At 43.5% G+C, this 143,495-nt stretch overlaps 6 protein-coding genes across 12 annotated transcripts; all 6 read right to left on the bottom strand.

Annotated features, from left to right (window-relative positions):
• Positions 1-6,794: 6,794 nt before the first annotated feature.
• On the bottom strand, positions 6,795-10,824 carry LOC123999607 (protein CWC15 homolog). The gene is made up of 7 exons (XM_046305532.1): positions 10,673-10,824; positions 9,963-10,104; positions 9,682-9,794; positions 9,375-9,466; positions 9,158-9,268; positions 7,329-7,471; positions 6,795-7,246 (listed from the first exon to the last, which is right to left on the bottom strand). The coding sequence occupies exons 2-7, from the start codon at positions 10,091-10,093 to the stop codon at positions 7,117-7,119; spliced, it is 720 nt and encodes a 239-aa protein (XP_046161488.1). The 5' UTR covers positions 10,094-10,104; positions 10,673-10,824; the 3' UTR covers positions 6,795-7,116.
• A 7,015-nt stretch (positions 10,825-17,839) lies between these two features.
• Positions 17,840-31,516, bottom strand: LOC124000552 (sestrin-3-like). Of its 2 annotated transcripts, XM_046307008.1 has the most exons (10): positions 31,166-31,514; positions 24,919-24,984; positions 24,440-24,640; positions 22,161-22,343; positions 21,779-22,012; positions 21,531-21,678; positions 21,318-21,436; positions 21,044-21,234; positions 20,713-20,857; positions 17,840-19,962 (listed from the first exon to the last, which is right to left on the bottom strand). In XM_046307008.1, exons 1-10 carry the CDS (start codon positions 31,241-31,243, stop codon positions 19,876-19,878), a joined length of 1,452 nt encoding a protein of 483 aa, XP_046162964.1. In that variant the 5' UTR covers positions 31,244-31,514; the 3' UTR covers positions 17,840-19,875. The 2 variants fall into 2 exon arrangements, with proteins under 2 accessions (XP_046162964.1, XP_046162965.1); XM_046307009.1 differs by lacking the exon at positions 20,713-20,857 and having other exon boundaries at positions 31,166-31,516.
• A 9,312-nt stretch (positions 31,517-40,828) lies between these two features.
• On the bottom strand, positions 40,829-48,459 carry fam76b (family with sequence similarity 76 member B). Of its 2 annotated transcripts, none has more exons than XM_046306934.1 (10): positions 47,631-48,459; positions 46,571-46,635; positions 46,417-46,471; positions 46,136-46,291; positions 45,866-46,038; positions 45,577-45,627; positions 45,312-45,413; positions 44,948-45,083; positions 42,310-42,411; positions 40,829-41,961 (listed from the first exon to the last, which is right to left on the bottom strand). In XM_046306934.1, the coding sequence occupies exons 1-10, from the start codon at positions 47,715-47,717 to the stop codon at positions 41,872-41,874; spliced, it is 1,017 nt and encodes a 338-aa protein (XP_046162890.1). In that variant the 5' UTR covers positions 47,718-48,459; the 3' UTR covers positions 40,829-41,871. The 2 variants fall into 2 exon arrangements, with proteins under 2 accessions (XP_046162890.1, XP_046162891.1); XM_046306935.1 differs by having other exon boundaries at positions 45,336-45,413; positions 47,631-48,447.
• Positions 48,460-77,932: 29,473 nt separating this feature from the next.
• mtmr2 (myotubularin related protein 2) lies at positions 77,933-90,832 on the bottom strand. 5 transcript variants are annotated; one of them, XM_046307002.1, is made up of 18 exons: positions 90,582-90,832; positions 90,077-90,111; positions 89,284-89,364; positions 86,610-86,715; positions 86,472-86,495; positions 86,299-86,359; positions 86,127-86,221; positions 85,910-86,014; positions 85,571-85,675; positions 85,387-85,470; positions 85,165-85,314; positions 84,862-85,050; positions 81,089-81,274; positions 80,749-80,955; positions 80,405-80,497; positions 80,130-80,243; positions 79,755-79,931; positions 77,933-79,396 (listed from the first exon to the last, which is right to left on the bottom strand). In XM_046307002.1, the coding sequence occupies exons 4-18, from the start codon at positions 86,658-86,660 to the stop codon at positions 79,232-79,234; spliced, it is 1,806 nt and encodes a 601-aa protein (XP_046162958.1). In that variant the 5' UTR covers positions 86,661-86,715; positions 89,284-89,364; positions 90,077-90,111; positions 90,582-90,832; the 3' UTR covers positions 77,933-79,231. The 5 variants fall into 5 exon arrangements, with proteins under 5 accessions (XP_046162958.1, XP_046162957.1, XP_046162959.1 ...); XM_046307001.1 differs by lacking the exon at positions 89,284-89,364; XM_046307003.1 differs by lacking the exons at positions 89,284-89,364; positions 90,077-90,111 and adding an exon at positions 87,401-87,547.
• A 195-nt stretch (positions 90,833-91,027) lies between these two features.
• Positions 91,028-119,481, bottom strand: LOC124000477 (cGMP-dependent 3',5'-cyclic phosphodiesterase-like). Its single transcript, XM_046306852.1, has 29 exons — positions 119,131-119,481; positions 109,131-109,220; positions 108,843-108,934; positions 108,605-108,714; positions 108,403-108,452; positions 108,108-108,167; positions 107,853-108,006; positions 107,678-107,730; positions 107,497-107,571; positions 107,355-107,396; positions 106,866-106,934; positions 106,610-106,740; positions 106,375-106,486; positions 101,228-101,267; positions 101,068-101,131; positions 98,296-98,377; positions 98,006-98,180; positions 96,836-96,948; positions 96,588-96,665; positions 96,341-96,463; positions 96,057-96,250; positions 95,869-95,956; positions 94,209-94,256; positions 93,845-93,919; positions 93,642-93,741; positions 93,427-93,539; positions 93,240-93,278; positions 93,006-93,112; positions 91,028-92,848 (listed from the first exon to the last, which is right to left on the bottom strand). Exons 1-29 carry the CDS (start codon positions 119,233-119,235, stop codon positions 92,593-92,595), a joined length of 2,838 nt encoding a protein of 945 aa, XP_046162808.1. The 5' UTR covers positions 119,236-119,481; the 3' UTR covers positions 91,028-92,592.
• Positions 119,482-122,727: 3,246 nt separating this feature from the next.
• On the bottom strand, positions 122,728-137,932 carry LOC123999801 (arf-GAP with Rho-GAP domain, ANK repeat and PH domain-containing protein 1-like). Its single transcript, XM_046305823.1, has 29 exons — positions 137,679-137,932; positions 137,490-137,519; positions 137,205-137,290; positions 136,920-137,054; positions 136,735-136,804; positions 136,501-136,621; positions 136,037-136,254; positions 135,820-135,926; positions 135,541-135,740; positions 134,670-134,755; positions 134,281-134,460; positions 131,172-131,346; positions 130,358-130,483; positions 129,618-129,753; positions 129,323-129,425; positions 129,045-129,219; positions 128,578-128,793; positions 128,211-128,426; positions 127,552-127,657; positions 127,207-127,354; positions 126,992-127,069; positions 126,741-126,815; positions 126,493-126,610; positions 126,128-126,241; positions 125,737-125,870; positions 125,547-125,629; positions 125,260-125,310; positions 125,068-125,131; positions 122,728-124,977 (listed from the first exon to the last, which is right to left on the bottom strand). The coding sequence occupies exons 1-29, from the start codon at positions 137,685-137,687 to the stop codon at positions 124,933-124,935; spliced, it is 3,405 nt and encodes a 1,134-aa protein (XP_046161779.1). The 5' UTR covers positions 137,688-137,932; the 3' UTR covers positions 122,728-124,932.
• Between the last annotated feature and the right edge of the window lie 5,563 nt (positions 137,933-143,495).

Here is a 143,495-nt window from a genome sequence, read left to right as displayed (position 1 = left end):
AGGAAACAACACCTCCACTTCGCTGATCCTCAACGCAAGGGTGCGCTGGGACCAAGAGACAGAGAGACTGGAAAAACAGCTTCTATCTCAAGGCCATCAGACTGTTAAACAGCCATCACTAGCACAGAGGCTGCTTCCTACATACAGACTTAAAATCATTGGCCACTTTAATAAATGGATCACTAGTCACTTTAATAATGTTTACATATCTTGCATTACTCTTCTCATATGTATATACTGTATTTTATACCATCTATTGCATCTTGACTATGCTGCTCTGTCATCGCTCATCCATGTGTGCATATTCTTATTCCATTCCTTTACTTAGATTAGTGTATATTAGGTAGTTGTTGTGGATTTGTTAGATTACTGTTAGATGTTACTGCACTGTCGGAACTAGAAGCACAAGCATTTCGCTACACTCTGCTGACCATGTTACTTACCAATAACATTTTATTTGATTTAGACACAGAGCTTACTATGCCCTCTAGTGGTGGGATGGTACAATGACACACTTTAATATTTCTATTTTTTTTTTACATTAACCCTCAGTCAATGCTGAGACCAATATATTTTTTTCCTGGTGAGCCCTGTATAGCACCATAATACACATCAAAATACAAGAAACACATTACTACAAATGCATATACACATTAAAATACACTTTATTATACACAACAATACACAAAAAGCTAAACGCAATCATAAAAAACAGGCACATTCTTCAATAAAAAGGTCCCCTTACAGCCATCTGAAATGCCCTAGAGGTACCAATTCCTACTTCTTAAGTGCATTGTAGATCATTCCACACACAAGGCGCAAGGAAACCGACCTAACTCTCTAGACACCAAAGGAGTCTCCAGAGTTAACCAACCCTGTGAACTAGTTTGATAACTTGTCATTGTAAATCTTAACAGTGATGTTAGGTAAGTCGGAAGTTTGTGGAGCAGGGCTTGGAAACAAAAAGAGTGTAAAGATGTGATCTATGTTACTTCAAAGAGGTCCAGCCAACCTTTTGGTAAAGAATACAGTGATGAGTAATAATACTGTTTTCTGTGATAAAACTGAAGGCGCTTTGAAAAACGGCGATAAGGTGTTTAAGAGTAGAGGCAGCTGCACTTTGATAAATACACTGAAAAAATATATAAATATAAAACAATTTCAAAGATTTTACTGAGTTAGTTTTATATAAGGAAATCAGTCAATTGAAATAAACGCATTAGGCCCTAATCTATGGATTTCAAATGACTGGGAATACAGATATGCATCTGTATACCTTTTAAAAAGAAAATTAAAAGTAGGGGTCTGAGTCAGAAAACAAGTCCGTACCTGGTGTGACCACCATTTGCCAAATGCAGCATGACACATCTCCTTCGCATAGAGTTGATCAGACTGTTTATTGTGGCCTGTGGAATGTTGTCACACTCCTCCTCAATGGCTGTGCAAAGTTGTTGGGTATTGGCAGGAACTGAAAAACTCTGTCGTACATGTTAATCCAGAGCATCCCTTTACCTGCTCAATGGGTGACACGTCTGGTGAGTATACAGGGCATGGAAGAACTGAGACATTTTCAGCTCCAAGGAATTGTGTACAGATCCTTGCGACATGGGCCATGCATTATCATTCTGAAACATGAGGTGGTGGCGGTGGATGAATGGCACGACAATGGGCCTCAGCATCTCGTCACGGTATCTCTGTGCATTCAAATTGCCATCGATATAATACAATTGTGTTCGTTGTCCACATCTTATGCCTGCCCATACTATGACCACATCGCCACCATGGTGCACTCTGTTCACAACATTGACATCAGAAAACCGCTCGCCCACACGACGCCATACATGTGGTCTGCGGTTGTGAGGCCAGTTGCATGTACTGACAAATTTTCTAAAATGATGTTGGAGGCAGCTTATGGTAGAGAAATGAACATAAAATGTTCTGGCAACAGCTCTTGTGGACATTCTTTCAGTCAGCTGCCAATGCATGCCAATTGCACGCTCCTTCAACTTGAGACATTTGTGGCATTGTATTGTGTGACGACAACGGCACATTTCAGTAGCTATTTATTGTCCACCGCACAAGGTGCACCTGTGCTGATCATGCTGTTTAATCAGTTTCTTGATATGCCTCACATGTCAGGTGGTTGGATTATCTTGGCAAATGAGAAATGCTCACTAATAAAGATGTAAACAAATTTATGCACACAATTTTAGAGAAATACAATGTTTGTGGGTATGGAACACTTCTGGGATATTTTATTTCAGCTCATGAAACATGGGCCAGCACTTTAAATGTTGTTTATATCTTGTTCAGTGTACTTTTCAAGCCAGCATAATGTGACTTGTGGAAGTCCACAGGACTGAAAATGGATGAATGCAACAACCATGTCAACCATGGCTAGGTTTCCATCCAATTGGTGACAGATTTTCATGCTAATATAAAAAATTCTGCATAAAAACACTAACTATGCAGAGCTGAGATTGAGCAGAGATTGTTGTATGCAAAGCCAGGCACACAAAAGAGCCCTGGAAAGGCCAATGACAAATTGTAGCCAGGACTACTGTACCCTCAAGGGATCTGTGGGAGATTATATAATTGGATCTTGAGTTGTATTATTTGGACGGTTGATACAGGTTTATATTGGGACAGCTCCCTCACTGTTACCCCTCACTTTTTGTGAAATGGAAAATGGAATCACACACACAACCAGTCCCTTGTTTAATGCCATGATAAATGCTATTTTTAACTTCAATTGGACTGGAACATGGGCATCACAATATGGTGATGTGGCAATATAGAAATATATGAGACATATGATGGTGTGTATATACTGTCCATTATGTCTATAGGATGAACCTTGACTATAATACGGTATATACATATGAAGTGGGTAAAACGGTATGTAAACGTTATTCAAGTGACCAGTGATCAATGACTATGTACAAAGGGCAGCCATCTATAAGATGCAGGGTGGTGTACCGGGTGATAGCCGGCTAGTAACAGTGACACAATTTCAGGGCAGGGTACTGGGCGGAGGCTGGCTAGTAGTGAATAGTCAACCGTCTAATTGCTTGAAGATAGAAGCTGGCTTTCAGTCTCTCGGTACCAGCTTGGTTGCACCTGTACTGTCTCCCCCTTCAGGCCGTGGTTCAGTTGTCTGATAGATAGAAGCTGGCTTTCAGTCTCTCTGTTTTTTTGTGTGATGTGCCATAATGTGTTTGAATAGTAGCTGCTACATTAGGGTACTGTGGTCATAGAGGGTAAAGGATACTGAGTTGGAGAGATTTCACCTTCAGTCTGGCCAGTAGAGGGTCTCAATCCAAAGCATGGAATCCCTTTCCTTTTATAATACTGAAGCGCTTAGCTTACAGATAAATGGGATGTCTGGAAAAGACTGGCTCTTTAAGCTCTTTAATGAGTGGACCTTAGCAATGACCTTGGTAGGAAAAACTCATAACTTCCAGCAAATTGAACATTTTAATAGAACAATTTTTTATATTTTTTTTACTTTGCTCCTACCTAGAATTGGATTCTTTGCAAATAAAGTTGAGGTAGTGGTGATTGTCTTTTTTAGCTTTTGTTTAATCGCAACAAACATTTCAATTTGAGAAACCTATCCTAATTTCCTGGCTTAATATATGACAGTGCCAAGTAGAATGTCAGAGAATTAGATGGTTGCTGATGCTGAGTAACCCTTCAATTACATCCTTATTTAGTCAGTCTAAATTCTGCTAGTTGACAGGCTGAACCATAACATTATGAGATTACAAGATCTGAAATATATAGGTACTTTGAACAAAGTAAGATCAAAGAGGGATCAATGGTCCAGTAGATGCTGTGAATGGGAGTGTGAATAACCCTTGTTCTGCACCCCTGCTTGCTCATCTCATACAGTATTTTTTTTTTACAGCAGCAAATCGCTATGGCCCTGATTCCAACCTGAGTTAAGCGTGTGTAAATGGAACGTTATTCCCTTTATATGCACTTCTCTTTCTATGTATTCTGACCTTGAACTTAAGCATGATAATAGGGTGCTATTCACTTGCCATTCATGTTGGGTTTAGATGGAATAAATGAAGGTGTGACAGAGGTGCGCCTACAGATATGCAGTTTTCTGACCTTTACTTAATCCCCTAATATTTCCAACTTTACGAATGACGAAATCATGAAGAAGGTCCAGCGAACTACCAAGTGGAAAAGTAATTGACTTTATTTTTTCAGATAGAAATAACGCTATTGATAAGAGCTAGGTAAATGAGTAATCTGTTTGGATAAGGGAATTGTAAATATAAATGACACTTGTTTTTAGATATATTTTACCTTATCGCTGAGGAAGTGAAACTAGTCATATGGCAGCAAACTGAAGCATATCAACTTTCTATTAGTAAAGTTTATGAAATGCTGTGCCATTATGCAGAATAAACATTTTACAGCCTTTTAACTGGTGGGGATGGGCACTCTAAAATGTTGTAATTACAGGCTACCCCAACTTTCTAAATACCACGATCAGTCTCGACCCTCAGTAGGCCTAATAACAACACATATTCAGCTGCCAATTGACTGTTAGTTCCCTTCAGTTGGTATAGCCTACATTATCATTCCATTCCATTGTTTAGTTTGCCTTCATTTGCTTCCTTTGTGAACTCCATCACAGACGTGTGGTTGTTGCAGGGGATCATTCGTAATAGTTAATGAAATTGTTATGGAGCAGAGCACAGACCAAGACCGAACCCGACACTTGGCTATGTCATCATAGTTCCATGGCTAGTGCAGGCAATAAATTAGGGTATAGCCTGCTATTGTACACTATTCTCCCTATTATAATTGTATATACATTACCTTGGGTTAAACATTTTCCGAATGACTCAAAGCACAATGTTTTATTCATCAATATCTTTCATGCGTAAAGGCTCTCCAAACCAGTTCTTTTTAATGATTCATACAACCCTAAAATGTGCCTAAATCATATTTAAATGCATATATTTAGATGACTTTCTTTCATTGATCCCTATTTTCTGAACCCGTTCTCTCAATGTATTCTAGTCTGTAGACAAATTTCTAATTAAAGGCACACCATCTATAAAGGGATGGCTTAAGATAAATGTACTGAGAAGTGCGTAGGAATTTGCCTTTCCTAAGTCGGAATGGGGCTCTTTATGATTACTGTTCAGCCTTTGAGTGAAAGAGAACAGCCGATAATATAATAACTTCTGTACATCTGAGGACTCCGTTATTGCAATCACAAAGACCGTCAGTGGAAGGTCTTCCAATGACATGTACCTTTTTGTATTCTGACAAGGAAAAAGCATACTGGCAATACATTCAACCAAAGCACATGTTTAGGGAACAAACTGAATGGAAAAAGTGCATTCTTATTTGATTTCCTTTTTCTTCTGCGAATGGCAAAAAATATTGTGTATAAGTTCAGCAAAGTAAGATTGTAAAACTGAGCAACATGATTGAACAAACACAAACATAGGTTGCATTCAGCCAGTTAATCGTTTTGTTATGTTTCCACACGAGACATACTATTCTTAACTTTCGTATGAAAGGTTGTACAAACAAATGTATTTATGAAGCCCTTCTTACATCAGCTGATGTCAAAGTGCTGTACAGAAACCCAGCCTAAAACCCCAAACAGCAAGCAATGCAGGTGCAGGTGTAGAAGCACAGGGGCTATGAAAACCTCCATAGAAAGGCCAGAACCTAGGAAGAACCCTAGAGAGGAACCAGGCTACGAGGGGTGGCCAGTCCTCTTCTGGCTGTCAAACGTTCAGATGACCAGCAGTGTCAAATAATAATCACAGTGGTTGTAGAGGGTACAACAGGTCAGCACCTCAGGAGTAAATGTCAGTTGGCTTTTCATAGCATCTCTACCGCGCTTGCTGTCTCTAGAGTTGAAAACAGCAGGTCTGGGAGAGGGAGTAAGGTCAAGAAAACCAGCCAGAACAGAGTTCCCTGGAGATGTACTGCTGGCTGAGGACCTAATCTGCTGAAAGGAAAAAGTATGTCGTCAGAATTAAAGTGAAGAATGTCTATTGCAACATACAATCACACCATCTCAAAATAAATGTCAAGCACATCTGCAGAGCTAAATGTTTGCCTTTATCACCATGAGGAAAATAACATCTTGCAAGGTTAAATTCAAACGAGAGAAGACATTCAGTGGGAACAGCTTAGCACATCAAAGCAGACGAAATACAAGTACTTACTAATCTTTCCACATTTCTCTGCCACACTGAGTAGTGTGATGCGTTATGAAGAATATGGCTGGACTCATTCACCAAAGGAAAGGGAGCACTGCCACAACCTCGCTCTCCAACCAAGGTGCATGAACTGAAGAGCAAACTAAAGGGGAGATTCAGCAACTATTGGGAGGACAATGGAAGTTAAAACATTACAAGTAAAACCAGTGTTTCGGCTTTTGGCCATCGCATTAGTTTTACTTAACTTCTATTGTCCGTTAAATAGTTACAATATCTCCCCTCTAAGTCTGAGTACATTCACCAGTGTGTGTGAACCTCCTCTTGAAGGCAGTCAGTCGGGGTGGGTTGCAGCTGACAGTAAGTTTAACCAACACTTCACTTCAGTTAAAATAAACATCCTCTGCAGAAAGGTTTAACCTCATCTCAATTAAAAGGCATGAGTCAAAGGTAATGTGTCACATAGGCTTTCAATGACCACAAAATATGCCCCCAAAACAAAAGGAGAGAAAAGGCATGCTGTCGAGCTTGCCATTGCAGAATTATAACTCCCGGGGCACAAAGCTAAAAGCAATGACAAAACCATAAAAGCCCTCTCACAGACAGGTTTTATTTATTGTTTTATTAACATCGCTTTAAAAAAAAGGCTAAAAGCAAAATAACAAAAAGTTGACGATGTCGCAATTGCAACCATGAATTCCAAGGATAGAAAATGTTAACACTAAACAAAATTAGTTAATCTGTTTATGTCAAGCATTAGATTCATTTATATACAGAGGATTCGGTACATGGGGGTCCCTCAATTCTTCAGGTTCATTCAATAATTTCAGACGAATCCCTATCAGTCAGTGATGAACTGGAAACAGAGCAGAGCCGAGTGAAATGAAACACCTTCAAAGCAGAGTTGTAAGTTCTACTTCACATATTTCTCCATGAATTTCTTGTGGAACTCGGAGCGCAGAGTGTCGTTGACGAAGCGTTTCTCCCTGCGTGCCTCATCCACTCCCTTAGCACAGTTCTTGAACACTACATCATCGTCCCACCTTAGAGAGAAAGACAGGAGAGGATATAAAACAACTCATCCACAGCCATGCCCCAGGCAGTTGTGTGTGTGTGTGTGTTTACCTCCGCTTGACGCTGAAGGCAGTCGGGGTGGGGACTATCTGTTGCTGCTGCTGCTGCTGCTGTCCTGCCAGGTTGAGCAGAGGATTCCCACTCAGGATGTTCTCCATGCGGATCCTCTCTTCCTCAGCTTTCTGCTCCCGCTCCTGGTACAGGACACGCAACGTGGACAGAGGACCAGGTGCAAAGCTCTCATTGTTGATCAATACTTTAGCCACTTTCTGGTAGGCCTTAATAAAAGGCTCAAATAGTTGCTTGCAAGCATCTCAAAAATCAACAAAAAAGGTAGACTCAGGACTGTCCCTTTAAACATATGTAACTACTCTGAAATTCATAGACAGAGCTATAGATGCAAGGACTGACCAGCCAATATATCAACATTAGTTTCATGCATGTTTTGAGGCATTTACTCAAATCTTATATTTTGGGTTCTGATGGAGTTTGACAGTTGAATCCATATGTTTATATCCAAGTCAGAAAATGTCTGACCAGGATTATACACTATAATGACGAAAGTATATGGACACCCCTTCAAATGAGTGGATTCGGCTTTTTCAGCCACACCTGTTGCTGACAGGTGTATAAAAATCGAGCACACAGCCATGCAATCGCCATACACAAACATTGGCGGTAGAACAACCTTACTGAAGAGCTCAGTGACTTTCAACGTGGCACCGTCAAAGTCAGTCCGTCAAATTTCTACCCTGGTCAACTCAGGGCTGTTATTGTGAAGTGAAAATGTCTAGGAGCAACAACAGCTCAGCCGTGAAGTGGTAGGCCACACAAGCTCACAGAACGGGATCAGTGAGTGCTAAAGTATGTAGCACATAAAAATAGTCTGTCCTCTGTTGCAACACTCACTACCAAACTGCCTCTGGAAGCAACGTCAGCACAAAAACTATTTGTCGGGATCTTCATGAAATGGGTTTCCATGGCTGAGTAGCCGCACACAAGCCTAAGATCACCATGCGCAATGCCAAGTGTCGACTGGAGTCGTGTAAAGCTTGCTGCTATTGGACTCTGGAGCAGTGGAAATGCGTTCTCTGCAGTGATGAATCACGCTTCCCCATCGAAGTCCGATGGCCAAATCTGGGTTTGGGAGATGCCAGGAGAACGCTACCTGCCAAAATGCATAGTGCCAACTGTAAAATTTGGTGGAGGAGGAATAATGGTCTGGAGATGTAAAAAAATTTAATGGTTCGGGCTAGGCCCCTTACTTCCAGGGAAGGGAAATCTTAACGCTACAGCATACAATGTAATTCTAGACTAGTCTGTGCTTCCCAGTTTTGGGAAGGCCCTTTCCTGCTTCAGCATGACAATGCCCCGATGCACAAAGTGAGGTCCATACAGAAATAGTTTGTCGAGATCGATGTGGAAGAACTTGACTACCTGCACAGGGCCCTGACCTCAACTCCATCGAACACCTTTGGGATGATTTGGAACGCCGACTTTGTGCAAGGCCTAATCACCCAACATCAGTGCCCGACCTCACTAATGGTCTTGTGGCTGAATGGAAGCAAGTCCCCACAGAAATGTCCCAACATCTAGTGGAAAACCTTCCCAGAAGAGTGGAGGCTGTCATAGCAGCAAGGGGGGACCAACTCCATATTAATGCACATGATTTTGGAATGAGATGTTTGGCTAGCAGGTGACCACATACTTTTCAAACAAAACAACACATTAATTTAGCAGGTCAATTGAGCCCTATTCTCTACTACTCGGCAAAACCGGAGTAAGCCATTTGCACTTGGCAGGACTCAACTGGCACGACTGTGACCTTGCAGCTATTGACTATCTTGTAGCGACTCGTATCTCTGCATGGGAGGCCTTACCTTGCGTTCCTGCTCCTCAGCCCGCTCCTTCTTGATCTTTTCCAGTTCAGCCAGCAGAGCTGCAGTGTCATCATCATCACTGTCCTCAGAGTCATCATCTTCCTCATCATCCTACACCCAAAAACATAAAACAATAAAAGGTTAGCGGCTGAGCTTTCAAAAAAGGGAAAAAAAAGCACAGACTAATGTGACAGGTGGATGAACATGTGGCACCTACGTCAGTGAGGGGGTCGTCTGCATCAAGGTTGGCAGCAGGAATCTGATCTAGTCTGGGCCTCTTTGAGGACGAGGATGAAGATGTGGTGTGTTCTGATAATTAAAAAGAGAAACCACAATTTCAATGATACTTGCTTGAGATGAAAGCCCCTGCAGATGACTCATGCCAACAAAAAATAACTTTTGGGCATAATGGCATGTCAGATGCTAAATCCTCTTGATCTTTTTTTACACACAGAAGACAATATTTTACGTTCAGGTCAATCTTTACCTCAGGTCTGAGTTTATGTGTATGCCTGGATACCCACCTCTAGGTCCCCTCTCTCTGGTCTTCTCCCGGACAGCAACACGCTCCCTCTCCTCCAGCTCTCTGCGGAAGTCACGGGCACGCACCTCCTCGGGGGCATCCTGGGTGGGCTGTCTGAGGGGATGAGACAGGGACACAGTGAGACATCACTCTACCTTCAACCAGAAGGACCTGTTCCCAACTACTGGTGCAGTGCAGCACTAAGCCATATGGTATGGGGAAAGACTGATGCCAAGATGTCAAAACACAACAAGAATAGGTTTTGTTACTTGTGTCACTCACCTGTATTTGATCTTTGTGTGACCAGGCAGATCTCGGCTTGAGTACTGTTTGGACAAGGCACTGAGATCGCCCTCTCCCTTCCCTCTCCCTCCTCTCGCTGGCTCAAACGTTGGTCTCGCGGCTGTTGTCATTTTTGGTAGCTCTAAAAATAGAAAACCCAAGGAAATATAGCTAGCTAGCGAGAACATAAAGGGCAACACATACATAGCTAATCTGCCATTGACACATCAAATCGCGTGACGTTTTTTTAAATGTCACGTTAACATAACTCAAAACGTATTTAGTTAGCTAACTCGCCATTATAAAAAAAATCAAACGGTGGACGTCTGAGATACGTTAGCTAGCTAGTAGTACTGTACTTAAATAAACAGACATTTAGGCTAGCTAGTTATATGGCTAGCTAACCAGCCGACGCAGCTAGTTAGTAAAGATTTCAGCATTGCATGGAATTTAGTACAAACGTGGTATTTATTGCTATGCAAACACCAGCACACTCGTCTACGCTAGGTAGTAATTTATGTGTCCCGGGGTTGTTAGCTAGCAAGCTGGCTGCCAGCTAACGCTTTCTTTACTATATTTTCAGCGAGAAAAATAACAGTCATACAGTAACCAAAGCTACAAGTTTACTAAAATAATAAACTATATTTCTATTTAAAAAATAAAATTAACTAGCTAGCAAGCTAATATGGAACAATGTCGAGGAAATGTACCTTTTTCCTCACACTATGAGGAAGAGAAAGGGCCTTTAGATGTAAACAGTGACGTCACGTCGTCCTTCTTCTTCTGTGGGTTTTATGGCGGACTACTACAACCCCAAAAGGTGTATTGCCGCCACCAACTGGACGGGTTGAAACGTGACGTTGAGCCTTCTTGAGTGTGTGACGTCTCACAGAAGCACTTTTACCATTCCACAAACTGTCCGTATTTTGCTTTTTGTGCTTTCAAGAAACTGGGAACAAAAAACGAGGTCAAATCATGATGTCGGTGATCTTCAAGTCGGAAAGTTGGAGCTGTAGAAAGATGCCTGAGTTTCCAACTTCGAATTCTGAGTTAGATCTGAGCTTTTTTGTATATATTTTGTTGAGTTCAACAGTTATCTTGAATGCACTTAAGTCGGAAGTCAGAGATTTCTGAGGTCCCAGTTGTTGAACGTTTTTAACTCTGCATTTTTTTAACCGATGTGCAATCTGAATGAGAAGGTTGCCAGTATAGAGTACCACAGTATAAGTCATAATACCCATAACACCTAGCGGTCAAATAGGGAAATGGTTCCAATCGTTTTTCCACCATTCATTTTTCCTATAGGGGATTTTAGAAACACTTAAAATAGTAAGATGTCACTGACAGATATGGCAGCTCTGCTTCTAGCGCCTAAGCAATTTTGAAGTATTTAGTTTTTTTGGTTTGTTATTCTTACATTATTAGGCCAGAAAATGTTTTGTATAACTACATACAGCCGGAAATAACTTTTGGATATCAGAGCAGCGGTAACTCACCAGCGTTACGACCAGGAATACGAATTTCCCAAATTTGATCATTTGTTCGTAGCCCCCGGGGCAATTGAACTTATTCCAGAGGCAGCTCCAAAACACAGCCAGCGGAGAAGAGTTATTCGGAGTGGATTTCTAGTCCGACTCAGGAAAAGTGCACACCATCCACCACTTCCGAGTATATTACTCGCTAATGTTCACATCCCCGTTCATACATACTGTCCCCGTTCATACAGCCATCTGGGTTCTCAGTACATCGTGCAGACAGGAATAAAGACCTCTCCGGAAAGAAGAAATTCGGGGGTGTATGTTTCATGATTAACTACTCATGGTGTGATTGTGATAACGTACAGATACCTAGAATACTACACAATCAATTGCCGACCGTATTACCACCAGAGGGAAGCCAATACCACGATGGCTCTCAAAGAACTACACTGGACTTTATGCAAACTGGAAACCACATGTCCTGAGGCAACATTTATTGTAGCTGGGGATTTTAACAAAGCATAATTTGGGAAAATGCTACCGAAGTTCTACCAACACATTGACTGTAGTACTCGCGCTGGGAAAACATTGGACCACTGCTACTAAACTTTTCAAAATGCCTTCCAGGCCCTCCCCCGCCCTCCATTCGGCAAATCTTATCACGACTCCATTTTGCTCCTACCTTCCTATAGGCAGAAACTCAAACAGGAAGTACCTGTCCTAAGGTCTATTCAACGCTGGTCTGACCAATTGGAATCCATGCTTCAAGATTATTTTGATCACGCGGACTGGGATATATTCCGGGTAGCCTCTGAGAATAACATAGACGAATACACAGATACGGTGACCAAGTTCATCAGGAAGTGTATAGGAGATGTTGTAACCACTGTGACTATTAAAACCTACCCAAACCAGAAGCTGTGGATAGATGGAAGCATTCGCGCAAAACTGAATACACAAACCACCGCATTTAACCATGGCAAGGTGACTGGGAATATGGCCGAAAACAAACAGCGTAGTTATTCCCTCCGTAAGAAAATCAAATAGGCAAAACGTCAGTACAGAGACAAAGTGGAGTCGCAATTCAATGGCTCAGACACGAGACGTATGTGGCAGGGTCTACAGACAATCACGGACTACAAAGGAAAACCAGCCACATTGCGGACATCAATGTCTTGCTTCTGGACAAGCTAAACACGTTCTTTGCCTGCTTTGAGGATAACACAGTGCCACCGATGCAGCCCGCTACCAAGGGCAGTGGACTCTCCTTCTCCATTGACGACGTAAGACATTTAAGCGTGTTAACCCTCGCAAGGCTGCCAGCCCAGACAGCATTCCTAGGCGCGTCCTCAGAGTATGCGCAGACCAGCTGGCTGGAGTGTTTACGGACATATTCAATCTCTCCCTATCCCCAGTCTGCTGTCCCCACTTGCTTCAAGATGTCCACCATTGTTCCTATACCCAAGAAAGCAAAGGTAACTGAACTAAATTACTATCGCCCCGTAGCACTTCTGTCATCATAAAGTGCTTTGAGAGGCTAGTTAAGGATCATATCACCTCCACCTTACCTGACACCCTAGACCCACTTCAAGTTGCTTACCGCCCCAATAGATCCACAGATGATGCAATCGCCATCACACTGCCCTATCCCATTTGGACAAGAGGAATACCTATGTAAGAATGCTGTTCATTGACTATAGCTCAGCATTCAACACCATATTGCCCTCCAAGCTCATCATTAAGCTCAGGACCCTGGGTCTGAACCATTCCCTGTGTAACTGGGTCCTGGACTTCCTGATGTGCCGCCACCAGGGGGTGAAGGTAGGAAACAACACCTCCACTTCGATGATCCTCAACACAGGGCCCCACAAGGGTGCGTGCTCAGCCCCCTCCTGTACTTCCTGTTCACCCATGACTGCGTGGCCATGCACTCCTCCAATTCAATCATCAAGTTTGCAGATGACACAACAGTAGTAGGCCTGATTACGAGACAGCCTACAGGGAGGAGGTGAGGGCCATGGTAGAGTGGTGCCAGAAAAAAACCTCTCACTCAACATCAACAAAACAAAGGAGCTGATCGTAGACTTCAGGAAACAGAAGAGGGAGCACGCCCGTATCCACATTGACGGGACCGCAGTGGAGAAGGTGGAAAGCATCAAGTTCCTCCATCAAGGACATTAACCACCCGAGCCACGGCCTATTCACCCCGCTATCATCCAGAAGGCGAGGTCAGTTTTTGTGCATCAAAGCTGGGACGAGAGACCGAAAAACAGCTTCTATCTCAAGGTCATCAGACTGTTAAATAGCCATCACTAGCTGGATTCCACGTAGTTACGCAACCCTGCACCTTAGAGGCTGCTGCCCTATATTCATAGAATTGGAATCACTTGCCACTTTAATAGGGGAAGAAGACAAGTCACTTTAATAATGTTTAAATCATGTTCTCATACAGCTTTACTCATCACGTATGTATATTTTGAATTCTATTCTACTGTATTTTAGTCAATGCCACTCCGACATTGCTCAATCTAATATTTAGATATTTCTCAATTCCATGCTTTTACTTTTAGATGTATATGTATTGTTGTGAATTGTTCTTAGATACTACTGCACTGTTAGGAGCTAGAAACACAAGCCATTCACTACAGTGTGTGATCAATAACATTTTATTTGATAAGGGCTGTGTTTCATGTAGGCTTACCCTGGCATGACGTTTTGTATAATTCTGTCTAGGACTAGGTGACTTTTAGCAATATATTTGCCTGTATTTATTCCCCCCCCCCTAAAAAATGTAAATGCTAATTACCTGTTAATGTGGCTAACATAAATAACTACGAATGCCCTGATGATCTGGACAAGTCTACTTGTCACGTTCTGACCTTTATTTCCTTTGTTTTGTCTTTATTTAGTAGGTCTAGGGCGTGAGTTGGGGTGGGCAGTCTGTGTGTTTTTCTATGTTGGGGTTTTGAGTTCAGCCTAGTATGGTTCTCAATCAGAGGCAGGTGTCGTTAGTTGTCTCTGATTGAGAATCATACTTAGGTAGCCTGGGTTTCACTTTTGAGTTGTGGGTGTTTGTTTCCGTGTGAGTGTTTTAGCCACACGGTACTGTTTCGGTTTTTGTTCACGTTTATTGTTTTGCAGTGTTCAGTTTATGTCTTTTAATACATTTTATGGACACTTACCACGCTGCGCATTGGTCCTCCGATCATTCTCGCTTCTCCTCCTCAGAAGAGGAGGAGGAATGCCGTTACAGAAACACCCACCACCAGAGGACCAAGCAGCGTGGTAACAGGCAGCAGCAGCAGGAGAGGCAGCGATACCTGGAGAGATGGACATGGGAAGAGATTCTAGACGGCAAAGGATCCTGGACTCAGCCAGGGGAATATCGCCGTCCCAAAACAGAGCTGGAGGCAGTGAAAACAGAGAGGCGCCATTATGAGGAGCTAGCACGGTAGCGCGGCTGTAAGTCCGAGAGGCAGCCCCAAAAATGTATTGGGGGGAGGCACAGTGGCGAAGTCAGGTATGAGACCTGCGCCAAAGTCCCGTGCTTACCGGAGAGAGAGGGACCGGGCAGGTACCGTGTTATGCGGTGGAGCGCACAGTTTCCCCAGTGCGTGTGCATAGCCCGGTGCGGTACATTCCAGCTTCTCGTATTGGCCAAACTAGAGTGGGCATCGAGCCAGGTGCCATAAAGCCGGCTCTACGCATCTGGTCTCTAGTGCGTCTCCTCGGACCCGGCGTACATGGCACCAGCCTTATGTATGGTGTCCCCGGTTTGCCAGCACAGCCCAGTGTGGGCTATTCTACCTCGCCACACTGGCCTGGCTATGGGGAGCATTCAACCAGGTAAGGTTGGGCAGGCTCGGTGCTCAAGAGCTCCAGTGCACCTGCACGGTCCGGTCTATCTAGTGCCACCTCCACGCACCAGCCTTCCGGTGGCAGCCCCCCGCACCAGGCTGTTTCTCCATCTTCTCCCTACAGGTGCTCCCACCTGTCCTGCGCTGCCAGAGCCTTCCTCCTGCCCAGCGCTGTCATTCTCCCGTCTGTCCTGAGCCGGCAGAGTCTCCCGTCTGTCCTGAGCCGGCAGAGTCTCCCGTCTGTCCTGAGCCGGCAGAGTCTCCCGTCTGTCCTGAGCCGGCAGAGTCTCCCGTCTGTCCTGAGCCGCCAGAGTCTCCCGTCTGTCCTGAGCCGCCAGAGTCTCCCGTCTGTCCTGAGCCGCCAGAGTCTCCCGTCTGTCCTGAGCCGCCAGAGTCTCCCGTCTGTCCTGGGCCGCCAGAGCCGCCAGTCTGTCCTGGGCCGCCAGAGCCGCCAGTCTGTCCTGGGCCGCCAGAGCCGCCAGTCTGTCCTGGGCCGCCAGAGCCGCCAGTCTGTCCTGGGCCGCCAGAGCCGCCAGTCTGTCCTGGGCCGCCAGAGCCGCCAGTCTGTCCTGGGCCGCCAGAGCCGCCAGTCTGTCCTGAGCCGCCAGAGCCGCCAGTCTGTCCTGAGCCGCCGGTCAGCCAGGAGCCGCCAGAGCCGCCGGTCAGCCAGGAGCCGCCAGTCAGCCAGGAGCCGCCAGAGCCGCCAGGAGCCGCCAGAGCCGCCAGCCAGCCAGGAGCCGCCAGAGCCGTCAGCCAGCCAGGAGCCGCCAGAGCCGCCAGGAGCCGCCAGAGCCGCCATCCAGGAGCCGCCAGAGCCATCAGCCAGCCAGGAGCCGCCAGAGCCGTCAGCCAGCCAGGAGCCGCCAGGCTGGCCTGTCACGCCGGTGATGCCAGAATCGCTTTCACTCCGGCGCTGCCGGAGTCTCCCTTCTGTCCGGCGCTGCCGGAGTCTACCGCCTGTCCGGCGCTGCCGGAATCTCCCGCTCATTCGGGTCCCATGGCTCGGGTCCCCAGTCGGAGGTCGGCGCTCATAAGAGGCCACGGGGGCGGTTGAGAAGGTGGACAAAAACTGTGGTGAAGTGGGGTCCACATCCCGCGCCAGAGCCACCACCGCGGACAGACGCCACCCAGACCCTCCCCTATAGGTCTTTGCGGCCGGAGTCCGCACCTTTGGGGGAGTACTGTCACATTCTGACCTTTATTTCCTTTGTTTTGTCTTTATTTAGTATGGTCAGGGCATGAGTTGGGGTGGGCAGTCTATGTGTGTTTTTCTATGTTGGGGTTTTGAGTTCAGCCTAGTATGGTTCTCAATCAGAGGCAGGTGTCTTCAGTTGTCTGATTGAGAATCATACCTAGGTAGCCTTTTGAGTTGTGGGTGTTTGTTTTGGCCACGCGGTACTGTTTCGGTTTTCGTTCATGTTCACGTTTATTGTTTTGTAGTGTTCAGTTTATGTCTTTTAATAAACGTTATGGACACTTACCACGCTGCGCATTGGTCCTCCGATCCTTCTCGCTTCTCCTCCTCCTCAGAGGAGGAATGCTGTTACACTACCGAATCGAGGCAAACGTAAGAATCTCTGGATTAACTACCTAATGTTAGCTAAATTTAGTAATGAATAAATTGCCAACATTTCTTTTAAATGGACAATTCTGTGAACTGTCTTGTGCAGGTTTTAAAATGACACTAACTGTTTGCAAAAGTATCAGCTAGAGATGACTTGCAGGAGCTTACAGGGATTTGTAGTTTTGCATGATGACTCGAAGTGTAATCGTGTAGATATTTTGCGTTTCTGCCGTCTAGAGTGAGTGTAAGTGTGCGCATTCTAGCACATATTTGCATATTTCCGTTATGGAAAGGGAAGGGAAAGGGGGATACCTAATCAGTTGTACACCTGAATGCATTCAACTGAAATGTGTCATTCGCATTTGACCCAACCCCTCTGCTGCCTTAATTGACATACAAAGCCTACTCTGTGACATGCGTGTGCAAGAACTCAATTCGCCTCATTCTAAACAACAATATTGTTTTTTATTTGGCAAAGGGTAAAATCTTACATGACTTAGTCCACTCTGTTCGTAACATATTCTAGTTTTGGGAACAGAAAACAGTATTGAGATCAAACATTTAATTCATGAGAAAATCTGCGTAATGTTGGCCAAAATCCAACTTCTCCATCTGCCGGTCACTGAGCTTCCTCTCTTTACCATGTTTGGCAGTGAGTGGAAACGCCAAGCAGGTGCTTCACACTTATACATCCAAGGAAATATCTGGCTCATTGTTCTGTGGCATTATCATGTCTAGCTAACCAGTTGAACCTCTGAGGTCGAACAGCAATTTTGAAACCCGATTTTACAGTATGTGTATTTGTGGGAGACATTTTTCTAAATAGCCTAATCTTCATGCCACAGTTTTTCTATCTAGAATGAGTTATTAAAATGTTGACTGATGCTACAGATACACATATACCAGTATCATACATCAAGTTACCAGTATGCATGTTGATATATCAAATAAACAGAACACAATGTATTTGTAACTTCTTTATTGTTTTGAAAATGTCCTTACAGGCGAGGTACAGTTTCAGTTGCACTGTTGTCCTTTTAGCTTTTTTTGGTGGGGGGGGGGCTTTGATGAAGGCACGACCTCCCAAAACTATTACAACAATCCTGAAGCACAATCTGGGAAAGAGAGAAGTGCAGCTTTAACTCTGACCAGTAGATTATCATTTTGTAAAGTTTGGACAACTCAGCTTCCATCAGTTATAATTCTGATGATGCAGAGCCTAATTGGTATTGTTAACACTATGTTTATTCAAATAAAATATGAAAATGCACTCAAACTATTTGGGTATTTTTTTCTTTAGTCCACTGTTAATACAGCATCATGATTATGTGTACTAATGAATAAAATATCCCTTTAAAAGGTATGTTGGCAAAAAGTAAACAGTACTTTGGTGAATGTCATCTGAGTTCAGAAGCATTGATTAAACATTGTAACTAAACCTATACATGGGGGGGGGGGGGTAAAATATGACACATTTCACATCTGAGAAATTAAATGCAAGAAAGATTTGAGACGGAGGGGATTTAAGGAAATACTGACATTTCTTGCATATTTCCAACTGGGAGTTTTTTTTCCTACAGTAAATATCTGCAAAAATGATTAACACTGCCATCAGCAGTTTCTACATTTGCAGATACAGATGTGCAAAGAGCAATCATTCACAAAAACACTGATTTTTTTCAACCCTACACTGGTGAAGAAATAAGCATCAAATAAATGCTGGTGATACAAAGTTAACAGTGCAGATTTTAGGATTAGGAACACACTCATGTGGTGATACTTCAGTAATTATAAATCAAAACAGAGCACATTCCCAGCATTACATAGCTTATTGCAGTTCTAAAAATGTACTTCCTAATGGAATATAAAAATGTTTTGAAAATGTCTCATGGATCTAACATCTGTACACTGCATCTTTGGTCGAAATAGACAAGTATGTCATCTTAATGTCTTACAGACCCAGTGAGAAACATTTGGCACAGAACAGGATGAGAGAAGTCCTAAAATTGCTGATAATGTTGCCACAAAATCTTGTGCGCTACCTGCTGTGATTTATATTCTGTATTAGGACAAACATTGCAGATAAATAGTTCTCTAGAAATATTTTAATTTGACAGATTTATTGACAAAGGTATAAATATACTGAAAAGCAAAATTATTCTGTCAAAGGTAAACTCAGCGATATGACAGATGCATAAAAGTAAACAGCATAGTGGGTCAATTTCTGCAGCAACTAAGAGTGATGAAGCGAGAGGTTCAACTTCTGTTTTGGTATCCTGGCTACCACGCTGTAAGTGTGAAGCGAACTCATACCCATGCGAAGATACTGTGTGTGACTGTTAGGGTGAAGTCTTGCATCTCACTCATCTCAATATCTGCGGTGCTGCTCATGGCAACGTCATTTAGCTAAGTCTACCTTTTTTAAATGGCAAATTATGTAGAAATATTGCACTTTTTAAAATAGTGCCACAAAAGGGCTTGCTCTCTCAATCAGATAATATTTTAATCTTACACCTGATATTGGTGGGACTGTACCAAATCAAGGCATTACATTCAGAGGTATATTCTACGTTGTGAAACACCGTTTCCGGCTATTCAGTATTTCCTTAGAGCACAGTGCAGTACTTTGAGGTTGCTTGGATAAATATACATTTTTTAAAGTTAGTCATGGACTCCAACCCCTTCACTATGTCACTAAAGCCAAACTGGCAATATCATTTTGGCAAAAAAGGATGAGAACGTGCACCCGTTTTCACAATTTTTACACACTCACAGTAGGATTTCCTTCATTTTCATATACTTCCTCATTAAGCTAAAAGAAAATAGGTAAAAGTCCCCATCCAACCATACAGTAAGAGGCCAGTGACATGTGACTGGTAGTGAGACAGTTTCCTGGTTCCCAGAGGCCGCATTCCTGGAGCTGTGGAGAGGGGGAAGGCCAGTAGCGGTGTTGGGGGGGACGTGGGCTGGGGTTTCTATTGGTCAGGTGGAGACAGATGGCCCGCTGTGGTTGGTCAGGTCATGTAGCGTGTGATGGCGCGCAGGGCATATAGCAGTTCTGCCTGCATCCTTGCCTCCATTAGGAGTAGGTTCACATGGACCTGGAAGGGGCATGGTGGCCAGAGGATTAGCATACCATACATACTATAACACAGTGCAGTTACTTTATATAACTGGAATGGTATGGACTGCAGTATGGACAGCCATTGAGCTGTAAAATGGATATGCATTTGCAGAATGTAACACAAGGCTGTAAGAGACAAAAGACATCTCACTGAGTCGGATATGTAAACCAAGTGAGATTCTGTTGAGAAACGTTTTAATGGGGTCTGAAGGAAAAGATGCTTGTACAGACATAATTACTAACTAAAGTGAATGCTACTGTCCTCATTACGTCAGGGATGAGACATTTGTTCCAGGTTGTCTTGACCGGAGCATTAAAAACAAGACAATGACCCACTTCCACGCTGCTGGTTCTAATAATAACTCAAGCTCGTCATTCATCTCTTTCAGCCCAGTCAGATTCCAACAGGGGGCCTCTCTGCAGAACAACCAAAACACAATAACAGCATGTTCCTGCAGCCAAGAGCTTAATTTCCTCCAGCTCTGCTCAATAGTCCTAGTGTACTCATGAGCCAAAGCCTCCTGCAGAATCACAATCTAACAGCATGACCAATCCTGCCACTGAACTCTGGCCTAGTTACAAAGACATATCAGGATTCACAAGATCATTTTTGTGGCTGTTGACAGTGTAAAGAAAAGCAAAACGTTGTTTTTCAAATGATACACATGTACATAAACACCATACGATTATACACTCTCACAAATACGAGCATCTGCAGTTTTCTAACCTTCTCGGAGTGGCGGAACTGCCTCCAGTAGCTGTCATACATGCGACGAGTGGTCCTCTCTGGATAACATGTTACGGTCTTTATATAGACCTTCAGACTGCGTTCCAATAGCTGATTCACCTCCCCATAATCATAGTCATCATATCTGCAGACAGGACATCAAGCCTGGAGCATCACTTTACGGTCTGCTATGGACTACTTCAGGGCTTCAATAAACACTTACTCACTCATGTAAATATGATCATTATCACACTAACTTGATTAATACTAAGTATCCACACTTGATAGTGAATGAGAAATGTATGTGACAGAATGGGCACTGATGCCTTACCTGATGCCATACATGCAGTGCACGTAGTTGAAGAGTGCACGTCGGAGCATGGTGGTGTCCACGTCCTCGTGACTGGCCATGTTGTAGTAGGTCAGGTCACACGCTGTCCGGAACTTGTCATCCAGCAGCAGCCCGATGTCTGAATAAAGCCTGTTGACCAGAGAGAAACCATGGTCCTCCCACGAGTAGTCCTACAGACAGAGAGAGACAGAGAGAAAGCGAGTGAAGTTGTTCAGGCATGACAGTGGAATTAAGATTTTCCATTATCACCCACCTGTGCTCTAAAAGTTGGTGGATGGTCTTCCCCGCGTCGAGCAAAGTCCTGGTACCCGAAGGTGGCATCTTCCACAAACTGAGACACTTTGGATGTGGGCATCACCTCATCCTCCAAATCTGCAGTCACAATGGAGATGGATCATAATCAGTAATCACATAATCCTTTTACTCAGTGAGAGAGAGACAACAGGAACAGGTGTGGTTGCAGTACCTCCAGAGCCCACCAATAGGCTCTCTTTCTTCTCCTTCTCGAAGCGTGTGGCCATCTCCTCCTGCGAAGCCTCATCCTCCTCTCTCTCCTCCTGCAGCCTCTTCATTCTGTCCATCAGCGCCTCCAACTCACTGACCGAGTCTGTGGTCTGAAACACACACAACAAAGCAAAACTCTATTATTATGACAATAGAGTTACACATACATTTCCAACACAATCCCTCCAAACACACATAGTTAAATCTCACCTCAGGGCTGCTACTGCTGAGATCTCGGTCCAGGTGATGGTCGCTGGCCAGGTCACATGTACAGTAGTTGCTGATGTAGACGGCCTGGAAGCCGTTGGTGTTTTGTGTGTCAACCTGGGGGTTGATGCCACTGCCAAACACAAAGCTGGCCAGTGCATGGAAATGGGCCAATATGACCACAGCATGGACCAGCTCTGCCAAAGACCAACTGTGCTCCCCTGTCTTCACCAAGTTCTAAAGTAGAGGGGAAGAAAGGGGTTTGGTGTGAGTTACTTTGTGTGCGTATGTGGATAAAAGTCGTGTTTTTGAATAGATACAGTATGTGCATATGTGGATAATGTACTTGAATATGTGTATGTTTTATGTATGTCTGTGTTCTAACCTGAATGTGCTCCTTGGTGATGAGCCATGGTCTGTGTGCTAGGAGCTTGTTGATCTCGTTGAGGTTCCTCAGTCTCTGAGGGACGTACTGCAGGCCCTTCAGCCAGTCCAGACACACCCCCATCCTGTAGAACTCACGCACATGCAGAGACACCAGGAAGGAACACTGGTGACGCGCTGCAGCCTGGAGAAAGAAAGAGGGGAGGCTTTCTTATCTATATTTATAGCCTACTGGGAAAACTCTTCCTTTACTGCATATGCTTTGTTGTTTTCTACTGTCTAAACTATTTATATTCTTGTTCTATATACTATAGGTGTCTGGCTAGACTGTAAACTCTCCTTCCAGACTCACATTAAGCATCTCCAATCTAAAATTAAATCTAGATTTGGCTTCCTATTTCGCAACAAAGCATCCTTCACTCGTGCTGCCAAACATACCCTCGTAAAACTGACCATCCTACCGATCCTCGACTTCAGCGATGTCATTTACAAAATAGCCTCCAACACTCTACTCAACAAATTGGATGCAGTCTATCACAGTGCCATCCGTTTTGTCCCCAAAGCCCCATATACTACCCACCACTGCGACCTGTACGCTCTCGTTGGCTGGCCCTCGCTTCGTACTCGTCGCCAAACCCACTGGCTCCAGGTCATCTACAAGTCTCTTCTAGGTAAAGCTCCGCCTTATCTCGGCTCACTGGTCACCATAACAACACCCACCCGTAGCACACGCTCCAGCAGGTATATCTCACTGGTCACCCCCAAAGCCAATTCCTCCTTTGGCCGCCTTTCCTTCCAGTTCTCTGCTGCCAATGACTGGAACGAATTGCAAAAAAAAAAATCACTGAAGCTGGAGACTCATATCTCCCTCACTAGCTTTAAGCACCAGCTGTCAGAGCAGCTCACAGATCACTGCACCTGTACATAGCCCATCTGTAAATAGCCCATCCAACTACCACATCCCCATACTGTATTTATTTATTTATCTTGCTCCTTTGCACCCCAGTATCTCTACTTGCACATTCATCTTCTGCACATCTATCACTCCAGTGCTTAATTGGTATATTGTAATTGCTTCACCACCATGGCCTAGTAATTGCCTTACCTCCCCTCTTATCTTACCTCATTTGCACACACTATATTTAGACTTTTCCTACTGTATGTTTGTTTATTCCATGTGTAACTCTGTTGTATGTGTCAAACTGCTTTGCTTTATCTTGGCCAGGTCGCAGTTGTAAATGAGAACTTGCTCTCAACTAGCCTACCTGGTTAAATAAAGGTGAAATAAAAATAAAATACATATTCTGGGTAGTACTGTATTTAACAGTCCTGTTTTAGTTTGCATTCACCATGTAGCTGGCTTGGCAGACTAATATAAAGCATACATTTTGCCTGTATATGCACGATCTATACTAAATGAATATTTTATATGCATGTTGTATACTGTCACTTCTAAGCATGACTTATTTTAAACTGCACATTAAACTGTGTATTTGACAACGCATTGCATTCAGCTGTTCCTCCTGACATAACATGCTGTGTCGTTAAGAGTGAGGGGGCAGACTTTGGCCTAGTTGTGGGCCACATCAGGAACTGGGTGAGTTTGAGGTGTGCTGGGAGGACCCTCTGAGATGGCTGCATAACAAAGCTCCACAGACGGAGGTGTTGAGTGGCCAGTATGGAGGTGTTGAGTGGCCAGTATGGAGGTGTTGAGTGGCCAGTATGGAGGTGTTGAGTGGCCAGTATGGAGGTGTTGAGTGGCCAGTATGGAGGTGTTGAGTGGCCAGTATGCCTAGGCGCGCGCGCACACCTCTCCCTCTCTCTCCCTCCCTCCGGGGAATCTCAGCACTGAGACGGAAGTTTAAACACCATAAAGAAAAATATAATCCATCACGTTGGGACAGCTATTGGTTGTTAGGGAAATGGGTGAATATGGAGATGATATAAATCAGTAGAAGTGTGTTAGATTCTCCCTCCCTGCTCAGGAGACCTACCTAAGAGAGGACGTGTCTATGCAGGAGACATCCCCCTCGGCTTAGCTTGACCGTTGACCTATCCTGTATCATGCAGCTTCAGGTAGAAGTTGCCTGTAGGATCAGCTTACCTTACCTATATCCTAACCTCAACCATTGCAGGGAAAAATGGCACACTATATATACTACACTTCTTTTGACGAGTTAACAGGGCTCTGGTCAAAAGTAGTGCTCTATATAGGGAACTATGGTGCAATTTTAGACACACCCAATGATAATCTCTTGTTCATCCTACTCCAGTGTTTACCATGATGGCGATGAAGTGTCGGCAGTGGAGAGGCAAGGGGCCGTCCATCCTCAGCAGGTAGAACTGGCTGTGCAGGAAGGACTCCAGGTAGTGGGGGTGCAGTCCCATCACCTGGGTCAGGTGGTCCACATGGCCTGACGGAGAGTAGGCCTCGGCTAGGAGCTGCTCTGTGAGGGGGTCCACTTGGGACGCCTCCACAATCTGGAACCAGGAGGGAGGGATAGGGGGAAGGGGTCCGGCAGGACAGGGAAGAGAGAGGTTTCAGTTAGGCAGTGTGTATTGAAATCGTGTTACAGTAAAAATGCTGCTGCTGTAATCTAAAATATGGTTTACACCTAAATTCGAGGCTAGAAGAAGATAAAGGTGGAAAGAAAGACAAAAGGGGAAAAAGTTAGAGATTAAACAAAAGTGACAGAAAATGAGTGTAAGCAGGACAGGGGGAAGTATAGCTTCAAGACAGAACAAAAGCATTTTCTCACCTCTTCCTTTGGAATGAAGGCACTGGGTCCACTGGAGAAGGGTCGCGGCACTCTGACTCCTTTATCCTGAGACGAGACAAGAGCGTTAGATAAGGAAACTGGGTTAGCTAAGGAACCATAGTACACAAGGAACTTAGATGTACAACCCCACTTTAAGCACCACTTAAATGAACTAAGCCATGTTCGGGAAGCACAGAATTTTTTTTTTTACATTAAGTGAAAAAGAGGGCATGTACGGTGCCGTCGGGAAAGTATTCAGACCCCTTGACTTTTTCCACATTGTTACATTAGCCTTATTCTAAAATTGATTAAATTGTTTTTCCCCCTCAATCTACACACAATACCCCATAATGACAAAGAAAACATTTGTTAGAAATGTTCAAAATAACAAAACTGAAATATTGCATTGACATAAGTATTCAGGCCCTTTATTCAGTACTTTGTTGAAGCACCTTTGGCAGTGATTACAGCCTCAAGTCTTCTTGGATAGGATGCTACAAGCTTGGCATACCTGTATTTGGGGATTTTCTCACATTCTTCTCTGCAGATCCTCTCAAGCTCTGTCAGGTTGGCTGGGGAGTGTCTCTGCACAGCTATTGTCAGGTCTCTCCAGAGATGTTCGATTGAGTTCAAATCCGGGCTCTGGCTGGGCCACTCAAGGACATTGAGACTTGTCCCAAAGCCACTACCGCGCTGTCTTAGCTGTGTGCTTAGGGTCATTGTCCTGTTGGAAGGTGAACTTTCGCCCCAATCTGATGTCCTGAGTGCTCTGGAGCAGGTTGCCATCAAGGATCTCTCTGTACTTTTTTCCCCTCGATCCTCACTAGTCTCCCAGTTCCTGCCGCTGAATGAAAAACATCCCCACAGCATGATGCTGCCAGCACCATGCTTCACTGTAGGGATGGTGCCAGGTTTCCTCCAGACGTGACGCCAAAGACTTCAATCTTGGTTTCATCAGACGAGAGAATCTTGTTTCTCGTGGTCTGAGAGTCCTTTAGGTGCTTTTTGGCAAACTCCAAACAGGCCATCATGTGCCTTTTGTCTGGCCATTCTATCATAAATGCCTGATTGGTGGAGTGCTGCAGAGATGGGAGAACCTTCCAGAAGGACAACCATCTCCACAGAGGAACTCTGGAGCGCTGTCAGAGTGACCATCAGGTTCTTGGTCACATCCCTGACCAAGGCCCTTCTTCCCCAATTGCTCAGTTTTGGCTCCAGGAAGAGTCTTGATGGTTCCAAACTTCTATTTAAGAATGATGGAGGCCACTGTTTTCTTGGGGACCTTCAATGCTGCAGAAATGTTTTGGTACTCTTCCCCAGATCTGTGCCTCGACACAATCCAGTTTCTGAGCTAGGACAATTCCTTCGACCTCATGGCTTGATTTTTGCTCTGACATGCACTGTCAACTGTGGGACCTTATATATTCCAAATCATGTCCAATCAATAGAAATGACCACAGGTGGAATCCAATCAAGTTGGAGAAACATCAAGGATGATCAATGGAAACAGGATGCACCGGAGCTCAATTTCAAGTCTCATATCAAAGTATCTGAATGCTTATGTAAATAAGGTATTTATTGTTATTTTGTTAATGTGAAAAAATGTCTAACCTGTTTTCGCTTTGTCATTATGGGGTATTGCATGTAGATTGCTGAGAAAAACATTTAATTTAAGCAATTTTAGAATTAGGCTGTAATGTAACAAAATGTGGAAAAAAAGGAAGTGGTCTGAATACTTTCCGAATGCACTGTATAGAAGTGAGGTTTGATATCTAATGCGCAGCAGACAAATCCAGCGGGTAAGAGCATTGAGCCAGTAACCGAAAGTACACTGTCTCAAATCGCTGAGCCGACTAGGTGAAAGATCTAACGATGTGCCCTTGAACAAGGCATCCAACCATAATTGCTCCTGTAAGTCGCTCTGGATAAGAATGTCTGCTAAGTGACTAAAATGTAACAGCCAGGCCTTTGTGCATCAATCCATTTGCTCAGAGGTAAAGTAACCCCCTCCTCTTGTAACCTTTTGAGATGAGCAAACAGCCTGTGTGCACACACATTAGCCATGGAACATTGGGATCAAGTCCTGGGCAGAGGAAAGAACGGCAGCTTTATAGTTCACATTGTCGTGTGTGTGTGTGTGTGTGTGTGCGTGCGTGCGTGCGTGAGTCTGGCATGTTAAAGTGTAGATTTATGTTAGGTTGTGTATGTCTCACCTGTTGAACTTAATGTACTGAGAGCTCTGAGGAGAGAGGGAGGTTAAAGGGATCTCTTCCCAGAGGCAGTGATGTAAAGTAAGTAAGTAAAAATACTTTTAAATACTACACTGAACAAAAATAGAAACGCAACATGTAAAGTGTTGGTGCCATGTTTCATGAGCTGAAATAAAAGATCCCAGAAATTGTCCATATGCACAAAAAGTGTATTTCTCTCAAATGTTTGTTTCGTACACTAGCCCCACAACTGCAGAAAAATTAGTTTCGTACACACGTCCAACTAGCCCCACAACTGCAGACCCCACGTGTAACCACACCAGCCGAGGACTTCCACATCTCGCTTCTTCACCTGCGGGATCGTCTGAGACCAGCCACCGACAGCTGATGAAACTCTAGGTTTGCACAACCGAAGAATTTCTGCACAAACTGTCAGAAACCATCTTAGGGAAGCTCATCTGTGTGCTCACCCTTCTCACCAGGGTCTTGACCTGACAAGAGCTTGACGTCGTAACCGACTTCAGTGAGCAAATGTTCACCTTCGATGGTCACTGGTACGTACACTGGAGAAGGCTATTTTACACACAATTCCTAGAAACTGAAAATGTCCCAGTTCTACATGATCAAGAGACATGTCACCCATTGAGCATGTTTGGGATTCTCTGGATTGCATGTTCCAGTTTGCGCCAATATCCAGCAACTTCTCACAGCCATTGAAGAGGAGTGAGACAGCATTCCACAGGCCTGAAATGGTGGTCACACGAGATACTGATGGATTTTCTGATCCACGACGCTAACTTATATATATATTTATTTTATACATTTTATTTATTTTTTCTCTACAATTTTGTGGTATCCAATTGGTAACTCCCGCTGCAACTCCCATACGGACACGAGAGAGCGGTGAAGGTCGAGAGCCGTGCGTCCTCTGAAACACAACCCAGCTTCTTGCTTCTTGACTCAATGCCCGCTTAACCTGGAAGCCGCACCAATGTGTCGGAGGAAACACAGGAGTCGCTAGTGCGTGATGGGACAAGAACAACGCTGGGCCAATTATGCGCCTCCCCATGGGTCTACCGGTCACGGTTGGCTGGCACAGGGCCTGGACTCGAACCAGGATCTCATTTGGCACAGCTAGCACTGCGATGCAGTGCCTTAGACCACTGCGCCGTTCGGGAGGCCCCCTAACGTAAAAAAAAAAACGGTATCTGTGAACAAGAGATGGATATTTGTATTCCCTGTCATGTGAATTCCATAGATTAGGGCCTAATGAATTTATTTAAATTGACTGATTTCCTTATATGAACTGTAACGCAGTAAAATCTTTGAAATTGTTGCATGTTGCATTTTATATTTTTGTTCAGAAAGATAGTAAAACAAGAAAATTGGGGACATGACTAACCCTAACCCCACAAGAAGAAAGGCTATTTTAGATTTAGGGATTAGGTTTAGGGAACATAGGATTTTGAATGTGAATCAATTGTTTGGTAACTGGAAAATGTACCAGTTTCTCTCGTGAAATCACAGTTGACATATTTAGGCATGTTCTACTGACTCTCGGAGAATCCTTTTTTCAAACAATGCAAGACTTTTTTTCTCCAATTTATTTGGAATGGCAAACCAGATAAAGTTAAACGAGCATATTAATATAACGAACATGAGCATTAAAATGATTAAATATTAAGACATTAAACCTCTCTTAAAGCCTCCATTGTATCTACTGTAAATCCAAATAGGATTTCTAGCAAGCTACTAAGAGAGGCCCATCCTATCTTTACCTTTTTTCAGATTAAAACCTTACATTTTTGGTGGATTGACAATGGATGCCTGTTTAAAGTATCCTCCTGTTTAAATGTAGTCATACAGAGTTGGCTACAATTTCATCCTCCAGAAAAGGCAGATATAATATTACAGCAAATAATATAGCTAAAGTCCAATATACCGATAGAGAAAAAATATATACAATTTTGAAAAAATGTACATGAAGGGTATAATATTTATGAAGGACATTGTAAACAAGAACTGTAAAATGATGTCACACAAGCTAACGACAGTGTAGGCTCAATACATATGGGGGTGGAGGAGAAAGAGTCAGAGAGACCCCTCTCTGTTCCAGTGGCATATGTCTTATTACATAACAGACCTTTGAATGTGCCTTCTGTCAACAGACAGGCAATTTCCCGTGAATTTAGCTAATTGGGTTGAAGCCCTGTGTCTCCCACTGCCACCGGTGACACACACAGACAGACAGACCTGCCCTGTGCTGCAGACAGGTGCAACCTGGTAGCAATCCCTCCCTCTTTCTCCCTATCCCCCTCTATTCTCCTATTCTCTCTGCCCTCTGGCCCTTTGTGTGTGATGCGTGTCTGTTGCTGGGGCAGCGTGGCTGATGCAACTACCTGAGATGATACAGAGAGATGTGGCTCAAGTGCTCCTATATATCCTGGCCTGTGCAGATCTAAAAAGAGCCTTGACCCGTCTGTCTCCATCACACAAAAAACTAATAGACAGTTGTAATTGTGGGATAAGTATTTGTTAAATAAGTAATAAAGTAATCAAAAACAAGAATCTTACATCATAATTAAAGATAAATTAAGTAAAATGCCAAGTGACAGTTCTCTCTCTCTCTCTCTCTCTCCCTCTCTTTCAGTAAACTCTAATTTCCAACCAATAGGGTCTGTTGAGAACAACCTCTATGAAACCTTTCGGGTTTTAACCTACAAAATAAAATATATATAGTTTCTGCCTTTACCAGTATATGTATATCTGATTGAGGCATAGAGTATTTACCAGTATCTATTGGTAAATGTAGGAGGCAGACATGAAAGTGTTTTTTTCTGTCAGTGATGTTTGTCATGAAAGGGCTGACTCTGGTGTGCATACAGACAAAGCTGTCTCTAGGCATTGTAAATCTGTATGTCCTCATGTTTTGTTGTTAACAGATAACTGTGGCAACAGGGATAGGACAGAGTATTGATGCATTCATTGACTGAGAGCTGCTTTTGAAGTTCTTCACCAGAATGTTGTTTAGACCGAAGTAGAGATTTAGAAAGAAGTAGGAATTAAGAGGTGGATTTAGATAAAAGTAGGGATTAACTAGAAATATACCAAAACATTTTTAGAAATGTACTTGAAATGAATATTACACTTGAAGTCAATAATAACATTTTTTTTAAGTATTCGATGACAGATTACAATCATTTTAGCATATAGGTTCATGGTATAGTCAATCTATACACTCACATGCCTATACAAATATTACCACAAAATGTAAATACAAATGGTACTTCACAGGGAATCTGCAGAGAAAATGGAAGTGATGCAGTGGAAATATGATCACCATGCTAAACTAATATCAAAGGCAGTCTCTATTTGTTCTGCTAAATGTTTTTGAGTACATTAATTGTGTAATGGATATGTGCCATCTGTATGCAAAATGCAGATACATTTCTAATGAGTTTACCATTTACATGCAGTGAGTGAGTTAGACTCTTATCAATTCCCCCCCAACTCTATTGCTATCATACTGATTGATGACCATACTGGGAATTAAATCAATGCAAAGGGGACAATTTTTGCAGATTGTTGTCTGATATGTTTGAATGGAAAAACAGCCTGATTGTCATCAAATTATCATTAACTTTCATGTTGTTCATGAACTGCATAAAAGCCCATGACTAATGACTAAATTATTAGATTTGAGATGATTTACAATAGGCCTAAATCTAAAGCAATTCAGGTCCTGAAGCAAATATATAGATGATGTTGAAATACAGAATTTAATACAAACATATCAGCAAGGGAAGGATTAGACCCATGAAAAGATATGTGCATGTCTGCTGTCTGAATCAGTAGATCTAATCAAAGCCTACTAGAGTCTATAGGCGACTTACTGTACTAGGATCTAATTGAAAACTTAATAGGGTGCAATTATATTTTATCTAAATTGGAAGGAATGACTAATCACCTTGATAAAACATGCTATTGGTCGACTAGTAAAAATAACATTTGGAGAAATCAATCTGAAAACACCATACCTTTTTCCTTATCACCTTTTGACAGATGTTACACATGTGAAATGGGTTGGGGGAGGTGGAGTCCGCACTGAAGCTCATGCTGGCCGCCACTGTAACCGTCGTAGAAACGGTACTTTAAATAACTGTAGGCCTATGTCACTCTCTTGCAGATGTGGTAGTGGTGGGTTGGGGAGACCGAAGAGTTGTTATATCACGAAGCCGTTTTTCGAGAGTGGTATACGGAGGCTCTGTCTTCCCCAGTCTCGCTCACCACACAAAGCCAGGCAGTTCCGTGAGCAAACTTCTGACTTTGCTCTGCCAGAGGTGGGCACTCCCACCAGCCAATAGCGACGCACAACAGCTAGAGGGGTGTGTTTGCGAAACAACTTACGCCTGCTGTCTTTAGTTAGCTATTAAAGCAATAACTTTCCACAACCCGCATCCTTTTATTAGACCCAAGACAACTAAAAAGCAACTTGAATCCGTACCAAATAAAGGAAAAAACAACATTCAGCAAAATAATACAATTTGATTACTTTTCTTTGTGTTACGATGTATAGATAAATTGCAATGCGTTTGTCATAAGTAATTTCAATTGGATATAACAGCATGGATAGAACCAGGATACAATACTCTGGTCTACAAGGTTTGTTTTAGTAATAGGCAATAAAGATTTACGTGTGTGTGTGTGTGTGTGTGTGTGTGTGTGTGTGTGTGTGTGTGTGTGTGTGTGTGTGTGTGTGTGTGTGTGTGTGTGTGTGTGTGTGTGTGTGTGTGTGTGTGTGTGTGTGTGTGTGTGTGTGTGTGTGTGTGTGTGTAAACAAACAAGATGAAAAATGAAGGCTCAGCAATTTGCAGAGCAACGGGTCTACAGCCAGGTAGATTGTCAAGAATAAAACCATTATTTTCATCTTTATACTAAAAAGTATAAATAAATACAGACATAAAGGAAGGATCCTGCTTTTGTTTTTCGTGTATGGGGCCATGGTAGTACTGGTAAATCGGACGTGAGTCACCATACTTTCTGCTGGTATGCTGTAAATTCTCTTTAATTTGAAATGCATTATTAGTTGAGGAAGCAGAACATATTTCATACAAGTACAACATTGAGTCAGCAAACAAAGAGAGCAGCAGTGGTAACAAAACCACTCAGCAGAAATCTTGACTAATCCAGCAGCACAGACATGTAAAGACATGTCTCATCATCTTTCACCTCCTCTCTCTTCTTCCTTTCAAGTCTCACCCAGGGCTGGGGAGTAAGTGAACTATGCTAAACAAAAATATAAACGCAAAATGCAACAATTTGGAAGATTTTACTGAGTTACAGTTCATATAAAGAAATCGGTCAATTGAAATAAATGAATTAGGCCCTAATCTATGGATTTTACATGACTGTGTAGGGGTGCAGCCATGAGTGGTAGTGATTGGTCGTTCGCGAACGAGTCGGCTCTAAGATCCAGCTCTTGTGGTGAACGTTGGGAGCAGGATCGCATATCAAAAGAGCCAAATCTATTTATAAAAATATTAAAACATTAACATATGAATAATACAAATATTTAAATGAATAGAATTAACAAATTCAAAGAATAAACAAAGAAATCAAATATATAGGCCTAAATGCTCAACACATTCTTTCAGACTGTCTGCTCAGAGTAACAGCCTTACCTGTTGTTCCTGTCAATCAGACACACAGTGTCAACCAATGAACCAAAGATGCGTGAGGGAGGGCCGAGCCAACTCGCTCACAGTCACACATTTAGCAGCGAGGAGAGAGAGGAAGGACGGCTGTGAAAACAACAGCTGGAAAATGAGTCGGAAGCACAGTAGCATGTGGATGCATTTGAATAATGTAGACTATGTTAGAGCACAGTGTAGAATTTGCCAAAACAAAATCTCATATAAAGCCGGTTCTACGCACAACCTACACCGGCATATGCGAACTGTGCACCCAACTGTGAAGCTAGCTGTAGCGGAGCTTCGAGAAACTAGCTTGGTCTGCTAGTGATACCTACCTATAGGCAAATCGTGCCATTTTGTTTTTACCAAGTTACTCAAGGCCTCTAGTTTCTGTGTGCCAAATTAGAAAAAAGTTACCAATCTGTACTTGAGTTATTTGACCAAGTCAAGAGAAAAAAAATCTAAGAATAAAAATAGGTTTGACAGCCTCCCTGTGAACCCCTAAATATGGGTGTTGGAAAAGCTACTCTGAAAATATAGTTTACCAAGCTACCAATTCCTACACACTGGAAGAAGTTAAGCTACACTAAAGCTACCTTTTAAGAAAATCAGTTTACTTAACTAAAGCTACTTTGACTACTTCGTGAAATTCTCATATCTAAATCGGAAATGTCATCGAATACAAAATGCAATAACAATGTGTAATTTATACTATTAAACACAAAAGCAATGTTTCAAGGGAGAATTAGGCTGGTCTGATGCCTGAAAATAAAGGACATTCTTGCCTACTTCACCCATATTTTATTTTAGCAAAAAAGTAATTATCTACTGAAAACACGATGTAGATTTAAACCAAGCTACTGCAAACTAGTTTAATTACTAGTTGAACTATATGTAGTAAACTACTCCCCAACACTGGTAATCTTATGAGTGCCACTGATGCAATCAGTTTCTCCCTTACATTATCTTTTGGAATTATTTCTTTTGGAACAATCTACATTGTTTTTTACTTAACTGATTGAAAAGGTGACAGGTCAAAAGGTAGTTAGGGACAATCTCCTCCACCTCATTGCCAGGGAGTCTCAGCAGGCGATACCAGGTGACTGGCTTAGGTGCTCTACTGCTCATTAACCCTCTGCATTAGGCTTTGAGTTTGGCTTTCCCACTTATATTTGTAAAGTAAAATTCTTTAAATCTCCCTATAAAAAAAACAATTACTAATCATTAGCCATGAAACTGAAATGTGCTCCATCAAGTATGTATCAAAGGTCATTCAAAGTCTCGCTGCTTAGTTTTTCATCCCGACTATTGTTGTTGTCGTCATCGTCCTTTTTCTAAGAAGAGTGACATTTAGATGATTATTTACTGTTTGTAATGGTATGTGAATGGGTTGTACAAACAGGCCTTTAATTTGAACAGTTTTACACTTGAGTGTATCTGTATCTGCACTTATCTTCCAAAATTGTATTTTTATATTTTTTATTTCACCTTTATTTAACCAGGTAGGCCAGTTGAGAATAAGTTCTCATTTACAACTGCAACCTGGGCAAGATAAAGCAAAGCAGTGCGACAAAAACAACAACACAGAGTTACACATGGGATAAATAAGCGTACAGTCAATAACACAAAAGAAAAATCTGTATACAGTGTGTGAAAATTAAGTAAGGAGGTAAGGCAATACATAGGCCAATAGTGGCAAAGTAATTACAATTTAGCAATTTACACTGGAGTGATATATGTGCAGATGAGGATGTGCAAGTAGAAATACTGGTGTGCAAAAGAGCAGAAAAACAAAAACAAATATGGGGATGAGGTAGGTAGTTGGTTGGATGGGCTATTTACAGATGGGCTGTGTACAGCTGCAAACATCCAGAGTATTTATATACTGTATGTTGGGGGAATTGAAGACCTTCATTGTACTATAGGTGATCACTATGCTGTACTAATACTGTCAGAATAACTGGAGAGAAAAATACTCAAGCCCTCATGTCATGTTGGCATGATCTGATTGGCTGTGTCATTGATTTCTGGCTCCTCCCATACAAAGATAAAGAGTTATACTTATGACATCTTATAGTCTCAATATTTCAAACTAGTCACAATTGTTTATTCAGGTGTAATTCAATGTGTATTATTGAATTTGACACTAATCTGGATTTCAGCTTGTGTTTTCATACACACTGTAAATCTGCCGTGCGAGAGCTTGCTTCAAACAAGCAAAAAGTGTTACCCAGTAAGAAATCCGACATTTACAATGCTGTAAACTGAGAGACTTTCCAGCCGAAAGCTACAGTGAAAATGGTCAGTCTGCACAAAACATCCCATAATGACAAAGCAAAAACAGGTTTTTAGAAATGTTTGCAAATGTATATAAAAAATAAAATAATGAAATATCACATTTATATAAGTATTCAGACCCTTTACTTAGTTATTTTTTGAAGCCCCTTTGGCAGCGATTACAGCCTCGAGTCTTCTTGTGTATTACGCTACAAGCTTGGCACACCTGTATTTGGGGAGTATCTCCCATTTTTATCTGCATATCCTCTCAAGCTCTGTCAGGTTGGATGGGGAGTATCGCTGCACAGCTATTTTCAGGTCTCTCCAGAGATGTTCAATCGTGTTCATACCCGGGCTCTGGCTGAGCCACTCAAGGACATTCAGAGACTTTTCCCGAAGGTACTCCTGCGTTATCTTGGCTGCGTCCTTGGGTCATTAACATGTTGGAAGGTGAACCTTCGCCTGAGGTCCTGAGCACTCTGGAGCAGGTTTTCATCAAGGATATCTCTACTTTGCTCCGTTCATCTTTGCCTCGATCCTGACTAGTCTCCCAGTCCTTGCTGCTGAAAAACATCCCCACAGCATGATGCTGCCACCACCATGCTTCACCATACAGATGGTGCCAGGTTTCTTCCAGATGCGACGCTTGGCATTCAGGCCAAAGAGTTCAATCTTGGCTTCATCAGACCAGAGAATATTGTTTCCCGTGGTCTGAGTCCTTTAAGTGCCTTTTTGGCAAACTCCAAACAGGCTGTCATGTGCCTTTTACTGAGGAGTGGCTTCAGTCTGGCCTGATTGGTGGAGTTCTGCCGAGATGGTTGTCCTTCTGGAAAGTTATCCTATCTCCACAGAGGAACTCTGGAGCTCTGTCAGTGACCATCAGGTTCTTTGTCACCTCCCTGATCAAGGCCCTTCTCCCCTGATTGCTAAGTTTGGCCGGGTGGTCAGCTCTAGGAATAGTCTTGGTGGTTCCAAATGTGATGTAGGCCACTGTGTTCTTGGGGACCTGCAATGCTGAAGACATGTTTTGGTACCCATCCCCAGATCTGTGCTCCTGCCTCAGAGCTCTATGGCCAATTCCTTCAACCTCATGGCTTGGTTTTTGCTCTGACATGCACTGTCAACTGTAAAGACTGGTCTGAGCCTTTCCAAATCATGTCCAATCAATTGAATTTACCACAGGTAGACTCCAATCAAGTTGTAGAAACACCTCAAGTGTCATCAATAGAAACAGGATGCACGTGAGCAACATTTCAAGTCTCATAGTAAAGGATCTGAATACTTATGTAAATAAGGTATTTCAGGTTTTTTTGCACATTAGCAAACATTTCTAAAAACCTGTTTTGGCTTTGTCATTATGGGATTACTGTGTGTACATATTGTGTATGTAATCCATTTTAGAATAAGGCTGTAACGTAACAAAATGTGGAAAAAGTCAAGGGGACTGAATACTTTCTGAAAGAACTGTAACCCCTCTATTTGGTCAGTGCTGCTGTGTGTCACATACATTATAATCTCTCTGTGGCACTGAAGCTACCCACTGGACAAAATCTGGTTGAATCAAAGTTTTTTCCCTTTACATTTCAACCAAAATAATCTGTGATGACGACTCAACATGCAAAACCGATTGGATTTGTAAAAAGTCATTGGCATAAGGGCATTGTGTTTTTTTCCCCTAAATTTGAACATAAATCCAATGACACTGAATTATTTTGTTGATTTCTCGTTGAATCACGTTTACATCAACCAAATGTAAATCAAAGCTATACCGTGTTGTGACTTCTGCACCCAGTGGGTAGTTTGTGTCCTTCGTTAAACCTGTCCCTACTACAGGACACATATACTTCTCATTTTGGTTCCAATAGGTGGGTATTGAATGTGCACCTTTCTTCCAGTTACTTTGTAGCTGGTTTACTTTCAAACTCTAAACTCTGTCATCAGGTATTGCACTGCCTGACCCTCAATGGCTGGTTTACACAACACTCAGTCCCACTGGCAGCAACAAAATAATACATCTTATCATAACACAGGGTCCTCCAACACAATGAAGCCTGTCTGAGCTCACTGGGAAACCCAGACACAGATCACTGGCTGTGGCTAGAGCAAGAGACTGATTTCCAGACCCTGTTAGCTAGGTGTTTGGGAGGTTATGCAGAAATGGCTTGGCTATATTGCAATTTGTGTTTATGCATATTAGTCTGCCCCACAGATATGTCTGCACCATACAGTGCGCATACCAAACCGCTGAGAATTTTTCAAAGCAATAAAATATTTTGTTTCCATTGCTGGACAGTGACACAGAGGAAGGTCAGATTGGTAGCTGGCAGGAGCGAGTGGCTTCTGATTTGATATCAGATTCTCAGTACTTCCTATACTGTGTGAGGATGACTATATTATGCATTACAACACATCGCAGTATAACAATCAAATTCATAAACAACTCCTACTTCATATCTCAGCAATCAAGGTTCAATGCCTGGTCACAATTCAGTTCATATAATGAATAACAAAGCTTTTTTTGTGTGCCTTTGTTCATTATTGTTGAGACTTATATAATGAGGTTCTTGTGAATATACAAAAATATGTTGGTCTGATTCAGGTTTTCTTGGCAGAAGTATTCACTTCCTGTTTTTTATGAACAGATCCAGAGTGCCTTTCTTTCTGTCAGAGCTCTGTGAATACGAACTGCTGTTCTCTCTTCTCTGCATGAGTTTGAGCAGATTCAACTTTGACATTCACCTGCTGTTTCTCTAGTTAAGGCTGTTGTTAACTGTATGGCTTTTGTCAAGCTGTCAGTAATAATTGTATTATCCTTACATTATTGGAAGGCTGAAGGACAACATAGTGTATTATCAACAGTAAATTCCATAAGAACCATTGTAATAGTGCAAAATGATCCCGGCGGATTTCGTAAATGGTAAAGGGCATAATAAAACAGAATCTAAAACCATAGATGTGGGGCCACATATATTGGGTCTAAGTTACATCTACTTTCCATAAAATGTAACTCTTAAAGTAACTGTGAAAATATCCTTTTAAAACTGTAATATTCTGTTAACCCATACCCCAAAAATGCTGTCGACTAGTCTTTTACTCGTATTTGTGGTCAAAGCATAAATTGGAGAAAAAACACTTCAAAATCCCCACCTCAAACTTGAATCTCAAACAGAAGTTTAAAAAAATGCTTGCTATTTCCTAAAGGAGAATGCCATCCTGCTTCATTAACTAAGCTGGCCGATCAGTGGTCTACATTAATATTTTTAATGACTAGTAAACGCCCACACCATTCTGTTGTTGGGGTAGGTCATTGACATCACCAATAAATTCTGACAGGGAGAGCAGGAAAGGGGGAGGAGAGAAGAAGCATCCATATAGATAATACTGCCTCAGTCAAGAGGACCCGAGTGTAGACCCCAATGCATTGATCCACATTCATACCTGCATTGACCCACATTCTGGACTGTTGAACCTTACTTCAGCCCAGCTGACCCTTCTGAAGCCTATGTCCTTCTACAGGGCTGAACTACCTGATCCATAGACTGCAATGTGTTTGCTGTTTGTGCATACCATTTTGAATGACTAGCAGATAACATATGTAAATAGAATTGCGAAAACTTGTTTCTAAACAAAGTGACATGGGATGACAGGCCTTCAATGTTGGGCACCTTCTCTCTGCACTCACGTAACTTGTTTGATGGAAATCACAAGTCTAAGGGAGATTCTTACTTGATAAAAAGACTGTCCTCTCCTTGACTCCTTCGTCCTCTCTCCTCTGTGACCAGGAAACCTATAAGTGGTTGAGGAGAATATCAGTTAGTTTGTAGGCAAACGGAGGAGTGTCCTCACCTCCTTGACAGCCTCCTTCCTCTGAGGAAGCACAAGAGAATCCTACCTGAGTCCTTCGGGGAAGAATTTAGAGATCCGCCAAACCCCCTTTGAATCAGCTGTTGTTTACACGGAGGAGAAAGCATGCATATATTTCAAAAACACTATGCTTTTTTATCCTTTTATCACAACTAGCTAAATGTATTTTTACTACTTTACACAATTAATAGAGGACTCCACCACTGTAAACGTCATTTGCATGATGTCCATTTGTTTCTACTTTCCTCTCCTCCCCTTGACTACCATTTACCTTTTTCAAAAGGAGGAGAGGACGGAAGAGTTGATCAAACCAATTGAGAATCTCCCAAAATTCCACTGTGCTGATTCCCTGGCATTTTCTCATTTGGGCAAAAGTCTGTCCTCAGTCTGCTCTCCTCTGTCACCTGTAAATGGATAAATGGTTGAGGAGTATGCTAAACAGAAGATTGTCCTCCCCTCCTTGATATCCTCCTTTTGGTGAGGAAGCACAAGTTTATATTACCGTGGAAGAGTTTTGATACCTGCCATACACCCTTTGAATCAGCTGTTGTATTTTCAAAGGAGAAAAGCATGTGCACATTTAAAAACTATATGCCTACCTACCTTAATTAGTTTTTATCACTTTACACATTTATTTTGGGAACCACCCCTGTAAATGTAATTTGATGACTCGCAAGTGATGGATCTTCTCACAAGCACATTTTCGTCTACATTCATTCGCCTCGATTATCTTTGACTTTTTTCAAGAGGGAAGAGAGGATGGAGACAGGATGCAGGAGTTGTGCAAATCCAATTGAAAAAAGGCCCTTGTTGTAGGGTTAAGACAAAACAAATCCAAAGGTGAAAGAGGACTTTAGTGCCTTAAAGTTTTAGCATGGGCAGCGCCATTGAGGATATTCACCATTTTGAAGTAGTCAACTGGGTGGGTCTTCCTATGGGATAAGGGAGCATCATATAATTCCATCCAGGTCATCAGCCAATGAATTATGCTCATGATCAAACATTTTATAACTACAGGTAGCAGTAAATCAACAACCGTGGCTTTATATCGGTTCAAACACTCCAGGTGGCAATGTACACCCTTTCAGTTTGTTTGCCAACTCAGAACTATCAGAAGGAAATTGACTACTTCAAAATGGAGATGGCCTCACTGGCACCGCCCTTCACCTCAGATGCCACAATTGGACAGATATAAAGAATTCTCTATCGGTCTTCTTTGGAAAATCCTCAGGTAATATTAGATTAGTTCCAGACCATCCAAACTGTGATCATGGGTAAAGTGTAGTGATGGGTGAAAAATATCCAGTTACATATCAGGATATTACTTTTGCTCTTTTTTTAATAGAGCCAATTTGTTTTCAGCTTTCTTTCCCCATGACTGATCCAAACTCATTCATGTCTCTCTGCATCAGACAAATGGTGAGCAATGTTTGGAACATCAAATACTAATTTTATTACTATCCAATCGCAATTCATTAGCCTATCATATCGTGATAACATATCGTGAGGTCCCTGGCAATTTCCAGACCTAGTAAATTGTGACACTGACTGATCAATAATTAATATTGAGTAGTTATTTGTGATGTAAGCTAATTTGTAGATCAGTCTGGACTCACCTTTAAAGTCGACTGTCCAATGCACCCATTGAATGTAGAGCAATGTATAAATCAGCATGTCAGATTTTATAGAGTAAAGCAAACAAGTGCCACCTAGTGGTCAACTCTTGAATATCATTTAACACGTACACCAGCTCTGGTGGAACAGGAAAACGTACAGGCACAATATGGTGGTGTTTGGGTGGGTATTGGATGGGCACAGTATTAGAGAGCCACTGCTTGCTGAGAATGCAACAAATAAAAACAAAAACATGTTTAACCAGATTTAATATATTTTTTTAAACATTGGGTTTGGAAAAAAAGTACAAAAGTGATCTGTACGCCACAGTATGAAACCAGTTTGGTCCAGAGCTGTAAAGTGAAAGTTGTGTTCCTTTAAAAACCATATTCTACATATAATTACCCAGCCTACACATACTCACTAAAACCGATACAAGTTACACATTTTAAATACATAGGCTGACCCCTGTAATACCTTTACATGTGATAAAAAAAGGACAAAAGTCTAAAAGTACATGAGACCCCAATGCCAACCTGTATATGGCACTAAGTCATGCAGTATTACAATCGTTCCACTACAGAGAAACAGCAAAGCACTACAGCTGTCACAGTGAGAAAGAGGGCAGCCGGGAGGGGTCTCTAAATAACAAGGTTTAAAAATCTCTCAAAGAGTTAATGGTTTTTAGACTTTAACGCCGAGAGAAGTCTCCGCTGCTGGCCAGCAACGCTGTGGTTGGACACTATTTTAACATTTGCATACATAGTAAGTTGAGAAGGGTCTCTCCAATGAGGAGAGAACCTATTCCATAATTATGTCCAATTAGAAAAATATAACTAATATGTTGCAGAGAAAGTTGCTGTTGAAGACAAAAATCCCCCAAACCCTGGGAAATGCTCAGAGTATGTGGTGAGAAAACACTAAGAAAGACAATTGAATAAATAATTCCATGACATCTATAAAAATCAACTTGGTTCTTTGATGTTGGCAATCTTTTCCACCTTGCGCAAACCATGTTGCTGGACCCAGGCAGTGTTAACGAGGCTCTCTCCTCCCTCCATCCAGATAAAACATTTTTAACTTGGGGTCAAAACATGAGGACGCATTCTTATTGTCATGTCAACATGAAAGACAATTTCCATGTACAGCATGTTCACCAGGTTTTCCAATGAAGAAAACTGAGAAGAATCAAAATTGAGAAAACAGAAAGGAGAGGGGAAAGGTTGAATGGCATCAGCCTTTCACAGTGTTAAAACAACAAAGTCCCTCCAAGCTGTGGTTGGGTGGGCTTGTCGTTACGGTAACAGCAGTGAACTCCCTGTTCTGTCAAACTTCTTGCCCTTTGAGAGCGCGGCCACTTGTTTTAGCAGATCCCGATTTTTGGCCTGTAGTAAAAGAAAAGTAGTGAGTATGTAACCATCTATGTTTAATGAAAGCATTTACCACACAAGCTAGTAGTGTTTGATTACATCCTACTGTGCCTCTTTCTTAGGAAAGTTGTTTGAATCCCATGTACTTGAGGGGCTAACAGTCAACATATTGGGTTGGAACTTGTCTCAATGGCTACGTTTACACAGACAGCCAATTCTGATCTTTTTCCACTAATAGATCAACCCATTTGCCAATAATTGGGCAAAAGATCTGAATTTGGCCAACCGTGTAAATGTAGCCAATGGCTCACAAGATGTCAGTTTTTTTTCTTGTAAAGGAATGCATGGAAATTTCTAGTCTACCTGTTGCTGTTCCATGGACTCTTTGTGTGCCTTCTCCATGTTGTTCATCTTCACCCTCATGTTGGATTCCTGGTACTGGAAGTCCGCCTTGAGCTCTGTGAGCTAGAAGTACAGAATTTTTTTTTTTAATTCACATAAAAAAGTTTAGAAGTGTGTATGAGTACCAGTCAAAAGTTTGGACACCTACTCATTCTAATTATTCTTCAGTTTTATTATTTTCTACATTGTATAATAATAGTGAATAATAGTGAAGACATCAACTATGAAATAACACATATGTCAGTGTTAAATCAAAAATACATTTCACATTTGAGATTCCTCAAAGTAGCCACCCTCTGCCTTGACGACAGCTTTGCACACTCCTGACATTCTCTCAAACAGCTTCACCTGGAATGTTTTTCCAACAGTCTTGAAGGAATTCCCACATATGCTGAGCACTTGTTGGCTGCTTTTCCATCGCTCTGCAGCCCAACTCATCCCAATTGGGTTGAGGTCAGGTGATTGTGGAGGCCAGGTTATTTGATGCAGAATTCCACCACTCTCCTTCTTGGTAAAGTAGCCCTTACACAGCCTAGAGGTGTGTTGGGTCATTGTCCTGTTGAAAAACAAATTATAGTCCCACTAAGCCCAAACCAGATGGGATGGCTTACTGCTGCAGAATACTGTGGCAGCCATGCTGGTTAAGTGTGCCTTGAATCCTAAATAAATCACAGAGTGTCACCAGCAGGGCACCCCCACACCATCACACCTCCTCCTCCATGCTTTACAGTGGGAACCACACATGCGGAGATCATCCGTTTACCTTCTCTGCATCTCAAAGACACGGCAGTTGGAATCAAAAATCTCAAATTTGGACAGATTTCCACCACTCTAATGTCCATTGTTCGTGTTTCTTGGCCCAAACAAGTCTCTTCTTATTATTGGAGTCCTTTAGTTGTGGTTTCTTTGCAGCAATTCAGCCATGAAGTTCTGATTCACACAGTCTCCTCTGAACAGTTGATGTTGAGATGTGTCTGTTACTTGAACTCTAAAGCACTTATTAGGACTGCTATTTCGGAGGCTGGTAACTCTAATGAACTTATCCTCTGCTGCAGAGGTAACTCCGGGATCTTCCTTTCCTGTGGCGGTCCTCATGAGAGCCAGTTTCATCATAGCACTTGATGGTTTTTGCAACTGCACTTGAAGAAACGTTCAAAGTTCTTAATTTTCCAGATTAAGACATGAAGGTCAGTCAAAGTAATGATGGACTGTAATTTCTCTTCGCTTATTTGAGCTGTTCATGCCATAATATGGACATGGTCTTTTACCAAATAGGACTATCTTCTGTATACCAACCCTACCTTGTCACAACAAACTCATTAAGGAAAGAAATTCCACAAATAAACTTTTAATAAGGCAAACCTGTTAATTGAAATGGATTACCTCATGAAGCTGGTTGAGATAATGCAAAGCTGTCATCAAGGCAGAGGGTAGCTACTTTGAAGAATCTCAAATATATTTTGATTTGTTTAACTTCTTGGTGACTGGGGGGCAGTATTGAGTAGCTTGGATGAATAAGGTGCCGAGGGTAAACTGCCTGCTACTCAGCCATAAAAGCTAGAAGAACGTGCATATAATTAGTATATTTGGACAGAAAACACTGAAGTTTCTAAAACTGTTTGAATGTCTGAGTATAACAGAACTCATATGGCAGGCGAAAAATTCAGCCAGGAAGTGGGAAATCGGTGGTCATTCCAATATACAGTGTCTGTGGGGTCATTTTGAACTTCCTAAGGCTTCCACTAGAAGTCTACAGTCTTTAGAACCTTGTTTGAGGCTTCTACTGTGAAGTGGGGCCGAAGGAGAGGGGATTGCTTTTCTACAGACAGGAATTCTCCGGTTTAAACATTACTGAAGATTTATGATAAAAACATCGTAAAGATTGATTCTATACTTCGTTTGACATGTTTCTACGACCTGTAATATAAGTTCTTTGAAATCTGACACAGCGGTTGCATTAAGGAGAAGTTTATCTAAAGTTCCATGTATAATAGTTGTATCTTTTATCTATGTTTATTATTATTATTATGAGTCTTTCTGTAAATTGACGTGGCTCTCTGCAAAACCACCGCATGTTTTGGAACTACTGAACATAACACGCCAATGTAAAATGAGATTTTTGGATATAAATATGCACTTTATCAAACAAAACATACATGTATTCTGTAACATGAAGTCCTATGAGTGTCATCTGATGAAGATCATCAAAGGTTAGTGATTATCTATATTTCTGCTTTTTGTGACTCCTCTCTTTAGCTGGAAAAATGGCTGTGTGTCTGACTTGGTGGTGACCTAACAATCGTTCGTGGTGCTTTCGCTGTAAAGCCTTTTTGAAACCAGACTGTGGCTGGAATTTTAATTATGAGATTTTTGTTGTTTTGAATTTGGCGCCCTGCACTTTCCCTGGCTATTGGCGGGGTGAGATGCTACCGTCCCGAATATCCCAGAGAGGTTAACACTTTGGTTACTACCTGATTCCATGAGTGTCATTTCATTGTTGATGTCTTCACTATTATTCAACAATGTAGAAAAAAGTACAAATAAAGAAAAACCCTGGAATTAATAGGTTTAGGTATATCTCTATTAGTTAGGCATGTACCTTTCGGTCCTTCTCAAGCATTGTCTGATCCCTCTGCTGAAGCATTCTCTTTAATGACATCACTTCCTCTTTCAGCTGGCTGATCAGAATGAAGTTGTCCGTTCCTCCAGAATCCATAGATTGGGTGATTGAACTACTGCAGGGAGAGAGCAGGGGGAAAAAAAGTTAGGGTGGCAGAAAAAGGAAAATACCTGTTTGGAGATCTTTTTCACACTGGCCAACTTTACCTGCTCCAACAACACCTTGATGGCAACCATCACAGATGTGTGTTAGAACCAAGAAGGCCAAAAATAAGTGTCAGGAACATACTGGATGTTCAGCCCGGTTTACTTCAAAAAGTTAGAACGAGTTTGTAACTCCTTACATCTGATTGAAACTCCTCTCGTACCTGTCCCCGTTGGATGGCTTCATCTCCAGTTTTGGTTTCTTCTTTGGGGTATCCTTCTGGATCGAAGACGATTTATGGCTGAAGGGAGAACCAACACACAACTTAAGCCACAGAGGCTCCATCAAAAACGGAACTCGTCCCAGATTGCCCCATAGTTAAAATACATTGCATAACTAAGCAAATAGGCTTGTCATAAGTCAAAACACTAGGGAATGTGATTCAGAAAGAGGTGGTAAGTCACCTCTGCTTCCACATTCCCTGCTCCTGCTCTGGACTTAAGCTCCCACTGAGTCTACAACACAGAGACAAGAGAATACACACACAAACAAAAACCAAGTTATGTAATTTCATCTTTCAAGATGTTTCTTCTGATATTTGACACATGCATCATTACTCAGACCCCTACATCCTTCCAGAAAGTGCCTGTTCAGCACAATACATATATAGTATTGTGACAGAGCAGAGACCTGCATTACAGAGGATGTAAAGGACTAACATGTAGAGGAGAGGGCTGTGGCGCCAGGGCCTACTTGTGTGAGCTGCTGTGTCTTTGCTGCTGGTGGTGCTGTCTGGAGTGGTGGTCCTTCTCATTGAGCGAGGAGTTGGAGTGGGAGGAGCTGAAGCCTTTCCTCTGCTCCTTGGTCTTTTGCAGTACACGTCGGTAGGACAGAGTGCACAGCCAGCACAGCAGTTTCCCATCCACCTGACAAAACACACACAGGACAGTGGAGGATAGTGAATACGCAAGTGTTGAACAACATGCATGTCAGGGTACCAATGCAGCAGGAATCTGTGCCCACCTTTCTCCTGCCCTCCTCCTTGCGGTCAAATGCGCACTGTTGTTTGCACTGCTCGCAGGTCTGTGGAGGGCCATACTTCTTCTCTGAGTTGGTGCAACGCTGACACTTTGTCCCGATGAAAGCAGCAATGATGTTACAGTATTGGCAGGGTTTGGGCTATGTGGGAAACAACAGAAGACTGTTTCAACCTGATTTGGCAGACAATTTGGCCAACATAACCAGAACTGAGTCAATCAGTACATAATGTACAATTATAAATAGATAATTCAAGTCAAACATACTGTCCCAAACTGCTTTACATTCTGGGCACACTTCTTGCAAATGGTGTTTGTTTTGCTGGAATAAAGAACGGTAAAGAGAAATCACGTCCTGAATCCAATGTTTTCACTATATTAAGAATGGAATAAGAATACCAGGTGCTGGCGCAGAACTCACCTCTCCTGCTGAAACTCTGATCTGCAGTATGTGCACTTGACGATGGGATGAGCGATGCGACACTCCTGTTGACACAAAAAACAAAGCATTAGTGATTCATCTCTTCAAACACTTAAAGCTCTTTCAAGGACAAAATATAAATATAATCGTGTTTAAAAAATAATAATAATGTTGGCAATAACACTAATAAATAACTTAGTCATTAAAAACCCTCAATCATGAGTTGTTTGTCCTACCTGTCAAAACACCTTTGTCTGCCTTTATTTAGTGTTAAGCATTTGTTCATTATTATTTACCATGAATGGGAAGTATTTACAACGAACCTGTTATTTAGTCAATCTGGGCAGAAAGCTTGAAAACCTGTGTGTGTGGTGGTGAGCTTGTGGCAATGGGAAATATGTATTTACAACGCACCAGCATGAATAGCAAAATGTTTTAATAAAATGTAATAATTTGCCACTGGAATTATAACTCGATTTTTGCCCATTCCATTTTGAATTTCTGTGGAACATAGCCTACCCTACAGGCCGAAGAGGAACGCTACATTGAGCCCACTGGAATTCAGTTCTGTAAATGCCGGTAGTTAGACTACATTGATGATAAAATAGACGTGTTAGTAAGTGGCATGAAGTGTAAACTAATGACAACTGAACAGGTCATAGACGATGCAATGTGAAAATAGATAACGTTAGTTAATAACACAAGTTCATCTGACATTATTTTGTCTGTTACACCAAGCGGACACTTCGGTGAGAAAACAACTCGCGGATACATTGTATAGTCCCATTGTATATTATCTAGCTAACGAGGATGCCATTTGCGTCCCAGACATGTTGCAATGATATAGCGGTTACATAATTATCACTTGCTATAAGGGCTGAATGTGGCCAGAGACCTTGGAATTCTACATCCAGGTAGCAGTCTAAACACGCGTGAAACACGTATACGTCTGTAATAGTACAGTAACGTTAATTAACTTAACCATTCATTTTGCCAGATTTTGGGCTAACTAAATAGCAGGCGCCCACAACTAGCTAGCACCCACACCTCCAGTCCAAACCTTGCACAGCTGCTGTCCCTGCGACAGTTCTTCGAACGGATACCGCTGGTTACACTTCGTACACGCGTAGAGGGCCGTTGTTGCCATTCTCACCAATATTAACAAAAAGTCACAGATGAAAACAAATAGTGAAATATGTAGTCACCTAGACAGCGTGCCGTCTTAACTATTTCCTCCGTAGCTATTTAGCTAAGCATGTAGCTAGCCAACTAGCTAATAATAGTTAGCTAGGCTAACGCTAAATAAAACAGGTAAATGTTCTCAAATATCGATCATCTCTTTCTGTTGGCTAGCTAACATAAGTTAGTTAACATCGGCAGTCAAAACAGCTGATAATGGTTTCGCAAAATATAAAAACGAGTAAAATATTTAACGCTGGTCTTAGCTAGCAATTCTCCTAGCTTTTTTCCCTTTCTCTTTTTTTGTATCCGCGGCGGCGTCATTCATACCGGATGCGGCCGACTAGAAAAGAAAGAAAGATAAACCAATCATGACATATTATTAGTGCGCGGGACTTTGCATTTTGAAACACAGAAGCCAATCAGATAATAAAACAAGACTGAATGATTCAGTTCCACCAGAGAGGAGGCGAAAGCGAAAGGGTTTTTTTGTATATGAGATTTACGAATTACGTGAGGCCTGATCGAATAATAGTTTCGTAATGTTTAGACTATTACAAATGAACTGACATAAGTGGATGTACGTGGCATTCCAGCCACTTTGAGAAAAACGACATAGTTTTGCCAGTTTTTCACACGCGTATCTGAACACTCATTGGCTGGAATGGTCCCTTCATGAAAACATGTATTTCAATTGTTAGTTCGGTCATCTTGTCAATATAATATATAATCTCCGATTCCAATAGCCTCTGCCGAGTGGCCATGTCTAGATAGGATACAACGTCAAAAGTCGTTTCTTGCATTTTAGCGAAACCTTTTCTTAATGTAGGTCGCAGTTGTAAATGAGAATTTGTTCTCAACTGGCCTACCTGGTTAAATAAAGGTGGGGGGAAATGATCTAACCTGCTACGTTAAATCTCCCAACGTGCTGCGTAAATTTCCCTAAACCTGCTATGAAAAGTTTTGACAAGCTGTGTCCCTTCTAGACAAAACCCTACAGAGCCCCAACAACCGAATGTTCCGGTTTTCAGGGGAACTGGAAAGAGACATTGTGACGCGTGTTCAGCTTTTGGGCAAATTCATGGAAACTAAAAATAGCTTTTTGGTCTTAATTTAAGGTTAGAATTATGCATAAATTTAGCAGCGTGGTTAGGTTTAAAATCAGATTTTAAGAAGAGAAAACTTTGAAATAGGCAAGGTTTATGGTTGTGGTAACTAGTGACTACCCATAAACAAGGCAACACTCCAACTTAACATTTAATGGATTGGTTGAACAGTACAGGAGAGAACCTCCTTGTTAAGACCAGACCAGAGAATTCCAAGATTGCGTAGCAGTCAGACGTCTTGCATATATCGTTTTTTTAACATATTTTTCTTCGCATATCTTTTAAAACATTTTGCTTTGCACACAATGTATATAGACTCCACTTTTTTTCTACTGTGTTATTGACTTATTTTAATTTTACCTTTATTTTTTTAGGCAAGTCAGTTAAGAACAAATTCTTATTTTCAATGACATTTACATTTACATTTAAGTCATTTAGCAGACGCTCTTATCCAGAGCGACTTACAAATTGGTGCATTCACCTTATGACATCCAGTGGAACAGCCACTTTACAATAGTGCATCTACATATTTTAAGGGGGGTGAGAAGGATTACTTTATCCTATCCTAGGTATTCCTTAAAGAGGTGGGGTTTCAGGTGTCTCCGGAAGGTGGTGATTGACTCCGCTGTCCTGGCGTCGTGAGGGAGTTTGTTCCACCATTGGGGAGCCAGAGCAGCGAACAGTTTTGACTGGGCTGAGCGGGAACTGTACTTCCTCAGTGGTAGGGAGGCGAGCAGGCCAGAGGTGGATGAACGCAGTGCCCTTATTTGGGTGTAGGGCCTGATCAGAGCCTGGAGGTACTGAGGTGCCGTTCCCCTCACAGCTCCGTAGGCAAGCACCATGGTCTTGTAGCGGATGCGAGCTTCAACTGGAAGCCAGTGGAGAGAGCGGAGGAGCGGGGTGACGTGAGAGAACTTGGGAAGGTTGAACACCAGACGGGCTGCGGCGTTCTGGATGAGTTGTAGGGGTTTAATGGCACAGGCAGGGAGCCCAGCCAACAGCGAGTTGCAGTAATCCAGACGGGAGATGACAAGTGCCTGGATTAGGACCTGTGCCGCTTCCTGTGTGAGGCAGGGTCGTACTCTGCGGATGTTGTAGAGCATGAACCTACAGGAACGGGCCACCGCCTTGATGTTAGTTGAGAACGACAGGGTGTTGTCCAGGATCACGCCAAGGTTCTTAGCGCTCTGGGAGGAGGACACAATGGAGTTGTCAACCGTGATGGCGAGATCATGGAACGGGCAGTCCTTCCCCGGGAGGAAGAGCAGCTCCGTCTTGCCGAAGTTCAGCTTGAGGTGGTGATCCGTCATCCACACTGATATGTCTGCCAGACATGCAGAGATGCGATTCGCCACCTGGTCATCAGAAGGGGGAAAGGAGAAGATTATTTGTGTGTCGTCTGCATAGCAATGATAGGAGAGACCATGTGAGGTTATGACAGAGCCAAGTGACTTGGTGTATAGCGAGAATAGGAGAGGGCCTAGAACAGAGCCCTGGGGGACACCAGTGGTGAGAGCGCATGGTGAGGAGACAGATTCTCGCCACGCCACCTGGTAGGAGCGACCTGTCAGGTAGGACGCAATCCAAGCGTGGGCCACGCCGGAGATGCCCAACTCGGAGAGGGTGGAGAGGAGTATCTGATGGTTCACAGTATCGAAGGCAGCCGATAGGTCTAGAAGGATGAGAGCAGAGGAGAGAGACACACTACAATTAAATGACGGCCTAGGAACAGTGGGTTCAGGGGCAGAACGACAGATTTGTACCTTATCAGCTCGGGGATTCGAACTTGCAACCTTTCAGTTACAAGTCCAACACTCTAACCACTAGGCTACCCTGCCACCCCTTGTTAATTGTTTACTCCATGTGTAACTCTGTGTTGTCTGTTCACACTGCTATGCTTTAACTTGGCCAGTGTTTATGAATAACAATATGAGAAACGAGACCAAGTTGAGACACTGGACAAGGCGGATAAGGTATAATACAAGGCCATTTATTCAAGCGTAATAATATATGGACAGGGGGAGGGGAAGGTTATACCACAGTGTGCAAGCTATAATATCATGGTTAGGCCACATGCAGACAACAGTCAGTGAATGCATTATTACATGTGTTTAATATGTTTATTACACCAGGTCGCAGTTGCAAATGAGAACTTGTTCTCAACTAGCCTACCTGGTTAAATAAAGGTGAAAAAAAATGTACGGGATCTAGTTTCAGGCGTTTCTTTTACGACTCCTACATTAGGTTAGAGTTACCTCAATTTGTATCACTTTGTGATAAGAGAAATTTGGAAACTAAGTAACTAGAATATACATGTGCTGTGTTACTATTAGATCTTTTAATTATACAAGGTAGACAAATTTAATGTATTGTTCGTTTTGACTCTACTAAGCCTTTTCCTAACTCGTTTGTGTGAACCAGTTATAGCCTTCAGTCCTAGTTTTGATTCCTGCCTGTTTGCCTACCTGTGTATGACCCTTGCCTGCCTGTGACCACGATTCCTGCCTTTAGTGAAGGCGAAATTAACACCTGCCGTGCTCTGCGAATGAATCTACACCTTTTCTCCCTGAGTATTCATTACAGAATACCTAACCTAAAAACGTAATGGATTCAGCGGAGCTACAGTGGCGCCTAACCCAGCAAGAGGAGTGTATGGAGGAAATCTGCCATCTTCTCCGCCAGCCTATCCCTAAATCAAATCAAATCAAATTGATTTATATAGCCCTTCGTACATCAGCTGATATCTCAAAGTGCTGTACAGAAACCCAGCCTAAAACCCCAGACAGCAAGCAATGCAGGTGTAGAAGCACGGTGGCAAGGAAAAACTTCATAGAAAGGCCAAAACCTAGGAATAAACCTAGAGAGGAACCAGGCTATGTGGGGTGGCCAGTCCTCTTCTGGCTGTGCCGGGTGGAGATTATAACAGTTTGGGACCTAGAACAAGCATCTCTGTTTTGTCCGAGTTTAAAAGTAGAAAGTTTGCAGCCATCCACTTCCTTATGTCTGAAACACATGCTTCTAGCGAGGGCAATTTTGGGGCTTCAGCATGTTTCATTGAAATGTACAGCTGTGTGTCATCCGCATAGCAGTGAAAGTTAACATTGTGTTTTCGAATGACATCCCCAAGAGATAAAATATATAGTGAAAACAATAGTGCTCCTAAAACAGAACCTTGAGGAACACCGAAATTTACAGTTGCTTTGTCAGAGGACAAACCATTCACAGAGACAAACTGATATCTTTCCGACAGATAAGATCTAAACCAGGCCAGAAATTGTCTGTGTAGACCAATTTGGGTTTCCAATCTCTCCAAAAGAATGTGGTGATCGATGGTATCAAAAGCATCACTAAGGTCTAGGAGCACGAGGACAGATGCAGAGCCTCGGTCTGATGCCATTAAAAGGTAATTTACCACCTTCATAAGTGCAGTCTCAGTGCTATGATGTGGTCTAAAACCAGACTGAAGAATTTCGTATACATTGTTTGTCTTCAGGAAGGCAGTGAGTTGCTGCGCAACAGCCTTTTCTAACATTTTTTGACAGGAATGGAAGATTCGATATAGGCCGTTTTATATTTTCTGGGTCAAGGTTTGGCTTTTTCAAGAGAGGCTTTATTACTGCCACTTTTAGTGAGTTTGGTACACATCCGGTGGATAGGGAGCCGTTGATTGTGTTCAACATAGGAGGGCCAAGCACAGGAAGCAGCTCTTTCAGTAGTTTAGTTGGAATAGGGTCCAGTATGCAGCTTGAAGGTTTAGAGGCCATGATTATTTTCATCATTGTGTCAAGAGATATAGTACTAAAACACTTGAGTGTCTCTCTTGATCCTAGGTCCTGGCAGAGTTGTGCAGACTCAGGACAACTGAGCTTTGAAGGAATACGCAGATTTAAAAAGATGAGTCTGTAATTTGCTTTCTAATAATCATGATCTTTTCCTCAAAGAAGTTCATGAATTTATCACTGCTGAAGTGAAAGCCATCCTCTCTTGGGGAATGCTGCTTTTTAGTTAGCTTTGCGACAGTATCAAAAAGGAATTTCAGATAGTTCTTATTTTCCTCAATTAAGTTGGAAAAATAGGATGATCGAGCAGCAGTAAGGGCTCTTCGGTACTGCACGGTACTGTCTTTCCAAGCAAGTCGGTACACTTCCAGTTTGATGTGGCGCCATATCCGTTCCAATTTTCTGGAAGCTTGCTTCAGAGCTCGGGTATTTTCTGTGTACCAGGGAGCTAGTTTCTTATGAGAAATGTTTTTAGTTTTTAGGGGTGCAACTGCATCTAGGGTATTGCGCAAGGTAAAATAGAGTTCCTCCGTTAGGTGGTTAACTGATTAATGTCCTCTGGCGTCCTTGGGTAGACAGAGGGAGTCTGGAAGGACATCACGTGAATTTGTTGTCTGTGAATTTATAGCATGACTTTTGATGTTCCTTGGTTGGGGTCTGAGCAGATTATTTGTTGCAATTGCAAACGTAATAAAATGGTGGTCCGATAGTCCAGGATTATGAGGAAAAACATTAAGATCCACAACATTTATTCCATGGGACAAAACTAGGTCCAGAGTATGACTGTGACAGTGAGTGGGTCCAGAGACATGTTGGACAAAACCCACTGAGTCGATGATGGCTCCGAAAGCCTTTTGGAGTTGGTCTGTGGACTTTTCCATGTGAATATTAAAGTCACCAAAGATTAGAATATTATCTGCTATGACTACAAGGTCCGATAGGAATTCAGGGAACTCAATGAGGAACGCTGTATATGGCCCAGGAGGCCTGTAAACAGTAGCTATAAAAAGTGATTGAGTAGGCTGCATAGATTTCATGACTAGAAGCTCAAAAGACGAAAATGTCATTTTTTTTGTAAATTGAAATTTGCTATCGTAAATGTTAGCAACACCTCCGCCTTTGTGGGATGCACAGGGGGATATGGTCACTAGTGTAGCCAGGAGGTGAGGCCTCATTTAACACAGTAAATTCATCAGGCTTAAGCCATGTTTCAGTCAGGCCAATCACATCAAGATTATGATCAGTGATTAGTTCATTGACTATAATTGCCTTTGAAGTAAGGGATCTAACATTAAGTAGCCCTATTTTGAGATGTGAGGTATCATGATCTCTTTCAATAATGACAGGAATGGAGGAGGTCTTTATCCTAGTGAGATTGCTAAGGCAAACACCACCATGTTTAGTTTTGCCCAACCTAGGTCGAGGCACAGACACGGTCTCAATGGGGATAGCTGAGCTGACTACACTGACTGTGCTAGTGGCAGACTCCACTCTGCTGGCAGGCTGGCTAACTACTCCTCCGATGCCAGGTATCGTAACCCATAGCCCTCCTCCATTCATATTCCATGCCTGGAGAATATGACGGTTCACCTGGGAAATGTCAGGGATTTCTGATGCAATGCAGCAAATACATTGAGCACAACCCCACTAACTTCGCCACCGACAAGAGCAAGGTGGATTTTGTTGTGTCTCTACTCACAGGCAAAGCCCTGGATTGGGCAGCTGTCATATGGACTGCCAACAGCACAGAACTGGTATCTGAGACCCATTTCCACACCCTCTTCAAAGAGATATTCAATCAATCTCCTTCCGGTCGTCCTATAGGACTTCTACAAGGACGCAATTCAGCTGCCCTCGAGAACCGCACCATGGCTGCAGGGAGTGGATGGAGTGAGGCTACTTTACTTACCGTCTACCGAAGAGGGCTCAACAGGGAACTTCAGGCGGAGCTGGCCTGTAGAGGTGACCTTCAGGATTTAAATCAATACATCTGTATGTCCATCTCCATCGACCACCTCATCGCCGAAGAACTCTGCCACCCAGGAACCCAAAACCTTGTCTTTCCATGATTCCGTCATCCCATCCGAGTCTTCCAGAGCCATGCAGTTGGACCATGCTCCTCTCCTGTGTATCGAACGTCAAAGGCGGATCAAAGAAGGGCTCTGACTATACTGTGGAGGGAAAGATCATCTACTCAGCCATTGCCCTGTTCGCCCCACACAGAGAGATGAGAAGGGTCCCTCCGCTACCACGCGTGTCCTTATTTATAAATATCTCAAAAGCAATTCTCCGTCCCAGTATTGATAACCGTGAAGGGGGTTACTAAGTACGTAGAGGGCTTGATAGACTTGGGAGCAGCAGGTAATTTTATTGATCACCAGCTAGTACAAGAGCTTGACATTGATCTAACACCTGTCACCCCTCCCTTAACTTCTTATGGGCAGGTGGGACGGTAGCAAAGCGCAAATTTCAAATTACGGAAATATAAATATTTAACATTCATGAAAATACAAGTATTATACATCAAAATAAAGCTTAACTTCTTGTTAACCGGTTAAGACTCTAGGGGCAGTATTTCATTTTTGGATAAAAAGACGTGCCCGTTTTTAGCGCAATATTTTGTCACGAAAAGATGCTCGACTATGCTTGGAATTGATAGTTTTGGAAAGAAGACACTCTGACGATTCCAGAACTGCAAAGATTTTCACTGTGAGTGCCTTAGAACAAAACCTACAGTAGTAAGGGCCGTGTTTACCCCGTATCTATCCCAGAAAATGAGGCAATGGAGAACTACATTGATGAAGCACTCAAATGGTTTAATTTGTCCTTTTTCCCCGGCTGCGTCCAGCTTCTTCTTCATTGGAAAAAAGGACGGTGATATCCGTCCATGTATTGATTACCGTTCCTTGAATGATGTCACGGTCAATAACCGTTTCCCTCTTCCTCTGATCCCAGCGACCCTTAAACAAGTGGGCTGCGCCAACATCTATACAAAACTCAACCTGCAAAGTGCATGTAACCTTGTCTGTATACGTAAAGGCGACCAAATAGAAGACAGCCTTTATCGCACGAGGGCACTATGAAAACCTGGTCATGCCCTACTGCCTTGCTAACACCCCTGTCATCTTCCAATCTTTTATGAACGCGATTTTCCAAGATATGATCAACCGCTTTCTCATCGTCTACATTGATGGCATCCTGATTTACTCCCACTCTCTGAAGGAACACATACAGCATGTGCAAAACGTTCTTCAACGGCTCCTTGACTATAACCTTTTATGTGAAGACTGAAAATACCACCTTCCATGCAACCTCGGTAAACTTCCTCGGTTTCGTACTGACACCTGGAGGGGTCAGCATGGAGGAGAACAAAGTCACCGCCGTCAGTAACGGGCCCAAACCCACTACCGTAAGGAACTCTGTTTCATTGGGTTCTCCAACTACTATCGCCGGTTCATTCAGAACTTCAGTTCTAATGCCGCTCCCCGCACTGCCCTTACCAGCCAAAAGACTGGACCCTTCAATGAACTGATACCGCCCTGACTGCTTACAACAACTTGAAACGCCTCTTCACCTCAGCTACTGTCCTTCGCCAACCTGATCTGACCCTTCCTTTCACCCTGGAGGTGGTAGCCTCCAAAGTAGAAGTAGGAGCAAACTCTCTCAGAGGGTGGGAACACCTTGAAAATCACATCCCTGTGCCGTCTTCTCCAGGAAGTTATCCTTCACTGAGAGGAATTACGATGTGGGGAACAGAGAACTCCTCGCCATCAAGCTGGCCCTTGAGGAGTGGTGCCACTGGTTGGAGGGTGCACAACATCCCTTTCTCTTAAACTACTGAAACTACTCTTAAACTACTCTTAAAATACTGAAAAAGCTGCTTCCTGTGCTTGGCCCTCCTATGTTGAACATAATAAATGGCTCTCTATCCTCCAGATGTGTACCATACTGTCGCAAAGCTAACTAAAAAGCAGCATTCCCCAAGAGAGGATGGCTTTCACTTCAGCAGTAATAAATTCATGAACTTCTTTGAGGAAAAGATCATGATTATAAGAAAGCAAATTACGGACTCCTCTTTAAATCTGCGTATTCCTTCAAAGCTCAGTTGTCCTGAGTCTGCACAACTCTGCCAGGACCTAGGATCAAGAGAGACACTCAAGTGTTTTGTACTATATCTCTTGACACAATGATGAAAATAATCATGGCCTCTAAACCTTCAAGCTGCATACTGGACCCTATTCCAACTAAACTACTGAAAGAGCTGCTTCCTGTGCTTGGCCCTCCTATGTTGAACACAATCAACGGCTCTCTATCCACCGGATGTGTACCAAACTCACTAAAAGTGGCAGTAATAAAGCCTCTCTTGAAAAAGCCAAACCGTGACCCAGAAAATATAAAAAATTATCGGCCTATATCGAATCTTCCATTCGTCTCCAAAATTTTAGAAAAGGCTTTTGCGCAGCAACTCACTGCCTTCCTGAAGGCAAACAATGTATACAAAATGCTTCAGTCTGGTTTTAGACCCCATCATAGCACTGAGACTGAACTTGTGAAGGTGGTAAATGACCTTTTAATGGCATCAGACCGAGGCTCTGCATCTGTCCTTGTGCTCCTAGACCTTAGTGCTGCTTTTGATACCATTGATCACCACATTCTTTTGAAGAGATTGGAAACCCAAATTGGTCTACACGGACTAGTTCTGACCTTGTTTAGATCTTATCTGTTGGAAAGATATCAGTTTGTCTCTGTGAATGGTTTGTCCTCTGACAAATCAACTGTAAATTTCGGTGTTGCTCAAGGTTCCGGTTTAGGACCACTATTATTTTCACTATATATTTTACCTCTTGGGGATGTCATTCGAAAACATAATGTTAACTTTCACTGCTATGCGGATGACACACAGCTGTACATTTCAATGAAACATGCTGAAGCCCCAAAATTGCACTCGCTAGAAGTATGTGTTTCAGACATAAGGAAGTGGATGGCTGTAAACTTTCTACTTTTAACCTCGGACAAATGAATCTTAATGGTTGTACAGTCATCTCAAATAAAATGGTGAAGGACCTCGGCGTTACTCTGGACCCTGATCTCTCTTTTGAAGAACATATCAAGGACAGCTTTTTTCCATTTACGTAACATTGCAGAATCAGAAACCTTCTGTCCAAAAATGATGCAGAAAAAGTAATCCATACTTTTGTCACTTCTAGGTTAGACTACTGCAATGCTCTACTTTCTGGCTACCTGGATAAAGCACTAAATAAACTTCAGTTAGTGCTAAATACGGCTGCTAGAACATTTTGTTTTCATGTCAGTAAGTGGACAGTTCGGAGGCTACTGGGGCCCTTCCTTGATTGGGAATCCTGACTAGAACCACAAAATGTGATCATATTACTCCAGTGCTAGCCTCCCTACACTGGCTTCCTGTCAAGGCAAGGGCTGATTTCAAGGTTTTACTGCTAACTTACAAAGCATTACATGGGCTTGCTCCTACCTATCTCTCTGATTTGGTCCTGCCATACATGCCTACACGTACGCTACGGTCACAAGACGCAGGCCTCCTAATTGTCCCTAGAATTTCTAAGCAAACAGCTGGAGGCAGGGCTTTCTCCTATAGAGCTCCATTTTTATGGAATGGTTTGCCTACCCATGTGAGAGACGCAAACTCGATCTCAACCTTTAAGTCTTTACTGAAGACTCATCTCTTCAGTGGGTCATATGATTGAGTGTAGTCTGGCCCAGGAGTGTGAAGGTGAACGGAAAGGCTCTGGAGCAACTAACCGCCCTTGCTGTCTCTGCCTGGCCGGTTCCCCTCTTTCCACTGGGATTCTCTGCCTCTAACCCTATTACAGGGGCTGAGTCACTGGCTTACTAGGGCTCTTTCATACCGTCCCTAGGAGGGGTGCGTCACTTGAGTGGGTTCAGTCACTGATGTGATCTTCCTGTCTGGGTTGGTGCCCCCCCCTTGGGTTGTGCCGTGGCGGAGATCTTTGTGGGCTGTACTCGGCCTTGTCTCAGGATGGTAAGTTGGTGGTTGAAGATATCCCTCTAGTGGTGTGGGGGCTGTGCTTTGGCAAAGTGGGTGGGGTTATATCCTTCCTGTTTGGCCCTGTCCGGGGGTATCATCGGATGGGGCCACAGTGTCTCCTGACCCCTCCTGTCTCAGCCTCCAGTATTTATGCTGCAGTAGTTTATGTGTTGAGGGGCTAGGGTCAGTTTGTTATATCTGGAGTACTTCTCCTGTCCTATCCGGTGTCCTGTGTGAATTTAAGTATGCTCTCTCTAATTCTCTCTTTCTCTCTCTCTCTCTCTCTCTCTCTCTCTCTCTCTCTCTCTCTCTCTCTCTCTCTCTCTCTCTCTCTCGGAGGACCTGAGCCCTAGGACCATGCCTCAGAACTACCTGACATGATGACTCCTTGCTGTCCCCAGTCCACCTGGCCGTGCTGCTGCTCCAGTTTCAACTGTTCTGCCTGTGATAATTATTATTTGACCATGCTGGTCATTTATGAACATTTGAACATCTTGGCCATGTTCTGTTATAATCTCCACCCGGCACAGCCAGAAGAGGACTGGCCACCCCACATAGCCTGGTTCCTCTTTAGGTTTATTCCTAGGTTTTGGCCATTCTAGGGTGTTTTTCCTAGCCACCGTGCTTCTACACCTGCATTGCTTGCTGTTTGGGGTTTTAGGCTGGGTTTCTGTACAGCACTTTGAGATATCAGCTGATGTACTATATAAATACATTTGATTTGATTTGATTTCTCGTCAAAGGGGTTAAACTGCAGACAAGCCCACTGGGCTCTGTTCTTCACACGCTTCCATTTTCATGTAACTTACATCCCTGGAAAGAAAACGTAAAAGCTGATGCTCTCTCCCACCAGTTTGAACTTCTGACCAGTAACACAGACCCTACATCCATTCTTCCTTCCTCTTGAATTATGGGACAGGTACAGTGGGAGGACCCGGCTCCTCCTGAGACACCAGCTGGGAAGAGTTACGTACCAGCAGCTGTTAGACCCCAACTGATGGTGTCACACGTCCTTGGGGTCAGGACATCTGGGTAATACACAAACCAACGAACATCTAGCCCGGATGTTCTGGTGGTCCTCAATTGCATCCGACGTAAGGCATTATGTACTCTCCTGTCCAGTCTGTGCCCAAACCAAAAGCCCTCGTCACCTCCCTTCTGGTAAGCTTCTGCCCTTTGCCAATCCCTCACAGACCCTGGTGCCACATAGCTGTTGACTTCATCACAGACCTTCATGAATACCCTGGTTACACCACCATCCTTGTCATAGTAGACCATTGTTTTCAAAAATGTGTCGTCTGGTTCCTAATCCTCATTTACCTAAAGCCATGGAATTGGCTGAGTGTATGTTCCAGCAGGTGTTCTGTCTGTATGGGATTCCGAAGGACATCGTCTCTGACTGCGGTCCCCAGTTTATCTCCCGGGTGTGGCGAGCCTTCTGTGACCGACTGGGGGGGTCGCCCTCAGCCTCTCCTTCAGGTACCATCCCCAGACCAACGGGCAGAAGGAACACCTGAACCAAGAAATAGGGAAGTACCTCCACCAACAATGTTCTGCCTCTCTCTCGGAGGACCTGAGCCCTAGGACCATGCCTCAGAACTACCTGACATGATGACTCCTTGCTGTCCCCAGTCCACCTGGCCGTGCTGCTGCTCCAGTTTCAACTGTTCTGCCTGTGATAATTATTATTTGACCATGCTGGTCATTTATGAACATTTGAACATCTTGGCCATGTTCTGTTATAATCTCCACCCGGCACAGCCAGAAGAGGACTGGCCACCCCACATAGCCTGGTTCCTCTTTAGGTTTATTCCTAGGTTTTGGCCATTCTAGGGTGTTTTTCCTAGCCACCGTGCTTCTACACCTGCATTGCTTGCTGTTTGGGGTTTTAGGCTGGGTTTCTGTACAGCACTTTGAGATATCAGCTGATGTACTATATAAATACATTTGATTTGATTTGATTTCTCGTCAAAGGGGTTAAACTGCAGACAAGCCCGCTGGGCTCTGTTCTTCACACGCTTCCATTTTCATGTAACTTACATCCCTGGAAAGAAAACGTAAAAGCTGATGCTCTCTCCCACCAGTTTGAACTTCTGACCAGTAACACAGACCCTACATCCATTCTTCCTTCCTCTTGAATTATGGGACAGGTACAGTGGGAGGACCCGGCTCCTCCTGAGACACCAGCTGGGAAGAGTTACGTACCAGCAGCTGTTAGACCCCAACTGATGGTGTCACACGTCCTTGGGGTCAGGACATCTGGGTAATACACAAACCAACGAACATCTAGCCCGGATGTTCTGGTGGTCCTCAATTGCATCCGACGTAAGGCATTATGTACTCTCCTGTCCAGTCTGTGCCCAAACCAAAAGCCCTCGTCACCTCCCTTCTGGTAAGCTTCTGCCCTTTGCCAATCCCTCACAGACCCTGGTGCCACATAGCTGTTGACTTCATCACAGACCTTCATGAATACCCTGGTTACACCACCATCCTTGTCATAGTAGACCATTGTTTTCAAAAATGTGTCGTCTGGTTCCTAATCCTCATTTACCTAAAGCCATGGAATTGGCTGAGTGTATGTTCCAGCAGGTGTTCTGTCTGTATGGGATTCCGAAGGACATCGTCTCTGACTGCGGTCCCCAGTTTATCTCCCGGGTGTGGCGAGCCTTCTGTGACCGACTGGGGGGGTCGCCCTCAGCCTCTCCTTCAGGTACCATCCCCAGACCAACGGGCAGAAGGAACACCTGAACCAAGAAATAGGGAAGTACCTCCACCAACAATGTTCTGCCTCTCTCTCGGAGGACCTGAGCCCTAGGACCATGCCTCAGAACTACCTGACATGATGACTCCTTGCTGTCCCCAGTCCACCTGGCCGTGCTGCTGCTCCAGTTTCAACTGTTCTGCCTGTGATAATTATTATTTGACCATGCTGGTCATTTATGAACATTTGAACATCTTGGCCATGTTCTGTTATAATCTCCACCCGGCACAGCCAGAAGAGGACTGGCCACCCCACATAGCCTGGTTCCTCTTTAGGTTTATTCCTAGGTTTTGGCCATTCTAGGGTGTTTTTCCTAGCCACCGTGCTTCTACACCTGCATTGCTTGCTGTTTGGGGTTTTAGGCTGGGTTTCTGTACAGCACTTTGAGATATCAGCTGATGTACTATATAAATACATTTGATTTGATTTGATTTCTCGTCAAAGGGGTTAAACTGCAGACAAGCCCGCTGGGCTCTGTTCTTCACACGCTTCCATTTTCATGTAACTTACATCCCTGGAAAGAAAACGTAAAAGCTGATGCTCCCTCCCACCAGTTTGAACTTCTGACCAGTAACACAGACCCTACATCCATTCTTCCTTCCTCTTGAATTATGGGACAGGTACAGTGGGAGGACCCGGCTCCTCCTGAGACACCAGCTGGGAAGAGTTACGTACCAGCAGCTGTTAGACCCCAACTGATGGTGTCACACGTCCTTGGGGTCAGGACATCTGGGTAATACACAAACCAACGAACATCTAGCCCGGATGTTCTGGTGGTCCTCAATTGCATCCGACGTAAGGCATTATGTACTCTCCTGTCCAGTCTGTGCCCAAACCAAAAGCCCTCGTCACCTCCCTTCTGGTAAGCTTCTGCCCTTTGCCAATCCCTCACAGACCCTGGTGCCACATAGCTGTTGACTTCATCACAGACCTTCATGAATACCCTGGTTACACCACCATCCTTGTCATAGTAGACCATTGTTTTCAAAAATGTGTCGTCTGGTTCCTAATCCTCATTTACCTAAAGCCATGGAATTGGCTGAGTGTATGTTCCAGCAGGTGTTCTGTCTGTATGGGATTCCGAAGGACATCGTCGCTGACTGCGGTCCCCAGTTTATCTCCCGGGTGTGGCGAGCCTTCTGTGACCGACTGGGGGGGTCGCCCTCAGCCTCTCCTTCAGGTACCATCCCCAGACCAACGGGCAGAAGGAACGCCTGAACCAAGAAATAGGGAAGTACCTCCACCAACAATGTTCTGCCTCTTCACACGACTGGAGTCGGTATATGGCCTGGGCCGAATACGCTCAGAACTCACTCATGCATTCATCCCTCCGCCTTACTCCGTTTCAATGTGTACTTGGTTTCCAACCCCCCATGTTTCCCTGGGAGGCGGAGCCTGGTACTGTCCCAGCTGTCGATGACTGGTTTCGGCATAGTGAGCGGTAATGTGAGACCGGCATCTGCAGGAAGCCTCTAATACCCAGAAACGCTTTGCCGACAGACGCTGCCGACCTACGCCACTCTTTCACCCCAGACAGCATGTCCGGCTCTGCCTCCCCTACAAAAAGTTCTGTCCTCATTGGTCCCTTCAAGGTAATCCATCACATCAACCCTGTCACGTACCTCCTCGTTACCCGTCAGGTATAAAATCTCCTCGTCCTTCCATGTAACACACAGTTCAACAGTTACTGATTTATGTTGATTAAGGATGTGTCCTTGTGAGACCATTAAAAAAGCCACTTCATCATTGCGCTAGTGGGGAATGAGTCACATTTCTTTCCCTCCGTTTAGTAATCAGATTACTGTTCAAAGACAAAGCCCTGGGGCGTATTCATTAGGCGACTGTTGCAAAATGTTTCTTAACCCCTAGGGGGTGTGGGACGCTAGCGTCCCACCTGACCAACATCCGGTGAAATTGCAGATCGACAAATTCAAAAACAGAAATACTCATAATAAAATTTATAAAACATAAGTGTTATACATAGGCTTAAAGATGAACTTCTTGTTAATCCAACCATTGTGTCAGATTTCAAAAAGGCTTTACGGCGAAAGCATACCATGCGATTATCTGAGGACAGTGCCCAGCACACAAAACTTTACAAACCAGCCAAGTAGAGGAGTAACAAAAGTCAGAAATAGTGATAAAATTAATCACTTACCTTTGATGATCTTCATATGGTTAAACTCCCAAGACTCCCAGTTACCCAATAAATGTTAGTTTTGTTCGATTAAGTCCCTCTTTATATCCAAAAACCTCCATTATGTTGGCGTGTTTTGTTCAGTAATCCAATGGCTCCAAGGCGGTCACAACAGGCAGACGCAAAATCCCAAAATTATCAGTAAAGTTTGTAGAAACGTGAAATTATGTTTATAATCAATCCTCATGTTGTTTTTAGTCATAGTAATCAATAATATTTCGCCCGGACAATAGTTAAGTCAATATAAAAGAAAAACAAGAAATGCGCGCTCTCGGTCGCTCGCAGTAAACAGCTCTGGGACACTGCAGGATCCACTCATTCAGAGTGGTCTTACTCTCTCATTTTTCAGAATACAAGCCTGAAACAATTTCTAAAGACTGACATCTAGTGGAAGCCATAGGAAGTGCAATCTGAGTCCTAAGTCATTGGAGACTGTAAAGGCAGTCAATGGAAAACTACAAACATTTAAAAAAATCCCACTTCCTGAATGGATTTTTCTCAGGTTTTTGCCTGCCATAACAGTTCTGTTATACTCACATACATTATTGTAACAGTTTTCGAAACTCTAGAGTGTTTCCTATCCAAATATAACATTATATGCATATCCCAGCTTCTGGGCCTGAGTAACAGGCAGTTTACTTTGGGCACGCTTTTCATCCGGAGGTGAAAATAGTGCCCCCTACCCTAGTGAGGTTAAGTGGAAGTGAATGAAACAGGGAGGGACCTACCTGAATTTGTCCAATAGAAACTACCGTTTTGCTCTATTTGTGTCCTTTTGGTCCTACAACTGTAAAGTTTCCATAATGAATATGCCCCAGGATGTAATCATTACTCCAAGCAGTTGCAACACGTTCCATTTTGTAACAAACTAGCGTTTCTATTGGACAGGTTCAGCAAACAGGGAATCTGTCGAATAGAAACACTAGTTTTAGTTGTAAAACAGAACATCTTGCAACTGTTTGTAGTAATGATTACATCCCTGTTGCGACTATTTATTTTAAATAGTGCACACAGCTCTAAATCACTGCGCCTGTGAGAGGCATGTCGTTGGTGAGACTGTTACCATCTTCCATGGAGGACTGGTTAGTGCCACATCTGTGGCATTCAGTTTCTAGTTTATGTAGAATTAATTTGTTATTCTATACTGTTAGGTTCTGAAAAAACAGAGTAACACTCACAGACAAGTAAAGTTAAAACCAAGTTTATTCCCCACTGGTTCAAAGAGCTGCAAAGACAAACACGTTTCCACCAGCACAAGTATTTATACCCTCCTATTAGGCGGAGTTCCTCCTTGCCCATATAGACAGCCAATACACCTCTGTTGCTAGGCAGAAACTTAGGTGCTGTGTGTAATAAAACGGTTCCTTCTTAGTTCATCTGACCTGACCTGGGCCCAAATTCCTCACTAATCCACAGCTATCCAACTTTTTCAGTGACCACAACCAGGTGATTGCATTTTCCCTCACTCAGTAACTTTCAAGACCCCTAGTTTTTAATCCTCCCTCCACTGACTCCACCATATACATTCCTTATAAATGTAATCATTATCAACAGTCCCTCCTTTTTAATAGTAACTTCATACTGTTCAACATTATATAAACTTTGAAATGACATAAAATAACCGAAGATAAAACATGATTAACATTCTCAGTTGATTTCTGTGTTTGCACCTCCGAGACTTATGACCTCTGATTTATGATCATGCTATGCACACTAATTCCCACTCCTATTGCACTGATAGTGACATTTCAGCTGGAGCTTTTGACTTGATCAATTTCCTCATTCGGGTTCCTAAGAGAGGGATAGCACAATACTTGAAAAGCAAAAGGAAACACAAAACATAACGAGTATTAATAATGCGTTAAGCTATGCATAATTATATATGCAAAGAAAAAACAAAGTTTGATAACATGATGATTCCCACTCTCTATTAGCCAGACTCTATACCTTCGGGATACTGTTCTTCTGGGGTCCACAAAAATGAAGGCCCTAAAAAAACCTCCTCATGCTTCCACCCAATCTTCCTCCGTTAGCCACAGGTTACAAAAAGTGTTCTAACGCCATATAATTTTCACTTCGCTCACAATCTACTTCTTCCTCCATGGCCACCTGATATACACGTGCGGTGGCCTTAATCAACTTTACCTCATCTTGAGGTAAATCAGCACTCTATATACGTTTCAACATCAATGCCTTCAGAAGGTGATATCCCAGCAATGCTAACAAGGTAACTCCTGCTACCACTAACACTGCCCATGATGCATACTTCAAAATACTCCTAATTTGCGCCGTTGTCCATTTTCATGCAGTTACTATAGCATCCTTCACCACTACTACTGCTCCTTCAGTTACTGTCCCTACAGCGACTGCCGTGAGAATAGCTATTGCATTAAATCTGTCTTTTGCTCCCGATCTCCTGTTGCCTTTGTGGTTCACCGATAGATCTAGGACTGAATCTTTCAGATACTCCCTCCCAACTCATACCCGGTTTTCTCGCCACCAACAACACCAATGACATCCTATGTTCAGCTAGTCGGTATCTGTGGATAATACGTGCTCAGGTTAGGTACACATCTCTCATCTTGAGGCCGATCTACACCCCACCCCTTTGTGAACATCCTCGTTACAGTGTAAACTTTGGGTCCCAACGGTTGATAAGCCGCAACCTTCTGACACTTTCCTGTTACCGTCACTCGGCCCCAATGCTGATGGTTAGAAATGAGGGAGAGATTAGTGGCGTTGGAAGAGTATCCAACCTTACAAAACTCTGAGTCACATGTTTCTTAATCACACTCTGCAGGAGATGTGATGCTATTATTATAGTAAACTTCCCTTCCGGTGAGGTGGCTTCCTGTATACAAGGATCTGTGGCTATTCTTTCAAGAGTTGAACCAATCACTGAAAGTTGACAATGGTGTCTAAAATGACAAGACTAGCTCTGCTACTTCCACCAGGATCTGGGTATGCGTGACGTTCAACTTGTCTTCATAGTAGTTTCTATATTGTACATAGTTAGCTGTCCTTCCTCTACTAAGAGCTATCCCCTGTATCACTAAACAGTGATGACTGTATCGTTCCCCAGAGACTCTATTACCCACTTCCTTAATTTATGAGCCACACAAATATCCACCCCAGTCATATTCCATTCCACTTTCCCAATTCCCTGTAACTTTATCGCTATGGCTTTTGGGACTCATTAGAATGCACTGATGTCAGTCCTACCATGTTCACACCACCTAGAAAACACATCGACTTCAACAGGGAAGAGAGAATAAATGTTTAACCATTTCATACACCCTTAATGAGAATGATTGAGGCAAGAACCATCCATCCGTTCTGTTCTATGCCAATGGGATGCTAGTCTCCATGCCAGCCTTCTTCATCCTCAGCTGTCAAAGCAAGATGCAGACTATGAGCCTTGTAAGTAATTCATTGTACAGTATCATCCTGAAAGCCATATGTATTGATGCGCTTTAACATTAGGATTCTGATGACATGGTAAAACAAAACCCTACTATCAATGTCCCCATCATGGTTAGCCCAAGCAAGTGGGTTCTCTGATAATCTCCCTCTCAGAGGACACTAAAAGACAAGGTTTTTTGGGAGGAAATCCTCCCTAGACTCAATAGATTCGAGCAGTGCACCCTCCCCTCACTTTGCGCTTTCTCTCCTTGCCTTTCCGAGTCATACTTAGAACTATTGATATCTTATCCAATCCAAATTTAGAATGACAGTGCTTCACATTGAGTCTATCACTCGAATTCAAGACCCTCAACTTAGCACGCACCGACAGTAGCAGAATGTACATTTACAGATGGGGGAAATGTATATACAGTATGTACTACTTATATTATACCAGCATGATATTTTCTCATCACGGCCACCGTTTATCCCTGTCGCGTGTGGCATGTTAAGGACAGATCGGTATCTCAATGCATTTCTAGTCTAAATTAATACAAATATTCCAGTGTGCAGACCCCCCTCAATCGACCTGATACCCCAAATAAACAGTTTAAATTCATTTACAGGCAGTTGACCACCCCACTCCTTCTCGGCACTCATTCTTCTGGCGTCTCTTCATTTTATTTATCGGATAACGTTACAGTTCATCCTCACAATGGCACACATGTAACTCATGCCGGTCAAAGTGAATGTCCCTTGATAATGTCCCGATTTCAACATCTGGGAAATAAATCAGATTTTCCCAAGCAAACTAATCTCTCACCTAGGCCGCCACCATCATTCTGTACGATCCATTCTGTCCTGTCCATTTTCTGACCAGTACACCAGCAGCATGAGCAGTTTGGACGGGAACTTTCTCAATGCTCCCTCCACATGTCGTGTCAGGACTCAGGACCGAAATCCTGCTGCTCGAACACAGGTTGCTGGCACAGACTCAGGTCTCAGGTAGGAATGGTGAAAGACAGGGCCGCAGTGAGCGCAATTGTCACCATTACTTCAGCCGGTTAGAGGGGGTGAGGTTCACACTGTTCTGTCGAATTATCCCTTCCATGTATCTAGATACCATCTGGAGTCACTATGGCCATTACCCCAAGAGAGGGCAGACCAGAATAGTTTAGGGCATTTCTGATTCAGGAAATCCAGACAAACTATTCACCGTATGACAAATTATTACGTAACCAATTTTCTTAATACGACATTTCTAAGACGAATGTCAAAGAGAATAAGTTTATTCTTTGAGCTGTATTTGTAAAGATATTTCTTTAGATTTATTTGCATATGTAATTGTATTGGGTTGTGTTGAATTACGTTTTTTGACTGCAAGTCCCAGAATGCCTTGTGAGAGGAATGAGTGATAACGCGCCAATTATGTGCAGGTGTGAGGGGTGATTGTGGCTGACTTTCCGACAGCATCTTACCTGCATTTCTCTGTACCAAAACCATTGTTGTTAAATGTAACGTAAACAAGTATTCTTACTAAAAGAAGTTTTCTTATCAAAACCGACGTCCCGAGTCATTAATTTGAAGTTAGCAAATCTAAAAGTTGGTGCCGAAACCCGGGATATGAGCTGCGACGAAGAAGTGGCTGAAACCTTCAGCACTAATCCTTGTGTTTGTAACGAAATGGGAGGAGAGTACGACAACTGACCACCCGTTGACGTTACAAACACAAGGATTAGTGCTGAAGGTTTTAGGTTTAGTATGGAGGCCGGAAACGGATGACTTTGTGTTTGACCTCAGGCCACTACTGAACATTCTAAGGCAAAAGGAAAACACAAAGAGAAGTGTTCTGTAGTCGTCTGCACGTATCTTCGACCCTCTTGGGTTCTTAACTCCCTTCACCATCAGGATCAAGTGCATGTTCCAGGAAATGTGGGAGAGGGGACTCAGCTGGGACGAAGAATTACCATCTGATCTGACACAAGAATGGAAACAGTGGTGTTCAGAACTACCCCAGTTACACCAGCTCACCATACCAAGGTGGTACAGAACAGACATGCGGCCACAGAATAACCACACCCTGAAACTACACGTGTTCTGTGATGCAAGTGAAAGGGCTTACAGTGCAGTAGCTTACTTGCAAGGTGAGTCACAAGACAGGGAAACAACAAGTCTAGTCGCATCCAAGTCCAGGGTAGCCCCACTTAAGAAAATGACGCTGCCACGCCTGGAGCTCATGGGAGCTGTGATTGGAGCGAGACTAGCAAACAACTTGATGACCACACTGAAAATGGAAGAAAAACAGATCAAAATGTGGACAGACTCGATGATCGTGCTGCATTGGATTTGCAGCTCAGCTCAGAAATGGAAGCAGTTTGTTGCGAACAGAGTGACGGAGATCCAGTCCTTGACCAATCCAGAGTCATGGTCACATATTGAAGGGAAAACTAATCCAGCCGACCTCCCTACCAGAGGACAAACTGTTCGAAACTTGACACAGAGCGAGCTATGGTGGAATGGACCCAGAATTCTGACTTCACCCAATCAGTCCGAAGAGACTGATGATAACAAGGTTCCGGATGAGGTGAATATAGAACACAAGTCCAGTTGCCAGGTTACTGTACAACTTGCAGCAAACAGCACAGACAGCACTGAACCTGTGTTGGAGTTTGAAAGGTACAGCAAACTGAAAAAAGTGTTCAGAGTCACCGCCTGGATAAAGAGATTCATAGCCAATGCTCGTACAACCATAAAGATGCAAGGTGAACTGACTGCTGACGAACTGTTCGATGCAGAAAGGTACTGGATTAAGGTAACACAACAACAGAGTTTCGGACAGGAGATCAAACTACTGAAGGCAGGAAAAAGCCTAAACAATGACTGTAAAATCAGAGAACTGAAACCTTTCCTGGACGAACACGAACTACTCAATGTAGGAGGAAGACTGCAACAGTCCAACTTCACATTCAGAGAGCAGCACCCATGGGTTCTGCCCAATAAGTCCAGATACTCAGAAATGCTGATACAGTACCATCATGAGAAGGTGATGCATTCTGGAGCAAAAGACACTCTAGTTCAAATCAGAGAGCGATACTGGATCTTGAGTGCTAGGCAGCTAGTCAAGAGCACAGTGGCAAGATGTATAGTGTGCAAGAGATTCAAGGCAAGGGCCGGACAGCAGGTCACTGCGCCTTTACCAAAAGACAGAATAACTGAATCCCCACCATTCGAAGTCACAGGTGTGGATTTTGCAGGACCGCTCTATGTGAAAGAAAATGGTTCTGTGAAGAAGTCGTACATTGCACTGTTCACTTGTGCTGTAACCAGAGCAGTGCATTTGGAACTGGTCTCTGATCAGTCAATAATATAATAATATTAATAATAATAAGTCAACAGAGACATTCCTGTTAGCTCTAAAAAGATTAATCTCAAGGAGAGGATTATGCAAGGTAATCTACTCAGATAATGCAAAAACGTTCAAAAGAGCTGATCAGGACTTGAAAGAGCTGTGGAAGGCAATCGAAGAGCTCCAACTCTTGGCGTTCTTCTCAGAAAGGGGCATCACCTGGAGGTTCATCGCAGAGCGAGCAGCCTTGTGGGGCGGATTCTGGGAAAGATTCGTCAGGTCAGTAAAAACATGCCTGCGAAAGGTTCTTGGGAGAGCTTCACTTAATTTTGAAGAGATGTGCACAGTCCTGACAGAGGTTGAAGCTAGGCCTCTGACCTTCGTGCACAATGAGGTGGATGAACCACAACCCCTGACCCCAGCACACTTCCTGGTGGGTAAAAGACTGACCTCTTTGCCTCCAAGGCCATTTCCAGCTGACACTCAGCACCCAACGTTAAACAAGGGGGAAATGACACGCAGATGGAAGTACAGGCAGAGACTTGTGACCAGTTTCTGGAACAGTTGGCGAAGAGACTACTTGCTGGATCTAAAGTCAGCACACCGCTGTGACACACCACAGCCCACCCCACTGAAGGCGGGTGACGTTGTACTCATTGGAGAAGATAACACACCCAGACAAACCTGGAAACTAGGAAAGATTGAGGAACTGTTTCCAGGCCGAGATGGCTTAGTTAGATCATGTTCAGTTCGTACTGCTTCAGGGACTTTGTTGAGGAGACCTATTCAGTTGATATACTGCCTAGAGATCTAGGTGAACATAATTGTTCATCGGGGGGGAGGATGTTGTAACTTTAATGTGTTTGAGTTCATGTTTAAGTTTATTCTTTGAGCTGTATTTGTAAAGATATTTCTTTAGATTTATTTGCATATGTAATTGTATTGGGTTGTGTTGAATTATGTTTTTTGACTGCAAGTCCCAGAATGCCTTGTGAGAGGAATGAGTGATAACGCGCCAATTATGTGCAGGTGTGAGGGGTGATTGTGGCTGACTTTCCGACAGCATCTTACCTGCATTTCTCTGTACCAAAACCATTGTTGTTAAATGTAACGTAAACAAGTATTTTTACTAAAAGAAGTTTTCTTATCAAAACCGACGTCCCGAGTCATTAATTTGAAGTTAGCAAATCTAAAAGTTATACTCCCGTATCATATTGGCAACCTCACGGCAGAGTTACAGGGTCAGGGAGTAAGAGGGCTAACCACACAGCAGACCCAATCTGGTGAGATTAGTATTGAAACAAAGTCCAAAACAACCAAAAGAACACTTCTTCATATTATACTTAAATCTCACCCAATGTCTATGTGAGAATGCTGTTCATTGACTAAAGCTCAGCGTTCAACACCAGGGTGCCCACTAAGCTCATCACTAAGCTAAGGACCCTGGGACTAAACACCTCCCTCTGCAAGTGGATCCTGGACTTCCTGATGGGCCGCCCCCAGGTGGTAAGGGTAGGCAACAACACATCTGAAACGCTGATCTTCAACACGGGGGCCCCTCAGGGGTGTGTGCTTAGTCCCCTCCTGTACTCCCTGTTTACACTCGACTGCATGGCCAAGAATGACTCCAACACCATCATTAAGTTTGTTGACGACACAACGGTGGTAGGCCTGATCACAGACTATGATGAGACAGCCTAGAGGGAGGTCAGAGAGAGACCTAGCAGCCTATAGAGAGGTGGTCAGTGACCTCTTCCTCAACTTGAGCAAGACAAAGGAGATGATCACGGACGACAGGAAAGAGAGGGCCGAACACACCCCCATTCAAATTGACGGGGCTGTAGTGGAGCGGATCGAGAGTTTCAAGTTCTTTGGTGTCCACATCACCAACAAACTATCATGGTCCAAACACACCAAGAAAGTCATGAAGAAGGCATAACAATGCCTTTTCCCCCTCAGGAGACTGAAAAGATTTGGCATGGGTCCCCAGAAAGTTCTACAGCTGCAACATCGAGAGCATCCTGACCGGTTGACCGGAGAAAGGGGATGATGGAACAATGGAATTCGCACTTTTCCGCTTTCACAAAAAGCTGGTTCTCCAGGAGGCGCTGGAGGACCTGTCGGACGTGGATCACGTGTTCTTGGGCTGAGCGGGAGAAAACGAGGATATTGTCGAGGGAGACAAAACTGTTCAACATGCCGCGGAGAACGTCATTAACCAGAGCCTTGGAACACAGCTGAAGCGTTGGATAGACCAAATGGCATGACCAGATATTCGTAGTGAAGGCTCACTCGTCCCCTTTCTGTATCTGCACCACGTGGTAGGCGTTCCGCAGGTTCAACTTGGATAAAATGGTGGCCCCCTGGAGAAGCTGGAAGGCCAAGGCGATGAGTGGTAGCGGGTAGTGGTTCAAAGCACAGGTGCAGGATTTTGTACTTCTACATAAAAACTCTGCACCGGCGGGGGAGGCAGAAGGACAGATACACCTTGCAGCCAGGGAGTCCTCGATGTAGGTCTCCATTGCCTTGGTCTCTGGACACGATAGTGAATACAGCCGCCACCCCCGGGGTGGTGTGGTGCCCGGGAGAAGGTCGATCCCGCAGTCATAGTCGGTGCGGAGGAAGCGAAGTGGCCCGGGCCTTACTGAAAACATCCCGGAGGTCCTGGTACTCTAAGGGAATGGCGGAGAGGTCCAGGGCAACTTCCAAGCCAACAGGAAGATGTCCCGGGGCAGGCTGCGCCGACTTCAGGCAATGGGCATGCAGAATGGACTCCAGCCCATGATGGCACCAGCAGTCCAGTCAATGAGGAGATTGTGTCGCTGAAGCCAAGAGAATCCCAATACCATGGGAACCTGAGGAGACAATAAGAATATATTGGATACCCTCGCTGTGATTGCCTGACACTTGTAGGTTGATGGGAGTGGTGATGTCGGTGACCTTGCCTATAGAGCACCCGTCCAGCTCTCTAACATCCATGGGAATGGAGAGGGGCTGAGTGGGAATGCCCAGCATAAATAAAAAACTCTCATCAGGCCCAGAGCCATTGAGTACCCGGAGAGATTTCGACTGGCTCCCCTACAGCAGGATGTCATGGAGACGGGTGCGATTAAAGGGAGAGGGAAAGTTCTCCGTATGGCCCACCAGAGTACTCGCCCATGCTGGTGAGCCTGGTCTTTTAGTGGGCACGCCATCTTCGAGCTGTCCAAGGGGAAGGAGGAGGGCTGCAGCTTGAAGATGAGGGAACCCTGAGCGAGAAACGGCAGACAGGTTCCCGACACTCCAGCGCGAAGCGTTCCGTTGGAGGTAAGCAGGATTCTTGGGAAGTCGGGGTGGCAGGGAGAGACGCGTTGCTGACAGCCAAATTACTGAGGGGCTGGGAGGTTACCGTCGTGGTAGGCTGCCTAACAGACAACCCGCAAAATTGCTCCAGCAATGTATCCAATGCGCGCTCATGACATTCGACCAAGGTCTGGAAACCTTCTATAAGGCCAAGAAGCAACTCCTTGTGCCTTCCAAGGGTGGCTCAAGAGGAGACAGTGTTCTGGAGCTGTTCCGAGTCTGCTGGGTCAGTCATGGCCAGTTTGTACTATCAGACCTCAGGATAAGACCAAGTTGCAGACAGTTCGAAACAACAAATGTTTATTTACGAATCAGGGGGCAGGAAAACGACAGGTCAAGGGCAGGCAGAGGTCAGTAATCCAGCGCAGATTCCGTAAGGTATAGAATGGCAGGCAGGCTCAGGGTAGGCAGGGGTCAGTAATCTAGGGCAGTGTCAAGAGGTACAGAATGGCAGGCAGGGTCAGTGCAGGCAGAATGGTCAAAACCGAGAGAACTAGAAAATAGAACTAACAAGAAACAGGAGTGTGGGAAAACACGCTAGTAGGTTTGACAAGACAAACTGGCAACAGAAACAGAGAACACAGGTATGAATGCACCAGGGATAATGGGGAAGATGGACGACACCTGGAGGGGGGTGGAGACAAGCACAAAGACAGGTGAAACAGATCAGGGTGTGACAGGCATGTGATATGATGTCTCTAGCCTTTCTAGTGAGGGGGATCAGGCCCCACCAGAAAGTCAGAACTGTCATTCAACACCATTAAGTATTTTCTTTCCCTTTTCTTTCCCTGTACTTCAGACTACATTTCCATCATTCTGCTTACCTGGTTTACATTGGGTTTTTCAGTACCCTTCTTATCAGGAGAATTTACATGGGTAACCACCACTAACAAATATTCATAAATGGTGTGTTGCGTGTGCTGGTGTGTGTGGTAAAACGTAGTGCAAAAACAAACAAATGGCCAGGCCTTACTTAATTGGGAGCTTCCTTTACAGCCGGATCCAGGTACCTTTTATAGTTTATAAAACTTCATAATTTCACTAACTGCTCTCCCAAGACAACAGCCTCGGGAAACATTTCAAAGAGAGAGATAGGGACACCCCATCCTCTCCTGGAAGAGAGTGTGTATATTTTGTTAGTATTCACTATGCTAAATCTTAATCAGCAAAATTACAGACAAAACAAAACATAACTTCTGGGAGCCCACTGTCCTCCTTCCACTCATCCCAACGTTTACGTACCCTTTATGTAGCCTGTACTACACTTCACCTCTCGCCACCGAGTCTAACGATTTCCTTCCGTACATGACTGGTCTCTCTTTTCCCCATGATTTTGTGTCACCACCTCATTACAAAATTGGTAAGTTTAGGTTTGGTAACTCCAATGCTGTCGCTTGACAGAATTGCTTTATCAAAACTCCAATTACTCACAATATTAACTCCACTCTAATTTCCATATGTCTGCATTGCGGCGTTCCCTCCAGAAGAAGCGGGTTGTTGGATTCAGGGTAAACTTTGAACATTAAGATATTAGAGACATGATAGATCAGACTCATTGTGTGTAAGGAGTGAAAGAGACTGGATTTTATGTCAGGAGGTAATGGGTCACTGTCGAAAGATAGATGGCTTTGGAATGTGTTGGGCAAACGTGAGGAGATCACAGGATTGCTATAGGGGAAGCGGATGGACATCTGTGGATTAGGCAACGGAGGGGGTTGAGGTCAGGTCAGATCCCCTGAAGGGAGTAATACGGGTTTATTATCCTAGTACCCTCTTCCTGTGGAACCACAAGATGTTAGCATTGGAGAGAAGGAGTGTTTAAAGTGGAGTATATATACTTGTGATGGTGAGAACATGTTTTTGTCTGAATTACAACTGTAACCCTTTGGGAATAATTAAACTTGGTTAAGCTTCTCTAGTGTCCGTGAGTTATTTACTCTGAAAAATGAAAACATAACAGAGTGCAGTAGGCTCCAGTACACTCATTCTACCAATGACCGACGGTCCCACATTTAAAACAGGGATCTATCGCCCTATGCTTCTGTATTTTTTCGCTACTTTTCCTTCCCTGTTTCTTCGTCTTACTTGGGCCGTTAAAACCACTGTTAGTGACTTTCACTGTAGCCGTATTAACTACTCGCACAGCTGCTAAGTGAGCGGAATTAGATTCTACTCTCAAGGCTGGCTGTACTATTTCACTATTTCATATTCTCATTTCCCAATGAGAATATTGGTGCACTACCCCCGCAATTGCCGTTTTGATAACAGGTTTCAAACCTGCCATCTAAGCAGAGATACAAATAATTATATACAAAGGTACTCATATACCCAGCCCTTTCAATGCTGAGTACATCTTCAAATTTTTTGTTCCATCAGTTTTGCTTTTCTGTTGATAGAACTGTTAATGGAATTTCTAAATTCCTATATGTTTTATAGCCAAAATCAATTTCGCACTCTCTCTAGTTCATTAATGAGGTGTAAGTTCATTAATTATGCATGAAGTAGATCGAGACCAGTCTTAAAAGCCAGGTAAGAGCGTTTCATTCCAGAGAGTACTGCCACATATTTCCACAGGTTATAAACTGAAAATGACGTCAGCGTTTTCTAAACGTTCTATCTATTTCACCAGTAGAGGGGCCCCCTAGCTCTCGAGCCTTCGCTCTACGCCTGAAGTCAAGGTCAGTCAGCATAAATCAACATTCTAGACAGTCTGGGGAAAGTCCGTTCCTGTCACCTGGAGATTGTACAAATGAATGAACTAAGGAACAGACCTCCATTGTTACTAAACTCCTGACTACATTATATACAATTGGGAATGGGAACAAGAGAGAAAATTCATATGTACAGTACATTATAGCATTTGGACTAGTCAGTTCTGATTGGAATGTATACATAATTAGTCATTTCAACCATAATTTCCTCCAACAAGAACACTGAAATCAAAACGCTAGTGTATTGAGATTGATTTCTTTTGTCATTGTGCCAACTCACAATAGCATCTCTGAATTCTTTATTAGATTGGAATGTTCTGTCAGCAGAGATGCGGACCAATTTTATCCAGTTTGCTAAATTATTCCCATATTCGAACATAATTGGTACAATGCTTGTGCGCTTTTTTAGCGCCTCTATGGCTTTACTATAGTTTTCCTCTTCTATTCCCCCTTTTACAAGAGTTTCAGAAAACACGGGTGGCTACTTTAGTGGCTACTTTAGTGGCTACTTCTGCGCCTCTCTCGACAGTGTTTAGATTTCCTAATTCACTACTAACAATTTTCCAAGGTAGTGATACCCACTTTCCCTGAGAGTAGGTATGGTATTTATACCTATTAATTGGTCACGGCAACTGATACCCTGTATTAAAACCAATACTGAAGCGTCTGCCAACTTACTACTGGACAATACGGTATAAATATCATCGTTAACGACACACAACCAAAATGATTCAGTTGTCTTCCTATTTCCACATAATCTGTCACGGTTCCCTGCCCCAATAGGGCATAAACCAACCTCTCTCCTTATTGATACTGCTAATACACTCAAATCATGTTCAAACAACATTTGAATATCTTTTTGCTTCTCTAACCATGGATGAGGCTCTCCTCCAGAACTTGTAGGCAACCTTTTATCACCATCCACATTCCCACTCACAATGTTTTATCTTTAAACACAGATATTCTCAGATATCTCCTATTCTCCACCGTATGCATTTCCTTCCTTTGTCCTTCTACATGGACTACTTCTCTACAATCTTTTGTATTAGTACACAAGCATGACAATTTATCCATACACACACACACTCCACTGCCTCCTGGCCACCGTGGCTACACTTACAGATATCGCAGGGGAACATCCCCACTATAGACCTATCCTACACTGTATGGGTTAGCTATTGATCTAGGGACCTATCCTAGCGGAACCTACCTTAAACTATATATTTATATCCTTCTATTAGGCGGAGTCTCCTCTTTGCACATCTAGACAGCCAATACATCTTTGTTGCTAGGCAGGAACTTAGGTGGTGTGTGTAATAAAAACTCACTTCATCTGACCTGGGCCCAAATTCCTCACTAATCCACAGCTATCCAACCAGGTGATTGCCTTTTCCCTCACTCATTAACTTTCCAGACCCCTAGTTTTAATCCACCCTCCATTGACCCCACCATATACATGTAATCATTAACTTCTAGTGTAGCAAGTATTTCAAGCTATAATCCAACAATACATATGCAGCATTTATTAAGAACATGTGAGTATGACCTTTCAAGAAGCACTTTAGTTACAGCTTTCATTTTAAAACCCCAACTAAACCATTAAATGCACATTGTCAATCCCGATTATCCATTTTCTGAGTGAGCAGTCTGCAACGTGATGTTATCGCAGAAATCACCACAATATACACATAAGCAGATAACAGGGCCAAAATTCTAACATACATTCACATAGCTACCCTCTAACATTATCCCTCCTCCCTATATATGATGCACAGCATAACTCTAGCTAGACTTGTCTAGACTAGTCCATATCATAAAGATTTCCACATCTTTGCTGTAGGAGTGAGGGATGGTATACAGATCAGTCTTCATGCTTATGGTTAACAATATTTAACTAAGTCAAGATGACCACTCATTGCAACAATTCAATGTATTAGATGATTAACTGGTCTTTGCAGTCAGAAAGCCCTCAAGCTATAACCTAATCAATTAGGATTGAGACAGAACTGTAAGCCTATAAGTATATGGTAAACTAAACTATACACACAACCTACGAGACAGAAAATAGTATTCAGTTAACTTGCTAATAAAAGGAACTTGACAGTTTAAAAACACAACATACTGATCAGATGGAATGTCATACATAACTAACAATGCACCCACCCATGCCCACATCGATTCATTCACACCTATTTGGTCAAAATGTGTCCATTCAGTAACTATTTTCTCAACTCCGAGACAATTCTGACCTCAAACCCTATTTGGATTATGTCAAGTAGAAATAAACATACATTTGTTTAAATAGTCTGCCTTTCTGGAATAAATCTCCACCCTGCTTTAACAATGATGGAGGAATTAATTGAGCGATTACTTTTAGTGTGTTGCTTGTTTTATCCTATTAATCTATTAATTATTAGTGTACTTATCACTTTAAAGAAATGTAATACCTACATTCTGTAAGCTAATATATTTCATACTTATTTGATGATAATATGTTACAGTACTCTTGACCCTGGCAGCAGAGGTCAGTAGAGTGTAGTATGGCTGTAGCAAGGTGGTTGTAAACAAAGGCAGCTCTGTTTGGTGCAGCAGAAGGTTCTGACCATAGAGACATAAATTAATCTTCTTATTCTCATTCTACAGTTCTGACTCTATATGACCTCAGCTGTTGAGGTGGAGCAGCCAAAGGCCAATATGCGGTTTCTACAGACACTTGTTGGTTGTTTTGCTTCCTATAGGAGTTGGGCCTCGGTCCTCAGCCGTCCACTATAAGCTTCCGGACACCATCCCCCTGGGTTTTGTCTGTCTGCTTGTCAGACAAAGGTCTGAACTGGAGTGATTGAGTGGGTGGGAGAGCCCGCCCTCTCAGAGGATGAGGAGGCAGAGCGATTGGTCACCTCTCGCTGCAGCTCCTTCACCCTCTTCTGAAGCTCCGCCCGCTTTGCCAGCAGCTCCTTGTAGCGCTGGTGAACAGGCTCCTGGGAATAAGGTAGACAAACGGTAATGGTCAACACTAGAACACAACTATGCTATAACAAGCATACAAACAGCCATTTATATGAATGGAAATGTACATTTACCAGTGGAGGCTGCTGAGGGGAGGAAGGATCATAATAATGGCTGGAATGGAACAAATGGCATCAAACACAAGGAAACCAAGTGTTTGATGTATTTGATACCATTCCGCTCGAGCCATTACCACGAGCCCGTCCTCCCCAATTAAGGTGCCACCAACCTCCTGTGACATTTACACATACTAATTATACCAGAAAGCATGAATATTACTACCATTAACTTCATTACTCCTGCTATGAAAGTGAGGTAGTTTTCCCAGACCTGTGGCCTCATGCGAGGGTTCCAGCGGATGTAGTATCCCACCCAGAGCTCCAGGTGGCGCATGCTGACCACTGGGAACAGCACATGGTTGGAATAGTTGACATACAGAGGGTTGGTGAACTCCTCTGGCTGGCTGTTGATGTAGGCCCACAGGGAAACTGTCTTCTTGGGCAGCTCCTGCAGAACAATACAATGTATGACATGTGGGTGTTAACATAAGCAAATCAAATATATCCCTTAGCATATTCCTATTAGCACTGTTAAACAACTGTGTATGAAATGTTATCCATGACAGACCACATTTAATTTAGTTTCACATTTCTGCATTGCACTCCATGCGTTTGTCGTCAATCTAACGCCATTGTTGGCACTCACCTCCTTCACCCTCTGCTGTTCACTATTACACATGAACGTCCCAAACAGGCAGCTGTACAGGTGGTCCAGGATGGTGATCAGGAAGTATTCGTTGAACTCAAAGGCTGCAGGAAACTTAAGACGACAACAACAGTTAATTTACAATCCAAGAGGACGTTTGTTAAACATGACCCGTGTACTTTTTACTAGGTCCCAGAGCTTTTCCTGGTCAGGTCATATGGTTAGGAAAAACTCAGGGCACTAACCCATCAGCACCAAACAGTGATGTCACTCACCTGGCGGGTCATCTGCCACACGCAGTCTATGAACTGCAGGAAGACAGGCGAGCGGTCTGCGTCTGTGTGGTTCTTATCCCCATGACCGATCCTCTGGAAGGAGAAGGACAGGGAGTCATGTGACCATAATGGCTGAACAAAACACAAGAAACAGGAAAGGGTGAAGTTGTGCCATGGGACATGGTTGACCCGAGTCAGGAAATTATGTAGCCATCCAGAGTTTTAAACCATTTCAACTTCTCTTACCACATTAGAATGTCCAAAGCATTTCCAAAATGTGTCCCAAGTATTGAGGCTTGGTATAAGGAACACAACACTGTTAGAGGGAGCAAAAGCGTATTTACCAGCTGGAAGCGGTGGCCGAAGCTCAGCCACTCTTTCTCCAGCAGCACCTGGAAGCCGCGGATGGTGCGGTAGTGTCCGTCCAGCATCACCATGGCCAGGGAGGTGAGTTGGGCAGTACGGTCCCACCCATCACTGCAGTGAACCACCACTGACGTCTTCCCTGACTCCACCTTGTCTGCAATACGCAGCGCCCCAGCCAGGATCAGCTACGCAGGGCACAGACAGACAGGTTAACATGGGCTGGAACAGCATCCAAGACACACCTTCTCCCCATTTTCTGCTTCCACTCTATGTACAAAACAAATAATCTCAACCTTGATTTATTTTCTCTCCCCTCACCTTGATGTGTTCCAGCCAATGAGTGGACTCGAGGTTGGAGAACCAATGGGACTCCTCGATGTTGGGATAGACTACCTCCTTCAGCTTGCGCAGTGACTCCCTCATCACGTGGATGTTGTGGATGTCCAAGAACACCAATTCTGCATTCTGATAGGCATCCTCACTCTCATAGCCACCCCCTTTCATCTGAGGACAACACAGAGAATGTAGTCATCTCTTGTAATTTAATAATGTTACAGATTTTTTAAATTTATGCTTCAATGTGGCGATGCTGTTAAGCAGCTGGTGAAGATACTGCGAGACACTGGGGCAGCCCAGTCCTTCATTTTTTTTTGCCTTTGTCTGACACTTCAGCTACTGCCTATAGTGTGTAGCACAAGGCATGGAGATGGGTTGCATGGAAGCTCCTTTGTATAATGTGGAACTCGAGTCTGATCTTATTTATGGAGCCGCTGTCGGTGTGAGCTCTAGACTACTGGTGAAGGGGGTCTCATTCATTTTGGGAAACGATTTGGCTGGAGAAGGTTGTGCTAAATCCTGTAATTTGTAAGGAACCCAGAGTAGAGGACCCTGATGGGTTATCAGAAAAGTAGCGTGTTCCCAGCGTGTGCCGTTACACGTGCTATGTCTAAGAAAGTCACTGCGAGCAAGTCTAGTGTTGAGGAAGATGCCTGCAATCCCACCATGGTCGATCTGTAAAGATGTCTCCCTCGTATTTTTGCTGAGATACGTCCAGAGGAGGAGTTTGATAAAGTTTGTGAGTTACTTTGACAGAGATGGGATTCTAATGAGGAAATGGCATTCTCGCTCTACTTCTGGGCAGGACGATTGGCCCAGTGCATCTCAAATTGTCATTCCAGTTACACTTCGATAAGAGATACTGAGGTTGGCTAACGATGGTAGTATGGCAGGTCATCTTGGAGTCAACAAGAAGTCTGACTGTATCTTGCGTAACTTCTTCTGGCCTGGTCTGAAACAGGATGCCATGTCTTACAGTAAATCCTGTTATGTTTTCCAGCAGATGAGTATACCGAACCAAGCTGTGGTGGTTGCACCTTTGCAGCCTATTCCTGCTTTTGACAAACCTTTCAGCAAGGTTCTGGTGGATTGTGTTGGTCCTTTGCCCAAAGCAAAGAGTGGTAACCAGTTTCTCTTAACCATCACGTGTGCTGCCACTCGTTTCCCTGATGCCCTTCCACTGAGAAAAATCACCAGAGGAAAGTTACTATGGATATTACAGGAGTTTCCAATTGAAAATCAGACATGTCGGTGGTAAGGACAACTTGGTTGCCGTTTGTCTTTCAAGGGTGGGCAGTCAATAAGTTTTGTATTTAGCCAGTGTGTTGCCCTGGCTCACAATTTGTTTGACTGCACGTTTTGCTGTTTTGGAGATGAGTATTGTTTTGGTTGCGTTCATTCCAGTGCGATGAGAGTGTAAGAAACATACTTTATTTGACATGTTTCTCAAAACTTCTGTGTTTTAGTCAACTCTATCAAAAATAATAACAATCAGGTGGGGGTTGTCTTGTATTTAATTGTTGACAGTAGACGCCATGTTAATATTGGAAAAGGCGATGCATAAGTAGCAACGCATTTAAGTGAAATTAAAGTTGTCTTCTTTTGGTGGTGAACAAACTTGTCCAACAAACATATAGGATATATTTGTTGTCATAAGAAAGAAGGTGTTTAGTTTTTCCATTTATGTTTTGAGGTTGGACTTTTTGCCATGTATAGCACGTTAGTACGTAGGGTGCGCCGATTGGCGTCATCTATTTAGTCAGTATGTGTTACACATCTGCTGGTTGCCATCTTGATAGTGGGAAGGTGTTTCACCTGTGCTGGCCCAGATGCTATTTAAGTGGCTGGCCCAGTGTTTCAGTTGTTGTTGCTCATCAACTTTCAGTGGACAACACCATGAGTGTCTTTCAGATCCCCTCTTAAAACACCACCTGTTTTGTTTTGGTTGTTTTAAGTGACTTTATTGAATTATTTTGGTTTTCTTGCTGGAGAACATTCCCATACAGTGGGGCAAAAAAGTATTTAGTCAGCCACCAATTGTGCAAGTTCTCCCACTTAAAAAGATGAGAGGCCTGTACATTTCATCATAGGTACACTTCAACTATGACAGACAAAATGAGAAGAAAAATATCCAGAAAAATCACATTGTAGGATTTTAATGAATTTATTTGCAAATTATGGTGGAAAATAAGTATTTGGTCACCTACAAATAAGCAAGATTTCGGGCTCACAGACCTGTAACTTCTTCTTTAAGAGGCTCCTCTGTCCTCCACTAGTTACCTGTATTAATAGCACCCGTTTGAACTTGTTATCAGTATAAAAGACACCTGTCCACAACCTCAAACAGTCACACTCCAAACTCCACTATGGCCAAGACCAAACCACTGTCAAAGGACACCAGAAACAAAATTGTAGACCTGCACCAGGCTGGGAAGACTGAATCTGCAATAGGTAAGCAGCTTGGTTTGAAGAAATCAACTGTGGGAGCAATTATTAGGAAATGGAAGACATACAAGACCACTGATAATCTCCCTCGATTTGGGGCTCCACGCAAGATCTCACCCCGTGGGATCAAAACGATCACAAGAACGGTGAGCAAAAATCCCATAACCACACAGGGCGACCTCATGAATGACCTGCAGAAAGCTGGGACCAAAGTAACAAAGCCTACCATCATTAACACACTACGCCACCAGGGACTCAAATCCTGCAGTGCCAGAAGTGTCCCCCTGCTTAAGCCAGTACATGTCCAGGCCCGTCTGAAGTTTGCTAGAGAGCATTTGGATGATCCAGAAGAAGATGGGAGAATGTCATATGGTCAGATGAAACCAAAATAGAACTTTTTGGTAAAAACTCAACTCGCCGTGTTTGGAGGACAAAGAATGCGGAGTTGCATCCAAAGAACACCATACCTACTGTGAAGCATGGGGGTGGAAACATCATGCTTTGGGGCTGGTTTTCTGCAAAGGGACCAGGACATTTGATCCGTGTAAAGGAAAGAATGAATGGGGCCAGGTATCGTGAGATTTTGAGTGAAAACCTCCTTCCATCAGCAAGGGCATTGAAGATGAAATGTGGCTGGGTCTTTCAGCATGACAATGATCCCAAACACACCACCCGGGCAACGAAGGAGTGGCTTCGTAAGAAGCATTTCAAGGTCCTGGAGTGGCCTAGCCAGTCTCCAGATCTCAACCCCATAGAAAATCTTTGGAGTGAGTTGAAAGTCCGTGTTGCCCAGCAACAGTCCCAAAACATCACTGCTCTAGAGGAGATCTGCATGGAGGAATGGGCCAAAATACCAGGAACAGTGTGTGAAAACCTTGTGAAGACAGAAAACATTTGACCTCTGTCATTGCCAACAAAGGGTATATAACAAAGTATTGAGGTAAACTTTTGTTATTGACCAAATACTTATTTTCCACCATAATTTGCAAATAAATTCATTAAACATTTTCTGGATTTTTTCCCCTCATTTTGTCTGTCATAGTTGAAGTGTACCTATGATGTAAATTACAGGCATCTCTCATCTTCTTAAGTGGGAGAACTTGCACAATTGGTGGCTGACTAAATACTTTTTTGCCCCACTGTATACCCTGAACGATAGTGAATAGTTTTCATACTTACAGAAGATCTGTGAGAGGAGATCAACATCAATTCCACAGCAAATAACGCTATCGGTTGAGCATTGAACTGTATTGGCATTGAGTATGTGAAATGCACTTTGCACTCAAATATTATTATTACCATTAACATACCTTGTTGGCAGCAGCATTGACGCTAGGCCTGGCATCGAAGATGAAGAGCTTGTGGGACTGAGCGTTGGCATCCATGATGGTCTGGAGGTACTTCTCATCATCTTTGCTGCGCTTGCCGTTGACCCCGACCATGGGCTGACTACAGCGGATCACTGTGGCCTGGCTCTCTGGGTGAATCCATGACAGCACCTGCACCGCACACAGCAGAGGCATTGGCATGGACAGGACCACAACACTGGACCACAAGTACTACATCAAGGTACTACTACGGAGGTACCGCAGACAGTGTAAATATTAACTCACAGGTATCCTGCCCTTGGCTCTGAAGGCAGCCACTCTCTTCAACTCCTCGTCTGGGATGTTAACAGGCACCACCAGGGTTGATGGGTAAGTGTCACATAGCTCGTAGTGATCATTCACTTTAGTTATCCTCCAGCTCTCGTTGGGTAAGCCCTACACACACCCCACCACAAGTGTATAAACAGCTTATAACCAGAGCCCAGATTCTCTGAATCTTTCAAATACCTGTCTTTTGTATTCCGCTTGAGCATCATACACTTTCCAGCCATTTTCAGGATAGACCTGTCCATACTCAAAGGCAAAGATAGTCTGTGGATGATAGACAAAAAAATAGTCAAGTCAGTTGGGTCTGTACATACAGCACACAGGTAACAGACCAGGGGTAGCAGAAACCTAGTGACTCACTCACCAGACCATTAGAAACAGGAAAGGAAAATTTCATCAGGATTTCGAAAATGGATTTCCTGAGTGAATCCTCCATCTGCATGTGTGCAAACCGCAGATTACGGATATCCTGAGGAGACCGGTCACTGTAACCACTGTCATTTACACTCAGAGAAAAAAGTACACTAGTGCAGTGATTGGAGTCACATTTAAACAGATTTATCTGAATCAATCATGGTAATTTCATCAGGGCACAAGAGTATAAGAAAAATGCTTGTTCTCTTTGAGAGCGTCATAGATGATATATTAGGACAAATATCAGGTAAGGGATGTTCCAGGCATTTTTGTGGTGGTCACTGCTCACCTTGCAGACAAGCCCGTAGGAGACCTCACCACGGCTAGATGCCCCTCCTATCTTCTCCACCCGGCTCACTACCCCCAGGGGCAAGTCCAGCACAAACGCTGGTTCCTAGGAGACAAAGGAAATAATAAAAACAATGATTTGACATCCTGAAGGGTGGAATGGAGACAGATGGAAAGCTATTATGACTGTTATATCAGTATAACAAAAGCCTACATACCCTGTCCATGCATTTGAAAAACAACCTGTAGTTGGTGACAGTCAATGTCCCCCTCAGTGCACCGATGTAAGGACAGATGTAGGTGACATCTTTGGCTGTTAGAAGGTTTAAGCAGGTCATTACATTAAACTCAAAATAACCGATAGATGGCCACAAAAGGGGGGTGACATACCCATGTCTTGCACGCTTTCCATTGGTAGTAACTGTGGTTCTTCTTTTGAATCCCTGAGCACCTGTATATAAAACAAGATTCCATTGATAGGTAAAACATACAGAGTAGAAGTAGATTATATTAATTAAAATGGCAACACAAATCTTTAAGGGAAGTGGGATTGAAGAATATACCTTGGCCACCGCTTTAGGTTTACCCTGAAATTAATAGAAGAAAAGCAAGAGGGACAAAGGCAGACATGTTTTAGATGTTACTGCTACATTAGTAGACCTAAATCTACGTAAAGTGTAGGTGAAAAGCCATGTACCAACCTGTAGCTCTGGGGAAAACTCTGTTGAGATGGACACATTGTCAGAAGACATTGCAAAGGTGGGCTTGGCAGCGTGAGCGGACCGGTCAGAACGAGAGGTGGAGGTACTGTGATGAGAATTGCAGAATACATGTTCTATAGCTTAGGATACTGAGCAAAAATATCATACCTAGCCCAGGGGACTGGATAATATATCACTGTCTGTTAGACCCTGTTTTTCAGTCCCCTGGGCAACTTACGTTTGCCCCCAGACTAGATGGCTGTGGAATCTGCCATCGTGTCTAGCTAACTACACTGAACAAAAATATAAACGCAACATATAAAATGGTGGTCCCATGTTTCATGAGCTGACATAAAAGATCGCAGAAATGTTCCATATGCACAACATATTTAGCACAAATTTGTTTACATCCCTGTTAGTGAGCATTTCTCCTTTGCCAAGATAATCCATTCACCTGAAAAGGTGTGGCAAAGCAAGAAGCTGATTAAACAGCATGATCATTACATAGGTGCACCGTATGCTGTGAACAATAAAAAGCCACTCAAATGTGTAGTTATCACAACTCAACACCACAGATGTCTCAATTGGCATGCTGACTGCAGGAATGTCCACCAGAGCTGTTGTGAGAATTGAATGTTCATTGCTCTACCATAAGCCACCTCGAATGTAATTTTAGAGCATTTGGCAGTATGTCCAACCGGCCTCAACCGCAGATCACACGTAACCACACCAGCACAGGACCACCACATGCAGTTCGGCATCGTAACCGACTTCAGTTGGCAAATGCTCACCTTCAATGGCCACTGCCACGCTGGAAGAGAGGTCTGCTCTTCATGGATGAATCCCGGTTTCAACTGTACCGAGCAGTTTGCTGATGTCAACATTGTGAACAGAGTGCCCCATGGTGGCGGTGGGGTTTTGGTATGGGCAGGCATAAGCTACGGACAACAAACACAATTGCATTTTATCGATGGCAATTTGAATGCAGAGATACCGTGACGAGATCCTGACGTCCTTTGTCGTGCCATTAATCCGCCACCTTCACCTCATGTTTTAGCATGATAATGCACTGCGCCCCATGTCGCAAGGATCTGAATACAATTCCTGGAAGCTGAAAATGTCCCAGTTCTTCCATGGCCTGCATACTCACCAGACATTTCACCCATTGAGCTTGTTTGGGATGCTCTGGATCAACGCCCACGACAGCGTGTTCCAGTTAACTTTGCACAGCCATTGAAGAGTGGGACAACATTCCACAGGCCATAATCAACAGCCTGATCAATTCTGCGAAGGAGATGTCACACTGCATGAGGCACATGGTCACACCAGATACTGACTGGTTTTCTGATCCACGCCCCTACCTTTTAAGGTATCTGTGAACAACAGATGCATATCTGTATTCCCAGGCATGTGAAATCCATAGATTAGGGCCTAATGAATTTATTTCAATTGACTGATTTCTTTATATGAACTATAAAATCTTTGAAATTGTTGCATTTTATATTTTTGTTCAGAATAGTTTGTACTACTAGTAGAAAAGTCTACTTTCCAGTGGTGGAAAAAGTACAGAATTGTTATACTTGAGAAAAAGTAAAGATACCTTTTTTTAATAGAAAATTACTCAAGTAAAAGTGAGTCACCCAGTAAAATACTACTTGAGTAAGTCAAAGTATTTGGTTTTAAACATACTTAAATGATCAAAAGTAAATAATTGCTCAAATATACTTAAGTATTGTAAGTAAAAAGTAAATCACTTCAAATTCCCTATATTCAAAAAAAGATGGCACCATTTTATTTTTTTACAGATCGCCAGGAGCACACTCCCACAATTTACAAACTTAGCATTTGTGTTTAGTGAGTCCGCCAGATCAGATGCAATAGGGATGACCAGGGATGTTCTTGATAATGTGTGATTTCTGTCCTGCTAGCCATTCAAAATGTAACAAGTACTTTTGGGTGTCAGAGAAAATGTATGGAATAAAAAGTGTATTGTTTTCTTTAGGAATGTAGTAAAGTAAAAGTTGTCAAATATAAATAGTAAAGTACAGATACCCCCCAAAACTATTTAAGTAAAACTACTTTAAAGTACTACTTAAGTAGGGGAGAGCAAGGTAAATTGTCACTGTTCATACAGTGGGCGGCAGGGTAGCCTAGTGGTTAGAGAGTTGGACTAGTAACTGAAAGGTTTCATGTTCAAATGAAAATAAATACCTCCAACACTAGGCGCTCACTAGAGGCGCTCAAATCAAATAGCTACTTTGTGTGACCATGTTCTATGGTGAACTTCCTGTTCATGAGTCTCATCTGTCCATTGATGGACTGAACTATGGCATAAATATGCTGTCATTCCCACCCCATTGCTTCGTTGGCTTCAACCCTTAGACAATTCTGTCTATGGGCTGCTAAACAGGCACATCAACACCACGTGTCATGCCTGGATGAGGAACAATCCCAGGAATGTCATAAATTGACAATCTCCTATCCTCTGGCTGCAACCCCCTTGAACATTCAGACTGGCTTTAGGGTGGCTGGAGTACAACCTTACAACAGGGATGTATTTTGGGAAACTGAGTTTGTTACAGATCGCCCCATTCAGAACCCTACCAGCCCTGCAATATTCCTGCCAGGCCCAAGCACCATTCCAGTTGTTAAGCTAGCACCAGCTCACCCTTACCCAGCAATGCCATTGCTGACAGCGGACTACCAACTCCAGAGGACATCTGGCCATATCCAAAAGCTGGCCCCTGAAAACCAGCTTGCAAAGGAAGAAAACAGCACAAAACAGCAATTCTAACTGACACACCAGTGAAGCAGGCACTAGAAATGGAAAAGAATAAGTCACAATCTAGCAAAAGTCTGTTTCTGAAGGGAAGCAAGGAGGTGGAGGAGTCAATCTGGATCTGCAAAAAACAAGGCATCTCAAAAAAGAAATTGTGAAGAGGTGGAGAGGAGTGCTTCTGCCTCGTCTGTGTGGAGCCATTTTCAAACAGCCTTCTAACGGAGACTTGGGTGAAGTGTGTGAGATGCAGCAAATGGGCCCATGATGCTTGTAACTCAGGCCAGGCAATTTGTGTGCCAGAACTGACTGCCAGAACTGACTCTGATTCATCTGATATGGATGTATGTCCTATAGACTGTTACAAAACGGTGTATTAGTGGCACCACTTCTGTTAAGACTTTGGACATTTAAGCAAGTTATCTGCAGAATTCCATTCCAACAATTATCGTGGATCTATGTGCATGCCAGAGAACTTTCGATTTGTAAAGTGGTCGTGCCACTTAATCTGTGTTCTGCCAGCCATGTTTTGATTCTCAAGGCATGATTTTGCCAGATTCTCAAGGCATGATTGTTTTTATTTTGAATTCTTTAAATGAAGTTGAATTTGAAATTAAAATTAAAATCAATATTCACAAATACTGAGTTGTGTTCTTATTTGTTGATAATCCAATATGACGATTTACCTTACCTTACACTTTCTATTTAACGGTCAACAACTCCGTACTGAAATAAGATATGAAGATGTAATGAATACAACATATGTGCCCGAGACTTTCTCCTTTCATTTTGTATGGCATGTATAACATTGTGATGCATTGTGCCCAGTAAATGTTAGAAAGTGTGACAACATACTTCGCCCTCCACTACTTTACATACCTCGCTCTCCCCTACTTTACATACCTCGCTCTCCCCTACTTTACATACCTCGCTCTCCCCCACCACTGCTGCTTTTTTGGGGCAAACTGTTAAATGACCTTTTTGAGCTGTCTCCCATAGCGACTTTTGTAACCCTAATCCCAGTAAGGTTCCGCTAATACTTCAACATCTTTCATTGAATTACAGTCGTATAATGATATACAGTATATTCACAATCGAGAATGTTTCGATGCATTTTAGATAGCGATAGGTAGCATAGTCAGATATACAAGCGCCTGTCCATCGACTACACAGGGAGCAAGTTGAGCGAGCCCCACCTGGACAGTGAATCGACACTCGGCTGCCTTGATGAGGAACGCTTCGAGCCTAGACTGTCGATGCTCCCGGTGTTCTCCATGGTAAATCTTGGTCAAATGTAAGTATATTAATTATCAGGTTGAGGCGAGAGGGCAGATATCTACATGCAACTGTTTTGATTCCGTCCTTGGTGAAAAGTACAGACAGGAAGCTGACATCTTTTCCCTGACCCTGTCCATAATAACGGGAGTGGTTTGTTTTACTTCTCGTTTGTATGGAGCTATTTTTTAACAGTCCATCTATGGTTGGGGTTGCGCCCCCCGCAGCCATTACAGGTTATTACATGTAGCCCACCCCATCAACACTATCAAGAGCTAAATGCTCCATCATTAGAGATTTTTTTTAAATACTAATATGGGTAGAGAAGGTGAAGATGAGGATTGAGAATGGACACGTACTCAACACATTGTGTGCAAAACATTTTATTTGTGCACAGATATTAGGAACTAATATAAATATCCAGTGCATCATGTTAACATGTAGATTCAAGAATTCACAGAATTATCTATATTTTTGGTATTTGGAAATTGAAAAAGGCAAACAGACACATCGACATAAGAACTTAATATAGTTGGATGTTACAAAAACAAAAATGCATATCGACCCCATGCCATTTCTACATGTCACACATTCAAACAGCAATGTCCAAATCAGACCAGATTTACACAAACTCTGAAAACAGTGTTTGAAGGGGATACAGGGGAGAAGAAACATGTTATGAAAAATGTGTGCTATAAACTAGTGAATTGATAACTTTAAAAAAATATACAGTAGGCCTACATTATACATTCCAATCACCAACATTGTTATATATACACACGATACCACAAAGTATATATATTAACAATCGAGCAGTGTCTCATGTTGAAGGCAACCCAACAAGGTAAGGCAAGCTTGTTACATTCTGTTTACAAACGGATTGAAAATATGGTCCGTTATGGCATCCCGGCAAAATAAATAGTGGGGGTGTGCTCACCGGTAAAACGTGAGCCTATCACAATTAATACAACATGCCCAAAAACCAATTGGCTACTACAGAAGTATTTATCATTACTGCATGTCAGCCACATTAAATTGTTGGGGTTTGGATGCCGAAATTATTTTGTGAGTGGACGTATATGCGTGGGTAGCCTTACAAGGAGCGTATTTGTTAAGCGATTGTTTGACAATCAGATGAAAACATCATGACTGGTTGTGTTCATGCCACATTAAACGGCATAAGCGGCCGTGCCATAAGGCTAGGGGAAGCTTTCTCTGGAGTAAATTGAATTAAATTGCCGAAATTATATGGCCTAATTAGCTTACTCCTGTCAATACATAAATAAAATCATTGAAAGTAGGCTAAAGTTACCTTATTGGCACCAGTGGAGAACATCGGCCATATCCCCGGTGTGAGCATATTCACTGTATTTGTCAATGGGCCAGTGCCACTTTTAGTTTTTATTGATCTGTTTGTCAGTGTTAGCAGAGTAGGCTACCGTGTACTTTATGTATGATTTTTTTTTTAAATGCCTGCTCGCACCTGGGTGTCCCATACCGGTAGGTAAAAATGGTAATCTATGTTCACCCCCGTTTACAATGTACATGGTTCTACCTGATAACTCTCAATATCTGCCTTTAAAGATTCACACAAACTTCAAGTATCATTGTGAGAAACTCAAGGCAAAATAAAAAATATAATTTTGTAAAATGAGTTTATAGCCATTGTAATATTCCTCTCTCCAAATCTATGTAATCAATCATTTTCTGTGTCCACCTGCTGTCTGCATTGTGTTCCACACCAGCTGCAATGTGAGAGAATGATCATTTAGATTGTTGTGCACTACATCCTGTAAAATAGGTGTCTTTGCAGGGGGAGGTAATAAAATAATGATTGAGCCACAATCCATTTTGGGTATGACAGAATATAAAATCAAAATCACTTTGATGTAGGTGTTAGTTCTCCATGACTCTTGGTTGTCTTGCTGTGGCCTAGGGCTGGGCTGGAGGGCTACCATTGGTCTCATCGTCCATTTCCTGCCCTGTCTGTCTGTCCTGTCCTTCCTGTTCCATCTGTCCGTTCTGCTCAACCTGTAGCTGCTCAAACTCTGCATCTAGGTAGTCCAGAGAATCGTTGCCGGGCCACCGCTTAATGTTGAGCTTGTGAGAGACCCTACCCCACTGTTCTCTGTTGCTAGCCACGGTTTCATACAGCTCTGCCGACCTGGGGAACAGGTCCTGGAGGAGTCTGTAGGAGGAAGTAGAGGAAGGGGGGGGGGATATAGTGAGACAAGCTAAGGAGAGTCCACTAATATGCATTACAACAAAAACAGTTCTCATTGTCTGAGAACAATTACACCCATCCTCTCCCAGATTTGGGGGTTAGGGATCAGTCAGAGGCTCACTTATAGATGGGCATGGCTATGTGCTCCATGAAGCTTGTCTGCAGCTCTGGGATGTAGGCCTTCTCCCTGTCCATCATCTCACTGGGACGGTTCCCCATAGCCTTCTCCTGCAGCCACAAGCACAGGGACACACTCTCACACAGAGGAAATCGTAAAAGCCCCTGTACCACATGGAGACAGAAAACAATATGAGGCATACCATGTTGGGCATTCAATAAACAATTCCATACATACCAGATCTCCTTGAGAAAAGAATTCCTTGTAAATAAGTCCCTGAAACAAAAACAGACATGCGTTTCATGTGAACATACTGCATGGAGGCCTACACCATCTTACTAAGACCAATAAAAGTGATCTAAATGTGAAAGAAGGTTAGAACACAGTTGGTTATTAAAGGCGTAAGATCTGAGTGTGTTCTTACTGCGATCTTCCAGGTGGTCTTCCAGTCCTTGGTCTGGTCAGAGAGGTCACAGGAGGTCATGATCAGGCACAGTAGCAGGTTATGGTGCTGAGGGTCTTTGGTGTTGTAGCCCACTGGAAGACACAACAGACAGTATGATTATAATAAGAAATAGAAGAGAAGTGAAGTGCTACTTTTCATAAGACTCTGAGACAGGATGTAGGGGGATAATTTACCGTCTGCCATTTTCTGCAGATCCTTCAGGATCCGTAGGTGATGAGCCAAGTCTGTGGCTAGGATGATGTCCCTCATCAGGTCAAGCATCCTCTGGTAGTCCTGGCAATCAAAAAAACAATGTGGAAACAGAGTCAAAATAGTACAACACCAACTAAAAAACATTGAGAAAAGAGTACAGTCCTTACATTGCCTTTTGTTTTACCTTTCTAGATAACTTTTCATAGATGTTGCAGCCCTGGGTGTTGAGTATGGCAATCGTCTGAGCAAAGTGATGCCTCTGGAAATGAGAGCCAATTCAATGTCAGTGGTGAGGTTGCAATTATATTTCATATCCACTCGAGGGCAGAAACAACCCAGTGCACCATCGAGCCATGGTTTTGCCTGGGGAAAACCTAGTCAGTTGCACAACTGAATGCATTTAATGGAAATTTGTCGTCCACATATAAAACAAAACCGCTGAATCAGAGAGGTGCGGGTGGCTGCCTTAATTGACATCCATGTCATTGGCTCCTAAGGATGAGGGACATGCATAATACCATTCTGATTCATGAAGTATTTGTGTTTACCTCCAGCACAGATCCCTCAGAACTATACAGGCCAGCCAACACAGATTTCTGGAAAAAAAAGACAGAAGAGCTCATTTGGGTAATACGCTTTTCTGTGGTAGTTGGTATGATATACAGTGCATTCGGAAAGTACTCCTTGACTCCTTGACTTTTCCCATATTTTGTTACGTTACAGCCTTACTCTAAAATGGATGAACAAAAACAAGTATCCCTTAATCTGCAAACAATACCCCATAATGACAAAGCAAAAACAGGTTTTTAGAAATGTTTGCAAATGTATTAAAAAGCACCTTTGGCAGGGATCACGTCCTCAACTCTTCTTGTGTATGACACTACAAGCTTGGCACACCTGTATTTAGGGAGTTTCTCCCATTTCTTCTCTGCAGATCCTCAAGCTCTGTCAGGTTGGATGGGGAGGTTTGCTGCACAGCCATTTTCAGGTCTCGCAAGAAATGTTTGATCAGGATCAAATTCGGGCTCTGGCTGGGCCACTCAAGGACATTCAGAGACGGGTCCCGAAGCCACTCCTGCATTGTCTTGGCTTTGTGCTAAGGGTCGTTGTCCTGTTGGAAGGTGAATATATGCCTCAGTATGAGGTCCTGAGTGCTCTGGAGCAGCTTTTTATTAAGGATCTCTATACTTCACTGTTCATCTTTCCCTCGTTCCTAACTAGTCTCCTCTGCCTCTGAAAAACATCCCCACAGCATGATGCTGCCACCACCATGCTTCACTGTAGGGATGGTGCCAGGTTTCCTCCAGATGTGACGCTTGGCACTCAATCTTGGTTTCATCAGACCAGAGAATCTTGTTTCTCATGGTCTGAGAGTTGTTTAGGTGCCTTTTGGCAAACTCCAAGCGACCTTTCGCACCTTTTCCTGAGGAGTAGCTTCTGTTTGGCCGTTCTACCATAAAGGCCTGATTGGTGGAGTGCTGCAGCGATGGTTGTCCTTCTGGAAGGTTCTCTCATCTCCACAGAGGAACTCTGGTGCTCTGTCAGTGACCATCGGGTTCTTGGTCACCTCCCTGACCAAGGCCCTTCTCCCCCAATTGCTCAGTTTGGCCATACGGCCAGCTCTAGGAAGAGTCTTGGTGGTTCCACACTTCTTCCATTTAAGAATGAAGGAAGCCACTGTGTTCTTGGGGATCTTCAATGCTGCAGAATGTTGTGCCTTGACACAATCCTGTCTTGGATCTCTACGGACAATTCCTTTGACCTCATGGCTTGGTTTTTGCTCTGGCATGCACTATCAACTGTAGGGTCTTATATAGATTTCCAAATAATGTCCAATCAATTGAATTTACCACAGATGGACTCCAATCAAGTTGTAGAAACATCTCAATAATGATCAATGGAAACCGGATGCACCTGAGCTCAATTTCGAGTCGCATAGCAAAAGGTCGGAATACTGTAAATAAGGTATTCCTGTTTTTTATTTAGAGTATACACTATTTGCAAACATTTCTAAACCTGTTTTTGCTTTCATTATGGGGTATTGTGGGTAAATTCAGGGGAAAAATGTTTTAATACATTTTAGAATAAGGCTGTAACATAACAAAATGTGGAAAAGGGGACAGGGTCTGAATTCTTTCCAAATGCACTGTAGATACAGGTATACATACAGCATAGGAGTCTGTGTGTTTGTGGTATGTGGGATCTTACCGATGCCACCTGGAAGGAGTTGTTGGTCCCTCTGTGGTCCAAGTCATGACACATGCAGGACACAAAAAGAGCAAACATCTCGATGTCCCTGAAACAAAAGAACGCTGCGGTGTGAGTTGAGGTGTTCATGAGTGTGTTTCACTTTGCTGTAGCAAAGTTTGTAAATGCTTATCTCTGTGTGTTCATACTCTAGGTAGTTGGAGAGCTCCAGGTTCTTGCAGAGGAGGTAGCAAAAATGAGAGACTGAGAATGCATGCATCCAGTTGTGATATGGAGGATCCCTGTAGCCTCTCTTCACCATCAGGCAGAACCTGGCCAGCGTGTGCATGTTGATCTTGTAGGTGTTTATGAAGCCCATGTCCTCAAACATGCTGATAATGGCCTGAAAACAGGAGGCATGATCAAGATACATGAGAAAAAAGAAATTATACTACCAGTGTATTTCTCCAAGAGTGTGTGTTGATTGTCTCACCGTGGGTGTGCTGTCGTCTGACAGGGAGCGAGGTGTGTAGGTGAAGCTGGAGAAGCTGGGGTAGATTTCCCCTACAGGCTGGATTCCCACAGTCAGTAGCCGGGTCACTTCCTCCTCTGACACCTGAGAGACAGGGTCAAAGGTCGGGATATTAACTGCCAAATATTACAAACTGACTGGATCTGCATTCATAGGTTGAAGAGATTAGTTGAATAGGTTGAAGAAGAGCTCTGATTGGATGCTTTACCATCATGTGGTACTTCATCATCTCATTAGCAAGCTGACTCCTAAACTGAGCTTCGTCGACTCTCTTATACAGGAGGGACTGGGGAGGAACAGAGAGCACAGGAGTCATTCATCATGATGACAACATTGATTAACACTAACGTGTCATCAACAATCTATCAATATCCTTACTCTATAGAAAAATATATATCAGGTAATAATCAGTTATAAGGTCTAAAGGATACGCGAAGGGGATGTCTGTGCACTCACATGAGCGATGCTGATTCCACAGTATATGGAGAAGGCTGTGGCCAAGTCCTCATCAAGGCGGGTGAACCATGGTCCATTAGTCTTGTTGACCAGCTCAGCCACGCCAATCACTTCTGAACCCACAGAGAAAGAGAGGGAGAAAGAGAAAGATGGTAGATGTATGTGTATAGATATAAATCAGAAATAGTGAGAGGGGCTGCGACCGGGAGGCTCATGGGGCGACGCACCATTGGCCCAGCATCGTCCGGGTTAGGAAGGTGTCAGGATTTGGCCAGGGTTGTTCCGGTTTTTGGTCACTAGCTGCCCCCATTGTGCCTTTTGACCTTTTGTTTTCCCTTGATCCCCATTATTATTTGCACCTGTGCCTCGTTTCCCCTGATTGTATTTAAACCCTTTGTGTTCCTCTGTTCTTTGCTCTGTGTTTGTATGTTAGCACCCAGCCCTAGTACTCTGTGAACGCTTGTTGATCCCGGTGGACTCTCTTGTGGAATTCTGTTTTTTTAATCTTGTTTGTTTGTTTTTGAGTATCTTTTGAGGCTTTTTGTGCTTTACCTTCCACCTTGTGGATTTACCTTTTTTGTCTTGGAGGATTACCTTTGTTCTTGTGGAATTCCTTTTGAGGTTGTGGAGTTACATGTTTTCCTGAAGAACTTTTTACTTCATTAAATACACCGTCTCAAGTACTGCTGTGTCTGCCTCATCTTCTGGGTTCTGCCGACTATTCGTGGCTCAGTTGGTTAAGTGACTGTTTCTCACTCCGGAGACCCGGGTTCGTAACCGGGTCCTGACAGGAAGGGTTTGGCCTGCAGGGATATCCTTGTCTCATGGTGCACTAGCAACTCCGGTGGCAGGCCGGACGCAGTGCACACTGACCAGGTCGCTAGGTGTATGGTGTTTCCTCCGACACATTGGTGCGGCTGGCTTCCGGGTTGGATGTGCGTTGTGTCAAGAAGCAGTGCTGCTTGGTTGGGTTGTGTTTCGGAGGACGCATGGCTCTCAACCTTCCCCTCTCCCGAGTCCGTACGGGAGTTGCAGTGACGAGACAAGACAGTAACTACTACCAATTGGATACCACGAAATTGGGGAGAAAAAGGGGTAAAATAATACAAATTAAAATTTAAAAAATAGGGAGAGGGGGAAATGGAGAGAGAAAGATAAAGGGAGACAGACCTCCGTGTTCGTCTTTTATGGGGAAGCAGAGGATGTTGCGTGTCCTGAAGCCTGTGCTGTCGTCCACGGCGCGGTAGAAGAGAGGGTGGGAGTAGGCATCTGTGATGTTGAGGATCTTCCCTGTGGTGGCGACATGGCCTGCTATGCCCTGGTCAGCAGGGATACGCAGCTCTGTCTGAGATGAGAAGAAAAAGGCAATTATACTATGGAAATAACATCCATTTACAATGAAATGTTATCTTATACTAAACTTAGGACTTGATGTGAGTAAGTTTAGGATAAAGACCCACTTCCTCATTGATAACCACTCCTCCATCAAACACCTTGGCAACCAGCTCATGACTGACACTGTCCAACAGGAACACAGAACAACTGGAGGAGAGAAAGATGGGTCATATTAATCAGTGATACTAAGGCTGTGCTCGAATACCCACACTAATATCCTGTATACTACATACTTAAAGCGTCAGTCGTGATACAGTCATGGCCAAAAGTTTTGAGAATAACACAAATATTAATTTCCACAAAGTTTGCTGCCTCAGTGTCTTTAGATATTTTTGTCACATGTTACTATGGAATACTGAAGTATAATTACAAGCAATTCATAAGTGTCAAAGGCTTTTATTGACAATTACATGAAATTGATGCAAAGAGTCAATATTTGCAGTGCTGACCCTTCTTTTTCAAGACCTCTGCAATCTGCCCTGGCATGCTTAACTTAACTTCTGGGCCACATCCTGACTGATGGCAGCCCATTCTTGCATAATCAATGCTTGGAGTTTATAAGAATTTGTGGGTTTTTGTTTGTCCACCCGCCTCTTGAGGAATGACCACAAGTTCTCAATGGGATTAAGGTCTGGGGACTTTCCTGGCCATGGACCCAAAATATCAATGTTTTGTTCCTCGAGCCACTTAGTTATCACTTTTGCCTAATGGCAAGGTGCTCCATCATGCTGGAAAAGGCATTGTTCGTCACCAAACTGTTCCTGGATGGTTGGGAGAAGTTTCTCTCGGAGGATGTGTTGGTACCATTCTTTATTCATGGCTGTGTTCTTAGGCAAAATTGTGAGTGAACCCACTCCCTTGGCTGAGAAGTAACCCCAGACATGAATGGTCTCAGGATGCTTTACTGTTGGCATAACACAGGACTGATGGTAGCGCTCACCTTCTCCAGACAAGCTTTTTTCCGGATGCCCCAAACAATCGTAAAGGGGATTCATCAGAGAAATGACTTTACCCCAGTCCTCAGTAGTCCAATCCCTGTACCTTTTGCAGAATATCAGTCTGTCCCTGATGTTTTTAGGAGACGGTCATGGCGATTGCTGGACTTTCTTGAGTGTCCTTAAGCCTTCTACACAACAATTGAACCCCTCTCCTTGAAGTTCTTGATGATCCGATAAATGGTTGATTTAGGTGCAATCTTACTGGCAGCAATATCCTTGCCTGTGAATCCCTTTTTGTGCAAAGCAATGACGACAGCATGTGTTTCCTTGCAGATAACCATGGCTGACAGAGGAAAAACAATGATTCCAAGCACCACCCTCCTTTTGAAGCTTCCAGTCTGTTATTCGAACTCAATCAGCATGAGAGAGTGATCTCCAGCCTTGTCCTCGTCAACACTCACACCTGTGTTAACGAGAGAATCAGTGACATGATGTCAGCTGGTCCTTTTGTGGCAAGGCTGAAATGCAGTGGAAATGCTTTTTGGGAATGCATTCGTTTGCATGACAAAGAGGGATTTTGCAATTCATCTGATCACTCTTCTTAACATTCTGGAGTATATGCAAATTGTCATCACACAAACTGAGGCAGCAGACTTTATGAAAATGTATATTTGTGTCATTCTCAAAACTTTTGGCCACAACTGTACTATATACTATTAGATCATTTTAGTATACTGTAAGCGAATGGTATTATTTCAGTTGAGCGTACTAGAGCTTCACTTGTCTTCCGGAAATTGATGCTGTTGCTAGCTTGTTAGTATAACAAATTACTAACTAAACATTTTATGATTTTGGTTGTGTGTGTAAATTCAATCTGGAGTGCCAAAGTGCGCTCTGGGCGTTCGTAAGTCTCTAGAGTGTTGTCAGATTGTCCATTCGTAAATTCAGAGCGTTTCGCTTTTGTAGCATTCAATGGCAGTCAAGCACCCAAGCTAACTGGTTAACGTTGGCTAATTACTTCCAGACACAAAAAACACCTCACTCTCACCCTTTTACCCACCCTAGCACAGCTGGTTAAGCTGTTTTCATGTTATCCAGAGCGTTGGTGACTGTAACTGTACTGCTGGCAACAATATATATATATTTTTTATTTCAACGGGTGTTGAGCGTTTGTAAATTAATCCGTTATTCTGCAGGAGAGTGCTCTGAAATCTGAGTAGATAGCCAGAATTAACAATGTCCATTGAAACTCACAATGACTCTTCCACTTGGCTAAAAATTATGTAAATAATCAAGTCAATAAACATTGGGTGGTTAGTTAGATAGCATATAGTTAATATACTGCCTGGCAAGTTCGATGTATTAGTAGCCAACTAATGTTAGGTAACTAGCTAACATACCGGTACATTCTGCTGTAATGCTATGTAGTTGGTAAGGATAGCGTAGCTAACAAATTATCAGCCAACATAATGTGTAATGTAAATTATTTGAAGAATCATTACTTTATTACATTGCTCAACATTTTCTTAACATTTTTCATAATTAGTTAAAGCAATGAATTTGTATCCGCTCTCGTCCGACTTCTTTGCTTCAACTGCATATTTTCCACCATTTTCTTCGAATCTGAAAATGTTGTGAAGCCACGCCCATTTTCTGAAGTATTGTATTGTGGACCCGAAAGCACAGAAATAGTGTCCAGTGCATGTATACTTCGTATTTTGGCGAATTTAGTACGACATCCGGGAACTTTGGCATACTAACTATATCCATACTATGACCTATAAGCATACTATATACTCAATTCACGTCAAAAATAGTGCGGTTAGTTTGAGTATTCAAACACAGCTTTAGGCTTTTGTTACAATGCTTGTGATAGCCTTATGGTAATACAGTACTTACATTTCTGCACTGGTGAGACTCCGTGCTTCTGCAATGATCTCTTTTAGCAGGACTGATACATCATCTGGAGACCGAGATATATAAATGTTGTTATAACAGCAAAAAATTATGCCCCACTGTGCCACTAAAACAAGGATAATAGGTCAAGTATGATACTTACCCAGGTGTGTGAAAAGGTTTTTGGCGACCTGAAGCAGTGCCTATATGAACACAGACAGACACAGGAAACAGTTGAGAAGACTAGAAGCGTATTTGTGGGCTAGCTAAATATTCTCACCAAGTTAGGGATCGTGATGGACAAAAGGTGTAACGGATGTGAAACGGCTAGCTTAGTTAGCGGTGCGCGCTAAATAGCGTTTCAATCGGTTACGTCACTTGCTCTGAGACCTTGAAGTAGTAGTTCCCCTTGCTCTGCAAGGGCCGCGGCTTTTGTGGAGCGATGGGTAACGATGCTTCGTGGGTGACTGTTGTTGATGTGTGCAGAAGTTCCCTGGTTCGCGCCCGGGTATGGGCGAGGGGACGGTTTAAAATTATACTGTTACAAAGGCAGTCACTCCGAGCAAGGCTCAGTAAATTGGGTGGTCAGTCCCTCAAAGTACTACTGAATCACTACATAAAACCTTGTCGTGCAGTAGTGACTATGTAGAGACCTGTAGGGATTGTGAAGTGAATGTGTAGTTTACGCACTACTCAAGCTACACAAGTAGAGTTGTGTACTTTTCAGTAGGAAACAGTAGTGTTTCCAGTAGTAATCAGGTAGATTTTTACTAATTGATGTTAGTAGTAAATAAGTATCACAACACTACAGCCAGACTACGCCGTCTTTTTGCGACCACAGAAGTACACAAAACACGAAGTAGTTGGTTGTTGTTATCTAGCTCCTTTTTGACAATCCTGAATGTAATCATCTTTCATTCTTCGTCATCCTGTCTTTCATAGCCCCTGTGCTGTCACCATCTGTACGTTTAACTTTCCTTTATGTTTTATGAATACTTTCATGTAGTTGTTTAGCCATTTATATCACTTTTTACCACATCAAAAAGATTGCTAGACAAAAAAGACCACTTAGCCATTAGCCATCATCCCAAACCATCTCAAATGCTGTTGAGGTCGAGTGATTGTGATTGTCATCTTATGCAGCACTCCATCACTCTCCTTATTGGTCAAATAGCCCTTACACAGCCTGGAGGTGTGTTGAGTCATTGGCCTGTTGACAAACAAATGATAGTCCCACTAAGCACAAACCAGATGGGATGGCGTATAGCTGCAGAATGTTGTGGTAGCCATGCTGGTTAAGTGTGCCTTGAATTCTAAATAAATCACTGACAGTGTCACCAGCAAAGCACCATCACACCATCACACCACCTCCATGCTTCATCCGTTCACCTAATCTACGTCTCACAAAGACAATGCGGTTGGAAACAAAAATCTCAAATTTGGACTCATCAGACCAAAGGACAGATTTCCATCAGTCTAATGTCCATTGCTCATGTTTCTTTGCCTAAGCAAGTCTCTTCTTCTTATTGGTGTCCTTTAGTAGTGGTTTCTTTGCAGCAATTCGACCATGAAGCCCTGATTCATGCAGTCTCCTCTGAAAAGTTGATCTTTAGATGTCTGTTACTTGAACTCTGTGAAGCATTTATTTGGGCTGCAATGTCTGAGGCTGGTAACTCTAATGAACGTATCCTCTGCAGCAGAGGTAACTCTGGATCTTCCTTTCCTGTGGCAGTCCTCATGAGAGCCAGTTTCATCATAGCGCTTGATGTTGTTTTGCTACTGTACTTGAATAAACTTATCAAAGTTCTTGAAATTTCTGGATTGACTTACCTTCATGTCATGTTCATGAACTGTCATTTATCTTTGCTTATTTGTGCTGTTCTTGCCATAATATGGACCGTAATAGGGCTATCTTCTGTATACCACCCCTACCTTGTCACAACATAACTGATTGTCTCAAATGCATTAAGAAGGAAAGAAATTCCACAAATTAACTTTTAACAAGGCACACCTGTTAATTGAAATGCATTCCAGGTGACTACTTCATGAAGCTGGTTGAGAGAGAGAATGCCAAGTGTTTTCAAAGCTGTCATCGGGGCAAAGGGTGGCTACTTTGAAGAATCTCAAATAGAAAATATATTTTGATTATGTTTAGCACTTTTTTGGTTACTACTATGTGTTATTTCATATTTTTGAAATCTCCACTATTAATCTTAAACGTAGAAAATAGTAAAAAAAAAGAAAGGAAAACCCTTGAATGAGTAGGTGTGTCTGAACTTTTGACTGGTACTGTAAATACTATGCATGCCAGTCTCTCTTGGCTAAGAGTTTAGGAGAGACTGACTGCATCACTTCTTTTTATAATAAATGTGTTAAAGTCCAAATTGTTTGCATAGTTAACTCACACACAGCTCTGACACACCCTTACCCCACCAGACATGCCACCAGGGGTATTTTCACAGTCTCCAAATCCAGAACACATTCAAGAAAGAGTACCATTATTGCATGGAACTTCCTTCTATCTCATATTGCTCAAAATGAACAGCAAACCTGATTTTAAACTGATGAAGCAACATCTCACAACACAATGCCTCTCCCTTATTTGACCTAGATAAGTTTTGTGTATGTACTGATATGTAGGCTATGTGTACCATTTTTAAATTCATGTGGTTCTGTCCTTGAGCTGCTCTTGTGTCACGATCTTGGAAATGAGCGGACCAAGGTGCAGCGTGAGTATAGTTCCACATATTTATTTAAGTGAAACTAACAAAACTTACAAAGTCTGTGAGGACGTAGTGCCCAAACACACTAACAAGCAATCAATATCCCACAAATGCAGGTGGGGAAAAAGCCTACCTAAATATGATCCCCAATTAGAGGCAACGATTACCAGCTACCTCTAATTGGGAACCACACAAACCACCAACCTAGAAATCTATGAACTAGATACCCCCCCCCCCCAGTCACGCTCTGACCGATGGCTCTCTATGGTCAGGGCGTGACAGTACCCAACCCCCCACCCAAAGGTGCGGACTCCGGCCGCAAAACCTGAAACCAAATGGGGAGGGTAGGGGGGGGGGGGCGGTGACTAGTATCGGTGGCGGCTCTTTGTCCCCGCCCAAACCATGGGTTCGGCCATGGAGCCAGGTAGAATGCCGTGCCCGGACTGGGCATCTGCGCAGAGGAAGAACCCAGGCCCTGGAGCTGGGTTGGGCACCGGCACAGAGGAAGGCTCCGGCCATGGAGCTGAGTTGGCCGCCATGCCTGGACTGGGCATCGGTGCAGAGGAAGGCTCCGGCCTTGGGGCTGGACTGGGCCCCGGACTGGGCCCCGGACTGGGCCCCGCTGGAGGTTCTGTACCGTGGACCGTCGCGGGAGGTTCAGGACCGTGAAACGTCACCGGAGGTTCCGGACAGTGAAACGTCGCCGGAAGCTCTGGACCGGGAACCACCGCCAGAATCTCTGGACTGTGAACCACCGCCAGAATCTCTGGACTGTGAACCGTCCCCAGAATCTCTGGACTGTGAACCGTCCCCAGAATCTCTGGACTGTGAACCGTCCCCAGAATCTCTGGACTGTGAACCGTCCCCAGAATCTCTGGACTGTGAACCACCGCCAGAATCTCTGGACTGTGAACCGTCGCCAGAATCTCTGGACTGTGAACCGTCCCAGAATCTCTGGACTGTCGCCAGAATCTCTGGACTGTGAACCCCAGAATCTCTGGACTGTGAACCACCGCCAGAATCTCTGGACTGGAACCTCGCCAGAATCTCTGGACTGTGAACCGTCGCCAGAATGAACCGTCCCCAGAATCTCTGGACTGTGAACCACCGCCAGAATCTCTGGACTGTGAACCAGCCAGAATCTCTGGACTGTGAACCGTCGCCAGAATCTCTGGACTGTGAACCGTCGCCAGAATCTCTGGACTGTGAACCGTCGCCAGAATCTCTGGACTGTGAACCGTCGCCAGAATCTCTGGACTGTGAACCGTCGCCAGAATCTCTGGACTGTCGCCAGAATCTCTGGACTGTGAACCGTCGCCGGAATCTCTGGACTGTGAACCGTCACCGGAATCTCTGGACTGTGAACCGTCGCCAGAATCTCTGGACTGTGAACCGTCGCCGGAAGCTCTGGACTGTGAACCGTTGCCTGAAGCTCTGGACTGTGAATGCGCACTGGATGCCTAGTGCGTGGAGCCGGCACAGGTGGTACCGGACTGGTGACATGCACTTCAGGGAGAGTGCGGGGAGCGGGCACAGGATGTACCGGACTGGGGAGATGTATTGGAGGCCTGATGTGTAAAACCGGTGCAGATGGCACCAGACTGGTGTCACGCTCTTCAGCACACCTGTACGGCAGCATTCTCATCGCTACCACCTCTCTCCGGAATCTTTCATCAAATTCCTCCTCCAACTCCCAAACAGGCTCTGGCACTCTCTGCTGCTCGACCACCAGCTCCATGGGGTTTCTGTGGCCGTGGTCCCCGATGTCCTTCCATGCTCCTTGGCGACTCCCGCAAAGGAAGGGTCTCGTCTCCTCTCATGTCCTCCCAAGTCCAAAACTTCCTTACCTCATTTTCACGCTGCTTGGTCCTTTGTTGGTGGGATATTCTGTTACGATCTTGGAAATGAGCTGACCAAGGCGCAGTGTGAGTATAGTTCCACATATTTATTTAAGTAAATCTAACAAAATAAAATAAAAAAACATACAAAGACCATGAGGACGTAGTGCCCAGACACTAACACAAACAATCAATATCCCACAAATGCAGGTGGGGAAAAAGCCAACCTAAATTTGATCCCCAATTAGAGGTAACGATTACCAGCTGCCTCTAATTGGGAACCACACAAACCACCAACCTAGAAATCTATGAACTAGATAACCCCCCCAGTCACGCTCTGACATAAACACCATAGAGAACAGAGGGCTCTCTATGGTCAGGGTGTGACATCTTGTTTATTAATGTTCTGTATTATGTCAAATTCCATGTTTTGTGTGGACCCCAGGAAAAGTAGCTGCTGCTTTCACAACAGCTAATGGGGATCCCAATAAAATACCAAATACACAAAAGCTCAGTAGTTACATAGTCATTAATGGGGAACTATGTAGTGATTTGGGAAGGAATAATGTAGTGTTCTCCGGTAGTGAAATGTCCCAATTTACTACATAAATCACTACTGGTTTACTATACATCTCAATAGCAATCAAGTAGTAAAACAGTACATTTTGTGCAGATCTTGTGTAGTAGTGATGAGTAGTAATTCAGTAGTACTTTTTCATGAGGGGTGCAGTCAGGTAGCGTCTCCTTACCTGGCATTCATACTTGAGTCTCTGTTCCTTTTGGAATGCCAATGTGCTGGTCAGTACTGAGGAAGTGTAGCAGAAACAGTGCTGCACTATGTGTTCATCCACTTCTGTGTGTCTGAAGAATGACAAGCACACACACATTTTACAGCAAGACACAAACCTATGCAGCTATGCAAGCACACACGCATACACTCAGACAGAAGTTTGCATGCTTATGCTAACACACACAGCTCTATACCTGTCTGCTCCTTTTTTGTTGAAGGCACAGGCAAGGGCCACAACCTTGGTGGTGGCCCGACACTCAACAGGAACACACAGCATTGAGAGAACTTCAAATCCCAGAGTGCTGTTCAGCTGCTGGTGTTCCTTCTACAGTATCAGCCCAGAGAAGAGGGAAAAGGGGCAGAGATGTAGAGGACACGACCATCAAACATATCCTAACGTACTACTGTTAACACTACAATACTGATCAGGAGACATTTCAGTGTTCTTACTTGAGTGACGTCTTGCAGAGAGATGCTCTTCCTCTTCTCCACAGCCTGACCAAGGTTGCCAAATGACAGCTGGATGACAGACAGACAGACAGACAGGCAGACAGACAGACAGACAGGCAGGCAGGCAGGCAGGCAGGCAGGCAGGCAGGCAGGCAGGCAGGCAGGCAGGCAGGCAGGCAGGCAGGCAGGCAGGCAGGCAAGGCAGGCAGGCAGGCAGGCAGGCAGGCAGGCAGGCAGGCAGGCAGGCAGGCAGGCAGGCAGGCAGGCAGGCAGGCAGACAGACAGACAGACAGACAGACAGACAGACAGACAGACAGACAGACAGACAGACAGACAGACAGACAGACAGACAGACAGACAGACAGACAGACAGACAGACAGACAGACAGACAGACAGACAGACAGACAGACAGACAGACAGACAGAGTGAGGGTCAGAGGCAGAGGTGGTAATGTCAGAGGGATAGAAGGGTTGTGTTGTATAACTTACAGGGAAACTGATCTCCGCCTTCAGAACCTTGTCTCCAACTACCTGAGGAATAACAAAGACATCTAACAAACTTGTTTTTGTTTGAATTTTTGCACTTTTGCGTCATTTTAGAATATTGAATATTGTGTGTGTACATGTGTACCTGACAGAACAGCTGTTGGTTATCCTCTGATACCAGAAGTAAACAGCAGCACAATGAATGAGTCTGCGCCTCCAGCTGTGAAAACAACAATACAACCCATTCAGTCAAACAGTCACTCTGTGTATCAATCAAACGATCAACCAGCTTCTATAAATCAGTTTATTTCTGGTTCTGGACTCACATAACGGATTACTTTTAGTTGGAGGGTGGCAGCGTCCAGGTCATACAGCTCTCCTATAGTAGACAGTGAAAGAATCGACAAAGTCATTACACATAGTAATATATTATTAACTACTATTATCCAATATACTCGACAATGGCGAGTCTATAAACGGGGCCCCATCCCACTATCATACCACAAAGCCTCAGGATCTGATGGTCCAGTGCACTGTAGTCCACATCAGGTGTGGTCCTCCTGGTCAGGGATAGATATGATTTCCTGTTGACCTCTAACCCCTGGGTGAGCCTTTGACCCTGCAGGGCCTGGACTCTCTTACAGGCTATGGTGACCTGTGAGGAAAATCAGAGTTGTACCAGCAGTAGGCCTGCTGTCTCAGAATGTGATTGTATTAAAGGACTGGTTGGTCTGGGGAAGGACACTTCAGACTCACATGTCTCTCCAGTACATCAAGGCTTTGTTCCTGAGCTTTAGTGGGCTGTATACAGCAAACCTTTCAGAATAGAGAAGACACCGTGTAACAGGCAGTCATATTAAAGTGATATCTTTGATAATGTAAGGGTGAGAGGGTTATGAGGGCGGCAGGTTGCAGTTAATAGCGTTAGGCCAGTAAAAGAAAGGTTGCTGGTTTGAATCCCTGAGTCGACTAGGTGAAAATCTATCGATGTGCCCTTGAGCAAGGCACTTAACCCTAGTCGCTAAATGTAAATGATGAGGAGCATGCTCACCAAGAGGAGGGCGGTAGTTACACCCTGGTCCAGGATTGGAATGATCAACACTGTGGTGGACGTGCAGAAGATAGATGGGAAAAGGATTGGGTAGAGAGAAAGAAAGTATTAGCCAGGAGGAGGACTGTGGACACTCTCAAATCTTTTAGAGTATAGTTGCTGTTGCTTATCCTGCAACACAGCCAGATACACAAACACACACCTCTTTTGTCCTGCTGCAGTGGCTCTGTTAGTCTCTCTCTCTGTTGCTCCTGCAGCTCTGAGGAAGGAAGTCCTTCACACTGTACTCTCCTCTGCTGGACAACCACATCCCTTAGAAAGACAGAGATTTTATTGATTTAGGAACATCACAAACAATGTCACTAGGGTGAAAATGAAGACTGAATTAGTACGGTCTGAAGTACAGGTCAACTGGGCACCAGATCAGCCCTGCCGATTACCTGAGTCTCCCCTCCTTCGGTAGCTCATGGGGTGGTTCTTCACACCACAAGCGTCCTGTCTCTGCATCCAATAGATAGACGTATACACTGTCCTATAATAGAGAGAGGGGGAGGGCAGCCTGTTAGAGGGGGGAGAAAATATGGTTGTAAAAAATGTTTTGTAACATTATTTGGTCAAACATGTTCAAGTGGATGGTCAACCCTCCCCCAGGGAGAATACAGTATGGTGCTGAATAGGATGGAGACAGACCATATATATAAATCATGATGGAGACAGTAGATACACACCACTTCATAAAAGACAGTCTGGAGAGCCTCTCTGATGGCATCCTGCAGGGAAGAGGAGTCTGTGACTGAAGCCAGTTGGAGCAATGCATACTGGGAAATAAAATAAGGGGAAAGAATAATTAATACTGTAGTGACTTTGATGCACAGATACACAGAGAAGAAGGAGGTGGAGGAATGGGCTCTGGATGTTACTCACACAGAGCTGCCTCTCCAGTAGCTCATATTCACTGGAGACACATGCACTGTAGAGTACAGCCAGACCGACCAGTGACACTTACAACACACTCACCATTACATCAATCAATGCAGTATATTAGGCCTTATCTCAAAGGATGTAGCTGGGTCAATTCTCTAACTGTCAAACTGTGACTGACAACTCAACACTCCGCCTCCAATTGTAAGACAGAATATTAAGTAAATTAAAGTAGACTATGTTATATTCATTGCATTGCCAAAGGACATTCTGTGTTCCTTTATAATTTATCTAAATTATGGAAACTGGTTTTAATATCGTTTGATAGCTGTATTTTTTGCAATGACAACAGTTTCATGTTTACATGCACAGTGAATGCCCTGGAGAGGGTGCCTGTTTTATAGTGCCTTGTATCAGCTCGCGCACACATGTACACATGCTTACACACACACTTGTCACACAGGCAACCTTCACTTGTCTTAGAGTAAATTACAAACAGGTCTGGAGAAACAACTTCATCATACACAGTGATACTCCTTAATCCCAGAAACCAGCGTGTGCCCAGTTAAACATAAAAAAACTAAAAGCATAGGCCTCCTGGGTGGCGCAGTGGTCTAGGGCACTGCATCGCAGCGCTAGCTGTGCCACCAGCTAGCACCAGAGACAGGCTCTGTTGCAGCCGGCCGCGACCAGGTGGTCCGTGGGGCGACGCACAATTGACCTAGCGTCGTCCGGTTTAGGGAGGGTTTGGCCGGAAGGGATATCCTTGTCTCATCGTGCACCAGCGACTCCTGTGGCAGGCCGGGCACAGTGAGTGCCAACCAAGCCTCCGGGTTGGATGCGCGCTGTGTTAAGAAGCAGTGCGGCTTGGTTGGGTTGTGTATCGGAGGACGCATGGCTTTCGACCTTCGTCTCTCCCGAGCCCGTATGGGAGTTGTAGCGATGAAACAAGATAGTAATTACTAACAATTGGATACCACGAAATTGGGGAGAAAAGGGAGTAAAACATTTTTAAATAATAGAAAATTATAATAAACTTAAAGCATTTGTATGTGGGACAAATAATTCACTAAACCCTAAACATCAACTACATCTTATAATAAATCATGTGGAAATGAAGCAAGTTGAGGTGACTAAACTGCTTGGAGAACCCTGTATTGTAAACTGTCATGGTCAAAACATGTTGATACAACAGTAGGTAGCAATGGGAAAAGTCTCTGTATAATAAAGAGCTGTCCTGCCTTTTTAACAAGACAGGTCCTACAGGCCCTAGTTTTGTTGCAGCTGGACTACTGTTCAGTCATATGTTCAGGGGCCACAAAGAAGGACCCTTGGAAAATTACAATTAGCTCAGAACAGGGCAGCACGGCCGGCCCTTAAATGTACATATGGAGCTAACATTAATAATATGCATGTCAATCACTCATGGCTCAAAGTGGAGGAGAGATTGACTTCATCACTACTTGTTTGTGTAAGAAGTGTTGACATGTTGAAAGCACCGAGGTGTCTGTTTAAACTACTAGCACACAGCTCAGACACCCATGCATACCCCACAAGACATGCCACCAGGTCCCTTCACAGTCCCCAAGTCAAGAACAGACTACGGAAGGCGCACAGTACTACATAGAGCCATGGCTACATGAAACTCTATTTCACATCAGGTAACTGATGCAAGCAGATAAAAATACACCGTATGGAACAGTGGGGACTGTGAAGAGACACACACAGGTTCAGACACACATACACATGATAAGACACACACTCTACACACACGTACACATGGCTTTTGTATTGTAGATATGTGGTAGTAGAGCAGTGGCCTGAGGGAACACACTTAATGTGTTGTGAAAAGTGTTAAGAAATGTCATATTTTAAATTGTATATATATATAACTGCCTTAATGTTGCTGGACCCCAGGAGCTGCCTTGGCAGCATCTACTGTAATGGGGATCCTTAATAAATACAAATACAATAACGGCATCCCTTTTGCTATGCTGATTCAGGTATGTTGCTGAACCTGATTCAGTAGTGTCTTGCTTGGCAACGTCTTTCAACACTATCACTTTTCTCAAGAGCCCTTCGGAGGAGCAGAGCAAACATGACCTCTTCCTCTAGTGTCTGTGGAATGTACGTCATATATGGGGTGTCTCAGGTAAATAACAGCACAGGAAGTAATAGTGTTTGTGCTTCCATAGCAGCATCTGGTGTTTACCCTCTTTATCTTACAAGTGTGAGGAATTTCTGATGCAAATGCTACTGACGTTGGAGTTATTTTACAGGCAGCAACACGTACCTGTGCACTCCTAAACAGTGTGAATAAGGGAGGAAAACACACGCACACAGATGAACATGCACACACCCAGGGTGAGTCAGACAAAGGTCATCTGAACCACCCCCAGCACCCATTGCGTGTGGAGTCATGTGTCTGCTGATTGAATTGATCTATGCTAAAGTTCACAGTTAACCTTATGGAGAATATAAGCACCGAGTAATCACATCACCTGGAATCAATAGGATTCCTCCTACACTATATGGCAGGCCAATCTGCTTTACAATATGCCCTCCCTAAGTCTGCCCTAGTTTTCTGTGTCCAAGTCTTGTTTCAGCGTGTCTCATTTATCTATAGCCTACTTCACACATCTCACACAAACAACTTCCTGACATGTGACCTATTTTCAGTACATTTCTATACACATAGTACCAAACATAAAGCAGATACAGCGAACAAAGGCCCAATGACGCCAAAGCAGGAAGACGTGTATGAATCCTATTATATACAATATAATCCTATTTCTCCACCAGAGTGGAGACTAATGGGAGCAAACTTACAAGACACCTCGCTACTGTTTATAGGACAAAGTCTGAACACTGTCTAAAGATAAACACTAAGGTGGACTCATTTACCTTTGTGTGTGTGTGTGTGTGTGTGTGTGTGTGTGTGTGTGTGTGTGTGTGTGTGTGTGTGTGTGTGTGTGTGTGTGTGTGTGTGTGTGTGTGTGTGTGTGTGTGTGTGTGTGTGTGTGTGTGTGTGTGTATAAAATCAGGAAGGTAATGCTCACTCATTCGTTGCAGTAGGTCTTGCCTGCATGGTCTTGTTCAGTAATTTTCTCATCCAACACCTTTACCAGCCAACTCTGACTTAAGCTGCAGCAGTCAATAAATATGATCAGGCTTATGTTGAGATTTCCTTTCCCCCATCTTTTTCTTAAAGGGTTTGAAGTGTGTTTGCCAGCAATGATACTGTTAGTATTGCTTACGAAATGACAGAGGAGAGACTTTTCAATTCTGCTCAAACTCAGACAAAGACAGATGTCACCTTCAGGCTGGCCTGCCATAGCCCCAGGTCAAAGGTCAAATGTTAAGAGGCAGCTCAGGAGTTAAAGCAGCACTGTATTCTAAAGCAGATTGGCCTGGGAGTGACAAAGAAGGGCCCTGCTTGTTAAAATTGACAAAGTGGGGGGAAGGAAAGCGCATGTGAGAGACAGAGAGATCAGAGAGAAAAAGAGTGAGAGAGAGCATTACCTACATAGCTATGATAACATAATTTCACAGTCATTTCAGTGCATTAAACCCATATCTGAACGCGTCATAAGGAGGATAAATAGGGGGAAATTCACAGTACCACCGTCTGCCTACGTAAGCTACTAGCTTCTTAATCTCCTGGGAAGTTTCTGTAAACTCCATATTTAGTTTAATACAGAGACCTCTTTCATCACATCAAGATAATGACAGTGGCACACAGACATGCCAAAACATCCACACCATCCTCACAGGAGTGTCAACACTATTACTCTAACCTGTATTCATTTGCTTGGCAGATACACTTATCTCTGGAGTCAAACATCTGTCTTTTAACCTTTACGTATGACAGGTAGCTCACTCACAATCTGCTATTTTCATCAGTTTATTTCATACACATGGTGCTATCTGCTTCTAATATGTTACAGTGTGTTAGGGGTTGTTCAGACCTTTTGGTTCAGCATTAAGCCATTGGAGGACTGCCTGAAAACACTGTGACTGAGCAATCTGAGGGGTTCATATAGAAATGTACAGTACATTTGGAAAATATTCAGACGCCTTGACTTTCCCCCCCCCCCAAATGACTTTACAGCCTTATTCTAAAATGTATTCAATAAAAAATGTTCCACATCAATCTACACACAATACCCCATAATGACAAAGTGAAAACAGTTTTTTTGAAATTTGGGCAAATGTATTAAGTATAAAAAAACAGAAAAACCTTATATAGATAAGTATTCATACCCTTTGCTATGAGACTCGAAATTGAACTCAGGGGCATCCTGTTTCCATTGATCATCATTGAGATGTTTCTACAAGTTGATTGGAGTCTACCTGTAAATTCAGTAGATTGGACAACATTACATTTACATTTAAGTCATTTAGCAGACGCTCTTATCCAGAGCGACTTACAAATTGGTGCATTCACCTTATGACATCCAGTGGAACAGTCACTTTACAATAGTGCATCTAAATCTTAAAGGGGGGGGGGTGAGAGGGATTACTTATCCTATCCTAGGTATTCCTTAAAGAGGTGGGGTTTCAGGTGTCTCCGGAAGATGGTGATTGACTCCGCTGTCCTGGCGTCGTGAGGGAGTTTGTTCCACCATTGGGGGGCCAGAGCAACTGACAAGACTTGGAAAGGTACACACCTGTCTATATATAAGGTCCAACAGTTGACAGTGCATATCAGAGCAAAAACCAAGCCATGAGGTCGATGGAATTGTCCATAGAGCTCCGAGACAGGATTATGTCGAGGCACAGATCTGGCGGGTACCAAAAGGGTACCAAAATATTTCTGCAGCATTGAAGGTCCCCAAGAACACAGTAGCCTCCATCATTCTTAAATGGGAGAAGTGTGCAACCACCAAAACTCTTCCTAGAACTGGCCGCCCGGCCAAACAGAGCAATCGGGGGAGAAGGGCCTTGGTCATGGAGGTGACCAAGAACCCGATGGTCACTCTGACAAAGCTCCAGAGTTCCTCCAGAAGGACAACCATCTCTGCAGCACTCCACCAACCAGGCCTTTATGGTAGAGTGGCCAGATGGAAGCCACTCCTCAGTAAAAGGCACGACAGCCTGCTTAGAGTTTACCAAAAGGTGCCTAAAGGACTCTCAGCCCATAAACATGATTCTTTGGTCTGATGAAACCAAGATTGAACACTCAAGTGTCACATCTGGAGGAAACCTGGCACCATCCCTACTGTGAAGCATGGTGAGGGCAGCATCATGCTGCAGGGATGTTTTTCAGCGGCAAGGACTAGGAGACTAGTCAGGATTGAGGGAAAGTTGAACGTAGGAATGTAGAGAGAGATACTTGATGAAAACCTGCTCCAGAGCGCTGAGGACCTCAGACTGGTGCGATGGTTCACCTTCCAACAGGACAACGACCCTAAGCACACAGCCAAGTCAACGCAGGAGTGGCTTCAGGACAAGTCTCTGAATGTCATTGAGTGGTCCAACCAGAGCCCAGACGTGAACCCGATCAAACATCTCTGGAGAGACCTGAAAATAGCTGTGCAGTGACACACCCCATCCAACCCGACAGAGCTTGAGAGGATCTGCAGAGAAGAATGGGAGAAACTCCCCAAATACAGGTGTGCCAAGCTTGTAGGGTCATACCCAAGAAGAATCTAGGCTGTAATCACTGCCAAAGGTGCTTCAACAATGTACTGGGTAAAGGGTCTGAATACTTATGTAAATGTGATATTTCAGTTAGTGTTTTTTATAAAAGTTTGCTAAAATTAAATTAAAAACATCATTTCCTTTTATTGTGGGGTATTGTGTGTAGTTTGATGAATATTATTACATTTTAAATCCATTTTAGAATATGGCTGTAACGTAACAAAATGTGGAAAAAGTCAAGGGGTCTGAATACTTTCCGAATGCACAATTTGCCAGCACTTGAATTTGTCTCGGACCTGTGCCTTTATATCCTCCAAACACAGCTTCTCTGGCATAATCACTTACATATAGTATAGAAGTAAAAGTTGCTTGTTTGAGTGGTTCTCAGCCTCATTCCATGTGAATAAGAGAGAAGATCTTAAGAGAATGTACCCTAGTACGGATGGATATAATATAATAATAATATATGCCATTTAGCAGACGCTTTTATCCAAAGCGACTTACAGTCATGTGTGCATACATTCTCAGCTATGCAGATTTAGGAACTTCATCTAAACAGGAAAGTCTGAATCTATATAAACAATGTTGTCAAGGGCTTATTGGGATGACAGAAGAGAGATAAACAGTGCCTCTCACCCCCAGCTGTAGTCAGACAAACACTGTAGTCAGACAAACACTGTAGTCAGACAAACACTGTTTGTTGGTATCATTAAACAACAGGTGGTTTAGATGAAGGATGGCCTGCTGATTCAGCTGTATATGAATGGGCCCAGATTGATTAGCAGCATGCTAGTTGTGGCCCGGAAATATCTTCCCTATTTTTACACAATTGCATGCGCACAGAGTGCGTCAGAGAGCTGACACTGACAGTAAAAAACACTGATTGACACCCTCACCCCAACTGTGCTTTGACAAGCTGCTCAACTGCCAGCACCAGCCTTCCATCGGACCTGTCTCCATTTGCAAACAAGGCTCTGGAGGGTGTTAGTTAGAGCTGAGCAGCACCCACATTAAGAGGCACCCCACTGATAAGTGCTGTGGACAGGCAGGAAAAGCATCACAGAGTTCAGAGTCATGCACCACTGTGGCATCACTAATGAGCAGACTCAACATGGGGTTCTTTGGGCTTGACACTCAACAACATCCCTGATTATCTCTGAGGCTGAGCAGCCATGACCTCATGCATAGGCACAGGCCTGCCTGCCTGTCTGTCAGTTAGCATGGAAGACCAACTGAGACTGTCAGTCAGAGTACTCATGGGAGGATTACTGTGGACATAGTCAGCTGTTACAGAGCTGAGTGGGGAGAACGGAAGTCAATGATATGAGTTCTACACTCTCCCAAACAAAGATTAATCCATTGTTCTGTTAACTTTCTGAGAGACTTCAAAAGAGAATCAATACACATTTGCCCTCAATACACATTTCAATTGATGATGTGGTTGGTGAAACATTGCTTCTTGAAAGTCCTTTAACTGGAAAACTTGACTGTTGATATACAACAGGCCAATGAAAATAATACTAAAGGAAAGTTGAGTGGATTTTCCCTTAAATATCAAGTCTAATATGGGGTGGCCCTAATGTCGTTGCTGCTGTACTAAGTATGCTGTTCATCCTGGACAATGAGCTCTATCCTGTAGGGAGAGTAATTTTCAAAAAAGCTTAAAGATGGCGCTGACAGAGGGCTGCCTCGCTTCTAGTTCTCAGGAAACTTTGCAAACATACAGGATGCGAGGCCCTCCCTCGCCCTTCTTTTGGAAAATCTGACCACCACTCCATTTTGCTCCTCCCTACCTATAGGCAGACACTCAAACAGGAAGTACCCGTGCTAATGACTGTTCAACACTGGTCTGACCAATCGGAATCCACGCTTCAAGATTTTTTTGATCACGAGGACTGGGATATGTTCCGGGTAGCTTCCGAGAATAATGTTCACGAATACACTGAGACGGTGACTTAGTTTATCAGGAAGTGTATAGGAGATGTTGTAACCACTGTGACTATTAAAACCTAGCCTAACCAGAAACTGTGGACAGATAGCAGCATTTGCGCAAAACCGCTTTTAACCATGGCAAGGTGACTAGGACTATGGCAGAATGCAAATAGAGTAATCATTCCCTCTGCAAGGCAATCAAACAGGTAACACGTCAGTATAGAGACAAAGTGGAGTCGCAATTCAACGGCTCAGACACAAGACGTACGTGGTGTCAACCATTGTTCCTGTACCCAAGAATGCAACGGTAACTGAATTAAATGACTATCGCCCCGTAGCACATACTTCTGTTATCATAAAGTGCTTTGAGAGGCTAGTCAAGGATCATATCACCTCCACCTTACCTGACACCCTAGACCCACTTCAATTTGCTTACCGCCCCAAAAGGTCCACAGACGATACAATTTCCATCACACTGCACACTGCCTTATCCCATCTGGACAAGAGGAATACCTATGTAAGAATAATGTTAATTGACTACAGCTCAGCCTTCAACACCATAGTACCCTCCAAGCTCATCATTAAGCTTGAGGCCCTGGGTCTGAACCCCACCCTGTGCAATTGGACGAGCCGCATCAAACACCCAAACTGGACAGTTTAATCTCAATCTCTTCATTCAAAGACTCAATCATGGACACTCTTGCTGACAGTTGTGGCTGCTTTGTGTGATGTGTTGCCGTCTCTACCTTCTTGCCCTTTGTGCTGTTGACTGTGCCAAATAATGTTTGTACCATGTTTTGTGCTGCTACCATGTTGTGCTGCTACCATGTTTTGTGCTGCTACCATGTTGTTGTTATGTTGTGTTGCCACCATGCTGTGTTGTCATGTGTTGCTGCCTTGCTATGTGTTTGTCTTAGGTCTCTCTTTATGTAGTATTGTGTTGTCTCTCTTGTTGTGATGTGTTTCGTCTTATATTTGCAGTTGAAGTCGGACGTTTACATACACCGTAGCCAAATACGTAAAAACCTTGAACATGCCTATATATAGACAAGGACCTGTCCTCCTGCAGCTTTGGAGCCTGTGATTTGTGTGAGGGTCCAATGAGATTTTTTTGTGAATCCTCCTACAACGAAAATAGCATCAGAGGGCCAAAGAAGGTGACTTGGCAGGGGATTCCAAAATAATTCATGTTCCCCTTCTGTCTGGCTTCGATCACAGGTGACTGTTAACAGGTGACTAATTTAACAGGTGTTCAGCATGCTCTATCTCCCTCCTTTCATCACTTAAATACACAGACAAAGACACAGATACACACATATACACTCCACGTTGCCATCAGTAAAGCATGAACCATTTGACCAACCAGCACAGCCAACTAAACAGCACAGCCAAACCAGAAGCATCTACAAATCAGCTGAGCATTGAACATGTAAATACCTCCAACTCTGAACATGAGGGAACCATCTCTCTCTCACAGGGATTGGCTCACTACTGCATGTCAAATGATTTCAGCAGAAATGTGACTGACAGCTGTCTCTATGGTATCCGATCATACAGTATCTCACAGACACACAAGCCAGTCCTATAGTTCTTAGAGTGCAGACACATGCAGTGGTGGTAATGTACTTAAGTACAAATACTTGAAAGAAATACTTAAGTAGTTTACTATTTATATTTTTGACAACTTTTAGTTTTACTCCACTACATTCCTAAATAAATGAATATATGTTTTGCTCCATACATTTTCTATGACACCCAAAAGTACTTGTTACATTTTGAATGCTTAGCAGGACGGGACAATAGTCCAATCCACGCACTTATCAAGAGAACATCCCTGGTCATCCGTACAACCTCTGATCTGGCAGACTCACTAAACACAAATGCTTCGTTTGTAAATTATGTTGAGTGTTGGAGTGCTCCCCTGGCTATCCGTAAATTTAAAAAGCACAAAAATCTTTGTCAGGTTTGCTTAATATAGGGAAATAATTTTTACTTTTACTTTTGATACTTAAGTATATTTCAAACCAAATACTTTTAGACTTTTACTCAAGTGGTATTTTACTGGGTGACTTTCACTTTTACTTTAGTCATTTTCTATTAAAGTGTCTTTACTTTTACAATGGGAGACGTTTTCAGCTACTGGACACGTGGCAGGAGGCTGGAACACTTTTTACTACTGTATGTCCTGGGGCTAGAAGAAGGAAGATAAGGGAAATGAGAGCAGAGTCTTACCTGTACGGAGTTTGAATATGGCCCTCTCTCCTCCACCGGCGGGAACACCTGCCGTCCCCCTCCCCTGAAGAAGCGAAAGAGGGCAATAAGAACCCCCTGCAGCATACCTGTGTTTCTATAGCGCCCTCCTCTCCCTCTTTATCACTTTCTTTATCTCTATGTTTCGTTTTCTATTTGTCTCTCTCCGTCTTTCAGCCACTAACCCTACGTCTCTATCAGTCTCCTTGACTCTCTTCCTCTAACACTCTCCTGGTTGTCAGTGGAGACAGAGTCTCAGTACATAAACAAGCCTACCCATATCTACACATGCTCCAGGCTTCTCACTCTCTCTTTCTCTCTCTCAAGTCTCTCTTCAAATCTCCTCCTCCCTAACTCTCTCTCTCTCTCTCTCTACTCTGCCCTGCCCCCCTTCTCTCTGGTCCTCTGTAGTTCAATTGTTAAATTATGGATCTTGCAACGCCAGTACAGTGGGTATGATTCCCGGGACCACCCACAAGTAAAAATGTTGGCATTCATGTCTGTAATTTGCTTTGGATAAAAGCAACTGGTAAATGGAATATATATTACAGTACTGTGTGTGGTTATTATGTTGTGTGTGCCTGTGTGTACATGTGTGCGTTTGTCTGCATGTGTGGTTTGGGCAATCCAGTATCTGCACACTGGTATGGAAACTGCAGTTTTGTGTGAGTGTCTGTGAATATCTCCAATGCCATCTCCACCTGCTCCAGAAAAACTGCAGGGCTCCAAAAGCAGATAGAGAAGCAAACACGAAATGCCTAGTCTCTCTCTCTCTCTCTCTCTCTCTCTCTCTCTCTCTCTCTCTCTCTCTCTCTCTCTCTCTCTCTCTCTCTCTCTCTCTCTCTCTCTCTCTCTCTCTCTCTCTCTCTCTCTCTCTCTCTCTCTCTCTCTCTCTCTCTCTCTCTCTCTCTCTCTCTCTCTCTCTCTCTCTCTCGCTCTCTCTCTCTCTCTCTCTCTCTCTCTCTCTCTCACACACACTCTCACTCTCACACTCACAGGGATATCGATCTAAGTGCCAACGAGTGAGAGATATTGTTTCAGCCCAGGGTCAGAGAGGCTGGCTCAGTGGGGGTGGGGGTTCCCTTTTTGCAAGCTCCGGTAACACAAGGCTTCATGGAGCAACATTCTATCACATGCACAAGCCTATCAACATATAATAGCACTGTCAGGTTGGTCTGTAGTGTACCGTACATAGCCTATGGTCATATTTATTTGGGTCATATTTATTTTTTTCTGTTTAAGTTTGAATTAAATGAAGGGATTTCTATTTCTATTACATTCTAATAATCCAGGAGGATGTTGTGACATTAATGTGACATGAATAATGGTCCTGTGTAAACATCCCGTTGAAGAGTCGTCTCCATTGTGACACAAGATCCATTTGACTCTGAGTCATATTTAGCAACTAAACAGCCATGAAGTGATATGACTTTCCAGTTAAAAGGTTTTGTTATTGATAGGCTAAAGCTGAACACAGAACATCGGGGGAATCATATGCAACGCAATCTCCTTTGTATGATAATGAGAGCAAAGAACCAAGACCCTGACATCAGAACAGGCCTGTCCCCTGTCAAGAGTTCAAAGCTGCTGCACCTACTGAAAAGCACAGCAAAGAAAACACCCATAAATACATCAGCATGTGCATTTAGCATAATTGTGAAATAAGACACAGATAATAACACAAAGGAAACGTCATAGGCTTGTGTGATTCTATTAGTTGTGAATAAAATAAACATAATCTCTCTTCAAGCAGAAAAACCTAATTATATCTGAATGCTTTTTTTATCGTGTACATAATTATACTGAATCAATTACCCCTGAATGAGAGCTGACTGGCAGAGAGTTAATAAAAATATTCACTTGAGCATGTAATAGGCAATTTATTGACATGACCAAACATGACCAAACAACAAAATGAGTTTTACAAATGGTACAAATTATTATAAATAAAAAGAAAACTATTTTTTAACAAATGTTAAGACCTCAGTCTATTTTTTCCTTCATAAAGCCTTTAAAGATTCATGTCACCACCGGGAAGATATTCCCTCTTTGGTTTCTAATCTAGTTTCATGATGGACCACTGAAAAAGTTTTTATAAAACATGTTGTACCAGTAATTGGCATGCAAGTCTTCTCATTGCAAGAGAACCACTTCCATTAAACGTAGAAAGATGATTCAGTCTATGTCAGAAGGTAATTAAATGACAGACCAGTCAGCAACATCTAAAGGTCTGCAAGATGGGAAGTGAAAAAAGCTGCACTAAAATGTGAGATTCCATAATGAATGTAGAATTTTTGTGTCAAATATGCAGGTTGACATTTGTTGTGACGGGTTTTTCCCTGGAGGCAGAACTGAGCGGTTTCCGCTCGATGGACCAGCTGCAAAGTCAAAATTGGCTTTATTGTAAAAATTTATGAAAACCAAAATATATTTTTGGTCTTAATTTAAGGTTAGGGTTAGGTATTACCTCCCTAACCCTACATTTGCACACACTGTGCATAGATTTTTCTATGGTGTTATTGACTGTATGTTTGTTAATCCCATGTGTAACTCTGTGTTGTTGTTTTTGTCGCACTGCTTTACTGTATATTGGCCAGGTCGCAGTTGTAAATGAGAACTTGTTCTCAACTGTCCTACCTGGTTAAATAAAGGTGAAATAAAAAAATGACAGTCAGCCGTGTGGTTAAGGTTAGAGTTAGGGTTAGGGTTAAAAACCGATTGTATGACTTTGTGGCTGTGCCAGCTAGTGACCACTCTGCAGAGCTGCCTCCAGTATATGAGTCATCTTAATGCCAATCTGTGTCAAATATGAGCAGGTTATGGTAATGTGTGAAGCTTAATGGGGGTAGTGATTTAAGAACTGGGGGTGAATGGAGTGCATGGTTGTTACTAGGGTGACTGAGCCTCTTCAACAGCCCTGAGTTCCTAATGTAAAGCAATTACCCACACAGCCTCACAGCTAATGACAGACAGCTGAAAAATAAAAGGATATTAGAAAGCCCTTTTATTGAGCGAGAGGCACTTAGCCCCACAAGAGCACCAATAAAACTTTATGGGAGATTGAGAGTGGTGGGGGGTCTAATGTGCTGTAGCTACACACAACATGCCAGAAACCCAGTCCTAAACCCTTTGTTACATCAAAATGACGATATAAACCTGAGAGAATTATAATGGGGTGGCAGGTAACCTAGTGGTTAGAGAGTTGGGCCAGTAACCAAAAGGTTGCTGGATCGAATCCCTGAGCTGACAAGGTAAAAATCTGCCGTTCTGCCCCTGAACAAGGCATTTAACCAACTGTTCCCTGGTAGGCCGTCACTGTAAATAAGAATTTGTTCTTAACTGGGTTGACTAGTTACATTTCAAAATAATAATAATAATAGAATGTGGGAAAACATTGAAATTGGGAACAGCAGGTGTGTGTGATCTGGTGTGTTAACCTAGGTTTTTGTAATGAAAGGCAGAGGTAGACAATGGGCTAGCATGATGGTGAATGGAAACAACGTTGTGTGGATGATTCATGTTGGTGCATGTTCTCATTTACCACAGGCACTTCATTTGCTTTAATAAACAATCAAAGTCTTGAAATGTTTTTATTTATGACAAAAATGGACTGTGATTGCCATTCAAATAGTCTAGACTCTAGATACAGCGGCAGTGTGAAGAGACTACCTACTACAGTGTTTTAGGCGAGCCATTTTTGCAAACACATCCATATCAAAGGCTACAATAAACAATTTACCATCAGAGATCTAGGGTGTAGAAATAATCTACTTCTCTACCTCTTCAGACTTTTTATTTTATTTTGAAGGAGAAATGATCAAACACTGACAGGCCTTTTATTTCTATGCTTCTTCTACAGTAGAAGTGGATTTATTAAATCGGTAATGTTTTGCTTTGATCAACCAAGTCAAAGAGGATTTTTAATGGCCACAGCATCCTGACCTCAGACATAAAAGGAACGGTGGGATAATGATTTTAAGAAACACAAAAACCATACACATTGTATTTCAAAGACAAATTCAACTTTGAATGATATACAATGATATCAACATTTCGTTATCACAATCTGGTACTCAGATAATGATGTATAATCATCATATTCTGTTGTACTTCAGACACAACCATCCAGCGCATCAACATGTATACACTTACATCTCTGCTGTTGTCGATGGCTGGAACTGCTGACTACGGCACAAGAAGGAGTTTCCACATGCCTGGCCCATTGCTGTCACCTGTCAGTCACAGTCCCAAACAGCTGGAACAGGGCCCCGTCTTCACAGCTCTAACCCCAGTCCACCCTCTCAGTACAGCGGAATGCTGTTATGGTGTCTATCTGAGCAGCAGCATCTCTGCAGCTCGTGAAGAGGAGATGGGTCGTTCCACAAAAAGAGTGGCATTTGCATCCCTTTGATATTTGAAGTAGAAATTGTGCACCAATATGTAGTGTTTATTGCTTGGTATATATGAAATGAAAGGCCTTTTAAAGATGTTCTCTCTAACTTTTGTATAATTTCAGCCAGTAGTTTGGAAAGTGGTGCTCTCTGTTATTTTGTGTACTACGTCGTTCATTTCATGTGATATGTTACACATTTTGCAATTTGCATGAAATCATATGTATTTTGCAATTTTGTGTGATATGGTCAAATAATTTGTGCATTATGCAACAAATGTGTTATGCTTAAGATCCCTGAGTGCATCTTTAATATAGACAACATGAAGAATTCAATCAATCAGATTTTTTTTGTATATGAATAAAGATTTACTAGTTCTAAAAGTCAGCTTTTTGACAGGTCCCTCTCTGACATCTAGGAGGAGTTTAACCAACTGAATTAACAACAACATCCCAAAACTATTTTTGTTGATGTTGTGAAGATTGCATTCAACTGCCACTCCCTGTTGTACACAACAAGCTTCCATTCCCCCTGTCACAAGGGGATTTCAGGCTTGAAAAAAATGAAATCATCAACCCTGTTACGGTCAACTCTGTTACTTTATTTGAAACGTTATTTAAAACGTGTTTTTTTATGAAGATAAAAATGTTTTTAAAGTTACACTTCTCAAAAGCCACCGACTTGGTGGAACGACCCAGATTTAGATACAGAGAGAGAGAAACCTCTGGGGCTTCGACCAGCCCGGCACTAGATCGATGCTGAATCTGCAATAGCAACCGGATCGGTCTCCTTTCCCTGCCCTGGCTGCTCTAAGGGTGCTGTCTAGCTAGCCTTACAATTCCTTTTCATGTTAAGGTTCTGTTAAAGGATGAGTTAATGAAATTAATGAAAGTAATATAAACTGCACATCTCTGTAATGCAACAAGCTGTGGTCTTGAGTAGTGACAGCGTAGAAATCCTGCTCTCCAATCATTACTGACGACCACTGTTACCATAATGACACGAACAGAAAGCACTGTGTCTCATCTTAGATGGCTTTACGACTGCAGCTCTCCAACATGGTCATTATGTCCCCATGAAAGAGAACCTCAAAGTCAACATCGCGTTTAGATTATATTTCTCATGTGCCTCTAATATTATTGTTACTCATTTTTAGAATGGGAGTTTGTTGATATAGTGTAGTTCTATACTGCCTCCCCTGTTATTACCATAGCTGTGGGTTATAAATAGGTTCAACCAAATATTGACAGAGAAAATATATACTTTGAGGTTATTGATTTGATATACAGTGAAAGCGCATTTCTTTCCAGGAAAGACCTGAAGACTTGAAAACATCTCTAGTAGTAGATGGGATGGGAAAGCAGGATCGGGTTATTTCCCCTTTAGCCTCAGATCAGGAATCTAGCCTGGAAGCTGCTGGCCACAGATCGCCATCATGCTATGAAAATGAATAAATACAAAATAAAGTGATGAGAAAAGCTCAAGTAGAAAAAAAGCAGGACATTTGATTTCACAAAAAGATAATTACCCGGAGGCTCATAAAAGTGGCCAGCCACTCGATCAGCTCGCTCTTTGATTCACAGCACAGGTACCTGAGAAGATTGGTAGCGGGCGAGGGTGAGTTAGAGAAGGGCTAGATCTTTACCATGATCCTCAGCAGAGCTTAAGTGCTCTAATTACTACTGTTTAACGATCTTCAGTTGCTACCCAAGATACTCACCATTGCTGTATGTCTCGTACTGCCTTCTCACACACTACAGTCATCCCCCAGCTAGAACACAAGATCATAGAGATCATAAGAAAGGAAAGCAAGGACATGATATGGACAGCTGATATGGACAGCTGATATGGACAGCTGATATGGACAGCTGATATGGACAGCTGATATGGACAGCTGATATGGACAGCTGATATGGACAGCTGATATGGACAGCTGATATGGACTGGGGGGGTATGGACTGGGGGTTGCTGGTTAAAGGCCAAAGTGGGACATTCAGAGATTCTCACCATGACGGTGGCTGTAACTTCCTCTTGATACCACAGTAGACCTTCAGAGCGTGGATTTGACACTCCCTCTCAGGCTGAGAACTCTACAAGATGGGCAAACAAGGCTGTTGTTACACAAATACTGCCTATACATTACAGGAGTCTCACACTGTCACAGAAACAACACACATCTCCTTCCATCCTCTCTTACCTTCACATCTTTGTACAGCCTTAGAGACAAGCCACTGAGCACACAGAGGCGTCTGCTGAAGGTTCCCTTACCCCTTTGACCTTTCTCTTCACAGAACTTGATCAGGCCGTTTCGGGAGACATCTACCCTGCCTGCTGTGAAAGGGTACATCCCACTCTCATTTACTTTGTACACATTTTCTACCATATCATTAACACATCTCCTTCCCCCTTTTCATTGGACTTTCTCTTCAGTTATCAATGTTTTTCATTTTTTTTACAGAATATATGCAATTGTGTAAGTATATTTATGGTATGTACTGGTCATCAAAATTCTATGTAGTAAAGTTGAACTTTGTCGTCAATCCAAAACTGACTATGTAGTCATTCACAACTCATTCAAAATACCGTACCTATGTAGGTAAGAATGGCCTCCATGTAGCAGTTCTTCTTGACCACCAGATGGCAGTCTTTACCCAGAGAGAAATAGATAGTCAGCGCTTGCTCCTGATAGTGCAATGGACGCTCTGTTGGGGGAACCAGAGAAGACACCATGTATTTTACCACTAGTTTACAGTTGAGCACCAGCTTTCATTATAACAATGTAAGATATTTCACACATTACCAACAGCTGTCCAACTCCTCAAACATTTAAGAAGAGACTTTGCAACTATATCAAATTTCAAAATTATTTATTTATATAGCCCTTCGTACATCAGCTGATATCTCAAAGTGCTGTACAGAAACTATAACTAGGTGAGGTGTTCTAAACCATTACCTATCTCCTGGTTGTTGTCGACCAGGAAGCAGCTCCAGTAGTCCCCCTGCTGTGGAGGGATGTTCCTGCGTCTCAGGACCTTACATACCAGCTCTTCAGCACTCACTTCCTGGGAGATCTGAGAGAGGGGAGCAGGCAGTGGAGCTTATGATTATCTGGGCACAGAAAAATTGCAGAAGAACACCCTGTACAGTAGCCTATGGATTCTAGAGTCAAAGGTGAAAGGTGAGAGTGCACATGGAGCTGACCTGAACCAGCAGCTCAGAGCCCTCCTCCTTCCTCTCCAGGTAAACCCCGCAGATGGTGAGAGGTGAGGGGCTTCCCTACAGAACAGTATGAAGAGAGAGACGCAGCAGGCCAACAGCCATCCTTAGTCCAGCAAATAGTAAGAGATAGATAGTATAGGTCAAGGAAGTCAGGACTTAATCATTTCAGTTGGGTGGCGAACAGCTGCTGCAAGGGTTCAGAAAATGTCATGATGCCATGGGTGTGTGCTCACCTCCTCTGTGTGTTCCTTCTGTGCTTTGATGACATGCGAGATCATGTCCAACTGTCTCTGAAACTGCTCTGCATCCACCTGCCACACAGACAGACAAATGTATTCCATCCATCTGATCAGGCCAATTCATTTGTCTTCTTGTGACAACACAGTACATTTCTCTCTCTTTGTCTTCTATAAATCAGTGGTCATCAGTGTGAGACAGACACACTCACATTGAAGATGTCCTGGTAGTTCTGGATGAGATCCTCTACCACCTGTCCTGCGCTGTTATCAGTGCCGTCCGTCTGGAAGAGCGTGGGACCAAACACAATGGCCAGGTTGTGCATGTTCATCTGATTCTCATCTGCAAAGCACTGGACGCTTTGGGAACAAAATCGGCAGATTTGTACAACAGCGATGCATGTCCTGAACTTTCAAAGATAAACTGTTTTTATTCTACTTATATGTGAATAAAGGACAAATGTCCTGTGGGAAAAGGTCCATTTTTCCATTCTGGAGGTAAATAAATAAAAAGAGAGGAGGAAGACAGACAGACAGAGGTAGAGATTGAGGCTCACCAGTAGAGGTGGTTGATGACAGCCCCCAGAGTGGCTCTGTTGACTCGGGGGAGGCTGTGGAGGAGGGCCTGGTACTGGGACACTCTCTCACTCATCTCACTGACAGCTGGTGGACATAGAAGAAGAACACCTACATATTACAGCGCAGCACACAACTCCCTATCATGGGGCTACCACTGAATATGATTACATGCACACACATAATTCTACATTAAACTGATTATGGCAGAAGGCAGAGTATGAAATTTGTCATGTAAACACCTTACTCTGCTTATCTTAATCTTTGTAAGGTCATAATCAAAGTAAGCATACGCCGATTAAAACACCTTGCTTTCTGAGCAATCTGTAGAATTATTAGGACATGTAAACACCTTAATTGGCGTTCCAGTGGTTTATTCGATCTGCGTATATGCAAGCACCTGGTAGTGCAAACCTCCTCTTATGCACGAGTGAGTTCAGAAAAACGTCTAAATTGTTTTTACTTACAAACTTTATATGTCTGAACTCAGAATCAAATAGTCTTTGCAAAAATACCATGGTCACTGTGGTAGAATGTTCATTTTAATTGACGATGATACGACTACCAAGACAAGCAGTGAAAAGCAGTGGTGTGGTCATTGTGGTCCACCAGTATTAGAATGAGGGTAGGCCAGACTCACTAGTGGTGTGGAGCCATGGCAGAGAGGCCTCATGGCCATTGAAAACCCCCTCTCCCACTTCCCTGAGGAACCTCTTCAGGACGTTTGCCACGTCATCCACCTGGCGCTCCCCTTCATTCAGACGGACCTGCCGGGCGTTTTGGCGGAGAAAGAACAGCAGGGCGGCGATCTTGGAGTTCACACCACACCTCCGATAGATGCCCTCTGACTTCAAACCTGGAAAGGAAATCTCCCATAAAGAAACACATCAACACTGAACCATTAACACAGACTTACAAATACACTGATAATGAAATGAGTGAAGCTAGTAAGAGCTTATCTTTTGCTAGGTATCTGTCCCGACCGATGCCATGCTAGGTCCACCCACCATGCTGTGTGATGTAGCTCATGCAGCGGTCCACGATGACAGGGACGTCTGTGTCAGTGAGCTGCTGCTGGTCCAGGGGGCCATCTCCTCTCCCTGAGCCCTGTTGGAGCCCACTCAGCCAGCCCTGGAAGTCAGGCCTCCTGTCCCCCTCCACACGCAGGCTCCTGCCTCCGTCCACCAGCACCACAGCACCAGCACCAGCCTCCTGCTCCATGGCTAAAACAGGGACACAAAACAACATACAGTGTCATGACTCACACAATCAAACACTATCTACATCAGCATGTACATCAATGTAGTAGCTGTTTTATTCTGTTGCAACCAGAAAATATAGCACTCTTACATCATTAGTACAACAACACACACTAAAAACTTAAACTTCACGAAATTTCTCCCTCTACAGTACATCCTAATACCTCCACTGTGGCAGTTTCAGGAGTGACTCACAGAGCTCCTTTATTTTGCGCAGGTCGATGTTCTCCACTCGATCTGCTCCGTGGAGGAGTAGGAGCAGTCTGGAGCCCCCAGGGAGAACCAGCCCAGGAGGGGGCTATGGTGGCTCTGGCCCTCAGTGTAGCTCAACCGACCCACCCTCGCAAAGGGCCAGCACACCAGGTCCTCTGCTGCAGAGGGGACCAGCGCCTGACATGCAATTAGATAAGGCAGTACTATATACACTAGCAAAACTACTAATTACCAGTCTATCATGATACTCAATGAAATCTAGTTTTAAAGAGGTGGTTACCTTGGCGATGGCCTTGATCCACCCTTTCACTTTGTCAGATGAGTCTTCTCCAAATAGATAGACTCTCCCAGAGTCATGGTACAGCTCAAAGGAATGGGCATAACTGAGCCAGGAAAGGTACAGTGTGGTAAGAAATATATATATCAACATTTTACTAAAGCCTACACTGATAGGGTTTTATAAATTCCCAATTATGCCTAAATGGTATAAATAATGGCATTTGTTACACCCTGGAAAAGTACATATGATCTGCTCATGTCATTACTGATGGGAGTGAATGTGTTGCCTGTCTTACCCATGTTTCCCTGGGGGATTGACCAACAGACACAGGACATCACTCATCTTCATCCCGCCGCTCTGACTGGAGCTCTTCTCACTCTCATAGTAGCTGAAGTTACCTTGGTTCAGAGAGCACCAGCGACGGCTAAAATCTAGAGAAAATATAGACATTTAGCTGATGGTAACTGTATTGGCATTAATAACACTTTCCTAAGAGGACTGTCCAAGTTGGTCATTATTTCACCTAACCAATAGACATTCAGATCTAAACAGGGTTGGGGAGTAACTGGAATCTGTTTACAAAAAAACTGTAGCTGTAATCAGTTATATTACCAGCAAAAATATTGTATTCAGATTACAGATACTTTTGAAAAACTAGATGATTACTTCTTGGATTACTTTAAAATTCAGAAAGGATGTTTGCTAAATAAAATTATGACACCTTTCTATTTTCTCAATGAAAAAGGCGGAAGTTTAAGTTTGTTCCACTAATAGTCAGACCACTATTATGACACACCAAAAGCGTTTGATTGATCCTTTGTGTCTTCTTCTAATGCCTCTTAAGGGAAAAGTAATCAGATTACGTTATTGAGTTTGGGTAACCCAAAGGTTATGTTACTGATTACAATATTGGACCGATAACTAGTAACTGTAACAGATTACATTTAGAAAGTAACCTACCCAACCCTGGATTTAAAGCATGTCCAAACAAATCTCAGAGTTTCGAGTTTATACATAGTGCCATGAATCACCAACCTCCTTTTGCTTTGCACTCTGTTACTGGCCGTATTGAAGAAGCGGTCTTGAAGAGATAACCAGTGTGTGAGACAGGGAGAGCAGCCTCTAGGAGTGTGTGATTTCCAGCCCTAGACCCTGGCAGATCTAGAGAGGAAATAAATAGAACTACTGATGGCTCCTATACTGAACAAAACACAGTACAAGTTGAATGTAAAGTTGGAGAGGAGGGTTCCCTTTCATATATTTTATTGGAGTTTTTCTTTTTTTAAGTGCAAGACAACACAAAACATGCCACCTGGTGGTAGAAAAGCTACACAGCATCCATAAACAACAAATTCATACAATAGGAGTCAAAACAACACCCACAAACAATTGACAACAAAAGCATGGAGCAATAATAATGATAGAGTTGATTCAGGACCTTTACGACACCAGCTACGTTGTGGTCAAGAGCTTCGGTTGCAAAAACTAAATAAAATCAATCCAATTTATTTATAAATCAAATGTATTTATAAAGCCCTTCTTACATCAACTGATGTCCCAAAGTGCTGTACAGAAACCCAGCCTAAAACCTCCAAAAAAGAAAGCAATGCAGGTGTAGAAGCACGGTGGCTAGGAAAAACTCCCTAGAAAGGCCAGAACCTAGGGAGAAACCTAGAGAGGAAGCAGGCTATGAGGGGTGGCCAGTCCTCTTCTGGCTGTGTCGGGTGGAGATTATAACAGAACATGGCCAAGATGAGGGGTGGCGAAAAATAGGTGCATTGTTCCAGACCTGTAAATGCACCCAGAAAAATATATATATATAAATGGAGCAGAGAGATGAGATTCCTACCTGTGTTGTGGTTGTGAGTTAAGAACTCCACCTGTAATATCTGTCCATAGTGTTGGGCCACAGACACAGGGCTGGGCAACTCTGGATCACCTGTATAACAGTTCACATCTGCTCCACAGAACACCAGAGACAGAGTCTCCAATACATCATCCGTCTGAACGGTACTGCACAGAGCCTGAGAGGTAGGCAAGGAGGAGGGAGAGAAAGAGAGAGAAGAGAGAGAATCAGAGAGCAGCAAACACGTCTGGACTTTTGAGAGTATAGGATGGAGAGAGAGAGAAAGAGAGAGAGAAATATATACAGTTGAAGTCGGAAGTTTACATACACTTAGGTTAGACTAATTCAAACTCGTTTGAATTTCTTGTCAACAAACTATAGTTTTGGGGAGTTGGTTAGGACATCTACTTTGTTCATGACACAAGTAATTGTTTACAGACATATTGTTTCACTTATATTTCACTGTATCACAAATCCAGTGGGTCAGAAGTTTACATACACTAAGTTGACTGTGCCTTTAAACAGCTTGGAAAATTCACGAAAATTATGTCATGGCTTTTGTGATAGGCTAATTGACATAATTTGAGTCAATTGGGGGTGTACCTGTGAATGTATTTCAATGCCTACCTTCAAACTCAGTGTCTCTTTGCTTGACATCATGACAAAATCAAAAGAAATCAGCCAAAACCACAAAAATTATTTGTAGACCTCCACAAGTCTGCTTCATCCTTGGGAGCAATTTCCAAATGCCTGAAGGTAGTATAAACACCATGGGACCAGGCAGCAGTGGAAGGAGACGCGTTCTGTCTCCTAGAGATGAACGTACTTTGGTGAGAAAAGTGCAAATCAATCCCAGAACAGCAGCAATGGACCTTGTGAAGATGCTGGAGGGAACAGGGACAAAAGTATCTATATCCACAGTAAAAGGAGTCTTATATCGACATAAACTGAAAGGCCGCTCAGCAAGGAAGAAGCCACTGCTCCAAAACCGCCAGACTACGGTTTGCAACTGCACGTGGGAACAAAGATCATACTTTTTGGAGAAATATCCTCTGGTCTGATGAAACAAAAATAGAACTGTTTGGCCATAATGACCATCGTTATGTTTGGAGAACAAAGGGAGAGGCTTGCAAGCCGAAGAACACCATCCCAACCGTGAAGCACGGGGGTGGCAGCATCATGTTGTGGGGGTGCTTTGCTCCAGGAGGGACTGGTGCACTTCACAAAATAGATGGCTTCATGAGGTAGGAAAATTATGTGGATATATTGAAGCAACATATCAAGACATCAGTTAAAGCTTGGTAGCAAATGGGTCTTCCAAATTAACAATGACCCCAAGCATACTTCCAAAGTTGTGGCAAAATGGCTTAAGGACAATAAAGTCAAGGTATTGGAGTGGCCATCACAAAGCCCTGATCTCAATCTCATAGAAAAATTGTGGGCAGAACCAAAAAAGCTTGTGCGAGCAAGGAGGCCTAAAAACCTGACTCAGTTACACCAGCTCTGTCGAGAGGAATGGGCCAAAATTCACCTAACTTATTGTGGGAAGCTTGTGGAAGGCTGCCCGAAACGTTTGACCCAAGTTAAACAATTTAAAGGCGCAATGCTACCAAATACTAATTGAGTGTATATAAACTTCGGAACCACTGGGAATGTGATGAAAGAAATCAAATCAAATTTATTTATATAGCCCTTCGTACATCAGCTAATATCTCAAAGTGCTGTACAGAAACCCAGCCTAAAACCCCAAACAGCAAGCAATGCAGGTGTAGAAGCACAGTGGCTAGGAAAAACTCCCTAGAAAGGCCAAAACCTAGAAAGAAACCTAGAGAGGAACCTGGCTATGTGGGGTGGCCAGTCCTCTTCTGGCTGTGCCGGGTGGAGATTATAACAGAACATGGCCAAGATGTTCAAAAATGACCAGCATGGTCAAATAATAATAATCACAGGCAGAACAGTTGAATCTGGAGCAGCAGCACGGCCAGGTGGACTGGGGACAGCAAGGAGTCATCATGTCGGGTAGTCCTGACATGGACTAAATAAAAGCTGAAATAAATTATTATTCTGACATTTCACATTCTTAAAATAAGGTAGTGGTCAGAGACCTGGCCGGGTGGTGCCAGAATAACAACCTATCCTCAACGTAACCAAGACTAAGGAGATGATTGTGGACTCTCATCAACGGGGCTGTAGTGGAGCAGGTTGAGAGCTTCAAGTTCCTTGGTGTCCACATCAAACACACACTAAAAGGTTCCAAACACACCACGACAGTCGTGAACAGGGCACAACAAAGCCTTTTCCCCCTCAGGAAACAAAAATTATTTGGCATGGGTCCTGAGATCCTCAAAAGGTTCTACAGCTGCAATATCGAGAGCATGGTTGGTTGCATCACTGCCTGGTATGGCAATTGCTCGACCTCCGACCGCAAGGCACTACAGAGGGTACTGTGAACGGCCCAGTACATCATTGGGGCTAAGCTGCCTGCCATCCAGGACCTCTACACCAGGCAGTGTCAGAGGAAGACCCTAAAAATTGTCAAAGACCCAGCCACAGACTGTTCTCTCTACTACCACATGGTAAACGGTACCGGAGTGCCAAGCCTAGGACAAAAATGTTTCTCAACAGTTTTTACCCCCAAGCCATAAGACTCCTGAACAGGTAATCAAATGGCTACCCAGACTATCTGCATTGTGTGCCTCCCAACCCCTCTTTTACGCTGCTGCTACTCTCTGTTTATCATATATGCATAGTCACTTTAACTATACATTCATGTACATAAAACCTCAATTGGCCCAACCAACCAGTGCTCCCGTACATTGGCTAACCAGGCTATCTGCATTGTGTCCCTAATAACTTTTTTGCACTATTGGTTAGAGCCTGTAAGTAAGCATTTCACGGTAAGGTCTAAACCTGTTTTATTCGGCCGACGTGACAATTTAACTTTGATTTGATCCTAACTGACCTAAAACAGGCAATTTTTACTAGGATTAAATATCAGGAATTGTGAAAATGTTTAAATGTATTTGACTAAGTTGTACGTAAACTTCCAACTTCAACTGTATATAGGGAGCGGGGGAGAAAAGTGATATTTGACAGTATGTGTGTGTCTCACTTTGTTGAGGGCCTCCTGTTGGCCAAACAGAGCATGGTAGCGGCGATATTTCCCCTGACAGTACTTAGCAGAGACAAAGCGCTGGCGCTTCTCACTATCACTTGATGGTTGGAGCGCCTCGCTTGGTGGTGTGTTAGCTGCCCAGAACAGGTTTACCCTGTTGTTACCTAACAGGAACACCTGGTGAACAGGGAGTGGCATTAGAACCTTGATCTGAAAGATGGATCCCTTTATTGAGCTATGAGAGAGTTCTTCTTTTCAAAGGAAAACATGTAAATTCATGCAAATATACAAAAAGAGGAACCATAGTGTGAGGAACATAAACAGAGGAAGACCACATATGGGTGGTGAGGATGAGGTTCCTAATAAAATACTCATTAGAAACCTACCTGAATAAGGTTATCAGTCCACACCTTTTCATCCATTCTCAGACTGCGAACTTTGGACACACTCTGGCCCAGACCCCTGTGCACGCCTAAACCACAGAGAGATGTCAGAATTTGATGTCAATGTCCTCTCCCAGGCACATCCAATGGAAATGTATGTGCACTGTACCAATGTGGTACAACTTATTGACCTGAAATAGTTGTTTATCAAGTTCTATTTTATTTGTCACATGGGCTGAATAGAACGGGTGCAGACTTCACTGTGATAGGCTTGCTTACGATCTCTTCTCAACGATGCAGGTAAAAAACAAAAATTGTAACACAAGAGGAATAAAATGCAGAAGGATGGAGCTATATACAGGGAGTACCAGTACCAGATCAATGTGCAGAAGAACAAGGTATTTGAAGTACAAGGCAGGGTAAAGGGACTAAACATCAGGATAGATAATAATAAGAGCAAAATAGAGAACAGAGTAGCAGCAGGATATAATTAGCATAGAAGTGTGTGTGTGTATGTGTGTGTGTGAGCGTGTATGCGTATGTATGTTTGTTATGTCTGCATGTGTGTGTGTGTGTGTGTGTGTGTGTGTGTGTGTGTGTGTGTGTGTGTGTGTGTGTGTGTGTGTGTGTGTGTGTGTGTGTGTGTGTGTGTGTGTGTGTGTGTGTGTGTGTGTGTGTGTGTGTGTGTGTGTGTGTGTGTGTGTGTGTGTGTGTGTGAATGTAGTGTATGTGGATGTGTGTGTGTTTTTGTGTGAGAGTGTCAGTGTAGTGTGTGTGACTGAGTGTGTAATCTGATCACTATAGAAACTGATCAATGCTCTTGACCATTCACTCTCTGAGTTTGGTCTGCCATCTAGGCAAGGTTCTTCTGTACCTGCACAGCATTTGCAAAGGACCACACAGAGGTTGACAGAGGCCCAGTCTGGATGGGGGGCGCCACAGTCTGCACAGCGCTGGTTGGCCTCCACAGCCCAGATCTTCTGGGCCACCACATCGCTGGACAGAGAGCGACTGACACAGTCCTGCAGGGCCTCCACCCACTGATCCCTCTGCTGCGCCGACTCGGCCAGGAAACTAACCAAACAGAACAGGGGTCACAGAGGGTTCACTGTGGGATGACATTAAAGGGTCATAGGTCAGAGGTCAGTCTCACCTGAATGTTCTGTAGAAGGTGGTGAGGTTGAAGGCCCGTTTGTCTGTGCTCTTCACAGTACCCACATTCATCTCAATGTAGGTGATGCCAACACCCTGGCTGTGCTCCTGATGACAGAGAACATCACAGGTTTTTAAGGATAACTGACTCCAAAGGACTTTCATGAACATTTTATTTGATTTAATTCAGGACAAATGCATGCACCATGGATACACACCTCAGCGTTCCCGTAGAGGAAGACCCTGTCAGCACAGATGACTACATAGACCTTGGAGCGCAGTCCATTCATCTCCAGGTATCCTTGTTTACTAATGAGAGAGACTCCACTATCACGCTGTCCACTAGTAAAACTGAAGTTCATAAGGGACATCTCCATGCTGCTACGACGCTGCTGAATAGTTTCTTTCAGTACTGACACCCATTCCTCCCTGACAGCTGAAAACAGACACACACACACACACACACACACACACACACACACACACACACACACACACACACACACACACACACACACACACACACACACACACACACACACACACACACACACACACACACACACACACACACACACACACACACACACACACACACACACATAGATTGCACACAGATTGCACACACAAAGTATTCATGTTTCCTCATTGTGATCATTGTTATTTTAGGCTGAACACTTACTGTTGTTTTCTGCACGGAACAAGAAAGTCCTGTTCCTTGTCACCACCTCAAACTTCTGCTCTCCAACGTTAAGCACGTCAGTGACAAACAGTATGGCTATGATCCGCTTTGAGTAGACCTCCTGAGGAATAAGGAGAGAAGGAGTGAGAAGGGGAGGGTCTAATAAGTAAGGTATTTCACAGTATACACTCTGATCTGTGACACTATGTGTGGGTCTATGGAAGACGTCTGAACCTTCTCATTTTGAAAGTATCGCAGGTACTGTGCATCCAACATCACCCAACGCTTCTGGAAAATAAGGCTCCTGCAGATAAAACAGAGATTACTTACACTCTAATGCATGCACACACACACATGCATGAACAAACACACAAATGCGTGCATGTGCACGCACGCACGCATGCACCTCTCTCTCTTACCCCTGAGGTGGGGTCTTGTCCAGCCAGCCCATCTTGATAACAGGAGTATGGTGAAGATCAGAGTCTCCGAGGTCGTATGATCGTGACAGTGTGCAGGCAAGATAGATACTGTCTTCATCAACCGATGATGTTGTCCTGAGAACAGAGATACACACAAAAGTGGCAAGCACATCACCTTATCTCATCATGTTTTCTCCAGTTTCTAGTCAAGTATAATATAACCAAAACATGCAATCGAAGGAATCACACACAACTCACATGCAAAACAGTTCAAAAGAAACACACCTGCTCGCTTCAATGTCTTCACACTCAACCTCCTCCATACTAAACTGACTGCGGAAGCAGTTCTGCATAGCTCTCAATGAATCCTCCTATGGTCCAGAATACAAAATGCTAACAATGTATCAAAATGTCATCTTTTATACTTCAATGACTGTGTACAAAAATAACTCTGGCATGTGTACGATCACTAACATAAACACCCATCAGTCAGTCACTCTAAACATCTGTAATCCCACAAAATAAGAGACAAATGTAGTACCTAAACATCCACACAGATGCATAACGTACCTGGTCTGCCATGACATCTGAGACGAATAACTGAAGCCAAAGGATTACAGTAAATAAATAGTTGCTCGGTTATGTCGGGAGATGTACAGCTGCGTCACGTTCCAATGAAAAACCACACCATCCAACAGAGAGTCAGACCTCACAACTGATGGTAAGGAAGTAAATTAATACAGTAACTTCATACAGTACCTCATTCATGTTTTCTCAGAGTCTGAGATTAGTTCACATTGGTAAACTGACGGGGTTCGAGTAAGAAATGGGCACTGTCATCTGGTAACCTGCTTGGGATTGCGAGCCCCATCCGTCTGACAATGTTCCTCTTATCACAGCAGGTATATACAGGATGTGGGCTTAGTAAACTGCTGTCAGAGAGACTGATGTTCCTCATGAAACTGCAATCACCCTGAACAAACAGCCTCTGTCTGACATTTACAGCAGCTTCTCTAATGGCACAAGGCCACAGGCATATGAGTAAGGTATGAGAGAGAGAGAGAGAGAGAGAGAGAGAGAGAGAGAGAGAGAGAGAGAGAGAGAGAGAGAGAGAGAGAGAGAGAGAGAATCATTGCCCAATAGAGGGAACAAGGTCCCACCAAGTATAATATGAGCATAGAGCATAGACTCTATGGCCAGACTCACATATGGCAGCCTTTGTGATCAGAATGCTTGAAATAAATATGGATGGTATCACAAATAAATATCATAAATAAGATTATTCTGTGCCCTGTCACGCAATAAAGTTATGTTGTAGTATGTAACACTGACCAGATGTTCAAAAGTCAAATCATCGTCTTTACCGGTAAACATTTGGCTGGATTAGCCAGCTAATAGTGGAAGTAAACAAACATTTAACATTTACATTTAAGTCATTTAGCAGACGCTCTTATCCAGAGCGACTTACAAATTGGTGCATTCACCTTATGACATCCAGTGGAACAGTCACTTTACAATAGTGCATCTACATCTTAAGGGGGGGTGAGAGGGATTACTTATCCTATCCTAGGTATTCCTTAAAGAGGTGGGGTTTCAGGTGTCTCCGGAAGGTGGTGATTGACTCCGCTGTCCTGGCGTCGTGAGGGAGTTTGTTCCACCATTGGGGGGCCAGAGCAGCGAACAGTTTTGACTGGGCTGAGCGGGAACTGTACTTCCTCAGTGGTAGGGAGGCGAGCAGGCCAGAGGTGGATGAACGCAGTGCACTTGTTTGGGTGTAGGGCCTGATCAGAGCCTGGAGGTACTGAGGTGCCGTTCCCCTCACAGCTCCGTAGGCAAGCACCATGGTCTTGTAGCGGATGCGAGCTTCAACTGGAAGCCAGTGGAGAGAACGGAGGAGCGGGGTGACGTGAGAGAACTTGGGAAGGTTGAACACCAGACGGGCTGCGGCGTTCTGGATGAGTTGAAGGGGTTTAATGGCACAGGCAGGGAGCCCAGCCAACAGCGAGTTGCAGTAATCCAGACGGGAGGTGACAAGTGCCTGGATTAGGACCTGCACCGCTTCCTGTGTGAGGCAGGGTCGTACTCTGCGGATGTTGTAGAGCATGAACCTACAGGAACGGGCCACCGCCTTGATGTTGGTTGAGAACGACAGGGTGTTGTCCAGGATCACGCCAAGGTTCTTGGCGCTCTGGCAGGAGGACACAATGGAGTTGTCAACCGTGATGGCGAGATCATGGAACGGGCAGTCCTTCCCCGGGAGGAAGAGCAGCTCCGTCTTGCCGAGGTTCAGCTTGAGGTGGTGATCCGTCATCCACACTGATATGTCTGCCAGACATGCAGAGATGCGATTCGCCACCTGGTCATCAGAAGGGGGAAAGGAGAAGATTAATTGTGTGTCGTCTGCATAGCAATGATAGGAGAGACCATGTGAGGTTATGACAGAGCCAAGTGACTTGGTGTATAGCGAGAATAGGAGAGGGCCAAGAACAGAGCCCTGGGGGACACCAGTGGTGAGAGCGCGTGGTGAGGAGACAGATTCTCGCCACGCCACCTGGTAGGAGCGACCTGTCAGGTAGGACGCAATCCAAGCGTGGGCCGCGCCGGAGATGCCCAACTCGGAGAGGGTGGAGAGGAGGATCTGATGGTTCACAGTATCGAAGGCAGCCGATAGATCTAGAAGGATGAGAGCAGAGGAGAGAGAGTTAGCTTTAGCAGTGCGGAGCGCCTCCGTGATACAGAGGAGAGCAGTCTCAGTTGAATGACTAGTCTTGAAACCTGACTGATTTGGATCAAGAAGGTCATTCAGAGAGAGATAGCGGGAGAGCTGGCCAAGGACGGCACGTTCAAGAGTTTTGGAGAGAAAAGAAAGAAGGGATACTGGTCTGTAATTGTTGACATCGGAGGGATCGAGTGTAGGTTTTTTCAGAAGGGGTGCAACTCTCGCTCTCTTGAAGACGGAAGGGACGTAGCCAGCGGTCAGGGATGAGTTGATGAGCGAGGTGAGGTAAGGGAGAAGGTCTCCGGAAATGGTCTGGAGAAGAGAGGAGGGGATAGGGTCAAGCGGGCAGGTTGTTGGGCGGCCGGCCGTCACAAGACGCGAGATTTCATCTGGAGAGAGAGGGGAGAAAGAGGTCAGAGCACAGGGTAGGGCAGTGTGAGCAGAACCAGCGGTGTCGTTTGACTTAGCAAACGAGGATCGGATGTCGTCGACCTTCTTTTCAAAATGGTTGACGAAGTCATCTGCAGAGAGGGAGGAGGGGGAGGGGGAGGAGGATTCAGGAGGGAGGAGAAGGTGGCAAAGAGCTTCCTAGGGTTAGAGGCAGATGCTTGGAATTTAGCGTGGTAGAAAGTGGCTTTAGCAGCAGAGACAGAGGAGGAAAATGTAGAGAGGAGGGAGTGAAAGGATGCCAGGTCCGCAGGGAGGCGAGTTTTCCTCCATTTCCGCTCGGCTGCCCGGAGCCCTGTTCTGTGAGCTCGCAATGAGTCATCGAGCCACGGAGCGGGAGGGGAGGACCGAGCCGGCCTGGAGGATAGGGGACATAGAGAGTCAAAGGATGCAGAGAGGGAGGAGAGGAGGGTTGAGGAGGCAGAATCAGGAGATAGGTTGGAGAAGGTTTGAGCGGAGGGAAGAGATGATAGGATGGAAGAGGAGAGAGTAGCGGGGGAGAGAGAGCGAAGGTTGGGACGGCGCGATACCATCCGAGTAGGGGCAGTGTGGGAGGTGTTGGATGAGAGCGAGAGGGAAAAGGATACAAGGTAGTGGTCGGAGACTTGGAGGGGAGTTGCAATGAGGTTAGTGGAAGAACAGCATCTAGTAAAGATGAGGTCGAGCGTATTGCCTGCCTTGTGAGTAGGGGGGGAAGGTGAGAGGGTGAGGTCAAAAGAGGAGAGGAGTGGAAAGAAGGAGGCAGAGAGGAAAGAGTCAAAGGTAGACGTGGGGAGGTTAAAGTCGCCCAGAACTGTGAGAGGTGAGCCGTCCTCAGGAAAGGAGCTTATCAAGGCATCAAGCTCATTGATGAACTCTCCGAGGGAACCTGGAGGGCGATAAATGATAATGATGTTAAGCTTGAAAGGGCTGGTAACTGTGACAGCATGGAATTCAAAGGAGGCGCCATATAGTGCATATAGTAGTGCATAGTGCATATATGGGAAGTACACTGATGTTACCTGAGAGGCGGACATTAACCAGGTTACCATCCAAATGTGTTATGCCTGTAAAGTACATGTTACAACAGGCCTGATTTGTCTGTACATTTCCAAACGTCGACTAAACAAAATCCGCTAGAAAAGGTGGGATTTTTTCCTGCGCTCTAAAAAGGAGGGGGTTCAACAAGAGTTCTTCTAAGATCCTCAAAGTTCTTCAAAGAACCTTAGGGTTCTTGGCACTGAAAATGGCCCCTGAAAGCTATTCTAAGAACCCCATAGGAGGTGGGGTTCATCGAGAAACCTTCTTAGTCGGTGGGGGTTCTTGCAGGAACCTAACTGCCCAACTGAAACATTTGAATTTGAAAAGGCAGCAGGTTTAGCCACTTAACTGAAAAATGTTAAGATCTCCTCAATTTAAGTTAAGGTTTATCCCTTGTATGATCTACATTGATATTGTTTTATGTTTATCTTTTGTGCAAATCTTTCTAAAACAGAAAATGGACACAATTCAATGGATATGACTCAACAAAGAGGTAAGAATGTGTAGGCTATATAAGATATGTTGAAGGCTAGCCGTGTTGGGTGCAGATGACTGAACTGGAGGTATACAATATGGTATGTCAATATGCATTGGTATGTTATGCAGATCACATATACCATCCTCCTCCCTTACCTCTTCAATTAATATTCCATAGGCCTCTATATTATGGACAAGGTATGTGTATGAAAACCATTATCAACACCATTTCTTTTCATTCACATTCACCTCAAATACCAAGGTATGAATTCTGTCGTGTGCATGTTTTGTTAATCATCTATATAATTATATTTCAAATCAAAGTGTATTTGTCACGTGCGCTGAATACAACAGGTGTATTAGACCTTACAGCGAAATGCTTGCTTACAGGCACTAACCAATAGTGCAAAAAAGGTATTAGGTGAACAATAGGTAAGTAAAGAAATAAACAACAGTAAAAAGACAGGCTATATACAGTAGGGAGGCTTTAAAAGTAGCGAGGCTACATACAGACACCGGTTAGTCAGGCAGGTACATGTAGATATGTTTAAAGTGACCATTAGCAGAGCGTAAAAGAGGGGATGGCGGGTGGTGGGTGGGACACAATGCATGTTATGTGCGGGAGCATGTATGAGTAGTATGTAGAATGTATAGTTGTAGAATGTATAGTTAAAGTGACTATGTATATATGATAAACAGAGAGTAGCAGCAGCGTAGAAATAGGTATTGGGGGGGGCACACAATGCAAATTGTCCAGGTAGCCATTTGATTACCTGTTCAGGAATCCTATGGCTTGGGGGTAAAAACTGTTGAGAAGCCTTTTTGTCCTAGACTTGGCCCTCCGGTTAGGGTTAGGGTTGCCATGTGGTAGTAGAGAGAACAGTCTATGACTGGGGTGGCTGGGGTCTTTCTCTGATACCGCCTGGTGTAGAGGTCCTGGATGGCAGGCAGCTTAGCCCCAGTAATGTACTGGGCCATACGTACTACCCTCTGTAGTGCCTTGCAGTCAGAGGCCGAGCAATTGCCGTACCAGGCAGTGATGCAACCGGTCAGCTCTCAATGTTGCAGCTGTAGAACCTATTGAGGATCTCAGGACCCATGCCAAATCTTTTCAGTCTCCTGAGGGGGAATAGTCTTTGTCGTGCCCTCTTCACGACTGTCTTGGTGTGTTTGGATCATTCTAGTTTGTTGGTGATGTGGACACCAAGGAACTTGAAGCTCTCAACCTGCTCCACTAGAGCCTCGTCGATGTGAATGGGGGCGTGCTTGGTCCTCCTTTTTCTGCAGTCCACAATCATCTCCTTAGTCTTGGTTACGTTGAGGGATAGGTGGTTATTCTGGCACCACCCGGCCAGGTCTCTGACTTCCTCCCTATAAGCTGTCTCATCGTTGTCGGTGATCAGGCCACCCATTTTTGGGGGATTCCCAGACTTCACCCTCCCTACACCTCTGATGAATATAACAGGAAACCTGTTTGATCACCATGCACTGCAAAATCATTGTGGCTCTGGATACGGAGAACATCATCACATTTAACATCAACAGGCCAGAGGATATATCCATTGGACTTGGGGCTCTGCTGGGATTGACCTCATTTAGATTGTATTTAGATATTGTGTTATTGTTATTGATATGTGCATTATTCATTATAATAATAATAGGGAAGAGGGGGTTGTTAAAAAATGAACTCAAAAGGTTCTTCAATGATCCATTAAAAGGGGTTATTTGAAGAACCATTTCAAAGGGTTCTTCGAATAATTTATAGAGATTCCCCCACAGTTTCAATTTGAAGAACCCCTAAACGTAAAGGATACACCAGGAACCTTTTATTTTTAGTGTGTCTGTAAAATTAACTATTTGATAAATGGTAGTGGAAACGCCTTAATTCGCAAATATTTATAAAATAACCGATC

Source organism: Oncorhynchus gorbuscha, linkage group LG16 (assembly GCF_021184085.1).
Source record: "Oncorhynchus gorbuscha isolate QuinsamMale2020 ecotype Even-year linkage group LG16, OgorEven_v1.0, whole genome shotgun sequence".
Classification (NCBI taxonomy): domain Eukaryota; kingdom Metazoa; phylum Chordata; class Actinopteri; order Salmoniformes; family Salmonidae; genus Oncorhynchus; species Oncorhynchus gorbuscha.
Note: the sequence above shows the minus strand (reverse complement) of the source record. Positions and strands in the feature narration are given on the sequence as shown.

Excerpts from the sequence above, each read along its gene's own strand:
- LOC123999607 (XM_046305532.1), bottom strand. The coding sequence starts at position 10,093 with ATGACAACAGCCGCGAGACCAACGTTTGAGCCAGCGAGAGGAGGGAGA. Across the intron at positions 9,467-9,681 it reads CAGAGAGAGGGGACCTAGAG|AACACACCACATCTTCATCC; the intron begins GTGGGTATCCAG and ends TTTAATTATCAG. Across the intron at positions 7,247-7,328 it reads GCCTTCAGCGTCAAGCGGAG|GTGGGACGATGATGTAGTGT; the intron begins GTAAACACACAC and ends TTTCTCTCTAAG.
- LOC124000552 (XM_046307008.1), bottom strand. The coding sequence starts at position 31,243 with ATGAGCTTCAGTGCGGACTCCACCTCCCCCAACCCATTTCACATGTGT. Across the intron at positions 24,641-24,918 it reads CCTTCATTCCAAAGGAAGAG|ATTGTGGAGGCGTCCCAAGT; the intron begins GTGAGAAAATGC and ends TCCTGGTTCCAG. Across the intron at positions 21,679-21,778 it reads TCAGCAGTAGCAGCCCTGAG|ACCACAGACTCGGTCAGTGA; the intron begins GTGAGATTTAAC and ends TGTGTGTTTCAG.
- fam76b (XM_046306934.1), bottom strand. The coding sequence starts at position 47,717 with ATGGCAACAACGGCCCTCTACGCGTGTACGAAGTGTAACCAGCGGTAT. Across the intron at positions 46,472-46,570 it reads TCAGAGTTTCAGCAGGAGAG|CAAAACAAACACCATTTGCA; the intron begins GTGAGTTCTGCG and ends TCTTTATTCCAG. Across the intron at positions 45,414-45,576 it reads CAGGGAATGTGGAAGCAGAG|CCATAAATCGTCTTCGATCC; the intron begins GTGACTTACCAC and ends TTCTCCCTTCAG.
- mtmr2 (XM_046306999.1), bottom strand. The coding sequence starts at position 90,661 with ATGGAGAACACCGGGAGCATCGACAGTCTAGGCTCGAAGCGTTCCTCA. Across the intron at positions 86,716-90,581 it reads AGTGTCGATTCACTGTCCAG|TACCTCCACCTCTCGTTCTG; the intron begins GTGGGGCTCGCT and ends TTCTCATCACAG. Across the intron at positions 85,315-85,386 it reads AAGCGGAATACAAAAGACAG|GGCTTACCCAACGAGAGCTG; the intron begins GTATTTGAAAGA and ends GGGTGTGTGTAG.
- LOC124000477 (XM_046306852.1), bottom strand. The coding sequence starts at position 119,235 with ATGCTGCAGGGGGTTCTTATTGCCCTCTTTCGCTTCTTCAGGGGAGGG. Across the intron at positions 95,957-96,056 it reads GAGCTCTCCAACTACCTAGA|GGACATCGAGATGTTTGCTC; the intron begins GTATGAACACAC and ends CTTTTGTTTCAG. Across the intron at positions 93,279-93,426 it reads AGACCACCTGGAAGATCGCA|GGACTTATTTACAAGGAATT; the intron begins GTAAGAACACAC and ends TTTTTGTTTCAG.
- LOC123999801 (XM_046305823.1), bottom strand. Across the intron at positions 136,255-136,500 it reads GTTCCGTGCAGAAAACAACA|CTGTCAGGGAGGAATGGGTG; the intron begins GTAAGTGTTCAG and ends GTCTGTTTTCAG. Across the intron at positions 129,426-129,617 it reads AATCCCCCAGGGAAACATGG|TTATGCCCATTCCTTTGAGC; the intron begins GTAAGACAGGCA and ends TTCCTGGCTCAG.